Source organism: Bidens hawaiensis, unplaced genomic scaffold (genome assembly GCF_021521415.1).
Source record: "Bidens hawaiensis isolate Kalapana, Puna unplaced genomic scaffold, B.hawaiensis_p1.1 tig00004595_1, whole genome shotgun sequence".
Classification (NCBI taxonomy): domain Eukaryota; kingdom Viridiplantae; phylum Streptophyta; class Magnoliopsida; order Asterales; family Asteraceae; genus Bidens; species Bidens hawaiensis.
The window spans coordinates 172961-298258 of NW_027491279.1; the positions used below are offsets into that span (position 1 = coordinate 172961).

A 125298-nucleotide genomic window follows, 5' to 3' on the forward strand; every position below is an offset into this window, starting at 1 on the left:
TGACAAGAGTACTGCTGGCGAGTGCCAGTGTGCTCTTCCGGTCGACCTTTATCAGTATGTCGTCAGGAAGTTCATGCTCGAGCCTTTCGAGCCTGAGTTTCCTGCACCTCATCAGACGGTGTACGATGCCCCCAAGGGCAAGATAGGGGTGTACGCTACATTCTTCGTCTATGGGAATCTCAGGTTCCCATTGACGAAGTTTGTATACCGTGTTCTGGAGAGACACGGTGTGCATCTGACTGAGGTACACCCAATGGCGATCGCCAAGATCCGCTATTTCGAGTGGGTGTGTCTCATTCTGGGTGTGGAGCCCCATGTTGACCGCCTGATGACCTTCTATTCCTGGAGGTGCATCCAGGGGTGGTATACCTTGGTCAATCGGATCAAGGGTTTGAAGATCTGCGCTACCGAGCGCAGTCTTCGATCTTGGAAGCGGGAGTTCTTCTATATCTCCGCTCGCGTCGTCCCCATAGCGATGACGTTCAAGAACGGGAGAGCTCTCCCGAACCTTCACGCCTCCAACTACCAGGAGGCGGAATGGTTCTCCAAGGTTTCCCGGATCCAGTCTCCGGTTTACCGCTTTGCGGAGTCCGGGATGGTGATGCTCGGGATGAGCCGGGTGTGGAAGGAGGCGTCACAGATTCCCATCGTCCTCGAATACGATTTGAACTCTGTCCCTTATGGTATGCTTCATATTATCCGTTAATTTAGGGTTTTTGTTCTAACCGTTTTTTCTTTTTGTTTTCAGAGGGAAACGACTTGCAGTCTCTCCTGCAGCCGCGGGAGAGTGATGGTCCCGCTCGGATGGGTACTCATGCTCTAGATGAGAACGAGTTGCCCATCCATCGTGGAGGTCTACCCGCCAGGCAACGAGATCCTGAGCGCCAGGCGGCCAGGTAAAGAACTTTTTGACCCTCGCCCTCTCAATGCTCAAACCTCTGCGGGAATTCCTCTAATTTTGTCATCTTCTGATGAGGAATCCGCAGATGGTCCTTTCTTGGCGAGGAAGAAGAAGGCTGCCGGCGGGAAGGGCAAGGCGAAGGTTGCCTCCACTGCCGATCAGGGAAATCAGTCAGAGTCGGAGACCGAGAGTGAAGAGGTGGCGGGGAACCCTGGTGGTGATGAGACCACTGTTCCGGAGGTTGAGACAGCTGTCACCTCCGGGCAGCCTAGCACAACGACGGTGACCGGCGTGAAGAGGCCGGCTCCATCGGGTTCGTCCCCGCCTATTCGCACCTTCAAGCTCAAGAGGACTCGTAAGTGTAAACTTTAACTTTAACTTCATATCTTTCTGCCATTATATTTAAATATGTTGTCTTCATGCAGGCGTGGATGCAACCGCATTCCAGGGTGGAGCGGGGAGGAGCACTTCTGGACCCATGATGGTAGGTTTGGTCAACCTACCTGAGGCGATGACCCAGGCGGCTGCGCCTGCTTCACGTGTGGGTTCAGTTGCTCGCTCGGTTGAGGCAACTGTTCCAACTGTGACGTCGTCTCCGCCGGCTGTCAGTGCCATATTCACTGATTCCTTCACTGAGCCGGCGGTGAGTTTTTCTGCAGGCTCTTCCGCAGCGGCGACCACGGTTGTGAGTTCACCTCCGGTGAGTTCACCTCTGTTGGTTCCTACGACGGCGGCTTCAACCGCGCCTCCGGCACCGGCGACCACCTCGCCCCCGGCTGGTTCAGCAGGTATGTTTGGGGTTGGGGCGTCTAGCCAATCTCTGCCTCCTTCCCATCTGCCTGACCTCTTGGATGGATATCCGTTAGGTTCGGGTGATGGGTTTGGCGGCTACAGGCCTGTCGTCGACCCTACAGGTGCGTAGGGTTATTTTGGCCTATTATGTTTTTTTTTATTATCATCTTTTCCTAACTGCGTTTTGTTCTTGCAGTGTCGGATTCGAATAAGGTGTTTGTTCCGCGGTGGAACATCCGCCGGGGAACCACCCTTCGGACGGCTGTGGACTGCGTCGAGTGGGCCCGCCACGCCGCCCCCCAGTGGTGCACTGGGAGAAGCTATGTCAAGCTACCAGGAGGGTAGGCTGACAAACGAGCTTCGAATTCTCCTTGCCCGGATGCAGCCGCGCGTCGAGCTGCTTTGTCGTGAAAACGACAAGTTAAAAGCAGCTCGTATCCAAGAAGTAGCTCAAGCGCGGGCTGTCCGGGAGGAGAACAGGAGGCTCTCCGCCATTGCTGCGGAGAAGGAGAAGGCCTTCAAGGCCCTTGAGGTTGAAGTTCAGGCCCGTCTCGAGGCCCGTTCCAAGGCTGCCCAAGCTGTTAACGAACAGCTTCGGTTAGCTAAGGAAACCGCTCGGAACGCAACTGAGAGGGCCACCAGGGCTGAAGCTGTTGCTGAGCCTCTACGCACCGAGAATGAGGAGCTCAAAGCCAAATTAGAGAGGCTCCAGCAGGCTCATGACGCCTTGGCCATGGAAGACGCCAAGAAGCTTCAAGAAATCTTGGACCAGAGGGGTATGCTTGACCATACTGAGCGTAAGCTAAAGGGCGTTGAAGAGGCTGCTGCTAAGGAAGTGTTGCTTGCCAACCTTAACAAAAGTGAAGCCGAACGCGCCCGTAACCAAGCTCAAGCTGCCCTCCAGGAGGCTCTGGTTACCAAGGAATGGCTTCTACGAGAAGCGTTGTCGCAGGTAAGCTTAGCTTCATAATGTCTTCACGCTTTTCTTTATACTTAGAAAAGGTTTTGATACTTGTATTTTTGTTTTGTAGGTTGTGCATCGGGTCTTCAAGGACACATCATATGACGATGCCATGAGCGCAGCCCTCAACGCTTCTCATGAGGATGGGGAAAGGCTGGCTTCCTGCTTGGTCTAGGGTTCGTTGAGAAGGGCATCCCGCATTCCAACTTCCCTTTATATGATGTGGATACTGAAGCTGCTTATGACCAAGCAGTGAACCAGTATGCTGCCTTCCCGCATCCAGTGGTGGAGAAGGTGAACGAAGTTGCTGCTGCTGATGATGAGGTAACCATTCTCAAGACCTTCCTTGAACCGCCACAGCCAACTGATGGTGCGGGTACAAGTGGGTTTGGAGGGAGTGGTCCTGAAGCTTGAACCTTTAAATCCCTTCCCACTGTTAGGATAGGTTTATGTTTTTGTATAGATTTACACTCTTGTAGGCGGGTAGATACCCGGCCATTCTTGTAATACTTGAATTTTTATGGAATGTAAATCTTTTGTGCGGGTAGGACCGTCACTCTTGCTTTATAAACGTTATACGACTTGCTCATGCATATTATAGTTTAATTTGGCACTTGTTTTGCCGCATAAACAATATATGATTCGCTTGTGCATACTTTAGTTTAACTCAGCAATTTCTTAAGTACTTTGAATAAGTTAACCTATCAACGTGGCAGATAATAGGTTAAAGTTTTGCTTCCTCTTTCGTGATTGTGCGGGTAAGACCGTCACTTGCACTTAGTAGGATGGCTAAACTTTACCTATATCTGACCTGCGTGGAGGTTTTCCTCATTTTTTCCTTGAAGATATTTTCTCAGTGTTCTGAATAAGTTAACCGTTCGACGCGCGGTTGTCAATAGGTTAAAGTTCAGTTTCCTCTATCATGATTTGTGCGGTTAGGCCTGGCACTTTCATTTAGTGGGATGACCGAACTTCACCTATGACTGACCTGCGTGAAGGTTTGCCGTTTTTTGTGTTTATGCGGGTTTTGCCGCCTTCCACACGCAACGATTTCTTCACACTTATTTATGCGGTGAAAACCGGCATATCAGTGTTTTGAATAAATTAACCGTTCGACGCGCGGTTGTCAATAAGTTAGTTTGGTGTCCTCTATCATGATTTGTGAGGTTAGGACCAGCACTTTCATTTAGTAGGATGATCAAACTTTACCTATGACTGACCTGCGTGAAGGTTTGCCGTTTTTTGTGTTTATGCGGGTTTTGCCGCCTTCCACACGCAACGACTTGTTTTCCCACTTATGTATGCGGTGAAGACCGGCATATCAGTGTGTAAAGTTCATTAAGTATAAATGTAAGACCATCAGCGTCAATGTGATAAGGAGAATCATTTCCATTAGAAGTGGCTCTAGGCCTTTTCTTTTACAAGTTTGGAATTGATCTACATGCAGACTGTGTAATTGAGCTCCCTTCCATGTTCTTGGGAGTGTCATCGAGCCTTTCGAGCCGATATGCACTTGGTTCGGAATCTCGTTGTTTACGCAGTATGTAGTCTCCGACATTGAAGCTGCAGTTTTTTCGTGTTTTCCCCAACTGGGGTTCTACACGCATTAGCCTGCTCAGCGTTCATTACGCCACGAGGTGCGTGAGCGTCCCATCTCTGACAAATGCTTCGACGATGTCCTTCAAGTCTACGCATTCTTCGGTGTTGTGGCATCTTGTCCTGTGGAAGTCACAGAATTTGCTCTGATCAGCGTTGTGACGCTCTCGGATTATTGGAGCCTTTGGCTATGGGAGTCTCTCGGTGTCGAATATCTCGGTGACGCTTTTGGTGAGTGGCGTCCATCTGGAGTTCCGGTTTGACGACGGCATGTTATCCTTTCCGCCTAACCGAGGGTGCGAGCCGGATGAGGTGTCAAAGTTTACCCTTGACTGCCAAATGCCTAGCTTCCTCTTTTTGTTTAGTCGGGCGGTAAGGACATTGTTTTCTCTTGTTTTCTGGGTGTAGAGGTTTGTGCTCTGGGGAAGATCTCTACCCAGTTGCTTTTCCCTTTCCGCGAAGCGTTTAGCTGCTGTCATGATGGCATCCCATGTGGATGGCATGCCATCTTTACCCGTTAAGGTGCGGATAAGCTCTGGGTCTTTTGTGCCCTGGATGAAAGCAGCGCGAACAAGATCTTCGCTAATATTACCCAGACTTAGCTTCTTTGAGTTGAAGCGAGTGATGAAGTCTAGCAAAGATTCATCTTCCTCTCGAATGCAATTGAGGATTGTCCATTGCTCTTCGGTATACTTTCTTTGTTGGCTGAAGTGTTGGCTAAACTTCTGTTGGAAGTCTGCCCAATCATAGATGTGGTGGACCGGTAGACGGTCAAACCACGCTCTAGCCGCTCCAACTAGCGTCATCTGGAACATATAACACCACGTGGGTTCCGTCCAATTGCTGACGGTTGCCCCCGCTATGAATCTGTTCAAATGATCGTCTGGGTCGGATATACCATCATAAGTGCCGATGTTGGGCATCTGCTTGGCACTCTTCGGGGCGATTGCTTCCGCAATGTCCCTTGCAAACTTGGACGTTCCCGCATTTGCAACAGTTGGTCTAAAAGCTTTGGAGAAGTCACGTGGGTTTCTACCCGCGTTTTTTGGTTTGAAAGTTTCTCCCAAATTCCTTCTCGGTTGGAAGTCCGTGTCCTTACGCTTCCCTTTCGCCCTATGGCGAGGGTTTACGTCGGTGTCGGATTCCTCCGAATCATCGTCCAAGTACTCGCACTCATTGCTCATGTTGAGCTGTTGTCGAGTGAGCGTAAGCGTTCATCCAACTCAGCCTGGAATTCCCTTTGACGTTTTTCCGCCCACGCTTTAACTTGTTCAAGTGTTTGGCGGGGGGGCCTCGTCTGTTGTCTTTCCACCTGGGTATCAATGAATCCCAGGGGAGGATTGTTTACTGCACTTGCCCCGGCTCGGGTAACCGGGGTAGTGTTCGTAAAATTTACTGCACTTGCCCCGGCTTGGGTAACCGGGGTAGTGTTCGTAAAATGTGTGTATTCGCCGGTGTTCCCCCCAGTAGCTGGGGTTGTGGTTACCGGGGTTTCTTGGTTACTCCCTGGCCTGGGGACCTGAGTAACGTTAACCATCTTTTCGGAGGTTTTGAAAAAACTGAGAATTAGTTCTAGCTTTTATGCACGGATGGCGCCAATGAAGAAACACTAATTGACCCCGGGCAGATTACGGATAATCTGGGGGTTAAATAGATGTTTCCCACGAGGGGTTATGTCCGGCAAAGATGGTTCTTCTGGTGACCTGCAAAACAGACACCGTGAGCTCGTCACTTAGAAGGGGGGTACCTCCTTGTGACCACCCTCCGGCGTGAGAATCAGACTAGATTGCTCTTGAATATAAGTGTATATTAAGAGATTGCTAGAAAAGATAAGATGTGATAAGGTAATGTAATCTGTCTATACCATTCCAAGGTGTTGGAGTATTTATAGCCGAAGGTAGGTTTCCAAGCAGGTACAGCCGGCTGAATAGTATTCCTGTTCTGCCAACTGTGGGCTACGCACGTGCCATGCTGGTGGTTGGTGGGTAGGCAGCGGCTGATAGTGACCAGGCCGGCTGTGTACTATTCCTGTTCCACCAACTGCAGGCTATGCACGTCCTCCGACAGGTTGGTGAGTAGGCAGCGGCTGATAGTGACATACAGTACAAGAGCGTGCTGCTCGTCATACTGTTGTCAGTGAGCTGTCGTATCTTTGGTCAGATCTTTTGTCCATACCTCGTCAGGTACAGTACAAAAGATCCTCCAGTATCGTACGGACTGGCTCATTTGTGCGGGAGTGTTCCCGGCTTTGTGCGGGAGTGTTCCTGGCTTGCTCACTCCTTCTTCAGGTAACATTACTGAATTATTTAAGAGTTAAGTGCCTTGTGCGTGTAGCCTTGCTGCGCGGGTAGCCTTCCCTGATGGCTAGTATCCGCTGCTGCGGGAACAGGCGGAGTACGTCGACCATTGGGAGGCTTTTCCTGCGGGAACAGCTTGCGTACTGCGCGTAAGGACGTCACGTCTCTGAGCATGGTGGATCCTGCGGATCCAGTTGGTTTCTGCGCAGACGTCTCTTCAAGGTGAGTTGCGAGTTTAGCCTTTGCGCAGACGTCCCTGTTGAAGGTGAGTCTTGCGGGTTCAACTGTGCAGACGTCCCTCTTTGAGGTGAGTCTTGCGGGTCCAACTGGGCTCTGCTGGGACCTACCTCTTCAAGTACAAACATAAAAAGAGAGAACACTCTAATTTTTGTGTGCTGTTCCCATTCATCTTTTGAAGTCATCATCTTATCTTACTAGATATAGCTATGACGTTAAATATAAAACGTGTAAGAAAAGGTCAGCTTTAAACCGACAACACGAGGGCCCAGTTCCTATAACTTACTAACATGCGCATGGTACACATTTACTTACTAGAAATAAATATATCGTACCAGTTTATTCATTTCTTAATCACTGTCGACTAGAGAGAGAAAAAGAATCATAATAATATTATAATAATATATATAAAAAGTGTGTTTGATTTGATTTTTATCACAACTAAAGAATTCTTATTATGTGGACGTATATGTATGTACATATACGGACGCATATGGTATGTATATATATAGTGTGTATGTTTTGTTTTGAACTATTGGATTGTAATTGTGAGATAATAAATTTTGTTTCTTCATTTTCACATCCTTATCGTTCTTTCATGTTAACATGGTATCAGAGCAAGGTTTATTGCTCTTCGATTTTATTCTCATTCATCCGTGTTTTGATTGATTTCTTCAATTCGCTATCCGTTTGTCTGTATTCATTTGTATTCTCATATGTTCGTCTCATGAATTTGTTAGTTCGTACGCATTCGTTCTGTTCATTCGTGTTTTGATCATGATGATTCGTATTTCGATCTGTTATCTGTCTTTGTTTGTATCCGTATAAGTCTCTATAGACTTATACGTTGATTTGTTCCTCATATTAAGACTTATACCCTGTTATTTTGTTCCTTTTATACGTCCGTATAAGTCTTACATAGACTTATACGTTCGTATTCTTATACGTTGGTTCTTTTTCGTATAACTAGTTTTCTCCGTATAAGTCTTTATAGACTTATACGCTCTCACTCTGTGACCTGTGGCTGATACGAACACTTCAGCTTCTTTAAACATCACCATTGATTCTTCAAATCCACTCTATCTTCATCCATCAGATCATCCTGGTATGATTCTAGTATCAAAAATTTTTGATGGAACCGGGCTTGGAGCTTGGAAGAGAGCTATGACCATTGCACTCTCAGCTAAAAATAAGCTTTGCTTCGTTAATAATACCTTGGTCATGCCAAGCGATGAACAACAATTGGCTGTTTGGAAAAGATGCAACGATATGGTTATCTCGTGGATTCTCAATACTCTGTTACAAAAATAAAGAATAATAATGCAATTAGTTAATTGTTGAGGGACTTGGTCGTTATTAATATAACCCCAGGGGCATTTTTGTTATTTTAGTTGTTTTCCTTTGTTTACATTTAGGTGTTTATACCACAGGAGATATTATGAAATAAAATTGAAAATTCCCAAATCTCTCTCTCGATCTCTTTCTTCTTAGTTTCCCTCCATTTCCAATCTTAATCCTAACAGTGGTATCAGAGCAACGATCCTTGATCGGAGCTCAACCACAATTGATTCTATGACGACAACTCGAAATCAGGATATCGAGAAATCGTTGAAGGATCATGACAAAGCTATTGCAACAATCAATTCCGTGCTCGAGACTCTCGTTAAACAGCAACAAGAGATGTTAACAAGTTTGAACACTCTCGCCTCCAATCGATCAGGTCCTTCTAGTTTCAATTCTCAGTCATCTCGTACCGACGCGCCACATGATTCAGATTCAAGAAATTCATTCCAATCTACTCGAATAGGTAAACTTGATTTCCCTAAGTTTGACGAAACAGATATAGAAGGCTGGATCTATAAGTGCGAGCACTTTTTCAGCTTAGATGAGACTCCAGAAACATCGAAATTAAGGTGTGCGGTCATTAATTTGGAAGGAGACGCGTTACAATGGCATCAAGACTACATGAGAACTAGAAGATTAACTGTGGCAGAGCTGCCATGGCCAGATTATGTGCGATTATGTGCGGGCGATTACAAATCGATTCTCATATGTCAATTTTGAGGATGCTCTGGAAGAGTTAGCGTCCATAACTCATTCAGGTGAGTTGAGTGACTACTGTAATTCCTTCGATTGTTTGTTAAACAAGGTGAGCATCACCAGGCAGGCACAGGCGGTAAGCTTATTCCTTAAAGGATTAAAAGAGGAGGTTAAAGGACCAGTGAAAATGTTCAAACCGATGACACTGCACCATGCATATGCATTGGCCAGAACTCAAAATATAAATAATGCTAGGTTATTGAAGCAGCTATCACTCAATTCTGCAAATTACAGGGGCTCCACTTCCTATTCCAAAACTTATACTGAACCTGCTAAGGTATTACCTCCTAGTAATGCATATAAGCTTCCCTTATTACCTGCTCCACATGTTAAAAAAGCATTGCCAGCACCTGTTTCACTTAATTCAGCACATGTTAATTCTAGGAGATTAACCAGTAAAGAATTAGAAATAAAAAGGTCAAAGGGAGAATGCTTTTGGTGTCCAGAGAAATTTGTTCCTGGTCATAAGTGTACACGTAATTAGTTGTATATAATAGAATTTGAAGATGATGAAGAGGTTTCCATTATGAAAGAGGATGAGCATGAACCTGTTTTATCTCTCCATGCTCTATTTGGTTTACATTCTTATGCCACAATGAAGGTGCAAGGTATAGTGGGTACTAGACAACTGCATATTCTGATTGATTCAGGGTTTACTCACAATTTTGTGGACATTAAGCTGGCTAAGCGGTTACAGTGTGTACTCAAGGAGGTTAAACAGTTAACTATTAGTGTTGCTGATGGGAAGCAATTGGTTTGTAATCAGGTTTGTCATGAATTTCAGTGGCTATAACTTCAAATTGATCTTATCGACCAAATCAAATCCGCTCAAATTCAAGCGATCAACGAAAACCAAATTTCCGACGAAAAACGTAACGGCACCATTGACTCGCTAGTCAAAGGTGACGATGGTATCCTTAGAATGGGAAAAAGGATTTGGGTACCAATCGTTGGAGGATTGCGTGAGAAGATCTTAAACGAAGCCCATAAGTCCAAATATACGATGCATCCCGGAAGCGACAAAATGTACCAAAATCTTAAAGCAAATTATTGGTCGAACGGAATGAAAAAGGATTTCGCTTCGCATGTTGCGAAATGTCTCACTTGTTTAAAAGTCAAGGCTGAACACCAAAAGCCTTCGGGATTGCTTCAGCAACCCGAACTTCCCGTATGGAAGTAGGAGTTGATTACTATGGATTTTATTACCAAACTCCCGAAAACGACTGGACAACACAATGCAATATGGGTGATTGTGGATCGTCTAACTAAGTCCGCACATTTCATACCTATTAATGAGTCGTATTCAATGGATAGATTAGCGCGTATATATGTAAACAACATCGTTGCTTTGCATGGAGTACCTCTATCTATAATCTCCGACAGAGACAGTCGTTTTACGTTCCAACAAGCACTCGACACAAAGCTAAACCTTAGCACCGCCTATCATCCACAAACCGATGGGCAAAGCAAAAGGACAATCCAAACGTTGGAAGATATGCTTCGCGCATGTGTGATAGACTTAGGAGGAAGTTGGGACGACCACTTACCACTAATGGAATTTTCGTATAACAATAGTTATCACACGAGCATTCAAACCGCACCATTTGAGGCGTTATATGGTCGAAAGTGTAGAACGCCCGTGTGTTGGTCTGAAAACCGGAGATAGTCAATTATCTGGACCCGAAATAGTCCAAGAAACCACCGACAAAGTTATTCAAATCCGAGAACGACTTAAGACGGCACGTGATCTCTAAAAGAGTTACGCCGACGTCCGTCGTAAGTCGTTAGAGTTTAATATTGGTGATAGAGTTCTTTTGAAAGTCTCGCCATGGAAAGGCATAGTCCGCTTTGGCAAGAAAGGGAAACTAAGTCCTCGATTCGTTGGACCCTTTGAGGCACTCGAACGAATTGGTACCGTCACATACCGGTTGCGACTACCCGAGGAAATGCAAGGGACACACGACGTATTCCATGTTTCGAATCTACATAAGTGTTTAGCCGACGAATCTCTTTCGATGCCACTAAAAGATGTGGAAATTAACGAGAACTTAAAATTCATTGAAAGACCAATTCAAATTGAAGATTCGAAAACAAAGAAACTTAAAAGACAAACTTTGAAAATCGTGAAAGTGAAATGGGATTACCGACGAGGACCCGAGTATACTTGGGAACTCGAGTCCGAAATGAGAAAGAAATACCCCCACTTATTCTCGTAAGCAATCTCGAGGACGAGATTTTTTTCAAGGTGGGGAGGATGTAACATCACGTAAATTTCGGGCCAAAAATGTCACATTTCCAAAGTCAATGGACCAATTCTGCCAATTACCAAACTCTAGGGACTAAAATGAAAAATCTGTTTTCTTGACCCATCGCGCTACGCGACAGGTCAAGAGAGACACCCATCTCGTATCGTGATGGGGTGTCTGAAAGATTGTGACATGTGTGCCACGTGGCACACGGTGGCAACGGTTGCCGCCACGTGGCAACACGTCCGCCACGTGTCGCCACGTGGACTCGGAGCCTGCCACGTGTCAACACTTGGCAGGTCTACGGTCTGACACAGCAGGCCTATATCGCGATACGCGATAGGCCTGCCAAGTGACTCATCGCGTATCGCGATGGGGACCAAAATTTGGCTATAAATAGGCAGCCACGGGTTTGAACCATTCACACCTCAAAATCACACACATTACTCTCTCACTACACTCTCTCTAAACTTCGTAAAGTGTGCCATCAACCTACCTCGATAAACGTATCCCGAAACCTCGAAATACGTGCCATCAATCTGTCTCGATAAACGTGCCCTGAAATCTCGACATACGTGCCATCCCCCGACGATATCACAAACAAGAAGGAGGTGTTGTCCCGACATCCCGAAGATTATCTCGAAGTGCATGCCAAGAGTTTTGGTGTCTCGATAAGCGTGTCAAAGGTTGATCAAGCGTGTATTGATAAGAAGGATAGAGTCGAAGTGCTGCCCAAGTGAGAAGGGAATATTAAGCCAATCAAGGTAGGCATAATGCCCGACCAAAATAATAATAAAATATTGAAAGGGCTTAATACCCTAAGTCGAAATTATTCTCGATAAACAAAGAAATAGATAACAAAGAAAATAAAGAAAGAAATATATATATATATATATATATATATATGAGTATATATATGTATACGAATATTCTTTGTTATAAAATATATTATTTAAGTATAATGAGAATACTTAAATAATAAAGAAAAGAATACGTTTCTTAAAGAAGAAGAGACGTCGGGTTTTATAAACTAAAGGTTTATAAATTACTATTAAAACTAAAGGTTTTAAAGTAAAAAGAGATTATGAACTAAAGGTTCATCGAGATAAATAAGACTAAAGGTCTTAAGCCGGATCGTGCATCCGACTAACAAAAGTTATACTCGTACTATAAGTGCGAGATAGCAAGAGAAGAATTCATGGACGGTGTTGGAAACCGATCCCTATCAAAAGGTGAATACGCCCCACTTTTATAAACTTGTTTTCAAACAAAACAAACGTGTTATGTGTAAAACTTTACATGAGGCTACGTGTCTCTAAAAACATTGTAAATAAGAGTATAAGCGTAGCCCTCAGGCTGTGGTATACGTTTGTCTGGATCCTTACATATGTGGTATGCGGTGGGCACATCGCACCACGCCTGGTCACGACCTCTAGCCACGATGGGCCGAACCAAAGTATGTTCGAGTGAGAATGACCTTGTATATATTTATGGTACCTAAGTTATGTCGAGACGCTGTGGTGTCTTGCTGAGGTGACCTAGTGTAGAGACTCGAATTTATGATGATTGTTTAACTTGATTATTCCTAAGCCAAGATGGGCCGAGGATTACGTGGTCTCGAGGGGTAATTAAGTAAAGAAAATATTTTAGCGTCGGCATATTCACCAGCATTCGTTGCTGACGTATTTTAATAACATTTTGCAGGTAACCAAGACTAGAGCTTGAAAGACGAAGAAGCTAAAGAATCTGATGGCTCGGATAATTTTGTGTAAATATTAAAATATGGTGGTTTTGTTAAACTTATAAAACAAGTAAAACTAAATGAGACTTTCGTCTCGTCTTTTGTATTGTAAATATTTATAAATATGATCCTTATGTTTTTATAAAGTCTTCCGCATTAACCCGCCACTCTGATTTATTTACAAATGTGGTACCAACTATGGTTTATACTCCTAGGCCTAGATTGGGGGTGCGACACTACATGACACATATGCAATACATACGTTTGCATGACTCTGACCACAACATTCATGTAATGGCAATATTAGAGATGACTCTCAATATTCTGGTACTTCATTCAAATGAAAAACAAAGCTATTTATCATAGTTGTTACATACTTCAAAAAAACTTACTCATAAAGTTAACTCCTACCCATGATCGCCTACAAACCAGGACAATCATGTAGACCAAAACAAACCCTAACAAAAACCAAATGAAACTGACTCAACGTGTGCATGCACATGATCACATGCTGACCCAACAAGTACGTGGGCTGAAGCCCATTATTCTTACTGGACTAACTCAAAAGTAAATACTAAACTGACCCAAACAGACAAACCCATTACAATTCAAACGTTCATTCAATACCAGCATTCGCCTGACGCTGACCTTAGCATTCCAAGGTCATGATAATCTTTGAGCTATAACCGAGGGCTCACCAAGACGTGTAGTGAGTGTTTCTTGTTGACTGTACTACCAAATGCCTCAGTCATGTCCAAATCCTCATTTCTTATTCCATTTGGCAACGCCATATCGAACTTGTAAACAATATTCGCTATGGCAAGCTCGATAACGGGTATACTAAACTGAATGCCCAGGCATGATCTTCGCCCAGCACCGAATGGAATCCATTCATACTGTAACCCATGATGGGTAAATGAATTATTGTTCAAGAACCTCTCAGGCCTAAACTCATTTGGTTCTTCCCACGAGGCAGGATCCCTTCCGATCGCCCAAGCATTGATTATCACCTGTGTGCCTGTCGCAACATCATATCCCATTAGTTTTACGTCTTGCGTTGTTTCTCGGGGAAGGAGAAGTGGGAATGGAGTATGCAATCGCAAAGACTCTTTTATGACAAGTTTAAGATATGACATTCTTTCCAAATCTTCCTCGGATATCATGGGTTTTCCTTGTCCCACTTTTGTTACTTCCTCTTGAAGCTTTTTCATTGCTCTTGGGGTTTTTATTAGCTCACTCATTGTCCACTCTAGACTTGTTTTTATAGTTTCAGTTCCAGCTGCAAACGCCTCCTGTAATATAATATTCTTTAGTGGGATTAAGTTTATTATTTCTATTATGATATATATAGGGTTTGGATCAAATACAATAGAAATTAACGTGCTAAACGTGAGAATCAAGTAGAGTAATTATATATACAAGTAGAGTAATTATGTAAGTATTCTATGATAATTACTCTACGATGTAATTACGTAATTACTCTACTTGTATATATAATTACTCTACTTCATTCTCACGTTTAGTACGTTAATTTCATTTGTACGTTAACCTTCTCTTATATATATATAAGACCAAACCAAATTGAAACACATGCATGTATCTTCAGTAAATTAGAAATATATACAAATCAAAGTACTTGAGCCCAAGTAAATTATATATCTCTTAATTTGGGTTTGTCCTTGGAATATATGAATTATAGTTGTTAGTAAGTAAATTACGAATTCGTGTTTATCGAATAAAAGAAAAGTATATGTGGAAGATGAAGAAATGATACCAAGATTAGAGCTTTAATGGAATCTCTATGAAGCAGGGTGGTTGTGTTATCTTTTTGGAGATCAAGTAAGATGTCAACGAAGTCTTCCGCGGCTTCATCGCTTCTAGCACCTCCCTTTGTTCCTTGCTTATATGGTCTTCAATAACTCCTTCAAGAAGCTCATTAAATTCATTCGCTATTTTTTCCGCTCTTCCAATAGAACCAATGACTTGATCTACCCATGATAGCCATGGAATATAACTACCAATACAAAACATATTAAGCATACTCATGAACCTTTCAACTAAATGTGTCTGATCTAGTCCATCAAATTTCCTTCCTAGGGCAACCCTACATATTATGTTATTTGTTAGTGAAATAAACACGGACCCCATATCAATGGCAGTCCCACAACTTTGATCTTCAAGCACCCGAATCATATGACGTATCTCGTTTTCTCTCACCTTTTGGTTGTCTTGACTCGTGCATTACTTAGAAGCTTTAGTACTACAATGCTCTTTAACCGCCTCCAAGATTCCCCATAAGGAGCAAATGCTATGCCATTAGAACCAAAGACAAGTATGTTGGACATGGGTTTTCATTATCTCTCGGGCTACTTTAGCAGAGGATGCTACGAGTGTAGGGGTGCTACCAAGCTGAAGGAGCATTATCGGTCCGTATTTTTGGGACAATAACCGAAGGTTGTGATTAGGGTTTGAGCCAACTTGGTGGAAGTTTCCAATTATTGGAAGCTTTGGGGGACATGGTGGTATGTTTTTCCTATTCTTGGTATCAAATGAAATGCTTTTGACAGAAATAAAAATCACTAAAATGATGCATGGAAACAAAGTGAGGACAAGAGTTTGCGGTGAGGATGAAAATATATCCATGCTAGCAAATTTATTCACTTGTTGTCCCCTAATGACTCATGCATATATATATATATATATATATATATATATATATATATATAGAGGGGTGGATCAATTGTATGAAATTCCATGAGGGATAATGAAGAGGTAGGTCCCAGCAGAGCCCAGTTGGACCCGCAAGACTCACCTCAAAGAGGGAAGCCTGCGTAGTTGAACCCGCAAGACTCACCTTCAACAGGGACGTCTGCGCAAAGGCTAAACTCGCAGAACTCACCTTTAAGAGGGACGTCTGCGCAGAAACCAACTGGATCCGCAGGACCCACCATGCTCAGAGACGTGACGTCCTTACGCGCAGTACGCAAGCTGTTCCCGCAGGAAAAGCCTCCCAATGGTGAAGTACCCCGCCTGTTCCCGCAGCTGCGGATACAAGCCATCAGGGAAGGCTACCCGCGCAGCAAGGCTACACGCACAGGGCACTTAACTCTTAAATAATTCAGTAGTCACCTGAAGAAGGAGTGAGCAAGCCGGGAACACTCCCGCACAAAGCCGGGAAAACTCCCGCCCAAATGAGCCAGTCCGTACGATACTGGAGGATCTTTTGTACTGTACCTGACGAGGTATGGACAAAAGATCTGACCAAGGATACGACAGCTCACTGACAACAGTATGACGAGCAGCACGCTCTTGTACTGTATGTCACTATTAGCCGCTGCCTACTCACCAACCTGTCGGAGGACGTGCATGGCCTGCAGTTGGTGGAACAGGAATAGTACACAGCCGGCCTGGTCACTATCAGCCGCTGTCTACCCACCAACCACCAGCATGGCATGTGCGTAGCCCACAGTTGGCAGAACAGGAACACTATTCAGCCGGCTGTACCTTCTTGGAAACCTACCTTCGGCTATAAATACTCCAACACCTTGGAATGGTATTATCTTATCTCATATCTCATATCTTGATATATTACCTGATATCTGCTCTAGTCATTCTCTTAATATACACTTATATTCAAGAGCAATCTAGTCTGATTCTCACGCCGGAGGGTGGTCACAAGGAGGTACCCCCCTTCTCAGTGACGAGCTCACGGTGTCTGTTTTGCAGGTTATCAGAAGAACCAGCTTCGCCGGATCTAACCCCTCGTGGGAAACATCTATTTAACCCCCAGATTATCCGTAATCTGCCCGGGGTCGATTAGTGTTTCTTCATTGGCGCCATCCGTGCATAAAAGCTAGAACTAATTTATTCAGTTTTTTCAAACTTCTGGAAAGATGGTTAAGGTTACTCCGTTGCCAAAGCCAGCGAATGACCAAGAAACCCCGGTAACCACAACCCCAGCTACTGAGGGGAACACCGGCGAATACACACATTTTACGAACACTACCCCGGTTACCCGAGCCGGGGCAAGTGCAGTAAATTTTACGAACACTACCCCGGGTACCCGAGCCGGGGCAAGTGCAGTAAACAATCCTCCCCTGGGATTCATTGATACCCAGGTGGAAAGACAACAGACGAGGCCCCCCCGCCAAACACTTGAACAAGTTAAAGCGTGGGCGGAAAAACGTCAAAGGGAATTCCAAGCTGAGTTGAATGAACGCTTGCGTTAACTCCAACAGGCTGACGAATTCGGAAGCACTCGACAGCTCAACATGAGCAATGAGTGCGAGTACTGGGACAATGATTCGGAGGAATCCGATACCGACGCAAACCCTCGCCATAGTGCGAAAGGGAAGCGTAAGGAAACGGACTTCCAACCGAGAAGGAATTTTGGAGAAACCTTCAAACCAAAAAACGCGGGTGGAAACCCACGTGACTTCTCTAAAACCTTCAGACCAACCGCTGCAAATGCGGGAACCTCCAAGTTTGCAAGGGACATTGCGGAAGCAATCGCCCCAAGAAGTGCCAAACAGATGTCAAACATCGGCACCTATGATGGTATATCTGACCCAGACGAACATTTGAACAGATTCATAGCGGGGGCAACCGTCAGCAACTGGACGGAACCCACGTGGTGTTATATGTTCCAGATGACGCTGGTTGGAGCAGCCAGAGGGTGGTTCGACCGTCTACCGGTCCACCACATCTACGATTGGACAGACTTCCAACAAAAGTTTAGCCAACACTTCAGCCAACAAAGAAAGCATACCGAAGAGCAATGGACAATCCTCAATTGCATTCGAGAGGAAGATGAATCTTTGCTAGACTTCATCACTCGCTTCAACTCAAAGAAGCTAAGTCTGGGTAATATTAGCGAAGATCTTGTTCGCGCTGCTTTCATCCAGGGCACAAAAGACCCAGAGCTCATCCGCACCTTAACGGGTAAAGATGGCATGCCATCCACATGGGATGCCATCATGACAGCAGCTAAACGCTTCGCAGAAACGGAAAAGCAACTGGGTAGAGATCTTCCCCAAAGCACAAACCTCTACACCCAGAAAACAAGAGAAAACAATGTCCTTACCACCCGACTAAACAAAAAGAGGAAGCTAGGCATTTGGCAGTCAAGGGTAAACTAAGACACCTCATCCGGCTCGCACCCTCGGTTGGGCGGAAAGGATAACATGCCGTCGTCAAACCGGAACTCCAGATGGACGCCACTCACCAAAAGCGTCACCGAGATATTCGACACCGAGAGACTCCCATGGCCAAAGGCTCCAATAATCCGAGAGCGTCACAACGCTGATCAGAGCAAATTCTGTGACTTCCACAGGACAAGAGGCCACAACACTGAGGAATGCGTAGACTTGAAGGACATTGTCGAAGCATTTGTCAGAGATGGGACGCTCACGCACCTCGTGGCGTAATGAACGCTGAGCAGGCTAATGCGTGTAGAACCCCAGTTGGGGAAAACACGAACAAAACTGCAGCTTCAATGTCGGAGACTACATACTGCGTAAACAACGAGATTCCGAACCAAGTGCATATCGGCTCGAAAGGCTCGATGACACTCCCAAGAACATGGAAGGGAGCTCAATTACACAGTCTGCATGTAGATCAATTCCAAACTTGTAAAAGAAAAGGCCCAGAGCCACTTCTAATGGAAATGATTCTCCTTATCACATTGACGCTGATGGTCTTACATTTATACTTATGAACTTTCTACACTGATATGCCGGTCTTCACCGCATACATAAGTGGGGAAGTAAGTCGTTGCATATGGAAGGCGGCAATACCCGCATAAACACAAAAAACGGCAAACCTTCACGCAGGTCAGTCATAGGTAAAGTTTGGTCATCCCACTAAATGAAAGTGACGGTCTTACCCGCACAAATCATGATAGAGGAAACCGAACTAACCTATTGACAACCGCGCGTCGAACGGTTAATTTATTCAAAACGCTGATGCCGGTTTTCACCGCATGTGTAAAGAAATCGTTGCGTTTGGACGGCGGCAAAACCCGCGTAAACACAATAAACGGAAAACCTTCACGCAGGTCAGTTATAGGTAAATTTTGGTGATCCCACTAACTGAAAGTGCCGGTCCTAACCGCACAAATCATGATAGAGGAAAGCGAACTAACCTATTGACAACTGCGCGTCGAACGGTTAACTTATTCTAAACACTTAGAAAATTTCTAACGAAAAGATGAGGAAAACCTCCACGCAGGTGAGATATAGGTAAAGTTTAGCCATCCTACTAAGTGCAAGTGACGGTCTTACCCGCACAATCACAAAGGAGGAAGCAAAACTTTAACCTATTATCTACCACGTTCAAAGGTTAACTTATTCTAAACACTTAGAAAATTTCTAAGGAGAAGATGAGGAAAACCTCCACGCAGGTCAGATATAGGTAAAGTTTAGCCATCCTACTAAGTTCACGTGAAGGTCTTACCCGCACAATCACGAAGGAGGAAGCAAAACTTTAACCTATTATCTACCACGTTCAAAGGTTAACTTTTTCAGAACACTTGGAAAGTTGCTAATTTAAACTAAAGTATGCATGAGCAAGTCATATAACATTTATAAAGCAAGTCATCCACTGAAAGTAGCGGTCCTACCCGCACAAAGATTTGTATTCCATAATAATTCAAGTATTACAAGAATGGCCGGGTAACTACCCGCCAACAAGAATATAAATCTATACAATGTAAACCTATCCTAACAGTGGGAAGGGATCTAAAGGTTCAAGCTTCAGGACCACTCCCTCCAAACCCACTTGTACCCGCACCATCAGTTGGCTGTGGCGGTTCAAGGAAGGTCTTAAGAATGGTTAGCCCATCATCAGCAGCAGCAACTTCGTTCACCTTCTCCACCACCGGATGCGGGAAGGCGGCATACTGGTTCACTGCTTGGTCATATACAACTTCAGTATCCACATCATATAAAGGGAAGTTGGAAGGCGGGATGCCCTTCTCAACGAACCTTAGACCAAGCAGGAAGCCGGCCTTTTCCCCATCCTCATGAGAAGCGTTGAGGGCTGCACTCATGGCATCGTCATATGATGTGTCCGTGAAGACTCGATGCACAACCTACAAGAAAAAATACAAGTATCAAAACCTTTTCTATGTACAAAGAAAAGCGTAAAGATATTATGAAATTGCGCATACCTGAGACAACGCTTCTCGAAGAAGCCATTCCTTGGCAACCAGAGCCTCCTGGAGGGCAGCTTGAGCTTGGTTACGGGCGCGTTCGGCTTCACTTTTGTTAAGGTTGGCGAGCAACACTTCCTTTGCAGCAGCATCTTCAACGCCCTTTAGCTTCCGCTCAGTGTGGTCAAGCACGCCCCTCTGGTCCAAGATCTCTTGGAGCTTCTTGGCGTCTTCCATAGCCAAGGCATCATGAGCCTGCTGGAGCCTCTCTACTTGGCTTTAAGCTCCTCATTCTCAATGCGTAGAGGCTCAGCAACAGCTTCAGCCTTGGTGGCCCTCTCAGTTGCGTTCCGAGCGGTTTCCTTAGCTAACCGAAGCTGTTCGTTAACAGCTTGGGCAGCCTTGGAACGGGCCTCGAGACGGGCCTGAACTTCAACTTCAAGGGCCTTGAAGGCCTTCTCCTTCTCCGCAGCAACGGCGGAGAGCCTCCTGTTCTCCTCCCGGACAGCCCGCGCTTGAGCTACTTCTTGGATACGAGCTGCTTTTAACTTGTCGTTTTCACGACAAAGCAGCTCGACGCGCGGCTGCATCCGGGCTAGGAGAATCCTGAGCTCATTTGTCAACCTACCCTCCTGGTAGCTTGACATTGCTTCCCCCAGCGCACCAGCGGGGGCGACGTGGCGCGCCCATTCGACGCAGTCTACAGGCGTCCGAAGGGTGGTTCCCCGGCGGATGTTCCACCGCGGAACAAACACCTCATTCGAATCCGACACTGCAAAAACAAAAGGCAGTTAGGAAAAGATGATATATAAAAAAAAAAAAAAAAAAAAGAGGCCAAATTCACCCTACGCACCTGTAGGGTCGACAACAGGCCGGTAGCCGCCGAACCCATCACCTGAACCTAACGGATATCCATCCAAGAGGTCAGGCAGATAGGAAGGAGGCACAGATTGGCTTGAAGCCCCAAACATACCTGCTGAACCGGCCGGGGGCGAGGTAGTTGCCGGCGCGGGAGGCACGGTCGAAGCCGCTGCGGTGGAAACCAACGGAGGTGAACTCACCAGAGGTGAACTCCCAACCGTGGCCGCGGCTGCAGAAGAATCCACAGAAACACTCACCGCCGGCTCAGTGAAGGAATCAGTGAATATGGCACTGACAGCCGGCGGAGATGTCGTCACATTTGGAACAGTTGGCTCAACTGGGTGAGCAACTGAACCAACTGAAGCAGGCGCAGTCGCCTGGGTCATCGCCTCAAGTAGGTTGACCAAGCCTACCGTCATGGGTCCGGAGGTGCTCCTCCCCGCTCCACCCTAGAATGCGGTAGCATCCACGCCTGCACAAAGAAGATATAAGTATAATGGTGGAAAGCTATGCAGTTAAAGTAAAGGAAGTTTATACTTACGGGTTTTCTTGTGCCTAAAGGTTCTGACAGGCGGGGACGAACCCGATGGAGCCGGCCTCTTCACGCCGCTCACCGTCGTCACACTGGGCTGCCTGGAGGTGACAGCCGTCTCAACCTCCGGAACAGTGGTCTCACTACCACCAGGGTTCCCCGCCGCCTCCTCGCTTTCGGTCTCCGAGTCAGACCGATTCACCGGATCGGCAGTGGAGGCAACCTTCGCCTTCCCCTTCCCCTTCCCGCCGGCAGCCTTCTTCTTCCTCGCCAAGAAAGGACCATATGCGGATTCCTCATAAGAAGACAAAATTAGAGGAATTCCCGCAGAGGTTTGAGCATTGAGAGGGCGAGGGTCAAAAAGTTCTTTACCTGGCCGCCTGGCGCTCAGGATCTCGTGGCCTGGCGAGTAGACCTCCACGAACCGATCCGCCGTTTGCTCAAGGATGGGCAACTCGTTCTCATCTAGAGCACGAGTACCCATCCGAGCGGGACCATCACTCTCCCGCGGCTGCAGGAGAGACTGCAAGTCGTTTCCCTCTGTAAACAAAAAGAAAAAACGGTTAGAACAAAAACCCTAAATTAACGGATAATATGAAGCATACCGTAAGGGAAAGAGTTCAAACCGTATTCAAGGACGATGGGAATCTGTGACGCCTCCTTCCACACCCGGCTCATCCCGAGCATCACCATCCTGGACTCCGCAAAGCGGTAAACCGGAGACTGGATCCGGGAAACCTTGGAGAACCATTCCGCCTCCTGGTAGTTGGAGGCGTGAAGGGCGGGGAGTGCTCTCCCATTCTTAAACGTCATCGCAAGGGGGACGACGCGAGCGGAGATATAGAAAAACTCCCGCTTCCACGACCGAAGACTGCGCTCGGTAGCGCAGATCTTCAAACCCTTGATCCGATTGACCAAGGAGTACCACTCCTGGATGCACCTCCAGGAGTAGAAGGTCATCAACCGATCAACGTGGGGCCCCACACCCAGAATGAGGCACACCCACTCAAAGTGGCGGATCTTGGCGATCGCCATCGGGTGTACCTCCGTCAGATGCACATCGTGCCTCTCCAAGACACGGTATACAAACTTCGTCAATGGGAACCTGAGATTCCCATAAACGAAGAATACAGCATACACCCCTATTTTGCCCTTGGGGGCATCGTACACCGTCTGGTGTGGCTCCGGAAACTCAGGCTCGAACGGCTTGAGCATGAACTTCCGGACGATGTACTGATAAAGCTCGGTGGGAAGAGCACACTGGCATTCGCCAGCAGTGCTCTTATCGTCTTTATCAGACGTAGACGTCGGGATCTCGACGTACACGTCAGGTTCCTCGACGGCAGCCTCAAAATCGTGAGTAGAAGACATGTTTTGGAGGTAAAGAAGGATTTCAGGAGAATGCTCGACAGAGAATATTCGCCGGAAATCGCTTAGAAGGAGAAGAGAGAAGTGTGGATTACAAAGAACCCTCTCCCCCTTTATATACTCATCGCAATGAATGCGATGAATTTAATGCGGAGGAGAGAGAAAAGAGCTGGTGCAATGAAACTATGACACGTGGAAAAAGCAGGATGACAACAGCTGTTGACGGGACGCGCGCCGTAAAATCCGCACCCACGCGCCCAAAAAATCGCGCCCACGCGCCTGAAAAAGCGTCTGGAATGACCATGTACTGTCACGTCGCCATAACTTCCTGCACGTCCTGAAACTGTCAGAAGAAAACCGTCGGACTACTCAACCGTCCCTTCAACAGTTTGGACTATTCTTATCCTTTCACCAACTCTTCGAATTTCAAAAGATTCAAAAAGATTCAAAAGTAAGCGGGAATATACCCCTTACCTTGGCAACCAAGTAACTATAAGACAGGTGCGAGTACAGTGTTAAGGCAAAACCCTTCACATACTTAGCACCTGCAGGGAATTGAAGCCAAGAATACCTCAGCAACCAAGTAACCATAAGACGGGTGCGAGTACAGTGTCAAGGCAAAACCCTTCACATACTTAGCACCCGCAGGGAATTGAAGCCAGGAATACCTTGGAAGTAAAGTAACTATAAGACGAGTGCGGGTACAGTGTCAAGGCGAAACCCTTCACATACCTAGCACTCCGCAGGGAATTGAAACCAAGAAGGATCTTCTGGGCCATGCTTGCGGAAACGGGAATAACATCCCCGCATAGCGGGAACGTCGAGAACTTGATTGTTTGAACCTCCAAGATGGAATTGGTTGTTTAAACATAATTGATCACTATGTTCAAAACTACCAAAACCTCATGGAGAATCTACACAAGTGGAACTCAACGCTCCTGACTTGCGAGGAGGTTACAGACCTACCCGCATCACACCCAATGATCAAGCAGAAAAGTCGGGAATTTCTGCACGTGACATTTGGACTTCCGCGGGAAGAATCCCCATGGAAAACCTTAAAACTAAACCCTTTTCAAAACCCTTTGCTTAAGTCCAAAATTTCACCTCACTTATTAAATTCATGAGAAGAACATTGGACTGGGGGGACTTGAAGAGGTAGGTCCCAGCAGAGCCCAGTTGGACCCGCAAGACTCACCTCAACGAGGGAAGCCTGCGTAGTTGAACCCGCAAGACTCACCTTCAACAGGGACGTCTGCGCAAAGGCTAAACTCGCAGAACTCACCTTTAAGAGGGACGTCTGCGCAGAAACCAACTGGATCCACAGGACCCACCAAGCTCAGAGACGTGACGTCCTTACGCGCAGTACGCAAGCTGTTCCCGCAGGAAAAGCCTCCCAATGGTGAAGTACCCCGCCTGTTCCCGCAGCTGCGGATACAAGCCATCAGGGAAGGCTACCCGCGCAGCAAGGCTACACGCACAGGGCACTTAACTCTTAAATAATTCAGTAGTCTCCTGAAGAAGGAGTGAGCAAGCCGGGAACACTCCCGCACAAAGCCGGGAAAACTCCCGCCCAAATGAGCCAGTCCGTACGATACTGGAGGATCTTTTGTACTGTACCTGACGAGGTATGGACAAAAGATCTGACCAAGGATACGACAGCTCACTGACAACAGTATGACGAGCAGCACGCTCTTGTACTGTATGTCACTATTAGCCGCTGCCTACTCACCAACCTGTCGGAGGACGTGCATGGCCTGCAGTTGGTGGAACAGGAATAGTACACAGCCGGCCTGGTCACTATCAGCCGCTGTCTACCCACCAACCACCAGCATGGCATGTGCGTAGCCCACAGTTGGCAGAACAGGAACACTATTCAGCCGGCTGTACCTTCTTGGAAACCTACCTTCGGCTATAAATACTCCAACACCTTGGAATGGTATTATCTTATCTCATATCTCATATCTTGATATATTACCTGATATCTGCTCTAGTCATTCTCTTAGTATACACTTATATTCAAGAGCAATCTAGTCTGATTCTCACGCCGGAGGGTGGTCACAAGGAGGTACCCCCCCCCTTCTCAGTGACGAGCTCACGGTGTCTGTTTTGCAGGTTATCAGAAGAACCATCTTCGCCGGATCTAACCCCTCGTGGGAAACATCTATTTAACCCCCAGATTATCTGTAATCTGCCCGGGGTCGATTAGTGTTTCTTCAGATAATTAAGTTAGGGTGAGGCATAAAATATTTGCTTTGAGTCAATTATTGCGATGTGATGCATATTTTTAAATTTTAATTTACAGCTAGCACACATGCTTTTGGAATCTTTAAGCCCTTCTTATATGCCTTATCACCTAATCTCCCCCCAACACTTTTTTCCAATTATCTTGCAATAAACATCTACCATATGGGTCTCATATCTCCCTCACAAAACATCATTTTCTTTTCCGTTTTTAAACCTTTAACAAAGGGCTTCTTTCACTCGCTCTCATCTCTCTCTCATCCATGTCAATAGTTACATCATCAAAGGCAACTAAAAGCCTCTCTGTTTTTTTCTTGCATTGGAGAATCTTATATTGTGACAATTCCATGTGTTATTTGTTAATCTCTTTATAAAATAGGATATTGTTAAAATATAAAGTATAACAAAAATGAAAAGAGTGAGAATGAATCTAATCCATTGATTAATTTATATATATTACTAGATTTTATCCCCCGTATTACGGGGGTTGTGTTTCTTTTTCGTGTCTAATATTTATTTTTTGGATTTTAATTTTTTTTATTGTAAGAAAGTTAATAATATTTTATGGTTTGATGATGAAAGAGTTTCACAAATAAATAAGATGTTATAACCCGTTTAAAAGCTATGAGTTTGATAAGACTCATGACCCCTTATTTTTTTTTACTATAAAATTGTTACTTAATATAAATAATATTTTTTTTTCTTAAAGAAATAGGATATTAATTTTCAGTATATCTCTATTTTATAAAAATGATATGTTATAACCCGTTTAAAAGCTATGAGTTTGGTAAGACTCATGACCCGCTTATTTTTTTTACTATAAAATTGTTACTTAATATAAATAATATCTTTTTTCTTAAAGAAATAAGATATTAATTTTCAGTATATCTCTATTTTATAAGATTTTCATATCAAGGTGAGATTATTTTTTAATATAATGAGATGTTATAACGCGTTTAAGGTTATCTAGGTTTAGTGAGGCCCTTACCCGTGAATTTGGGTCAAATGCATGAGAAACCTTCATTTACAAAAATAATCTGGTGGCTTGAGAGAATGTAAGAAGCAACAAGAGAGATTTTAAGGATTTCGTTTATATATATTTAAGATTAAGATATTTTGTTCTATAGTTTTTCTTTCATTTTTTTTTGCGCGCAACATGTATTGTAATTTATTTGCATTCTCATATGTTGTTTTACATTATTCGTTTATAATATATATATATATATATATATATATATATATATATTGGAATTTAATTTTATATATTAAGAAAGTTAATAATATACTTAGGATTTGATGATAAAAAGGGTTTCACAAATAAATGAGGTTTATTTATTGTAAGAAAGTTAATAATATACTTATGATTTGATGATAAAAAGATTTCACAAATAAATACCCGGTTTAAAAGTTATATGGGTTTAGTGAGACCCATGACTGTCACACCCCGACTAGGTAGTTGCGGAAGCGTAAAACGGGAATGTAACAGATAATACTGGTATCAACAACATTGTTTATAAAGAAATTCACAAACTAATTTACAACATATTACATGGGTTGGTACTATGTTTACAAACTAGATGAGAATCATATAACCGGTTTACGAGCTTCTTATTCAATATTATATATCTGCGTCTATTCACAACTATTCAACTTCATTCCTAACACCAAGAACGTAAGCAAATCATTCCACCTTTGCTTTACCTGAAAAGCATGTTAAAACGGGTCAACTACATTTAGTTTGTAAGTTTCAAGTTTCACGAGTATCAACGAAATCAGTATACGAGTTCGTAAAGTTTACAGTGTGTATGTATACATGTATGTGTATGATGTATTATACTAAGCCACAAGTGAAACCGAAACGAGCTAAAACACATGGCCACCCCTGCCAATGCACTCCCGTTGGCATTTAACAGCCACTTTGCCCCCAAGTATGTACTATGTCTAACACCACATAGCAGTATGTAATAAGTTTAAATGATAATGTGCAACTGGGTTAACATGTTCCGGCATACCCCACCGGCTCTGTCAGTTGGGTTTGTCAAACCGATAGTACTATCCACACGTCACCGGCACGAAGCTAATCACTTGTGTTTGTGGGGACTTTCAAGTGTTAGTACTTAGATAATTCACATCACCACACGTTTTCAAGTATATAAGTATATGTAAACATGCTTTCCACCCCAAAAGTTCGTAAAACAGTTTAGGAAGTGGGGTCGTGAAACTCACCTTATTGTAGTTCGAGTAGGTAATATACGTCAATAAGTGTTATGCCTCGATTATAACTCGTATCCTATAATCGGTATCGTACTGTTAATACTAGTACATTGTTTAAACCAAATTGGGCTGTATAACTAGTCTGGTTATAGCTGTTAGGCCCAAAATATGACCATGGTCTTAAATTGTGACGTTGTATACTGTGAAATACTTAAAATCATATTTGGCTCAGTTTCACCGTTTTCCGAGCCTAGTCAAGTTGATCGATTACGCGTTTCGGGAATAGGTAAGATCATAAAAACTTAAGTAAACATATTGATTGATAAAATGATTTAATTTATAAAATAATTTTAAGGTTTCGGTATCTGATTTGATCGCAGGGTTCGTTTCCGTTTTCACACGGGTTTAATTATACAAGACGCGTACAATCCACCCGAATTGTCCGGAATTCTCGTAAAAAGTTCGTTTTTATCAATTTCATCCAAAAATACAATATTTGACCACTTTTGATATTTTTACGTACCAGTCAGTCCGTTAAACATCAAACTGCCGGTTTCGTTAAAACAATAATAATTTAAATCTTTGATTAATCATAACTAAATATGTACTTATATATAAATTATGTAAATTTTTGTAAAAATACATTAAAATACGGAGAATTTTATAAAAATATTTTCAGAAATTTTATGATTAATTATTTATTTATAAAAATTCATTTAATAGGTTATAATCGTGTAATAAATGGCCCGTTTATATCAAACGACCTCTGAAAAATCCGATAATTTTTACAAATGGCCTAAATGTTATTACATGGCCCCTGAAAAATCTCCAGAACCTAACTCTTTTGACAAAATGCCTTTTTGTGCATTTTTCAGCTGTTAAAATTCGGTTAAATCATAATTGCACAAACCATACTTAGGCATTTCCAATGATCCCCAAACTTTACTAGTGATCTTACCATCACATATTAATCTCCAAAACCAAATTTCATAATTTTTCAATATGTTTAGCTATTTTTCCCAAATAAACGCTCATAAACGGAAATAAATTCACCAAATATTCTCCGTTTATCTAACAATTACCAAATTTGAACAGGGACTCATTTATATTATCCCTAATGTCCCTGAAAATTTTCACAAGCTAAAAACAAGCACATCACAACCTAATACTAAACAGCCCTTAAGCGAGTGTTACGGGTTTACCTTGTCGGTTTTAGATGAGTTTTGCTAGCTTAAACGACTTTCCGGGTATCGGGTTGTAAACTCAGTGTATCTACATATCATATAACATCAAACCAAGCATAAATCATCCATGTAAAAGCCTTGATAATTAGTGTTTCGGTTTTGGGTTCAAACCGAACTTTCAACCCGTAAAAACGTTGTATTCATGTTCTAATCCGCGTTTTTGATCAAAAAAGTATATTTTCCTGTTTTGTAACATGTTTAACATCAAAACATGATTTTACTTGATTTTTATGCTTTTTGGATGGTTAAACATGTTTAAAACTAATCAAGGATTAATTTTTCATGGTTAAACTATGTTAATCATGGTTAAAATCAATGTAAAAATCAATATTTACCTTAGGGTTTGGGCTGGAGGATGAAGAAGAACAGCAAGGGTAAGTATTTTCTGAAAAAGTTGGTCCAAAATATCTCTAAATTATTTTTTATATAGAAAATACTAGAAGGGGGTGGGTTGCCCCCTTTGCAGCCGCCAATGTATAAGGCCCATTGGGCCTCAATTTTGGCCCAATGGTGCCTCGGTATTCGTGCCATACGTAAACTTCGGTCCAAAATTTAATTCGGGTTTGGTTTTTCTCAAGAAAACTAGTTCGAGTGCGAAAACCAGCGCGAAAACGAGTGTTTTTCAGCTTCTTTTTGTAAAATAAGAAAAACGTACTGACTCGTTGTAAAATTCCAAAATATTTTCATGGATTGCTTAGAACATGTCATATAAGTGTTTTATAAATCTTTTTCGGCTTAACGGATGCTACAGTGCTCGTTTTGATATTAACGGATGCTACAGTGCTCGTTTTGATATTAAAGAGTTTTAAACGTACTGGGGCCTAAATATCAATATGTTAGCCTCTATAATATATCTATAACTCGTATATGACCTCTCAGTATGTATACGGGTCATAATTAGTATCGGTCGGTGACTTGTTTAAGCACTACGAATTAACCGATTTATCGTTTACTTGCTACATAGTGAATATAATATACCTCGTTTTGTCACGAATGTCACAATGACCCACTTACTTTTTTTCACCATAAAATTATTTCTTAATTTTAAATAACATTTTTTAAAATGGATATTAATTTTTAGTTCCCTGTTTTATATGATTTTTCGTATCAGATATTTGATGAGATTAATTTTTAATATAATGAGATGTTATAACCCGTTTAAGGGCTATATGGGTTTGGTGAGACCCATACCCATGAATTCGGGTCAAATGCATGAGAATCTTTCATCTAAGAATAAAACAATCAGGTGGCTTGAGAGAATTTAAGGAGCTTTCGTTTATATATATTTAAGATATTTAATTAGTTATAGTCCTTGAAGATTATCGTGTACTCGAAACAATTTTGTCTTTTCTAATACTCCTGTCAAGATTTAGAAGATTATTGAAGACTTGAAGATAGGGGTGTTCATCGGATCAGATAACGGATTACTCGGGTTATTCGATTCGGGTTATTCGGATTTGAAATTTTTGGACCCTATCCGAAATCCGATCCGATCCGAATACGGAATATTCCTATCCGATTCCGCATCTATCTGAATATAGTTCGGATCGGATTCGGGTAATATTCGAATAATCCGAAATTATCCGAATAATTCGAAATAAACCAAAATCATATTTCTATTATTTTTGTTCATAACATTTAATAGTTAGAATCACAATAAACATACAAACCGGAAAATACGAATTACTATTAACACAAATTTAAAGTTTAAACTTCAAATAATGGTCTAATAAATATACCAAACCGGAAATACCACTAAAAACATGTTTTTTATTCGGATTAAACGGATATCCGAATAATCCGAACAATCCGAAATTTTTAAAATTCCATATCCGTATCCGATCCGAATATCCGAATAAGAATTCGGATCGGTTTAGTTGGGTTTCGGTGTCGGATCGGATTTTAGTTTTTTCCGGATTTCGGATTTCTTGAACACCCCTACTTGAAGACTTAAATTCTTCTTTAGATCAAAAGTGGAGTAAGGATTTGACTTTAGATTAGGAAAAATTGAGAATTTTTGAATTGTAATTTTGATTCGCTTAGTTTTGTGATTATGAGCCCCTCTTGCTAGCTTCTTGTTAGCGGGTTGGTGGCTTTTCTCGTATTAATGAAATTTGTCGTTAGAAAAAAATCTATAATATATTTAAAGAGTAATCATAATATTATATGTGACCAAAAAGCAATGCTTTTTGATACGATTAAATTAAACGGTAAATAAAAGATTAAAAGAATCAAACAAAGGGCAAAACGTGGGTTAATCCTTAAAAAGTCAAGACAAGTAGGCATTGTTTGGTTTGAAATATACAACCGGTATACCAGGGGCGAATCCAGTGTTTGATTAGGGGGAGCGTTTGCACCCACTCAAGTCCATAGTTTTCTTTATAAATTTGTAATATATTAGGTCCAAAGACCCAAGTGACCCATCGAAAAAAAATTTGGTGACCCATTCATAATTTTTTTAGTGCCCCAAATTTAACTTTTTAAATTTTAAGCCAAAATTTTTAAGCCTAAATTTAATTTTGTTATGAACAATAACAATTAAGCCCATATTAATTAATTGCTCAACAACTTCAATTGAAAATTTTGAATTAGTGGGAGGCGAACAGATTAGGGTGATGGCGGCTTCACATGTTGTCGATGACACTGGTTATAGACCCAAAAGACAAAGGTACACGATCACCGATCAACATTATTATAATTTCTTATTGTTTCAACAGTGTTGTCGATATGAAAATTCAAGAATTTAGTGATCGCTTTAACGAGATTAACACGAATTTACTTCAAAACATGTTGGCTTTCGATCTGTATGATTCATTTTCCAAGTTTGATGCATCAAAGTTAATGAAATTGTGTAAGTTAAATCTATATGATTTTGATAATTGGGACAAAATTGTTCTTGCATCTCAACTTGGCTTGTACATTGATAGTGTACATTGATTTATCGATTATTAAAGCTAACATTAGTTTTTCCTATTGCAACCGTAACGATTGAGAGATGTTTTCGGCAATGAAGATTATAAAGACAAATTTACGTAATCGAATTGGTGAAGATTTTTTGAATACTTGTGTAATTTGTAGTGTTGAAAAAGAAGCATTTTTAAGTGTTACGAATGAAGTTTTAATTGACCGTTTTCAAAAGACGAAATCACGTAGAGGTCAATTGTAATATGTATTTTGTTTATCATTAATGAAATTTATTGTTTACATTTCTATACGTAGTTTGTTTAATGTAATTTTTTTACTCAACCTGTTTCGGTTTGACCCGACCCATTTTGGTTTGACTTGTTTTGTAGTTTGAATTGACGAATTCTAGGTTGAACTTTTTTTACACCCACTGGCTAAATTTTCTAAATCCGTCACTGCGGTATACCATTATTGCATTGCATAAGATATAAAACTTTGTTTTATAAATCAAAAGGTAAAGAAAAATGATTATTAATACAAAAAGTATAAAAATATTGTGGGGGTGACTAGTTTCTTGTTTGGCCATATCGGTTGTAATAAGTATCTTAATTAACTAAAGATATAATTAAAAGAATTGATGTTAAAGCAGCCTCACCAACGAAATAAAATATTTAAACGTGCTTTTTCTTTACCAACGTTAGAAACATGTTGAAAAAATACTACTAATTAAGATTCTTAAACATGTTCAGGAATACTATTTTAAAAAGTAGCTAATTTGCATCTAATTTAAAAAACGGAGCTGTATATAAAATAGAACATTTTTAATATTGCAAACAATACCAAGTGTCGGTAATTAACTGGTAGCATGACTAACCAAACCATGGTCAACTGAACAACATTGGTATCAGTTTGGGTTTATTCGAACTAACCGTTGTAAATATCTTTTCTATAGCTTTCGATATATGTAAAACACATTTATTTTATAGGTTACGCGTAAACAACTTTCGGTTAATTAAATCATTGTATGTCAACTTTTTTATTTTGTAATACACATAATTTTATTTCAAACTGAACCAATACCGACGCCACCTGAACAACAATGTACTCGTACAAGCATTCAATTTTATTGATCTTTGGTTTCACACGAGCCGAATTCAGTATTTATCACTATCAAATACTAATACCTAACGCCACCTGAACTTGTAACTTGAATTTATTAGGTTTGAAAATATTGTAAACACTAGTTTGATCGTCCCGTGTTACGGGGGTTTATTTAAGTTTTTTTATAATCGTTTTGCAATTTTATGATATATTATTTTATTTTTTAACGTAATTTTGTTTTAATTTAATACATATATATTAGTTTGTTATTATATTGTTTAGCGTTTGGGCATTTTCAATTGAGATGTGTAGGTTTTTTAGATTTTTAACGAACAAACATGAACACAAATATTTGTCTAATGAAATAGGGGCCGTTGATGTAGTTGAGGATGGTGGGTAGTATCGGAAGTTAACCGACGATGGAGATGATAGACCACCAACGAAGAACATGTAAAAGAGATAAATTAAATTTTGATAATGAAAGTGTTTACCAATAAATAAGATCTTATAACCCATTTGAGGGTTAAAAGGGTTTGGTAAGACCCATAACCCGTGGAAATTATTCTTTGATGATTAAGGGGTTATTTCAAAAATAAATTAGATGTTATAACCCGTTTAAGAGTTATCTGGGTTTGGTGAGACCCGTGACCTGCGAAAATTATTGTTTGATTATGAAAGAGTTTCACAAATAAATGAGAAGTTATAACCCATTTAAATACTATTTGGGTTTGGTAAGACCCATACCCATGATTTCGGGTCAAATGCATGAGAAACCTTCATTTAAAAATCAAGCAATCTGGTTGCTCTAGATATTAGAGGGAACAACCTGAGAGCGACACGTAGGATTTCATGGTAGAAAATTATATAAATATATTTAGATTACTTTACGTTTTACGTGTACATTAAATTCTCATATGCCTTATCACCTTATCTCCCCCAACACTTTTTTTCCATTTATCTTGCAGTAAACATCTTTCATATGGGTCTCATATATCTCTCACAAAACATCATTTTCTCCTCTTTTTTTAAACTTTTAACTAAGGGTTTCTTTCACCCTCTCATCTCTCTCTCATTCATGTCAATAGTTACGTCATCAAATGTAACTAAGAGCCTCTTTTTTTCCCTTGCATCGGAGATAATCTTATATTGTGACAATTCCATGTGTTATTTGTTAATCTCTTTATAAAATAGGATATGGTTAAAATACGAAGTATAACAAAAATGAGAAGAATGAGAATGAATCTAATCCATTGATTATAGATTTGGATGATGAAGGATTAATTTAAGAATAATAATTAATGAGAAGTGCATGAAGGTAATAACCCACTTATGCTGACTTTCTCTCTCCACATGCAAGGTGCATGTCAATTCCTCTATTATTTTAAAACGTCTATAACTTTTTCATACGACATATTTTTTTAGATTTTTTTACCATAATAATATGCTTTTTTTTATCTTTAATATGAATATCATATTGTTATATAAAAATAAAAAAAAAAGTAATGAGTTTTTTTTATATTGTTTTATTTGGTTGTTCATTGTTTTTTTTAATTGGGTTATAGATTTTTGTCATTGTATTTTTCAATTGATACTCATATTAATGATATAAACTAAACAAAGATTACGTCATTGTGTCTTTTTGTTCGTCATTTGTATTTCTATTTATCATTATCTTGTAGTCATTGAGCTCAACATTCACTTAATTGAGCAAAATAGTATTATATTCATTGTGTGTTATGTTCAAGTCATTGTGTAATATGTAGTTTCCATTGTGTTTTACGTTTTAGCTCATTGTGTTGTATGTATTATACATTACCATTGTGTCTTACGTTTCAGACCATTGTGTTATATGTATTCATTATTAAGTTTTACGTTTCATTATTTATGTAATATGTATTCATCATTGTGTTTAGTATTAGATAATTTGTTGGTATTTTTCATTATATTTACATATTATTATTATACAACTGTGTTACTAGTATTAAAAAAAACACAATGATGAGTTGAATACACAATGGCGAAAAAAACACAATAACAAACAGAAGGACAACGACAAAAAAAGACATAATGGTAAGCAGAAAGCCACAATGACATTTTTTTATATATAACAAAATCATATTCATATTAAAGATAAAAAATCGCTTGTTATTATGGTGAATTTTGTAAAAAAAATATCATATAAAAAGTTATAAACGTTTTAAAATAACTGGGGTATTAACATGTGACTTGCATGTGGTGAGAGAATACGCATACTATTACTTTTATATATTTATTTCCCTTTGGTCCTCACTTGACACATGCCAACTAATTATGGTTTCTCAAGCTTGTCAATTTTGTTGGCTGTTATAGAATAACCCAACCCTATATATATATATATATATATATATATATATATAATTCTTATGCATTTTAATTATATATTTAAATCCTTGTTAAAATTATCAAGCCAAAAGGATTGTTTTTTCATAATCAATTGGATAAATTTAGATTATTAACTTATATATTTCGTTGTGCTATGTGCCTTATGTCCAAGGCTTGATGCAAAACTACTATCGAGCCGGGGGTCTCACCGGAAGCAGCCTCTCTATCCCTATGGGATAGAGGTAAGGCTGTCTACATCTTACCCTCCTCAGACCCTACCATAGCATTGCTATTGGTGGGATATACTGAGTACGATGATGATGATGATGATGATGAACTTATATATTTCGTTACTCATTAAACCTTATCATAAAATTCGGCCTAGGTATATAAATTCACGTAGACCATCTGCCTAAAGTACAAACATAAAAAGAGAGAACACTCTAATTTTTGTGTGATGTTCCCATTCATCTTTTGAAGTCATCATCTTATCTTACTAGATATAGCTATGACGTTAAATATAAAACATGTAGGAAAAGGTCAGCTTTAAACCGACAACACGAGGGCCCAGTTCCTATAACTTACTAACATGCGCATGGTACACATTTACTTACTAGAAATAAATATACCGTACCAGTTTATTCATTTCTTAATCACTGTCGACTAGAGAGAGAAAAAGAATCATAATAATATTATAATAATATATAAAAGTGTGTTTGATTTGATTTTTATCACAACTAAAGAATTCTTATTATGTGGACGTATATGTATGTACATATACGGACGCATATGGTATGTATATATATAGTGTGTATGTTTTGTTTTGAACTATTGGATTGTAATTGTGAGATAATAAATTTTGTTTCTTCATTTTCACATCCTTATCGTTCTTTCATGTTAACATGGTATCAGAGCAAGGTTTATTGCTCTTCGATTTTATTCTCATTCATCCGTGTTTTGATTGATTTCTTCAATTCGCTATCCGTTTGTCTGTATTCATTTGTATTCTCATATGTTCGTCTCATGAATTTGTTAGTTCGTACGCATTCGTTCTGTTCATTCGTGTTTTGATCATGATGATTCGTATTTCGATCTGTTATCTGTCTTTGTTTGTATCCGTATAAGTCTCTATAGACTTATACGTTGATTTGTTCCTCATATTAAGACTTATACCCTGTTATTTTGTTCCTTTTATACGTCCGTATAAGTCTTACATAGACTTATACGTTCGTATTCTTATACGTTGGTTCTTTTTCGTATAACTAGTTTTCTTCGTATAAGTCTTTATAGACTTATACGCTCTCACTCTGTGACCTGTGGCTGATACGAACACTTCAGCTTCTTCAAACATCACAATTGATTCTTCCAATCCACTCTATCTTCATCCATCAGATCATCCTGGTATGATTCTAGTATCAAAATTTTTTGATGGAACCGGGCTTGGAGCTTGGAAGAGAGCTATGACCATTGCACTCTCAGCTAAAAATAAGCTTTGCTTCGTTAATAATACCTTGGTCATGCCAAGCGATGAATAACAATTGGCTTTTTGGAAAAGATGCAACGATATGGTTATCTCGTGGATTCTCAATACTCTGTTACAAAAATAAAGAATAATAATGCAATTAGTTAATTGTTGAGGGACTTGGTGGTTATTAATATAACCCCAGGGGCATTTTTGTTATTTTAGTTGTTTTCCTTTGTTTACATTTAGGCGTTTATACCACAGGAGATATTATGAAATAAATTTGAAAATTCCCAAATCTCTTTCTTCTTAGTTTCCCTCCATTTCAATCTTAATCCTAACAGTGGTATCAGAGCAACGATCCTTGATCGGAGCTCAACCACAATTGATTCTATGACGACAACTCGAAATCAGGATATCGAGAAATCGTTGAAGGATCATGACAAAGCTATTGCAACAATCAATTCCGTGCTCGAGACTCTCGTTAAACAGCAACAAGAGATGTTAACTAGTTTGAACACTCTCGCCTCCAATCGATCAGGTCCTTCTAGTTTCAATTCTCAGTCATCTCGTACTGACGCGCCACTTGATTCAGATTCGAGAAATTCATTCCGATCTACTCGAATAGGTAAACTCGATTTCCCCAAGTTTGACGGAACAGATATAGAAGGCTGGATCTATAAGTGCGAGCACTTTTTCAGCTTAGATGAGACTCCAGAAACTTCTAAATTAAGGTGTGCGGTCATTAATTTGGAAGGAGACGCGTTACAATGGCATCAAGCCTACATGAGAACTAGAAGATTAACTGTGGCAGAGCTGCCATGGCCAGATTATGTGCGATTATGTGCGGGCGATTACAAATCGATTCTCATATGTCAATTTTGAGGATGCTCTGGAAGAGTTAGCGTCCATAACTCATTCAGGTGAGTTGAGTGACTACTGTAATTCCTTCGATTGTTTGTTAAACAAGGTGACCATCACCAGGCAGGCACAGGCGGTGAGCTTATTCCTTAAAGGATTAAAAGAGGAGGTTAAAGGACCAGTGAAAATGTTCAAACCGACGACACTGCACCAGGCATATGCATTGGCCAGAACTCAAAATATAAATAATGCTAGGTTACTGAAGCAGCTATCACTCAATTCTGCAAATTACAGGGGCTCCACTTCCTATTCCAAAACTTATACTGAACCTGCTAAGGTATTACCTCCTAGTAATGCATATAAGCTTCCCTTATTACCTGCTCCACATGTTAAAAAAGCATTACCAGCACCTGTTTCACTTAATTCAGCACATGTTAATTCTAGGATATTAACCAGTAAAGAATTAGAAATAAAAAGGTCAAAGGGAGAATGCTTTTGGTGTCCAGAGAAATTTGTTCCTGGTCATAAGTGTACACGTAATTAGTTGTATATAATAGAATTTGAAGATGATGAAGAGGTTTCCATTATGAAAGAGGATGAGCAGGAACCTGTTTTATCTCTCCATGCTCTGTTTGGTTTACATTCTTATGCCACAATGAAGGTGCAAGGTACAGTGGGTACTAGACAACTGCATATTCTGATTGATTCAGGGTCTACTCACAATTTTGTGGACATTAAGCTGGCTAAGCGGTTACAGTGTGTAGTCAAGGAGGTTAAACAGTTAACTATTAGTGTTGCTGATGGGAAGCAATTGGTTTGTAATCAGGTTTGTCATGAATTTCAGTGGTGCATGCAGGGCCATTGGTTTGCAGCTGAGGTATACTTAATTCCTTTACCTAGTTATGACATGATACTAGGAGTTCAGTGGCTTATGCATCTTAGTGATATATTGTGGAATTTTAAGAATATGACTATGAAATTTGTTTGATGGGAATACTTGTGAATTGAAGGAATAGAAAATAACAGCATGTCTGTATGCTCTTTAGAAAGGATGTTTCCTTTGTGGCAAAATCAGTCTATCAAATATGGTTCTCAACTTTTTAATCTACAATTAACTGTTGTTAATGAAGAATCACATATGGGATCCAAAATCCTACATAGTGAACCATCTGCAGCTTTGCAACAGTTATTACAATCTTATGAAGGTGTCTTTGACACGCCTACTTCTTTACCACCCCCTAGGCCATTTGATCATAAAATTGTATTAAAAGAGGGATGTGGACCAGTTAACCAGAGGCCTTATAGATATCCTGCTATTCAGAAGGATATTATAGAAAAAATGACAAGAGAACTCATTAATCTGGTGTAATAAGAGAGAGTTGTAGTGACTTTGTTGCTTCTGTTGTATTAGTGAAAAAGAAAGATGGCCAATGGCTTATGTGTATGGATTACAGGAAGCTTAATGAGGTAACCGTTAAGAATAAATTTCCTATTCCATTGATTGAGGAATTGTTGGATGAACTAGGTCATTCGTCTATATTTTCGAAGTTGGATTTGAGATTAGGATATCATCACGTAAGAATGTGTCCTGATGATATTGCTAAGACTGCTTTTAGGACGCATGAGGGACACTATGAGTTTTTAGTGATGCCTTTTGGGCTCACTAATGCCCCTGCAACTTTTCAAGCATTAATGAATCATGTCTTCAGACCCTTGTTAAGGAAGTGTGTCTTAGTCTTTTTTGATGACATCTTGATATACAGTCATAACGAGGAACAACACTTGGTACATTTGGAGGAGGTTCTTAAACTGTTGAGGGAACATCAATTATATGCCAGGAGGTCCAAGTGTACCTTTGGTGGTTTGGCAGTGGAATATTTGGGTCATGTTATATCTGCGGAAGGGGTTGGTACTGATCCAGTCAAAATTGAGGCTATTAAGAGCTGGCCAATACCTCAGAAGTTGAAGCAGTTAAGGGGATTTCTAGGGCTTGCAGGGTATTATCGCAGATTTATCAAATCCTTTGGTATTTTAGCTAAGCCGTTAACTGATTTGCTTAAAAAGGATTCATTTCGGTGGAATGATAAAGCCCAAGCTTCATTTGATCAGTTGAAAGTGGCTTTATCAACTACTCCGGTCCTGGCTTTACCAGATTTTAATCTTCCTTTCGCTATTGAAACAAATGCTTCATCAGGAGGGTAAGGTGTCGTGCTACTACAAGCAGAGCATCCAATTTCTTACATTAGTAAGGCCTTGTCTCTTAAACAATTGGTAATATCAGTTTATGAAAAAGAATTATTGGCCATACTCATGGCAGTCAAAAAGTGGCATTACTATCTTATTATGGGAAGATTTACAATTCATACTGACCAGCAAAGTCTTAAATATTTGTTGGGACAAAAGGTCACTACTCCACTACAACATACTTGGTTAGCGAAGTTAATGGGTTATGATTATGAGATTATTTACAAGGAGGGCAAGGAGAATTTAGCTGCTGATGCTTTATCTAGGGTATCTGCAGCTTCTTTATTTGTTCACAGTGTTTCATCTTTTGAACCCTTGCTGTTACAAAGGATTAAGGAAAGTTGGATTGATGATATTGATTTATCTCAGCTGTTACACCAAGTTCATGAAGGAAAGGTTATGGAAAATATTAAATGGGATGGCAATATTTTGTTTTGGAAGAATAGGGTTATGGTTGGGGAAAATGAGTCTTTAAGACAGGAGATTGTGAATCTATGTCATAATTCTCCTATGGGGGGTCATTCGGGTATCCATGCTACATCCCAAAGAATTAAAGGCATGTTCTATTGGAAGAGGGGAAAATGAGTCTTTAAGACAGGAGATTGTGAATCTATGTCATAATTCTCCTATGGGGGGTCATTCGGGTATCCATGCTACATCCCAAAGAATTAAAGGCATGTTCTATTGGAAGAGGGGAAAATGAGTCTTTAAGACAGGAGATTGTGAATCTATGTCATAATTCTCCTATGAGGGGTCATTCGGGTATCCATGCTACATCCCAAAGAATTAAAGGCATGTTCTAAAGGCATGTTCTATTGGAAGGGTATTTCAAAGATGGTTAGACAAACCATAAGGGAGTGTGATGTGTGTAAAAGATCTAAAAGTGAGCATGTGGCATCTCCAGGTCGGTTACAACCGTTGCCAATCCCTAAATCAATTTTTGCTGACATTTCCATGGATTTCATCGGGGGTTTACCTAAATCGTTGGGAAAGGATACAATTTTTGTTGTGGTTGATAGGCTGACCAAGTACAGTCACTTTATACCCCTGTGTCACCCTTTTTCAGCAGCTGTGGTTGCTCAGGTATTCCTAGATAATGTGTTTAAACACCATGGTTGTCCGGTTACTATTGTTTCAGACAGGGATTCAATCTTTCTTAGTGGGTTCTGGAAGGAATTAATGGCTTCACAGGGTATTGAACTTACCATGTCAACGGCTTACCATCCTCAAAAGGATGGTCAAACCGAGGTTTCTTATTCCTATTCCAGTGGCTTCTAGGTTCAGGTTGCAGCCTTTGGCAATTTTGGAAAGGAAATTTGTTAAGCGCGGTAATCGGGCTACTATGCAAGTGTTGGTGCAATGGCAAGGTCAAACTATTCAAGATGCTACTTGGGAGTATCTTGATGAGTTACATGTTCGTTTTCCAGATTTTGGCTTACTTTCTTGGGGTCAAGAAAGTTAAGGAAGGGGTATTGTTACAAAAATAAAAGAATAATAATGCAATTAGTTAATTGTTGAGGGACTTGGTGGTTATTAATATAACCCAGGGGCATTTTTGTTATTTTAGTTGTTTTCCTTTGTTTACATTTAGGCGTTTATGCCACAGGAGATATTATGAAGTAAAATTGAAAATTCCCAAATCTCTCTCTCGGTCTCTTTCTTCTTAGTTTCCCTCCATTTCCAATCTTAATCCTAACAGTTACCTGAGATATAAGCGACAACGTGTTGTATGCTGAGACTGCCAAAGCTTTATGGAATGATCTCAATGCTCGTTATGGTCAAGCTAACGGGGCAAAATCTTATCAGTTGCAAAAGAATTTTTAACAAATAATCTAAGGAAACAATGATATTCTTACTTTACAAAGATAAAGTCTAACTGGGATGAGTTAATACACGCATCAAAGTCTTCTCAGTCAATTGTCCTGTATTCAACATTTTTTGTTATCACAAAAATCATTTAGACAGGTGTGTTTTGATACATCACTTGACTTGCGTTGAACACAAACTATTGGAAAGAAAAAAATATATATATAAATTAAATTTGGTTGGAAGGTTCTGGCCATTGTTGTCAACTTGTCAAGTAATCAATTGCATTTCTTTTCGTATACAAACTACGAATTTACCGGTACGTGGCGTCAGACAGGTCGGTAAAACCTGGGTGGTGGTCAAACTCAAGCGTTTTCGGTCTCGAGCGTTGAGATGATAAGTTGACGTGAATTCAGTGGTTTCTTACGATACCAGAATTAAAACAAAAATAGCAGTTGGTCGGTTTTCATTACGGTGGTACTGGAACGAAAACAAAAGACCGTGACTTTACGCGAATTTGGTCGGTTTCTTTCTCGTTCGTTACGGTACCGGAACTAAAACAAAAAATAAAAAAGAAAATTGGCATCTGGTCGGTTTTCGTCACGTTCGTTATGGTACCGGAACTAAAACAAAAAAAAAACAAATGGCCTCAAAACCCTAGATTGTCAATCCCGGACGTTGATGCAGTGAGTTTACACGAATTCAGTATGTTTCCGTTACGTAAACAAAAATTGACGTAAAAATGACGTAAAAAAGAAAAATCAAAAATGGTATGGACAAGTTTGGCGCCGCCACTTGGTTAGGCTATGCGTAGTGGAGGGGCTACAAATTAGGGCGTTTTGCGCCGTGTGACACACAGTCAGCAAGGGGTGAGAATTTGTTTTTGGGATGTAATGGTATAGAGGCTACAATAGTAATAATATATATATGTATTTATGTATGTATAACACGTATATTAATAAAATAATAATAATTTTCTTCTTCCAGGCGATAAAAACATCCCGCCCCCGCCCCTTTTTGCCCAAAAATCGCCGGGGGGGCGGTGTTCCACCAAGATGTCGCCCCTTTTCGCCCAAATCCACGCCCCACTACAGATAGCCTTAGTGGCACCAAACTTCCTTTTTATTTGTAGATAATAATTACAAAGCATTCTGAAAATATCAAAAATTGGAGATTTAATACAAAATTTTGTAAAATAGTTACAATGGGCAGATTTGTTAAACCCAACGTAGTAAGGCGTCATCCACCTCGAAAGCACCCCATAGTGCCGGGAACACCGCCCCCGGGGAGCTATGGGTGCTTTGGAGGGGGTGGGCGCTTCATACACAGCACCGGGTGGGGGAATGTGAGGGGTAATGGTGGAATGTGATTTGTGGATTTTTTTTTTGTTTATTTTGATAATAAAATATAATAGTAAAATAATAATAGGATAATAATTTGAAGTTTCATCCACTACACTCATTTTAGCCAAAAAAAAAACCTCTGTGGTGACGTGACGTCACATATCGCACAACGCCTACAAAGGGGGCTCCATCCACTACACGTGATCTTACTAATAATAAGGGTACACAGAATGGTCTCTGCTTGACTTCAAGATCGCCGCCAAGAACACTATCTCGCCTCAATCGCCAGGAACACTATCTCGCCTCCGTGGGACCGAAACAAATTGCACCAAGCTGACTTCTACTTGCCAAACATACCAATGGCGCAAGTAAGGGACACTTTTTGGCATTAGTTATAAATTATTTAAAATGATGAAAGGTGGATTAAGATGAAATGGCAAAAATTTAGCGTGAAGTCTACGTGTAAAAAAGAGAAAAGATGAAAGATAGATTGGGCGAGATGACCATTCTCTCCACCCTAATATCAAACTAAACAATTTATACTTATAAATTAAATAACTACATATTCATTATAAGTCATTCAAATTTTATACCATTCCATATAAATGAAAGTATAAAACCATTAGCAATGACAATATACCAATCTTCTACTCTTCATACTCTAAAGTGCCATGATGTTTGATGCTCAAACCACCCCAACTCTACTAATTTTAAGGAAAAAAAACCCCAATAACCGACTTCTTACAGACATAAAACTTAAAACTACTAAAGTGCCCGCTTTAATCATCGTTCAAGCCATAATATCATATTTTTGTTCTTTTGCAAAATATAATGAAGTCTATGCATGAATCATGTTGAACTGAAATCTAGACAGCTGCTGTGGAATAGTAGATATGACAGGCCCGTATCGCTGCATCCAAGAGTATAAACAATAAAACTAACATTAAACCAACTCAAACTCCCAAAGCACAATAATAGGCCCGAGCCTAAGACAACTCGATTATCAAGTTCTTTATATTAGTGCAACTTTCAAAGGTTCAAACTAGGGGTGGCAAATGTGACCCGTTGGCTTGAATGGGTTGTATTAAAATTTATATAATGGATCAGAATGGGCCAAATTAAAAAAAAAAAAAAAAATTTGATTGAAACGGGTTGACATTTCTCGAGTTTTTTTTATTTTTTTTTATTTTTATGGAACAAGAAAAACAGAGGAAACATTTTAGTACTTTTAATTTTTTAGTTTTTGATTTATATTTCGAGTTATGATTTTTTAATTATTTTTTTGAATTTTTTAATGAGAGGTTTTTGAAATGGGTCAAAATGAGTTCCATAAAAAGTAAACATACTAAAATGTTTTCCGTTTTTCTCGTTCCATAAATAAATAAATAAATAAAAATCCCTTGAGAAATGTCAACCCGTTTTGACCCGTTTCAATCATTTTTTTTAGTTTGACCCATTATATACATTTTAATACAACTCATTCAACCCAATGGGTCACAATTGCCACCCCTAGTTCAAACAATTTAAGTTGTCACAGTTTGTTTTTTTAGTGATATTGAGAAAAAAAAAATATTTGTGTCGCATACCTGAACATTGTCATAAAGCTCAAACAATGGAACCGCAAGAAGCTTCAAGTTTTTTGGCACTGCAAAGTACTCTCTTTCCGACAAGTGAACAACAAAAAGTTTCTTACACTCCTGCATAATTAAACAGACCCGTAATAACGTAACTAAAACAGAAATAATATAAAAAAATTAAAAAGAGAAAAAAAAAATTAATCAAGAAGCATTTATGTGTTTTTAGTTTTTACCTTTGGTTTGGTTATATGTGGGGGGCAGTACGGGTACATTATTGTCTCAAAATTAGGCCTCCACCATATGGCAACACATTCTCCTATCTGCAATCGCATACCAATACAAGGTGAGAATAAAAATATACCATTTTGAAAATCATTAAATATTAAACTTCGAAAATGATCACGCTGAAGAGTAATATGAGAATAATACCTGCCAATCAGGCTGAATACCAGTAGAATTAGCAGCTGCAAGTTTGCTGGACAATTTCCTTTTCAACCCCTCAATTTCTGCAGATTTACAAAAGAGAGACATATTTAATACGCAGAACAACATACTGTAACAAAAAAAAGTCACATAATTATATAATATTACCGTTTCTCCTGGCTTTAGACGACCACCGGGAAGTTTACAGAACGTGTTCCCAATTTGCAAAAGCAGTATATGCGGATGATTATGCTCCTGCACCTGTTGAATCAAAAAGCATTCATGCATGAACAATCAAATGCATACTGTACGAATCTTTTTCAATGTTTAAGATGCATTAACTTTGGCCATGAAAATTTGGCAATATATACACAAGTCAAACTAGTCATATACATATTCATATACATGCTTTAAAGACAGCAAACTAACAAAGCAACAGATTAAACAATTTCTACATGTATATATGTTTTAATATAACAAACAGTGCACTGTGAATTAAAGAAAAAGATAGAAAAACCAGCAAAATTCCTTCAACACTAGTCCTCATGCCTTCCTTCATATAGCTGCAACACAAATCAAAAAACAAAATATATCTAATAAGTGATCCTCATCCATCAAGGATAATAACAAAAATATACTATTCAATTGCCAACTTGTTACTTATTTATGCAATTGTAAGTAGTGGGACCATTTGGAGAGAATTTATGTAGTATAGAAAGTTACATATAATTGAATATTGATTTAGCAATGATTTATGATCAAAATTTAAACATTACTAACTTTTAAGTAATTTTTCACTTAGGGAGTGTTTGGGATTGTTTACTAAAACAACTTATCTGCTTATTGCGTTTTCAAATAAGAAACCTTCAAAAATGATTGTTTGTTGTATCGAAAGTTCGAAACGCAATAAGCAGATCAAGCATATTCATGCAATTTCATAATTTAGAATCCGCCTCTAAAATACTGGTGCAAACGAGCCGAGCCGCTCGCGAGAAACTCGAGCTCGGATCGATAAGATGTCCGTAACGTGTCAAGCCTCAAATAAAGCTCGTTCAGTTATCAAGCCCAAGCTCGAGCCTTGTATGGGAAGCTTGTTTAGGCTCGTCGAACCATAACAAGCCTCTGTGTATTAATTTTACACTGCACAGTCAAGTTAGAGTTGAGCTTTGGCTCGTTTTAGGTACTACACGATCTCGAGTCTAGCTTAGGCTCGGTTAAAAATTTTCTCAAAATATATAAAGATAAGTAATAACGTATATAAACTAATTATCAGATTATAAACGAATCCAGCCTAGGCATTAAAAAAAACAACTCACGAGCCGAGCAAGAGCTATTAGAGCTGTAAATAAACCAAACGTTCAGCGAACCATTTGGCAAGAAGTTCATTTATGTTCGTTCGTTTAATAAATGAACGAACATGAACAAGAAATTTCATTCAATTAGCTAAACAAACAAACATTGTTCGTTCAATTGTGTTCGTGAACGTTCGGTAATGTGTTCATGAACGTTCGTTCATGTTCGTTTTTTGTTGTTCATAAAAGTTTTTCGTATATTTATTTATTTTATCTAAACATTTGTATTCATCTGTAGGCTCCACCGAATTTATTTGTGATCGTTTGCGTTCATATTTCCTTAACGAACGAATATGAGCAACTTACGAGGTCCAGCCCAGGCATCAAAAAAACAACTCACGAGCCGAGCACGGGCTATTAGGGCTGTAAACGAACCAAACGTCCAACGAACCGTTTGGCAAGAAGTTCGTTTATGTTCGTTCGTTTAATACATGAACAAGAAATTCCATTTGATTAGTTAAACAAGCAAACATGAACAGAGCCCTCGTTCATTCAATTATGTTCTAAACGTTTTTATTCATCTGTAGGCTCCACCGATTTTATTTGTGTTCGTTTGCGTTCACGTTCATTTCCTTAATGAGCGAACAAAAAATCTCGTTCGGTAAGTGTTCGTGATCCGTCCATGAACACAATATTTCATTAACAGACGAATATGAGGAAAGCCTTGTTCGTATTCTTTTGGTTCGTTTGCAGCCCTACGAGCTATAGTAAATGAACGAGCCGAGTTCTCGTAAGTCAAAACGAGAATTCGGCTCGTTTACAGCCCAAGCTATATGTTTGGCAGTATACAAACGTATATACTGCCAAACATATAGCAGATCTGATTCTAACCGTAGCTTGAAACGTGATTCGTTTTAACAACCGCAACAACGAATGACGTTTGGAGCTAGGGTTATTTGATGGCTTAATTAATAATAAGAAAAACTAAGAAAATAAAACTTACTTGAGTTTCATACGAGCCGGCAACGGAGGTGTCTTTCTCCAACTTAGGCTCCTTGGTGCCGAAGGTGTAACTCGACAGTGGATACGTATTCACCACTGCCACCATTATATTATTATTACTACTTGTTGGCCCTCAGTTAGGTTGTGAGAGAAGAAAAAGACAGATAGAATTAGAATTGTCTAGAAATGAAATTATCACTCTTGAACCGGTATCCGCGGGCATAATCTGGTATTGGGTTTTCCTTCAGACCTATACTCGGAACCAGACCTGCGGAAAGCGATTTCACCTTTATCAGGTTAAAACCTTATCCGACCCGAAACCCAAAAAATCCGGTCAAAAACCCGGCTATACTCGGAAAAGTTTCCTACCTGATCCGGTTTGACTTTTGCTGATCATCCGGTTTATACACCTCTACCATTACCATTACCACCCAAGTAAAAATGAAAATATTTGGTTGATCCATTAGCGGACCAAATAGTATAAATGATATCGGTACCAAAACTATCAATATCGAATTCTAAAAAGTGAATATTGTATGCCGCATTGAATTTATACGTAACAAAAGATTTTTGAAAAATAGGGTTTCGAGTATTGCATCAAATCTATCAGTATTTGGTACAAAATGCTCATCTCTGTCAAATAGTATTGTATAACTTTTTATACTAGTACTCGTCGTATAAGCCTGTATTATGTTTTTAATTTATATATGATTGGTATATCGACTATCAGGTTAAACTGATTTGATATTTTTATACTTGATTCTTGTCTCAGGCATGGAAATAACCGATTAACATAACCGAAACTGAAATAGCAGATCCTGAACCACTGTTGGTTTTGTTTTTTCTTTAGCTGAAAATTATAGTTATGTACTTTTTATTATTATTTATAATTTTTGAAAGGCATTATGGTCATGTACCTAGTTTTAGAACCAAACTAGTATTTAGAAGTAATGCTCTGAATAGTTTCTACTCGGCCGGCGGGAGGCTTAAAGTTGGTAAAGTTGGAAAAGAAACTCTTCGGTGTCCCAGGTAATGCTCTGAATAGTTTATTCTCGGCATGACCGCTCGTTTTTTGACTGCTCCCTTTTGTACGAACTCCTATGCATTTAAGCAAATGTTCTCAGTAAGATGGTATTTTACAAACATCGATCTATTACTTGGTAGTTTGTCCACGTTTAAAGAGTCAAATTTGAACCTGCGAAACTCCTGCTAACATATCAGGCTAAGCATAATTTCATTGATTGTTTGTTACAACTGAGTTGTTATATGATGTTGTAGTTTACAAAAAGGATTTGCAGCTAGAAAGATGTCACACACACAGCAACACCATTAGAAAATAAAGAAAAAAAGTAGCTAATCAATTGGCTTCCTTACTAATGATTCCACTGACAACCATCGCCAAACAAAACTACACCCGTGTCATCTCGCCAGAAAAACTCCTCTTCCTAGTCCACGTAACTGATGCCTTGTCCCCGTCCCCTCCACCACCAATCTCGAAATCTAAGAATCTCAAGAAACATAGTGATCTCAATCACTGGAAAAAGTGAAGGGAGTTGATTAACTTTCGATAAGTTTAAGAACCAAATACAAAAGAAACTTGAAAATGGGACATCAAGAAAAATTAACAAATACCTGCAACTTCCCTTTCCTACTTTAATTTCTTTGAAATTCCTGTCTGAAACACAAAATTTTAAAAGACTTAATCTTGATGTGTTCACTAAATAATGAAGTTTCATAAAAAAAAGGTTGATAATTTCAAAAGAAAATGTTACTTGTACACTTGTGTTTTCTGTCTTTAAATATGAATTATGTGGTAAATGGCAAACACCCACAGACATAACTTCTGAATCTTTGGCATTGTGGATGGCCTCCTGGACGGATCATGCTAGGGTGTCTAACAACCTAAACGGGTCACATATACATGAACTTTAGTTTACATAATCCTATATAATAGTTTCAAAGAAGTTTGTATACCTTCATGGCTTCATTTTGTTGCTTTACTTTGCTCTTTCCATGACACAAAGAATTAGAAAACGTTCTCTCCATACACTTGTTTATACCTTAAAGGGTCAATTCAGGTTATCTTTACCTCCAACGGTTCAAACTCGGGTTATATTTTATTAAGAGGTTGAATTCAGGTATGGTTTATCTAAGGGGTCAAACTCAGGTCAAAGTCGGGTTATGTTTTATATCCAACGGGTTGATCTGGGTTATGTTTGACATCTTAACGGGTCAATTCATGTTACATTTTATCTCTTAACTGATCGATTCGCGTTATGTTTTATCTCTAGCGGGTCAATTCGGGTTATACTTATCTCTAGTAGGTTAAACTTGGGTCAATTATTTCTAATGTTTTATCTCTTAATGTGTCAATTTGGGTTGCATTATCACATTTATATTGCAAAACATCCCTACAACAGCTCACATATACATAAATAAAAGATCCACTTAATCAACATACATATAGATGTTATAGAAACATCAAAACTTACATAATAGTTACTCCCGTGTTCGCTGATCAAAGTGAATTACTTTAGCAAAAACCACGCATCTTTGTCAGCATCCTCTTGAGTTAGCCTCGCAGCAAACCGACAAACTAATATTTACATGTTACATACATCACACTATCAAGTATAAATATCTTATTAAAAGCAGAAAAGATATGCAAAATTACCCCATCATCCTTTAAGTTTACTAAGAGGAGAAAAAATATTCTTTGTACATCTGATTCGCCTTTCATCTTTTCTTTTTTCTTTTTCTGTTCATTACCTTCTGCAACATAAACCAAAGCCCCTTTCAACAATGTGCAATCACATAACTTCAAAGTAAAAAAAAATGTAAAATGATCGTAAGCAACTTATAGAAAAATCGTAACTATTTATTACATGTAGTGCCTAAAGCAATATCTCCAAGTGCATTGACAACAGCCCCAATTAACCTCTAACTGCAGCCTTCAAGTACTGCAATGTAACACTTATAAAAGTATACACTCAATTATATCAATGAAAATAAATTTTAATGAAATTAACGAAAAAAGATGATGAATTACCGAACTATGTTTTTGAAGAAAACTGTATACCAGAATCTCAGTTTGGACCTCAGCTAACTGCAAGGTCAAATTCAAATGCTGTTGTTAAATAATGTAATTGATTTGACCTAAAAACAATATACACATAACAATTAAGAACAATGAGTAATTAGTGATTACTGATGCTAAAGGGAGGGTTTCAACGATCGAATTAACAGAGAAGACACTGCTTGTCAGACAAAACCGAAGAAACTTACACATTCACACAAACCACCGACTCAAAGCCGCTATCAGTTGCCGCCAGAGACTACCGGAAAACCGCCGGAGAGAAAGCAAACATGTACTCGATTGACAACGAAAACAAAAGGAAGAAAGAAAATAACCTGTTTATTAGGCCTACACTCGTAAAGCCCAAATGAAAATTAAAACCAATCTACTGTTATAATAAATAAAAACTCATGATTATGCCACTTGACAAGTTTTTATTCAATTATTAAATAAAGGATAATCACAATTGATAAATGGTTTTGTAATTGACACTTTCTTTAAATATATCTCTCATATTATTAGCTAATTATTTAGTAAGTAATAACAATAACTAATAATAATGGTGTAGCATTGTAATGTAATATTATTATAATTTTTAAGACTTTAAGAATTGATGTACCTTCACCAGACATGACTCACATGAGTTCATATTATTCTTTCATGAATCATTATCATCATTATTATTTAAAAAACAAGATTAAAGGACTTAGCTTAAAGAATCAGTGCTCGGTTTTTATCTTATCAACATGACAGTAATCTTTATAATTAATCATATTATATATACAAGTGTTCAGTTCAAAACTAATTTTGAAGTAAAAAATTTTGAGAATCACATAAACACTTATACATCATACATAAAATGTAATCAAATGTTGTGAAAGAGAGTATATATGTCTATATATTCGTCATTTTGCAAGTTTTTATTTTCAATCATTAAAATTAGTAGATGGAACTAACCCTTTGTTATAAAAAAAATTATATTATTTTCATATAATTTATCACTTATGCTAACTTTTCGTGTCTCCCTAAATCATATATGCCGTAATTGACTTTCTCCCTAAAACATACCAGACACAAAAAATTGCAGTTGAAATCTTATATGGTGAATCAGAAATCAATCACATAATCTCAAGCTATTCCATATATCAAATCTCAGTTACATCGATTTATCTGTAAATACTTCATGATTTCTCCAAAACTCGATAATAAACCTCTAAGGTTTATGATTTGTTTATTTGTTTGATTTTGGTTGAATATATGATAATCTAGGTTAACGTATTAATTTTTTTTACAATACTATTGAATTTGTTAAATAGTATTTTCTAATTTCTATCACTATATATGTGTTTTTATCAATGATTATGTCAAATTTGCTCATATTAATAGATATTTGAACCCATAGGGTTCCAATGTAATTTTCAAATTGGGGAAAAAGTTGATGAGACTTTCAAACTTAATAAATTCGATGTAATTGTTACGTTTATGACTAATTTTGAGAACCGATAATGATGCATCTGTAGAACATGTCTACTTTGTTGATATAATTGATGAACTGTGTAATCATTTTTCTTTTTTATATCATAAACGAAACGGTGTTACAAATCTATGTATTACTTCTTATTTATGTAACTAACTTATCTGCAAAGTTAATGTACATTATTTCTTGTAAAGAGTATATAAGTAAAATAAAAGATGTATTCATTTATGGATAATCATATGTATTTCATAGTTTAGCATGAGTAATTTTTTTGTTAAGAATATATTGGGTTTTTCATTTATAATAATCATCTGATCATCTTTTTGGTAATTTCTCATATTTTGTTTGTAAATCAAAAATGTATAATTTAATGTTACTAGCATAAGCAGACACACCACTACAAACTTTTTCAATAGAAACAAGTTTCTTTAGGGTAGTGATGTATCCCGAACATTATACATTTGTTTTTTTTATATTATTTATGAATCAAATATTTGATTAATGATATTATTTTCTTATATAATTCAGGTATCACTAGCTAGGCATGCACAATCATATTTAATTTTTTTTATATATTTTTTAGATAACTATATCATGATTTTTTTCTTTTATAACTTATAATTTATTCGACTTTACAAATCTTGATATTCATTTATTATAATCAAAATATAATTTATCCAACCCGTGTATCACACGGGATACTAACCTAGTATGGCAATATACAACAAAAATTTAGGTTTAGTCGTTTGTGGAGGTTTGTGGAGTAGTGTTGGGGATCACCCGTATTCGTACCGATCTAGTTTATTTGGTACATGTATAGGTACTAAGGTTTTAAGATTTCGATACATACATGAATTTTGATATTCTGTACTCATTTGGAATATACATATATTTTATTTGAGAACTTTCAAATTTATGTCTAAAAGATGTGGTCGAGACGATTATCTTTAGTACTTGGTAGTTCATTTGGAGAACTCGAAACGAGGATATTTTTTGCTCCCGTGAAGATTATAGAGATCACCTTTTTGATTATATTCGGCTTTTTTTTTATGGGTTTCCTCTCGTAATTGTAAGTTTCATTTGAAATTGGTAGAGTAGCTTAAAAACCATTTGCTATATATGTAATTCTTTTTGTACTTCGCTTAGGCTTTTCTAACCTGAAGAGGTGTTATTTCAAGTTGGTTTTTTTTTTAAAAAAAAAAAAAAAGAGGAAGTTCCAAGATCATTGGAGATTTAGACAACTAGATACCCATCCCGTACTAGTACGTGTGTCAATTCCGTTTATTTGTTACTCGTAACGGTACCAAGATTATTGGAGATTTAAATAAATAGATTAATAAATAAAGCGGTACCAAAACGAGTACCGTAGTGAAATACCCATACTGTACCAATAAGTTTGATACATTACTTGGTACCGATACGAGTACGGGCATTTGCCAGCCTTGATATCCATATTAAACGTGCAAAATAAATATTCTTTTTATATAAAGATAAAATATACAAACGAGATGGCCTGCTCTTAACCTTCAAGCTTAGGTCAGAAGGTGAACAATCTTAGTTGAAGTAGCTTTAATGTTTTTTAAAGCATATGATGACCTTCGTGTATGTCCATGATTGTACTATACTAACATTGATCTCGTAATAGACATTGTCTCATGCCATGAATCAGGATTTTATTGGATTAATAATGAGTTTTTGGATAAATGTCAACCATGATATTAAGTCACACATTAAAATATAATGTACAATGTCAACTTTATAAAATCATCTAGCATTTTCTATTTATATGATGTTAATAAAATCGATTTTGTGATCTCATCAATTTTATATATTGATGTGGATTAAGATTAAAAAAAACAGAAAACAAAGAATGAAAATAATTATTTTCCTGTCTATGAAATAAACTTTAATCAATGGTTTGTTTTAAGTTTTATCCTTTTTTTTTCAAATCGATCTATCAATATTGCCATATTGGATGTCACATATATTCATCAAAATCAGTAATTTGTAACCATAAAAAATGTTCTTAAATAATGAATTCTCTAATTTTGTACATACGTTATAACCAAACTAAATATTCTAAGTATATTGTAATTTAAGCGACTTAGTTTTGCCAATCAAAAAAGGTTTTGCATGTTTGCTAGTCATTTATCGATGTAAACACTACTTTTTAATTAAATATAATCAATAATTTAATAAAATAAATAATAATAAATAAATAAAACAAATAAGTTTGGATAACATGACGATTTAAGGTCATGCTATAGCTACACCATCCTCATTTTATTTCACACCATCAAATAGCCAAAGTTAAACTTTTAAACTTTGTTTAAAATAGTCGTTTAAACAATATCTGGACAGCTATTCTGACTGCAGACGGTCAAACCTTGAAAATTTTGGTCAAAGCGACCGTCCGACCTCTACTTGACGACTGTTTGAAATGATATGTGACTAGATGTCAGACAGTGTGTATTGCCGGCCACACGGCTTAACTGGTCATGGGCTTTGAATAGTGGCTAGGTTCGGTTAATGTTTGTTTTCGTGATCCTCATAATCATTCTCGGTTAGGATCAAGATTAGGGTAATTAGTTTCTATATAACTTTGTTTGATAGCCGTCCTTATTTGAGTTGCTGTCAGCTATATTATTCTTAATATTCTATTTTAATTACTTGTAATGGTTGACAATCAAAATTTGTCTATAAATAAACTTGTATACTACATGAAACCACATTCCATTTAGTAGATCTTGACATTCTTATTCATTATATACTTATCTAACTATATGAAGACTCAAATTTCCGTCTTGTTTGTGCTCGCGGCCCTGCTTTTGGCATCGGTGCACGAGTCAAGTTGTAGAAACATTGTTGATCAACCAGTTAGTCATGAAGAAAAAATACGAGCCAATTTCATTTCAACATTCAAACGTCATTTTAACGTTAACCCGAAGCTAACAAATGGAGAAACACGGCTAACTCACGTTGTGTCACGTCGGCTAGTCCCTTGTGGACCGAACCCACTTCACAACTGACCATGGTTCATAACTTTGTATAAAGTTTTGGAAAGTAAAGATGGATGCATACATACACCTATACCTTCTTTTTTTGTTGTTATTATTTTCGGTTTTTATATATATACATGCTACAAAATTTGTAATTACTAATGTGTAATGACGAGTAGCTTATACGTATTCGGTATTACGATTTGATTTACATGTTGAAGGAAAAGAAAATACTTATGATTTAAGTGACAAGGCTTGAGGGTTTTAATACATGTAAGCAAAGTAAATAGTTTTTGGTGTATCTTTCATGCTATTCAAAATTATAAATTTACAAATCGTTCGTGTTATTGTTTTGTTTTTCTTGCTATTCAAAGATCTGTTTGGTGGACAAATATTTAATAAGTTTATTTATATCGTACTTTTTTTTTGTTATTGGACTCCTGCTTCTTGCTTGAGGTTCCGTATGGTTATTTTAATATAATTTGGCTATGGGTGTGCATGGTGCGGTTCGGTACGATTTAAGGCTAAAACCAAACCAAAAATCAAAACTTCGGTTTTTGGATTTTTTGAAATCGCTCGGTTTTGGTTTTTTCGATTTCGTCTTTCGGTTTTCGGTTTCCATTTTTGTTCTGATCGGGTTTCGGTTTTTTCGGTTTTTGCCATTTGAGCTTGAAAACTTTAGGCCAATAATTAAGTTGGTAAAAAACAATTAATTTTATAAATAATTTTTATAATTATTGACTAATAGACTATTATACATTTAAGCAAAAATATTTTATTTATATATTTATTAAATTCTTATAAATTACTTAAAAATAAAAATAAAAGAAATAAAAATTTAGAAATTCGGTTCGGTTCGGTTCGGTATTTATTACATGGAAAATCAAAACCGAACCGTTAGTTCGGTTTTTACGAAAGCATAAAACCAAACCGTCGGTTTTTTGTAAGACCCCGTTCCCGGTGCCTTACTTTAGCGTCGGATTTACTCATAAACACAGTTCTTACAATCAGAGTTACTTAAAACTTTTCGCGGAATATAAACATCAATCATTCGTTACAAAACAATAAATCTTTTCTTTGATACCATAACACAAATCATTATATTTAAAACATATTTTCTTTTATCTTCATATGCCAGCCGTTCAATCCATGCCATGTGTCATCCTCATGCAAACTCTATAATCAGCTCACCTGCGTGCATACTAAAAGTCAGCTACGATAAGTGAGTTCTAGTTAATCAAGCAACTTATCATACAACCGCTACATGCATCATATACGTATCCGAAGACACGTAGTCCACTATCTAACCTGCTCACCTTACCACTTAACCTCTTATTTACCCCTACCACTTTGTCACTTTGCCACTTTAATAACGTATAACGTTATGCCATTTTCCCACTTTAATAACGAAGTCACGTATAGGCTTACCATACCACGTACTACCGTCATGCCACTAACACTCTTACTAGACTCTTGCCACTTCTAACACACTCTACCTCTACTTGTCTACAACACACTTCATAACATTACATCATTTACATAATAACCAAGTTACATCATAACATTTACACACACTAATAACCACTTGACAATCACTATCCTTGGCGATACGTGCAATATCTGAAGATCGTTCACGCACCGACAAGCATTATATAATAGCTACCTCGTATAACATCTATAGCATACACTTACCACTTAAGGTAAGTGTATTCACACTTCACATCGAGTATGCACACAGCCCCGAAAACTTAACAAGGAAAATGGGGATAGAAACTCACCTGAACCCGGTTACTTCTTCCGTTAATGGTTACTTCTTTATTGAGTAGTGCACGACTAACTGTATAACAATTACACGTACCAATTAACTATCACTACCTATATCGTCTTTTTAGTTCAATTATTACCCACAACGAACGTGGGTCCGGGGGCAGCGCCCCTGGCAGCGGGGTTATAGGGGCGGCAGCCCCTAACGGGGTCCAAGGGGTAGAGCCCCTGGCTGGGGTTAAGCTGCCAGGTCAGCTTGGAAAAATTTTATTTTCATTAACTGTCTTAAAACATTTTCCATTAGGATTTTAAGTTATTATTCTATTCACCTACTCACTCGTTAGCCTGATTCGTGGTCTAGTACTGGATTACTTTTACTTAGTGTGACATTCGTCAATTTCGGGTCACTTTTGTTATGTAAACCCGACCCGTTTGTAACCCGAACATTTCAAATATATAAAATATTGGATCTTGTCATTTAAAATATATAAAATATATAAAATATATTTTTTTATATTATGCATTGTTTGACCATTTAAACATACCCATTTTTATGCAAACCATAAAAGAATCTTTATACCCAACCCTTCACTCCTTCCCTATATATACACACCCATCTTCTTCATTTTACTCTTGCTACATCTCCAAAAACTCTCTCAAACTCCATAGATTCAAGGTTGTTATTTCTTATGTATTTTTGAAGTTTTGACTTCTCAAGTCAAACTAACTATAGTCTTTCATTCTAACTTGTTCATCTAACATTACTAACTCTTGAATATGGTGGTACAACATATATATAATACACACCCCTTGTTTCCTTTATTTGTTACTTCACCGACTTTGGTTGGTTAAGTTTCGAATGTCATAAGGCAAGGCTTCATGGAGGACTTCGTATTCTTGATATATATTTACACACACATAACTTATTATACATATCACTTGTGACTAACTTCTAACCCTTTAGTTTGTTCATCTTATTTACAAGTTCCATGGTGTGGATTTTTATAAGACTAACCTCGGTTTAACCGAAACCCTGCTTGCGGTGCGCACATATGATGTATATATGTGTGAACCCTCGGGTGGGCAAAAGTGAAATTGCACTAATTTTGACGTTATTTTACTAATCTCGTGAAAATAACGTTAAAAGTGACGGACGGTTAATCAGGCATCATGTAGTGGCGTTGATAGCCGAAAGACAAGGGTACATGTACCGATCAGCCGGTGTCCCGATGATTGAGTGCTATGTGCCTTATGTCCAAGGCTTGATGCAAAACTACTATCGAGCCGGGGGTCTCACCGGAAGCAGCCTCTCTATCCTTATGGGGTAGTGGTAAGGCTGTCTACATCTTACCCTCCTCAGACCCTACTATAGCTTTGCTATTGGTGGGATATACTGAGTACGATGATGATGATGATGATGATGATGATGATGATGATGATGATGATGAACCTCGGTTTAACCGAAACTAGTCCAAACCGGAAACCGAACTTTTGTTTACTAGTTTTGTTAAAATAGTTGTTTAAACATGTTTATTGCTAGATTGAGTTTCAAAAATCATTTTTACAAGTTCTTTGATATTAAGCATATGGAATCCATCTATGAACTCGTTGGGAGATGGAAACCAAACTAAACCGAAACTTTTGCTTAAAAGACTTGTAGTTAACTTTTTTTGTTGTAAAATTTAAGTTTTCTTCATTTATAAACCAATATACAAGTTCTATGATATTTGGGCATGTAGAAACCATCTATGAACTATTTGTGAGATGGAGACCGAACTATACCGACTTTTACTCGCTTAAGACACACAAGTGTGTTTTTAGTTATCAAGACTTGTATATTTCTTTAAAAAAATAGTTTACAAACTGATTTTAGTTTTTTTCTTAAGTACTTGGAATAGTTGGATCCAACTTGATCTCATAACATAGCTTGGACTGACAAAACCGAACACTCGCTTAACGTGCGTTGTTAGTTCTAAACAATAGATCTACATACTTGGTTAAGTGTTCGTATGTTTTAATGAGTTATCTCATAACAATTAATATTTTGGAAAGTTGACTTTGGGTTTGACCATTTGTCAAGACCCGAACCGACAACCCGAACACTCGTTAAAAACCCGTTTTAGTATCTTTAGCCTAATGGAACTTGCATTTTAGCATTTTCCCCACCTTATTACTTAACATTGGTTAAGTAAATATTAAGGTTAGATACTTTAACCCGGTTTTGAGCAAACTTACATTTTTTAAAAGGGTTATTATTATAAATTCTTAAATAGTTACATTTTAAACCTTGAACTTTAATTGATTAGTTTTTGTAACAATTATTTTATTTAAAGATCTTCAAGACAACCTTTCTAAATCCAAGACTTTCTTTTATTTAGGCTTCATACGTTAAACTCGTCGTTCCGGCAAATCTCCAAATAATCAATCTTTCAAGTTTATTACTTGAATGTGAGTAACTTCATACCCCGTTTTCTATCTTTTATTTTGGGGGTGACATTTCAACTTATCTAAACTAAATGTTTTATACTTGGGGTCTTAAACCACAAACGTTGTTGTATACCTTACTTGAATAATTGCTCGATTTGGTGTTCTATGCTTATTTGACTATGTGTTTATCGCTTTTGGATGGTGGAACTATAAATCCTAGACCATTTGGCAACCCCTCATGGCAAGGTGTCGTTAACGTAATGCAATTAACGATAACTATAAAATCCTAAACTATTTGGCAACCCCTTATAGTTGGGTGTCGCTAACTTGTTAGCGATAACTATTTATCCAAGTTTATAGCTATTATTTATGGTTTTGTATACTAGTTTTGTGGCTTTTCATACTATATATCTATTGTTCAAACTTATGAATTGCTCACCAACCTTTGTGTTGATAAACTTTATTTTATGAAATGTTACAGGTTTGCATCTAGGTTGATTATGGAGTTCGGTGAAGAAAACGTCACAAATACCGTTAGGATATTAGCAAAACTGAACAATATTTGATTTGCTATATTTTGTTATATTTTGTTATATTTGAGTTATGAATATTTGGTTATGTGACATTTTCGATGATGTGAAATGAAATGAGTTTGTTAAATATTGTCGCTTTAAATAGTGTCATGCGCTTATGAGCAATCGTTGCACCCCGGCATGTTCCGCCGCCTTTGGTCGGGGTGTGACACTTAGCGTTTTAAGCGAACTTAACATTAAGCGAACTTAACATTAAGCGGACTTAACATTAAGCGAACTTAATCATTAAGCGAACTTAATCATTAAGCGAACTTAACATTAAGCGAAGTTAACATTAAATGAACTTATTACCAGGCGAACTTGTATAGGGCGAACTTATATGGGTGCGAACTTATCATGCACGCGAACATATAGGTTAGCGAACTTATCTACAGCAGCGACGGGTTCAGATTTTATCCCCATAAACATCTCTGTTTCACCCGTAACCCTTCGTTATGATGTTAATCAATCCCGTGAACATTCCCATGACCATTTTTTGATAAGATTCGGCCCGAAAACGCACAAAGTTTGGACCTTTAAACTCAAAAACGTTCAATACTAGATCTAAGGTTTTCTTTGAACGAACCGTATGCGTTTATGGACTCATTAGGTTCGTTCTAACATCAAGTTCGTTACTTTATGTTTCGTTTAGACCCGATCTATTATAGTTTCAAGTTTCAAGACTAAACGTTTATAAAAACATAACCTTTAACGATAAAGAACGTACCTTTACCCGTTTTTAGGTCACGGTTTAGCTTGGTTGTGAACTACGATCTTGTATCTTGATTGTGTATCAAAGATTTAGGCTAGAATCGATCTCGGACCTTCTTCTTCTTCTCACGGCCGTATAGTGTAGGTGTGTGTGTTTTTGAGTGTGTAGAGAATAATATGGATGGAAATGGAAAGGATTAGGGTTTAAGGGGGAATTTATACTCCCTTAAGCCCATGGACCTAAGGCCCATCTTTCCTTTTTGGTCCATAACTAATCCCACCTAATTATCCTACTTACTCTTTCATATTTTATTATTACTATCGCTCCGCTAACTCATTTATTTCACCCGACGCAAATAATATATTAACTATTATTCTAAAATTCCGGGATGTTACATTTTTGTTTCGATTCGGTTTTTTCGGTTTGAATTTTTCAGTTTTCTCAGTGTCAAAACGGTTTTCTCGTTTTCTTTTTCTTGCACACCCCTAAATTTGGCATTTCAATAAGTAATATAATTAACAGAATATCAAGAATTAATTTGAACAAACTCAAGATTAAAATCGACATCATTTACTTGGTTGATAATTGCAACAATTTTCCATGATACATGCTATGATCTCTTATCAATATTCAAATTTTGTTTTGGACCTTTAAACCTAATATAAAATACATTTTATTCACCATTTTACTTACTTGATGTTGCTATGTTAACTCCAATGATATAGCATTTAAATTTGTTTCAAATTCTTGTATTTTTATCAAAACTTCAATGTTAAAAGATGACTGATTTGATGTAGGGATGTTGATGTAGCTATTAAACGTCTACCAAAACGACCGCCTCTCTTCTTGGACAAAATTAACCGATGCTCAAAATATCTATTATCTTTGCACTATGTTTCGGCTCACTTGACCCGGTTTGACTAATTTAGCCCACTTTTTTCTGTAAAATGGCTGCTTAACGGACATTGATCATTTTTCGTCACTAATAAAGACGTATGTTTTTAGATTTGATCAACATGAATAAAGTGAATGCAACAAAAAATGTGATGATCTTCTTTAGGGAGTTGAAGGTTTATCATAACCATTAACAAGTAATAAGTGCAATAAAAGTAAATTATTTGAGTTTAATTAATTATCATATTACACATGTGCTTAAGCCTTAAAAGTGTGACAAGGCTAAAATCATGGAATACATAAAAAGCTTTATACTTTTAGTATTTAATTTACAAAGATGTGATGTAACGATATATACTATTAATATAGTATGAATAACTGAACATTATAATAACTCTCTACGCTTTTCGACTAATTCCACAAGACGCTCTCACAAGTATGGTAGCGCGTTAGGAAACCCAATAGTTTTGTAAAAAACGTGATAGAAAACATGTTAAAACCGTAACCTGACACGAGAAGTACACTGTACACGTTTATATATTGGCCATAGTTTGTTAGGCTATATTTAGTTAATGCACGTAAGTAAATACACGAACACAAACATTTTAATGATTCAAACGACCCGCAATTAAGGATTCTGAAACATCGGATTTGTTACCAAAATTAAGTTACACAAGGACCAGCAACAATGCAAATAAAGGCTGTGTGTGTATACACATATATAGATTATAGAGAAAAGATATAATACAATAATCATAAACGTACCTTAACGTACAACAATACATATATTCACGAAACTGATCCATAAAATCACATCCCAACATCTCGGAACCATCAATACATACTCAATTAATCATCGATTAATCGAAAAAAACATATTTGTATCGTTAATCGATCAATTTTTTACTTTTCTTCACGAAACCCGTTTTGAGCGTTTTAGTATTATTGGCTGAGCGTTTAAATATTTATGTCTTTGAGCGTTTTGTTTTTACCTTGAGCGTAATTCGCATACGTTAAGGATTAGTGATAGATATGTATCTAACCATATGGCAAGTTGAAATCATAATAATTATGGGTAAGATGGAAATGATGAGGGGGTGTTGAAGAATCAAAGGGAATATGAATGATGATGAAGATAATCATAGATTCATAAAAGTACTACGTATCAACCAAAAAAAGTGCTTTTAATTTACTAGTTTAAATTCTTTACTACACACTTTTACAATGCATTGCTCAGTGTTCTTTTTTTTTTTTTGGGAATCTTGACTCAAGAAAAAGGTGACAACTTTAAATTTAGGTAAATCATTTCCAAGACCAAAATTATCTAAACCATCAACAAGAGTAACTTAGGTTGCTTCGATTCATACGTTTAATTTTTCTAATTTGAATTTGATCGAGTCGTTTGCATAGAAGCAACTCGGTAGTTGAGACAAACAGTAGTCATGAATGGTTGTAATGTAAACCATTTGGACTTTTTATAAACAGTTGTCTAATGACTCTCGTTAAAGACCGAACCATTAAACCAGTAATACTGTCGTTAGCACCTAGGCCAATAATTGTCTCAAGACCGACCGAAATGGACCTTAAACAGTTCCTAGACTGCAGCGTTTGAAAACTGAATGTGTAATCGTATGCGTATACATTTAAGGTGGTCCATAAAAAGAAAAGTAGATTGAATTTACATGACTTGTCTGGTTTCCAAAGGCATGCTAGATGAGGAACATATTATGGACATAATGGAAGTAACACCTTGGAATTTTATGATATTAATATGGTCCCTCCTCATCTTTTTTCAATAGGCCCACTGTGTGTATGTCTGTGTGAGTAAAGTAACCACTTCAAATAAATCCAAGAAAAAAAAATGGTGTGCATTGTTTGTTTGTACATGAGATGATCATGCATCATATACTTGTACCTTAGATGAATCTAACAACAACAAAAACTTGTACCACAAAATTTTACAGTATTTGTCTCAAGGAGATTCCCTCACTTTACAGACACTTTTATAAAAGCTTAGAAAATGAGTTAGAAATTTCACTGTTGTAAGTTGTGACTAGGTGTGTAACAAGTCGGACCGTTTAAGAAATGAGCCCGAGCTTCAAAAATCTATTTTTCGTAGGCAAAACATATTACAAAAGCCGTGTTAGACTTAAACACGCAGCTGTAATATTAAACGAGACAAGAAACCGGTGTAATTTTAAAACATGCTATGGTAATTAAGTTAGATGCACCGTAAGACACAATTTAAAAAAAATTGTTTTTTTTTTGTAAAAAATGTAACAAATTCAAATTTCCATCAACTTTAATTACTATTATAATTCATTTTCCAATTTATATAATATAAGATGTATTACATAAGAATATTGATAAAAAAGAATTCATTAATAGAAAAATAGATATGTATAAATAAAAAATTAAATAATTAATGTATAAATAATAAATGAGCCTAGACCAGTTTTGAAAACTTTATCACAAGCCAAGCTTGAATTTTGGATGCAGAGCGTGAACCGAACCAAACTCGAGCTAGACTTAGGCACGCAGCTGTAAAGTTAAACGTGACAAGGAACCGGTGTAATCTTAAAACACACCATTGTAAATAAGTTAGATGCACATTGTAAATAAGATTGTAAATAATAGATGCAACATTCTAATGTAAGACGCACATGTAAAAAATTGTTTTTTTTTGTAAAAATTTTAACAAATTATTCAAATTTCTATAAACTCTACTATATGCATTGCATGATAATATTTTATATAATTATGATAAAAAGTAATTAACTAATAGAAAAACATATATATGTTAAAATATAATAATAAATAAATAATAAATGAGCCAAGACCAGTTTTGAAAACTTTATCACAAACCAAGCTTGAATTTTGGACGCAGAGCGCGAACCGAGCCAAACTCGAGCTACACTTAATATAAAACATTTCTATTCATCATTGATAGAACTAAATATATGATAGCACTTGTTATGTGATGTGGTTACAAAGTGTGAATAAGCATACAAAAACAAGCATCAAACACATTAGGCTGAGGGGTGTGGGGCTTCAACGGGGGCGCTAGAGCCCCTCCGCTCGCGCCCCCAGGCGCTAACACCACACCACCGGGGCGCTAGCGCGAAAAAACATGCAGGCGTGATGGGGTTAGCGGCAGAAGAGAGAGTAAAGTGGCATAGAGGAGTGTGCAAAGAGCCGTTGGAACCTATAAAGAGCCGTTGGCTCTTATTTAATTAAAAAAAAAAAGTTTTTTTTTCCTATATAATACCCCATTTCACCCATATCAATCACCACAACTTCAAACATTCACCCAAAATCAACTCATCTTCCCAACTTTTTTTAAAAAAAATGGCTGGAAATTGGTACCCAAACCTTGATTCAGATTATATTGACGACGATTTATGGTCGTCACCGCACCAACCGATGTTTTATTCGGAGCCGCAAGAATCATCCGGCTTTCAACCATCCAACACACAACCGTCTCCTAACTTTGTTGTTCCGGAGACACAAGAATCACACGGTGAAGCTACGGGACCAAAAAGACGCGTCCACCGGAAAAAACAACTTGCAACGGACGGGTCGGGACCGGCTTCGACTCCGAGGACGAAACGGAAATCCACTCCGTGGTCATCGGATGAGAAGGAAGCCTTGTGTCGGGCTTGGATAGTCATTTCTGAAGATCGGCGTTGCGGTAATTGTTTTAACGTTTTTAAAAATGATTTTTAATAAAAAAGTTAAATGGAAATCTAATTTATTTATTCATTTTGCAGCCGACTACCAAAAGAGCAAGATTTTTTGGACAAAGGTTAGGGAGACGTTCTATACGCTCGTTGGGAGTACAGAGCGGAACGCCGATATGATTTCGGGTCGGTGGTCCGAAATCAGAAAATTTGTCGGCTTGTTTACTAATCTTTTCAACAGGAACAGCGGTCGTATGAGACCAAGTGGCAGTGATGATTTGGCGGTTTACAATTTCACGGTCGAAGAGTGGAAGCAGGAGTGTTTGCGGAGGTATGGGATGGTGAAGACGTGGGACGATTTAAAGTTGTGGGAGAGGTTGAAAAGGTGTTCCAAGTGGGTTGAGCTGGTGGCGCCGGACGTTGATGCGGAAGTACAGCAAAAACGGACTAAAACTAGTTCGTCTGGAGCGTATAGCACTTCAACCGGGTCGGATTGCCGCGTTGGATTCGACCTAAACATTGCGGAGGAGGAAACGTCTTCACCGCCGAGGAGGCGGCCATTGGGAAGGGACGCCAAGGGGAAAAAACCGGCTGAAGGGGAAGCCGTAAACATCGCCAATCTTGTTGAATCCCTCAATAAATTCAACAAAACCATGGAGGTGGTCTCTAATGACGAAAGGGAAAAAAGTCGAATGAGAGATTTGAACTTCCTTACTAGAGACTTCAGTAACCTAAATCCGGTCGATCAAATGCTAATGGAAAAGCAAAAGGAACGTATCCGAAAGAGGTTGATCGAAGAAGACCAAGCCGAAGAATAAGAATAATGTTTTTTTTAGTACTTTAATTTTTATTTTATTTTTAGATATTAATGTGTTTTTTTTTATTAATGTGTGTTTTTTTAATAATTTATGAGTTTTTTTAATAATACGTTGTTTGAATATATTTATAAAAAAATATAAAAAAAATTCGTTGGAGCCCCTGCTGAAGCCCCTCCACACCAGGGCCAGGGGCTCCAACGGGGGCTCCAACACCCCCCTTATCCAGTTTCTCTCTCTGCCACACGTCATAATATTATTGGTTGGAGCCCCCACTAAAGCCCCCACACCCCTCAGCCTTAACAATTTTTAAGATTTAAAAGTACAAGAAATTGATAAATTGGAGGGGAATCAAATTATGGAAGTTTGAATCTGAAAAAGAGTTTGGGTTTATGAGATGGAGAATACAAAAGTACAGACATGTGAATGATAAATACTTAGATCAAGAAAAGCATATTAAAAAGTACACTCCAAAATGTGACCACTAAGAAAAATGTGCCTCAAAAGAACTTGGGACGTGCATCTTTTGCTCTCTATACTGCACCACAGCTAATCATCACCTCTACAAAAAAATAAAAATGTATTATTTTTTCAAATTTAATCACTAAAACTTTTAACATGTCATGTAATAAAAGTACTCAAAGAAGACAAATTTTAAAATTTAAACATCAAGAAACTATAAATAATAATAATAATAATAAAAATGTTTGGATCAAATACAATTAAAATTAACGTGCTAAACGTGAGAATCAAGTAGAGTAATTATATATACAAGTAGTTTTATTATGTAATTACATCATAAAGTAATTAACATAATTACTCTACTTATAACTCTACTTGATTCTCACGTTTAGCACGTTAATTTCATTTGTACGTTAACCTTCCCCATAATAAAAAGGCATAAAAAATCGGTTATAAATTTGGTCCAACCCAACCGCTCATTTGACCACATGTGGCGGTTTAGACCCGTTTATGGATAACGGGTCAATTTGGGTTATATTCAGACAATGGTGAAGCTTGGACGAGGAGAGCAGGGGGGCAAGATGTATTAGAAGGAAAAAATAACGAGGGGGACGGGCTCAAATTTTTGGTCAAAAACGGGTAAATTTACACTATTACGCAAAAAACATGGGGTCAGGGCCACCCCTGGCCATAAAGAAGCTTCGCCAATGTATTCAGGTAAGGCCGCATTACAATTTTTATCAAGTTTAAGACAACTCGAATAAACGTGTACCTCAAATTCGATTGGCAGCATCTCGATCCATAGTCCAGATATAGTCGGGCATGTCAGATCTCGGGCCCGCAACAGTGCGATAAACATAAAGCTTCTCAACAAGACAGCCGTCTAAGCGCGAGTCTAAAACTCCATTTTCATCAATAACTTCAACATTAAGCATAGGCATCCTCTGACTTAAGATCCTGCACGCCCCAATACTAACCGCACACGATGACATCCAAAGGGATCGCATTGTCGCCAGCTTGGCAGCATTGGCCAACAAAGCCGTATCACCGAATGGACAATCTCTAATCTCCAACTTCTTTAAACTTTCACACCCGGATAAAACATAATGTAACCCTAAATCACTGTCACCCGCAAAAGCTATAGACAGCATGTCGAGTTTCTTTGCGTGGGTCCCGATGTATTCAAACACACGGTCTGTTAGTAGACCGGATAACGAAAGGCGGGTGAGGTTTTTGCAGTGTTTGACTATGGCTCCAAAGCCGGTGTCGAGTGGTTCGTGGGTTATGTAATCGGGAGTTCGTGGCTCGATTATGCAAAGACGGAAACAGGTTAAGTTGGATCGGTTTTTAGCGATGGTGGTTAATGCAGAATTTGACATCTGGTGACAGAAGTAAAGAACAGATTGGAGTTTTGGACAACCTTGTGAAACCGAAACAAGGCCTTGTTCGGTTAACGTGACGTTTGCGTCCGTGACAAACAGGTCGGACGGAAATACCCTCAGTTCTCGCAAGTTTTTACAAGATAAAGCTACTTCGTTGAGCCCAATGTCTTCAATGTGATCCAATACCCATAAACGCTGCAAATTAACGCATTGACCGATGACTTTGATAATATCCGGGCTTCGAATAGTGGCATAACTCAGGTTTAATGAAGTCAATCGAGAACAAACTGAATAAATGGCTGGAAGATATGTCGGGTCAACATTCCAGAACCCTGATAGCCCGGTAAGCTCTTTGCAGCCCGAGAAAGCCTTGGATAGACCGGAAAAACACATCAGCCCGGATTCCTGATGAGTAGGCGCCTGTACCCAACTCAACGAGTTGTGGGGTCCGGTGCAGTAGAGTGGAAAGCTTGCCGAGTGGTACCGCACGGTTGAGTCGAAGAGTCTTTAAGTTGGGTGACCTTTCAACCAAACGTTCGAGGGCCGAGAAGCTAACCTCTGAACCCAAACATGACATGTTAAGAGACTCGAGTGAGGTTAAAGCGTCGGGAAAGTGGCTTAGCCAATGGCCACTTAAATCCATCACTTCACTTTCCCTCAAGTCCAATTCTCTCAAGTTCCTGCATTTTAATTCAAATTATAATAATGTATGAATCCAAATATAACCAAACCGAGCTAAAAACCAGGTTTAACAGTTCCATTTACGGTAAACTGGTTGCGAACTTCACTACATTCAAGTAGTTAACATGACCAACAAATTCGGTTTTCTTTAAAGTAGGGTACCAAAAATACCAAACCAAAACAAAATCCGACAGTTTGGTTTTATGTTTTTGTTTTTGGACCAATTTCTTTTTCGCCCAAAAAGTCGAAAACTTTCAAGCTCAAATGTCAAATTGTAAAACCGAAACCAAAGTTTTGGTTTCTGGTTCGGTTTTAGCCCAAAACCAACTCAATCTGAACAATGCACACCCCTATTTTAAAGTGTCAATATTGTTATTAATCCAAATCCTTAATAAATATATCAATTCAAAATGTATGATCAAATAATAATAATAATAAAGCAATGAAACAAGAGAATGAACCTGCAATTAGCCGCAATGGCGGATAATCCATCCGTACTAAACCCCTCACACGAAGACAAAACCAACACCTTAAAGTTCTTAAAACAAGTAGAGATCATCTCCAAGCTCTCATCCATAACCACCATCCGCTTAAGCTTAATCTCTTCCAGCCACGGGTACGCCTTAGCCAATGCATCAATCCACGAACACGCGTATCCGCCCCAGTCCTCAGGCACCAAATTAAAATCCGCAAAATGCGGTTTGCCTTTCAACTCAACCGACCTAATCTCCGGAAACCTCTTGATCAAGATATCAGGACTCACTGCATAACAGTTTCCAATGAACACCTTCCTCCGGCACCACCGTTCCATCTCGTACCATGATTTGCATACCACTGAGACCGCATTTCGGTCCTTATCGGATGTTATGAATGAGAAAACGTGCTCCATCACCTCCTCCGGTAATGAGTACACCATATTTTTTACCTGAAAATGAAATTTGTACCAACAAGCTACATGTAATTTGTACCAACAAGCTAAATGTAATTTGTATACTTTTTACCTAAAAATGAAATTTGTATATAAATGAAATTTGTATACTTTTTGTCTATAAATGAAATTTGTATATTTTTACTTGAAAATTTAAATTTGTACCAGCAAGCTGAAAAATGAATTTTGTACGTTTTTTAACTTGAAAATGAGATTTGTATTTTTTTACCTGAATATGAAATTTGTATATTTTTTACCTGAAAATGAAATTTGTATATTTTTTACTTGAAAATGAAATTTGTACCAACAAGCTAAATGTAATATGTATATTTTTTTACCCGAAAGAAAATGAAATTTGTGTATTTTTTTTACAAAAAAAAAATGAAATTTGTACCAACAAGCTAAATGTAATTTGTATTTTTTTTTACCTGAAAATAAAATTTGAATCTTTTTTACTTGAAAATGAAATTTATACCAACAAGCTAAATGTAATTTGTACACTTTTTACCTAAAAATGAAATTTGTATAATTTTTTACTTGAAAATGAAATTTGTATATTTTTTACTTGAAAATGAAATTTGTATATTTTTTTTCAGTAAATGAAATTTGTATACTTTTTTACTTGAAAATGAAATTTGTATATTTTTTACATAAAAATTAAATTTGCATAATTTTTACCTGAAAATGAAATTTGTACCAACAAGCTAAATGTAATTTGTATATTTTTTTTCCAACAAGCTAAATGTAATATGAATATATTTTTTACCTGAAAATGAAACTCGCATACCAACAAGCCACTAATCTACACCACGCGATGACTTCAAACGAACTCCACGAGTAAAAAAAAACTGTGATAAGTAAGCACGCGTGCGTTGTCGGAAGCGCGTGTTAATATAACACAAGTGGCTATAGGCTACAGCAAATGAGCTGAACTGGCTTCAGATCTAACAGAACACTATTTATCACCGGGTAAAAAATTTACTTTTACAATCAATCAATACCAACGAACGAACTAGTGAGTTTGTTTTAGCCTTCAAAATATTTGTGATAAGTAAGCGCGTGCGCAATATTTTGTGTTGCGGGCAAGAGCGTGTTAAGATAACACCATAGATTATGAATACATTGGCTTGCTTTGGATCTCAAGTATCAATCATATAAACATAACACACCGGAGATGAGTTATTATTATTATTATTATCCGGTGAGTGGGTTCAGATCTGAAGTGTGGTTTGAGAGTAGAGATGAAAGAAATAGGGAATTTTTACTTTGAAAAGTAGTAGTGGTAGCATGAGTGGTTAAAATGTAACAGCAGGGTATTACGGAGGTGGTAGGGTAAGGATGGACGGTGGAGATGGTGACACGTGGGAAGTGATGGAATATGGACCGTTGGATGAGTGATGGTTTTTGAGGAGAGTCAACATCACTCTTAGGTGCTGTTTGTTTTTGCAGACATAAACTGTCTGCAAGCTGATTTCATCTGTTTTCATGTCTGCAACTGAAGATGTGGTCTGAAGATCTGCAAGCTGAAAATATAAGACTGTTTGTTTTTATAAGCTGATACTGTCTGCATAACTGTCAAACTTATCTCACAAGATAGAAGTCATTTATTCAAGTTACATCTAGTTTTTAGTCTTTGCTTGCCATGCCGATTTGGTTTTGGTGGGTGGTGGAAGGTGGTGGTGGTGGATGGTGGTAGTGGCGGCGGACGGTGGGTAGTGGCGGTGGATGGTGGTGGTGGACAATGGGTGGTGGTGATGGATGGTTTTGGTTGGTGGTGGACGGTGGTGGTGGTGGGTGATGGATGGTGGTGGTGGCGGTGATGGATGGTGGTGGTGGTGATGGATGGTGGTGGTGATGGATGGTGGGTGGTGGACGGTGGTGGTGATGGATGGTGGTGGTGGTGGCGGACGGTGGTGGTGATGGATGGTGGGTGGTGGACGGTGGTGGTGATGGATGGTGGGTGGTGGACGGCGGTGGTGGCGGTGATGGATGGTGGTGGTGGTGGCGGTGATGGATGGTGGTGGTGGTGGGTGATGGATGGTGGTGGTGGCGGTGATGGATGGTGGTGGTGGTGGCGGACGGTGGTGGTGATGGATGGTGGACGGTGGTGGTGATGGATGGTGGGTGGTGGACGGTGGTGGTGGCGGTGGATGGTGGTGGACGGTGGCGGCGGGGTACGGGGGTGGTGGTGGCGGCGTACGGTGGGTGGTAGTGTTGGCGGACGGTGGTAGGAGCAGTGGATGAGAGGGTGGCTGCAAAGGGAGAAAAGTAGGGTTTTTTTGTGAAGATGTTTTAAGCAAGATTTCCTTGCTTTTCTTTTAAGATGAAAGAAGATAACGTCATATATGTTTTAAGAAAAAAAACAAACAGTCTTCAAGGGTAATGTCTGCACGCCTGCAGACATTAGCTCCATTGAAGATGTTTGAAGAAAAAACAAACACCCCCTTATTATCTTCTTGTGACTGTTTATGCATGCGAGCAGCGCTCTCGCCTGCTCTCTTGTCGTCGACCTACTCTTGTTTTTCATTTTCTTAATATATTTATATTACATTATAATATATTCATGTATTTTTTTTTAATGTAAGGAAAATAAAAATTTTATAATTCGAACTTTAATTACTTGTTTTACTTTCATCACCATCCACACGTTATTGGAGTATTTAATAAATCGGATAAACATTTTTAGTACCGGTATTGAACTAGTATCAAGTTTTGAGTTTTCATTATTGTTACTGGTATGATTCGGTACATTAATGGTATTTCTCACATTTTGCACGAAATACCAGTGCTGAACCGAACATTACGATACCAGTGCTTGTAAATATTTCAAATTTTCGGGCTCATACGTAATTAACATCTGGCGTGTTTCGAAGAGATAATACCCGTTAGTTTCATAATATTAACAACAACAAAATTTGAAAAAGTAAATGTACAGTTGTGCCATGCGGATTCTACCAATTGACAACACGTCAACACCTTAGCTAAACTAAAAATTAAAACTCGTCAACGCCAAATACAATAAAATAACAAACTTTTATGAAGAACTTGTGTGTTCTGTCAGTGTCAACTAAAGATGACCTAAGTTGTAAACATAAATTTCTAAGCTAAAAAAATAACATTAAAAACATTTTTAAAAGTAGCATAAAAGAAAGTTTTAACAAAATAAATTGATGATGTGGCAAAAGCACGGACCGCCACTTGGATCACTCAAAGCATCCGCAACAAAACTCTTGCCTTTTTAATCCTTGATTATAATTAGTTTTAAGTATAACCGAAAAGAATGCTTGTAAAATATCATAGTTTTTACAAGTTTAAGTGTGTTATACTTTATATACATCATAAACTTGGTTTTTTTGAAGGTGCAATATTTTATGAGTTGAAGTGTATGGAATTGCTCTCATTTTTATTTATATAAATCATGAAGCATGTATAAATAAATTTTATAGGTATACACATGCTAATAACATGCAAGTCTGCATAGGGACCATTTAAAGGCATGACTCATGAGGATGGTATATATGGTCCTGTGGATCTTTGCCCTTTGATGGTAGCCAAGTGGTAACCAGCTTCTTTTTGTCTTTTTCATGTAATAATAAAATCTATAAAATATTAGGTTTTTCAAAGTGTTTGGTTGTTAGATCACCTTTTTTTATTATTATTTATTTGCTTACTTTAGACTTAATTTATACTTTAAATGCGTTATTTTCTAAGAATATAAATATGTCTTGATTCTCATCCGCTTTGTTGTTTTATTAATTTATACAAAATAATAATATATTTTTTACACTTAAATATTTGTAAAAAGTTATTACGTAAATTGCAAAGTAACCTTATTGTTTGGAGTTGGGATTGGATTCATAGTACATCCGTCATGGGCGTAGGCAGTTTTAGGAGAACAGGTTCGATCGAACCCGTACACAATTTTGTTTTGTGTATTTGATGGTCGTTCGTTCCTCGAAATTTTCCGAACCCGTAGGAAAAAAATTCTGACTACGCCAATGGTCCATCCTCGATAATGAAAAGACTCGTGTGGGAAAATAAAAGTTAAGCTTTTGACAACTTGGGAAGTGGGAATCGGTTCATGGATTTGGTTGGGTGACTCGACCGGGTCATTATCGGTTAGGTCGGTTAAAATTCTTTTGATCTATGACAGATATAATTCTAATAATTTAGTTGTGACGGGTGTAAATGGGTTTCGAAAAATTGCAATATTCATGTTTGGAGACGCGGAGATGGATAAAATCTCCACTCAAGTGGCTTTGAGTAAAAGAAACATCCATGTTCCTTTTCGTCTTTGCGGTTTTTGTGATTCAGAAGTTGAAAAGGTCGAGCATGTTTTAGTGGGTTGTTCATGGCTTCGTAAGTTTGGGACTTCGTGAGCTTGTGGTGTAAAGTACCTCCGATACTCGCCTTCTCGATCAAAGATTTGTTGGAGCTTTATTCAAGCTCGGGAGTAGGGGTAGATAAAAAGATGGTTTTCCAATGAATCGTGATTATAGCTTGTTGGAGTATTTGAGCTCAAACTCATCTTGACGATGAGTTTTGAGCTCAAACTCATCTTTAACGACGAGTTTGGCCGTAACATGCCATCCTGTCATTAAAACATAAATCTCATCATTACGATTGAATTGAGATGGGTTAATTTCGAAATTAAGTAAAAGTGAATGAAGTCATTTTTGAAATTTTAAGAGAGACATAGCAAAGAATATGTGAATTCTGCGTGGAGCTTTGTGGACACGTGGAGCAACTTCAATGATGACTTTAATTTCCAAACCACATGTTACCTAATCGATTTTGCATCTTAATTTTATGAAAGTCTTGGGTGTTTTCTCGAATTCCCATTAGTCAACACTCCTTGTCCCTTGGTATGAGGTATAAGTGTATAACAATCTAATACATTATATATAATATTTTTTATTTTTAATAATAGATAATTATGTAATTTATACCTACTTAATAGATAATGTTAACCTTTGGCTACCTTAGGGACCAAACGTAATACTTTTGCATACTTTGGGTCTAGATATGCAATTTCTCATACTTAAGAATAAAAGCCATAATCAGTACATACCTCATGGCTCCAGATGGTCGAAAGATTTAAAAGGAGCTTTGGCCCCGTACCCTGTTGGGATTGTATATATGCTTTGATATATAACATATGGTATGTTTATCATAACTGTTAAACAATAACTTCAATATAACACTCGTTTCACCTGGGTATTCCTAGTATTTTTAGTTTCGCTACCTAAAGTGGAGAGTGATGAAGAATGTGGACGACCTTAGTTCCGAATATCCATGTTACTGTTTTTTGCCCGTGACAGCCACTTAAATTCTCCATTATAATCATCTAATGGTGTAAGATGTGACCCAAGTCAAGAGGCTCCCATGCAACGTGGTTAGGTGGTCAAGTCAATATGCGAGGGTCACATCATCTTTAGGGATACATATATGTATCTACTTTCGCTTGCAAAAGAAGGTTAGATTATCTATATTATTATTGCTCACTATCAGCCAAACCGGATACTTATTCTCGCGTCATAGATTGATCATAAGAATAAATCCTTTTTGTTATGACGCAAGGAGTCGTGATTAAGTAATATTTTGGTGTAAAAAGAATGTAAAAACAATTACTTTTACATATTTAATGAAAGCTGAATAATTATTTCAAAGTTTCATAACTGAACGTATAAAAGGTTATCGTCGTTGCTGACATATATTTGGACCAATTGGTATATGACTCACGGCCCAAGTCCAATGTTATTCTGGCCCGAACCAAACACGCCAAGAAGTCCATACTCCATGAGCCCGAACCATGATTCAAAGACATGAGTACATGACCATGGGACCAAGATTGTGATATTTTGTGTTCATTTAATCATTACAAAAAAATAAAAGTTTGTGACATTGAAATCTCACTTCATTACATCCATATATATTTATCAATTTTTATGTTTATATTTTAATACAACATTTAATGCTTGAAAAATGAAAGATAAGAGTTTTGTTAGTTTATGGTCAATATCATGTCGCCAATTATAGAGTTGGATCTTCCAAAAACAATTAATTCTGGTAACATGTTGATTCAATTATAACGATATTTTTTAGTCTCGAATAGGTCCAAAGAGGTCGGGTCTATCAAGGCCCATATTATTAAAAGAAAAAGTTGTATGTAGTTTTAGAATTGAAGAAATGGGCCGGCCCGAAATCATTGAATGGGTATTGGACTATTGGGTGATGCTTTATTGCAAATTTGCAATTGCCCATTTTTATCTTTAAAAAAAAAAAAAAAAAGGAAAAAAAATCCAATACAATAATGTCTTAACGTGTATTACGTACACAAATTCATTTTTTCTCAAATCAATCCATGAAATCACATCCAAACATCTCGAAATCGTCAATACATATCCAATGAATCACTGGTTCACCAAAAAAAAACAGTTTTGGATGGTTAATCAATCAATTTTTTCACTTTTTTTCACGAAGACCGTTTAAGTTTTTGTGAGCGTTTTAGGTTTTTACCTTTATTTTTTTGCCATCGAGCGTCTCGCGTACCTACCGTATGTTAAGACATTAGCGTACAGTAACTGCACCTCAAAAAAATAAATGCATCTTATATTTCTTTTTTTTTTTGAAGAAAACTAAAGGATTTCATTAAAATGTATGTTTACATATAAATTTTTTATAATTGAAAAAAAAATAGAAGAGACACTTGTTTTAATAAAAACCAACCGCAACCGACCCTCATAATCGTCCCTGACAACGGTCACCCATATCCGTAACGATAAGTGAGTTCAATAAAAGACGCGGGTATTTAAGAGAAAATTAAAATATAGAACAAATTAAATCATTCATTTTGTAATTTTGAAAACTTTCATAATATAAGAAAACTAGTTTTTATTCCCCGTATTACAGGGGTTGTGTTTATTTTTCGTGTCTAATATTCAATTTTTTTTTGCATTTTAATTTTATGTATTATAAAAAATTTAATAATATACTTAGGGTTTGATGAATAAATAGTTTCACAAATAAATGACATATTATAACCCGTTTAAAAGCTATGGGTTTGGTGAGACCTATGACCCGCTTATTTCTTTTTACTATAAATTGTTTTCTTATTATAAATAAAATATTTTTCTTAAAAAAATGGATATTAATATTTAGTATATTCCTACTTTATAAGATTTGCATATCAAATACTTTGTGAGATTTATTTTTATAATGGTGAGATTTATAACTTGTTCAAGGTTATCTACGTATTGTGAGACCCATACCGTGAATTCTGGACAAATGCACTTGAAGCTTTCATTTGCAAATAAAACAATATGGTGGCTTTAGTAAATGTAAGAAACAATCATAAAGCTTTTAAATGTTACGTTTATTTACGGTGGTTGTTTTATATTATTCGTTTCTAATATTTATTTATGTTTTGAATTTTTATTTTTTTGTTGTATGAAAGTTAATAATATACTTATGGTTTGATGATAAATTGTTTCACAAATAAATGAGATGTTATAACCCGGTTTAAAAGTTATATGGTTTGATGAGACCCAAAACTCGTTTATTTTTTTTTACTATAAAACTGTTTTTTTATTATAAATAATATCTATCTTTTTAAATAAATAATATATTAATTTTAAGTATATCCCTAGTTTATAGGATTTTTATATCAAACATTTGGTGGGATTAATTTTTAATTTAATGAGATGTTATAATCCGTTTAAGAATTATATGGGTTTGATTAGACCCATACCCATGAATTCGGGTCAAATGCATGAGAAACCTCCATTTAAAAATCAAGAAAATCTGTTGACTCCAAAAAAATAGGGGAGCGACTACATCGCGACACCTAGGATTTTATTATTTTCGTTTATATATATTATAGATAGATGATTGAAATGAAGTATTTTAATCATCTATTGTGATATTAAAAAAATATGAACAAATTTCTTTTATTATAAAACCCACATACATGTAAACTAGGTATTTATATTACTTAAGCATAACCGACATACGTGTAGCTATACGTTTGTTTTTTTTAAAAGAAACAGATGAACAAATTAGTTTAAATATTTATATGCATAACAATAAAACATACGATGGAGTAAAATTTATAATACATGCCGCCATCTTATTACTATGAACCGTGTTCGAAGTTGGAGTCCTTACTCCTAAGTTGAAACCATACGAGAAACGAAAGTTGAAGTCTTAAATGGACAATCACGTGTCTTTTGAAGACTACATGTTGATAAGTTTCAATAAGATATAAAAGATATATAAATCAATTGGTTGGTAATCAAAACTTGTTGTAGTAGTATAATGATCAATGAAAGATCTAGGTTGTTTCGCAAGACCATATGACATAAAAATGTCATATGTAGGCATTTGTCGAGTCTTCAATGGGTTGACATGGCTTTATATATGTTGCAATCTTCCAAAACACACACCACACACACACATATATATATATATATTGGTTTGTATTAGCATGGGCATTCCATAGAGAGTGGTGGCATGTGATACTATCATCTCTCTTTTTGACGAGTTTTGTCATACTTTAATATGATATTTTCATGTCTTGTTAGGTTATAATTATCCATTTAGCATATCTAATTTCTATAACATATATATCTTTAGTTTTTAGTCGAGAAAACAAGAAGGATGGTGATGATCGAGTATCCAGGATGGATTGTACTTACGTGAAATTTGATTAATCAAACAACCTTTTCAAGAGAATCAAGTCTTAATATCTTAATGTACTTAACACGTGGTAACTTTACATACATACGAAACTATCATGTGTATGCTTTATGTACACAATCGAGTAATTAAACCAAACACAAGGTTGATATGAAACTAAAAGTTTGAGACTCATTTACGCTATATTGTTTTTATATACTCGGTAATTCCAAAAGTAGGACGTTATAAATTTTTAGGTATAGTGTCTATATTGTTTTTTTAATGAAGTCAGTATTGTCTATCTCTTTCACTCGTACTTTTAATTATGATGTAGTGGTAGGAAGATTGAGTTCTTTTATGAAGACCCGGGTTCGATATCCACAGATAACATTTTGAGGAGGGCATGAGTGACTCAATAAATAAAGACTTAGATTTTTGGGATATCCAGTTTAATCCTGAGGGCTTAAGTTAAGGGGTTCGTGTGGCTAGGTTAGGCTAGCTGACTGTGGTCTTTTGTCATTTGTTCATCTCGTATGAAATACCTAGGCAAATATCTGGTTGATCATTTAGTCGCTAAACCTTTTTCCATTATACGCATTGTTTTAAAACCGGAATTTTACTCGTATCGGATTGAGCTAAAAAATGGTACACTCAGTTGAACCAGGTTATACCGGGAGGTTCAATCGGTTGAGTAGTTACCTTATAATTTCCTATAAATGCAACTCCAACTTAAAAATAACCCAAAAGTAAATGATTTCATAACAAAAAATAATCCAAAAGTTAATCTATATTAAAAAATAATACTAAAGCCCTCAATTTTTAAAAAATAGTCATAAAGTTTACACGTTCGAATGTTAATTGTTGAGTTAAAAGTAATTATGGAAAAATATGAGCTGCAAATATAAAAAATTTCTCGTACTTAAAACCGGTTTGCCGGTAAAAACCGATATTTAAAAAAAACCGCCGGTACAGTGTTATAGCAAACCGGCCAAAATTACCAGACTTAAAATACCGACATGCTATGCGAAATCTGGCTTAACCGACCGATTTTTAAAACACTGTTTATACGTATAGTATACCGTGGTTATTTTTAGTTGCACATGAGAAAGCTACCTACCACCTACCCACAATGAAGTAGGTGGGAATGTGGGATGGGACATAAATTTAACTAGGTTTTATTTATTTATTTTAATTTAAATACGTTACTTTTGTTTGTGGGATTCCAAGAAATTATAGCACGTGGTATTAAAGAAAGGTATCTGTTTAATATGAGTAAAGTATTTGAGTATGTATATTAATCACGTATCTCCATTATAGTGTTCATTAAATACCGCATTTGTTAGTTACTGAAAATATAACAAATAATTATACGTGTCGAATTAGATCAAGAGAGTAAATAAAGATATAATGAACATATAATTTTAAGTTGTTTTTCTTAGTAAGATAACACATATTTTATACACTTCTCGACATTTCATAGAACTCAATATAATATTATATTAGTTTTAAAAAGGGAGAGACACATGGCGAGAGGACCATCTCAAGTCTATAACAAAATTATAAGTTTTGAAAGACGAGATAGTCGGAAAACTCAAATTCGCCGGAAAAAAAGAGGTCGCCGGGAAAACGAGGTCACCGGAAATGGAGGTTGTGTGTTAAAAATAAAATTTTTGTTTTACCCACTCAACTAATTTGAATGACATTTTTAGTCCAAAACATTAACGAGGTTAGTGTTCATTTAGACGGTGAGTGGTACAGGAAAATAGGGTGAAAGTTGAAAGTGATGGGTGACAAATCAAAAGTTGAGAGTGTTATCTATCAATGAGGGAAAATTGGGAGTATTAAAAACCAATATCCCTTTATAGAAAAGCATAAATCAATCGGTGCAGAGATTGAAAACGATCAAAACCAAAATCTCTTAACCAATACGATACTTGGTGGAGCATTTGAAGATAATTGAATGGGGTTATTATTAGTTTTGGAGATGAACACAAAGATACTTTCTTTGATTCGATTGTTTCGGTGTCTTTTTATGATTTTCATCTTGTAATTGTAAATTTTGTTTAAACTATATACATAAAAATCCTTTATTTTTATTTATTTAGTATGTATTTGTATTTGTCCCTTCCATAAAAAGCTAGTGATGGAGTGGTAAAAGAAAGACTTGATGTTTCATGTGATCCTTGTTTGATTCCTACCCCAACATTTAGTTTCAACATTCTTATCTCAAGCATTTAGTTTCAGTGATACCAGAGTGATGACAAAAGACTAGACGAGTAGGCGACGTTCAGCTCCGATTAGCAAAGGACCGTAGAAACTTTCTAGTTATGAATCAGGTATAGAACCAATAGGCGACGCTTGGTTACAATTTAGGATCCGCTATTATATGTTTGCTCTAGTTTTTGTTGTTTTTGATGTTGAAACGGTTTTTCTTTATCCATGGGCAATGAGTTTCGATGTATTAGGTGTATCTATATTTGTAGAAGCTTTAATTTTTGTGCTTATCTTAATTGTTGGTTTAGTTTATGCATGGCGAAAGGGAGCATTGGAATGGTCTTAGCTCCCGAATATTCAGACAATAAAAAGAAAAACGGAAAAATTGAGATAGTTATGAATTCCATCGAGTTTCCCTTATTTCATCGAACAACCCAAAATTCAGTTATTTCAACCACATTAAATGATCTTTCAAATTGGTCAAGACTCTCTAGTTTATGGCCGCTTCTCTATGGTACCAGTTGTTGCTTCATTGAATTTGCTTCACTAATAGGCTCACGATTCGACTTTGATCGTTATGGACTAGTACCAAGATCGAGCCCTAGATAGTTAGATATTTGAACTGGATGAGTTCTATCTCATCGCATTGTCGTGCCTTCGGATGAGTGTTCACGAGCGCTGGCATTAGGTAAGAGTTTTCCCTTGATCGAAAGACGATTGATCTCAATGTTATGAATTTAACCAGTAGCTCATTTAAAGAATTCGTCGACAATTAAAAAAAAAACTAAAGAAGAGTTTTATTTCTTCTTTTTTGACCAACAAACCTTTTCTTTTCCACCTTAAAATCTATTAAATCTGTATTTGCAAGGATTTAAACATACCACTTTACTTTTTTGAAGGGATGTTTCATTTTGGTGAGTGGACGTTACACCATATCACTAGACCAACATAGCTTTAAAATAAAGGTTTATTGGATTTTAATAATCTCAATTATATGGTATTGGTCGATAATAATCCTTATTTAATTTATCGACACCGACGGTCCCAAATTTAAAAAAGTTCCCCCCTCCCAGTGCCCCCCCGGTTAAAAATGACTTAACGGCGTTATACTTTTTACCGATTTTCAAACTAATGTTTTAGGGATTTTGATCGGAATAAAGAATATGAATCAATTTAAGTAAACTTAGTTCGAAACGGTGTTCCAAACAACGATATAATGCTTCAATTCGAGTGTTCGAACTTACAGTTAACAAAAATCAAGCCGTTTGGATCATCGATTCGGGCTAAGTTTTACAAAAATCGATGCGTATAACGCCGTTAAGTCCTTTTTAACGAGGGACCATTAGGACCAACTTTTTTATATTTGAGACCGCTAATGACGATACAATGAATAGAGATCATTACCGACTAATACCATGCAATAGAGATTATTAAAAATTCCAATAAACCTAAAATGAAATACAATAATTTAATAATATTTGTGTATTTATTTAGCCTACAAATAAACACACTTTATCCAGATTCCAGAATGAATATATATATATATATATATATATATATATATATATTAAAAATCAGAGAAAAAGGAGTAAAATGTCCTTTAATATCTAACCGACGGTTTACTTTTCTTTATTCACCGATCACCTTCATCACGCTAACTCATTAACGTACTTTCATAGCATTAGTTGCCTTGTTCCATTCCATCTACTCTCAAAACTCATCTTCCTTTGCTTTTTACCAAACCCTAACTTATTATTATTATTATTATTATTCAAATTCATCTGCTGGCCGGATTTTCAGGTATGGCCTCTGTTTTATTATTATTAACTATCAGTCTATCACGAGCATCCTGATTGATACCGACATGTTTTTACTTAGTATAGTTTACACGTGTAAACAGACCGGAACGTTAAGTGAACTGTTCGTGAACCGTTAGGTTGGAAGTTTGTTTAGGTTCTTTTATTTAAATAAACGAACTAACATGAACTAATTTATTTATTTAGTTTTGTTTAATTATGTTCGTGAACGTTCGTTTATGATTGTTAGTTTAAGTCCGTGTGTTTATGTTTGTTAAGTCTGTATAACTTAATTATATTTGAAAATAATTTAACATGGATTAGACTTCAACTGGTGTTTGTCTAGAATTGTTTATTTATGTTTATGTTAATGTTCGTTACTACGAATGGACATAAATGAACACGGACATATTTATTTTCTTAACGGACGAACATGGGCAAGAAAATTGGTTTGTTTAACAATTTTTTGTTCATTTAACTAAACGAACGAACATGAACGCATGTTTTCTGTTTATTTCATGAATGTTTGTTTATGTTCATGTATTGGTCGTGTTTGTTGGCGTGTTTATGCAATTATGCTCATTTTTTAATAAAAATCTTTTTAACGAACAAACATAAACAACAAATTTGGTGTGTTTAATTGTTCTGTGTTTGGTATAAGTTAAATGAACGAATATGTTGGTCGTGTTTGTTTGGCCTGTTTATAGGCCGCCTAGTACTACTAGGATTGAATATTGTAAATAAAGTTTACGGCTTTGATAACGTATTTTGAACTTTTTTTTTGTTTGTTTAATTGAGCAAACGAACGTGAACACGTGTTTCGTTTGTTAATTGATGTTAGTGAACGTTTGTTTATGCTAGTTTGTTTAAGTCGGTGTGTTTATGTTTGTTTAATTCAGGTAACTATGCAAATTTATTGTTTTTAAAAATAACTAAACATGGACTAGACTTCAGCTCGTGGTCGTTTAGGATTGTTTATTTATTTCCGTTTATGTTCATTTTATATTTGTTTATTCAAGTTCATGAACTGTTAGGCTAATTTTTCTAGCAAACGAACATAAACAAACACGAACATGTTCAATCAAACAAACATGAACAAGAAATCGGTTTGTTTAATTGTTCATGTTCGTGTTCGTGTTCGATTAAGCAAAAAGAACAAAATTTTTGGTTCATTTAATTAAACGAATGAACATGAACACATGGTGTAAATTTAACTATGTAAGTTTTGTTATTTTAAAAAATAATTAACCATGTTTTAGACTTCAATTGGTGTTCATTGTTTATTTATGTTCATGAATTCTTAAATTATTTTTTTAACGAACAAACATTAAATGAACACGAACATGTTCATGTTTTTAATGAAAGAACACGAACATGCTCTCGTTTGTGTTAGTTCGGTTCGTTTACATGCATAAAATTGAATATCGTAAACAAAGTTTACGCCTTCATAACGTATTTTGTGTTTTTAAGTTGTAAAAAGTATTTTAACTTATGGAATATTTGTTTTTTGTTTTTTTTGCAAGCCTGCAGCATGGATTCACATGTCCGTTCATTACTATCAACAGCAGATCCAGAGACTGAGTTCGTAGACCAGATAGCATTATTTGCAGCCCTTCTATGCGGCTGCATTGTTCTCGGTCATCTACTTGAAAATAGTCGATGGTTAAATCAATCAATCACCGCCCTTCTGATCGTACGTTACTAATTCGGTATATAATTATGTAAACAAGTTTTACGATGAAAATTGGTTTAATCTGTTTATGACAGGGTTTAGCTACCGGATGCGTTATTTTACTAACTTCTGGTGGTAAAAGCTCCCGCATATTGGAATTCAAGCAAGAGTTTTTCTTTATTTATCTCCTTCCGCCTATAATATTCAACGCTGGGTATGTATGCATGATTCGAAATAACATATATGTGATAGTGTCTTAATATATTTTAATATTATATGATTTCTGACTTACTGTTATATTATTTCAACAGGTTTCAAGTGAAAAAGAAGCAGTTTTTCCGCAATTTCATGACCATTACTTCATTTGGAGTTATTGGTACTCTGATTTCATTTGCCATTATATCGTTCGGTATGTTGTTATATGGTTAAACTAAACATCTATGTGTTTTTTGTATTTTTGTAGGAAGTGTTTATTTGATTTAGGTTTATTAGACTTTAACTTGTTTTTTTTGGTTCAGGTGCAATGCGCTTGTTTCCTATATTGGATATTGGTTACCTCGAGCTCAAGGACTATCTCGGTATTTATTCTTTTTCCTCATGTCTCCAAAGTTTAGATGAATTTTTCATTTTTAAGACTTGAATATGTAATATATACCGTTAAAATCTTATTAAATGTCATATATACCCAATCTAAACTTAAAATATCATATATAACCGTTTTATATGAACGTTTACTTTATGACAATTTTATCCTTCTCAAACATATTACCTTTTTAAACCCTGATGTAATTTTTGTGAATATATTTTTTGCTTCGATCATAGGTTAGTTTGAGAACTCTTTTTAATTAAAACGAAAATTTCACTCACATGCAAATTTGATTAGAGTGTTCTTTTTCTATTTGTAAATTACAATTTCTGAAACATTGAAATTCTTTTTAATTCTAGTAGTGTTATATAAAATTCAGTAATAATATCTATTTTTAGGTCAGCCACACAACTCTAAAATATGTATCTAAACCAAATTAAAAGAATTAAACTTTTTATCAATCAGTTATAAACAAATAATATCAAAATATAAATAAAACCTTTATTATCCGTCTTTTACCAACACAACAAGAGTTTTGGAATAAAAATAATTTTATTAAGTTAATAAATAAAAAAACAGTTAAAACAGTTAAGGATTTGAAACTAGTACATTATTTGCTAACCTTCTCATTTAATTTTTATTTATTTGTTTATTTATTTTATTTTTCATTTTGACTTCGAGAAGCACTTGGAGCCATATTTTCCGCAACAGACTCTGTTTGCACCTTGCAGGTACATGTACTTTTACTTTGTGATCCTTAAAAGTTAATAATAATGTCTTAACCAAAATGTTACCTTGTGATTAGGTGCTTAATCAAGAAGAAACACCATTATTATACAGTCTAGTGTTCGGGGAGGGTGTTGTGAATGATGCAACATCGGTTGTACTTTTTAATGCCATCACAAAGTTCGACTTATCTGACATGAACTTCTATATCGCTCTTGATTTTACTGCTAATTTTCTTAAATTGTTCGCGTTAAGCACCGTGTTGGGAGTTTTTGTAAGTCTTCATTTATCTATATACTTGGCTAGTATTTGTTTGCTAAAATTATTATTATAACCGTTTATGTAGGTTGGACTGCTATGCGCGTTTATCATTAGAACGTTATATTTCGGAAGGTACATTGCTACTATATTTCATTTGGCGTGTATTTTATGCATGGCAGCAAAAGTCGCTAGGGGAGTACTCAGAGAGTACTCGAATATGGTAAATATAAATAAAATTTGTTTTTGGATATTATATATATGTAAAATATCATAAGTTTACGATATTTTATAACAAAATAGGTGAATATCAATATAAATAAGAGAACTACATTTTTAAATAATAAATTATTCTAAAAATTACTAATAATTAGTTAAAAAAAATGATATCTGTTCTTTAATATTATAGAAAGAAATACGAATTATGTTTTAATTTTTTAAGTCAGAATCGGCCCAAGTTCACACATTAGATGTGATTCTGACTAAGGTTGAGCACATTCGATCGATTCTTAGCAACTAGGCGGAGTAAAAGAAACTCACCTCGGCGTCAGACCTTGTAGCGAGTTCTCGGGGAGTTTTCGGTCTTTTACAACATTGATTTTATGCTAACGTATTTTGTCAATTTTCACTTTTTCAGGCATTCAACTGACCGTGAAGTAGCTCTCATGATGCTCATGGCTTATCTTTCGTACATTACAGCTGAAGTAAGTGATTGCTTTATAATGGCTCTAAGGGTAGTTTGGGTAATTTGTCACAAAACTAACTTTTATTCGCTTCAGGTGTTTGGTTTAAGCGGAATCCTTACTGTATTCTTTTGTGGGATTGTAATGTCTCATTACGCGTGGCATAACGTCACTCATAAATCACAAGTGACCACAAAGTGTGTAATCATCTCCAAATTTCCTTTTAATAATAATATGAAAATATTTAAGCTTAAGTTGTGTGGTTTGCACTTTGTAGGCATACTTTTGCAACGATGTCATACATTGCAGAGGTGTTTATTTTCCTGTATGTCGGTATGGACTCTTTGGACGTTGAAAAATGGAGGTTTATTAACGACAGGTAACCGTTGTAAGTTGTAAGTTGTAACCAACTTTATTAACCGAGAATCTTTTTTTTTATTTTTTTTTTATCCGATTTTTCAAAATTTTTAATTTTTCAGCCCTGGAAAATCAATATGGGCAAGCGTTATACTGCTTGTTCTGATTATGGTTGGAAGAGTGGCTTTCATATTACCTCTTTCATGTATCTCTAACTTTATCCTGAAACGGAGGGACGGTAATGAAGAGATCGGGATGAAACAGCAGGCAAGTAAAAAGTATATATAAATTTCTTAGATTTATCGGATTACTCACTCATTGTAACGATAATGTTTTTATCGTAATTTTTTTTACAGATTACAGTTTGGTGGGCCGGTCTAATGCGAGGAGCTGTATCGATTGCGCTTGCGTATAAGAAGGTAAACTCGGTAGAAAAATTAATAAACTTTAAATATATTTTTACTTATTTATTTTTATAATATGTTTGTAGTTTACTGGATCTGGACAAACAATTCAGCCTGCAAATGCACTTTTGATCACCAGCACCATTACTGTTGTTCTTTTTAGCACTGTTGTAAGCATCTCAATCCCTTCATAATAATATACTTTATGTACCAATTTTTTAAAAAATATTAGAGGGTCAAAATGGGTCACTTGAAATTCCACCTTGTTTATTTTCGGGTCAAAATGGGTAGACAAATTTAAAGAAATGTGGCAGGTTGCGGGTCGGAACGGGTTTCGGATTGGAACGGGGTTGGTTCAGGTTTTAGCTCGGATCAAGCTTCGAGCCGACACGAGTTTTCGCACGGGATGGGCTGGGTTTCGGTTTCTTTTTTGGTCGATTTCGGATTCGTTTTGGTCGGGTTCTCAGTTTTGTTTCCGTTCGGTTTTAGTTTATTAGTTTCGTGTTGATTGAATTTTTTTTGGTTTTGATCGGTTTGGTAGATTTTGGTTTTTTGGTCCGTTTTCGTAGATTTTTCTGTTTCGGTTCGATTTATCGGGTTTCTTCTTTTTATTTTGAACGAGGAAAATGGAAGAATCATTTTAGTTTTTTTTTTACTTTATGTATATTTTGAGTTAATGATTTTTTTATTATTTTCTTTGATTTTTTTGGAGGGATCCGACCCGTTTCGACCCGGACCCGTTTGACCCAAACCAAAACAACCCTTTTTTAATTGACCCGTCCGAACCCTAACCTGTTTCGACCCATGACCCGTTTTGACCCAACCCGACCCATTTGCCACTCCTACAAAAGATATTAATTTAAGGTTTAAAAACGGTCGTCTGCAGGTATTTGGGTTGCTGACTAAGCCGCTAATAAGGAAGTTGTTACCTCAGTCAAGCCAAACTGAACCGTCGAGCCCGACGACATCATCAATGCCACTTTTAGGAAACGGGCATGATGATGATGATCCTGAAAATGGGAATCATGGAAGACCTCTAACAACTAAATCGAGTCTAAAGATGCTATTAAACAGTCCTACAAGTACGGTTCATTACTTTTGGAGGAAGTTTGATGACGGCTGGATGCGCCCGATTTTTGGCGGTAGCGGGTTTGTGTCGAATGCGACCGGGACCCGCGACATGAATGTAATTCATTGACTTGTTGGTTTAGACTTTTGTACATAGTAGGAATGCATGGACACTAGGTTACCTTACAAACTTATGTACTCATTTCTAGCTTTCTAACTATTTTTGGATTGTTTTTACTTTTTACTCTAGGTTACATATATTTTTGGATTGTTTTTACTTTTTACTTTAGTTGTGCGATTTTAAAGCTAATTTGATGCATTGTTAACAATAATACATGCTGTTAGATTTACTATTCTAATAAAACAGGGTTTTTTTGGACACTTGTCATTCACACAAATCGTCTGTGCTCCATCAGTTTTTCTCAAACCTTCCTTTAGATGGCTCAATCGAACCCTCTTTCTCCTTAAAAAATGGGTGATCGCGCAATCATTTTGGATGACAACTGATGGCGCCACCCCAAATCCACCACCGGCACCCCAGGAAGTAAACTAGAGAGAAAGAAACACAACTCATTTCTTATTATAATATTTTTTTGTTTTTTTGTCTTTATTTTTCCTTATTGTGATGGTAGACAAAAAAAGTTGATTAAATTTTATATTTTTTATCACTTAAATACTCTCAAATACCTATTTATTACCTCATTCTTAGTAAGATTTCGTTAATTGATTTATCATTTTAGAATGTATAACTCCATAAATATCCATGTCATGTGCCATTGAAAATATTGATGGTAACTAATTACCAATAATATAAAATGATACTATATGGTAAATTTTACATATAGTTTATTTCCTCTTTAACGTATAACATAGAATTTACTCCATAAATATCCATGCCTAGTGCAATTGGAGATACTTTAGGGGAACGGGTTCGGTCGAACCTGTACAAAATTTTGTTTTAGTGTTATATATTAGTGTATTCTGACATCGAACCTGTAGAAAACCCAAATCTAAGTAATAAACAATCAGTCGTTCCCTTCTCGAAATTTTTAGAACTCGTAAGAAAAAGTTTCTGACTGCGCTACTGGCTGGTAACTAATTATACTAATTACCAATTTATATTAAATCATAAAAAATGGTAAATTTTACAAATAGTTTATTTCCTCTTTTGGATTAGACGCTCCAAACAACCGTTAGTCTGTTAGCTTTATATAACAAAACAATACTACCCTCACCTGGGCCCACCAGGGGTGTAATCGTAAACTCAATCAACTTCAAACTCTTTGAATCAAAGTGTCACAATATAATTCGTCCAATATTTCACATGGACGAAAATACCCTTCACCACTTCAGTATATAAATATCGTTATTATTATATCCCTCAACTGTTTCAACAATACCAACTTGTTCATTGTTTCTGGTAAATAGACAATGGTGGGGTTAAAGAAGTTGTGGTGGTTTGAGAGTCAAAATAATATGATCACAAGAAACTCTTCATGGCTTAAGTCAACTCTTGAAGGTACACACACCAATGACCAATACCATTATTCTTGTGTTTAGAAATTTAGATTCATTGTTTCTTCTTAACTCTTGTTTCAGTTCATTATGGTTTAATGTGTGCATGGGTCGGGTTGGTTTCGGTTTTAGGCAAAAACCGAGAAAACTGTACGGTTTCGTTTTTCGGGTTTTGGATTTGAGTTTGACATTTGGGCTTGAAAGTTTTGGACCGATAAAATAGATGGCAAAAATGAATTTGGGCCTAATTTTTTTGTTAGTTGATAATAAATTGATTTTAGACATGGGATAATTAATGGACATTTGGGCTAAAAATATTTTGGTTAAATTATATATTAAAGTAATATAAATTACTTAAAACTTAAAATAAAAGATATAAATATGTAAGTTTTTGTGTTTGGATTCATTGTTTCTTCTTATGGGTGGTTCGGTTTTGGGCTAAACCGAACCAAAAACCAAAATGTGGGTTTTGCGTTGTTTGAAAACAGTCCTGTTTTGGTATTTTTGGTTCTTTGTTTTTTCGGTTTTGCCATTTGGGCTTGAGAGTTTTGGGCTGAAACCGAAATGTCGGTTTTTGAAAACCATTAGCTTTTGGTTTTTTGGGTTTCTGGTTTGTCTTGGGTAGAAAAGAAAACGTTGGCCAGAAATAACGAATTTGGGCATAATTTTTTTTGTTAGTTAACGTATTTGGGTTAAACTATATATTAAACTACTACAAATTACTTAAAATTTTAGTTACACGCAAAACCGAACCGAAATTTGATTTGGTTTTTTCAGTTTTAGTTACACGCAAAACCGAACCGAAATTTTGGTATTAACTAAACATTAAAACCAAACTGTCGTTTTTTTCCCAGCTTGGTTATTTCGGTTTACAGTACTTAAAAATATAAATCGAAAAGTTTGATTCGGTTTTTTCAGTTTTAGTTACAAGCAAAACCGAACTGAAATTTTGGTTTTTACTAAACATTAAAGCCAAACTGTCGTTTTCGGTTTACAGACTTATAGTTACACACTTGCACCCAAAACAGAAACCAAACCAAATTTCGGTTTTTACAAAAACATTAAAACCAAAACGTCGATTTTGTTTTGGTTTTGTTATTTCGATTCATGCACACCCATATAGTACTTGCAATTAATGACTAATGATATAAATGATGGTTCACAGAGCTAGATGAAAAGACAGAATCCATGCTGAACTTGATAGACCAAGAAGCAGATTCTTTTGCAAAACGCGCAGAAATGTACTACACCAAACGACCCGAGCTTATCAAGCTAATCGAGGATTCATACCGAACCCAACGGGCACTAGCTCTACACTATGATAAAGCCACCAAGTTTGGCTTCGACTCAAGTACTCGCCTTTTTACCCAGCACCAAACTTTTCGACCGATCACTGATGAGGACAAATCGTACGACAGTTATTCTGAGTCAGTTGACTTGTGTCATGATCATGAGTCTAATGAATCTGAGACCGATGATCATCAAACACGCGAGGTTATGAATCTTATGGAAGAAATTGATAGATTGAAAGAAGAAAACAAGATTCAAAAGATAATGTTGGTTGAAAAAGATGAAGAGAAAAGAGAAGTAATAAGACAGTTGAGTTTTTGTGTGGATTTTATCAAGCAAGAGAATTTAAACCTTAGAAAGATACGTGCTTACAAAATGCAGGTTAATAGTGGTAGCATTTTCTCAAGGGTATTTTGGGAAAAGATGTTTTTGTGACTAGTGTAATGTTCATTTTGTAGATAGATCATATACCACATTAGTGTTTTGGTTGAAAGTGGTAGCATATGTGCTAGTTGAGTGGTTTGAGTAACGGGTTCGGGTCGAATATAGTTTTGACCCGTTCGAATGTTTGTGACATACATCATGTAACATGTATGAATTTTACATAGTGATGTAATTACTGGATTTGCATCCTTTTTGCAGTTTAATTCCTCCTCCTAGGAGAGCAGAGCCTGGTGTTACCAGATGAGTGATAAAAAGTTACATGTTCTGACCTGAATCAAAATAACCGTTTTTAAAAATTTGCATATATTTTTTATCTTCACATTATATTATTTATTCAGTTCATGTAGTACACGAGTTTCTTTTTTAGTTCTGGTAATTTAAATGTAAATCATTATTCTATTAACAATATATGATAAGTTTATTTTTTACTGTATTGCGCTTAATTATTAAAGGTTAATAGATTTTCTTATAGTATGATCGTTATGATACAATTACGTTCTTAAATCAATAACAGTTGTCGAAATTTTGAATGTTTTGTACTTATAAAATTACATTTGTTAAACTTGTATTGTACACGGGTACCTATGTAACCCGCCACAACTTGAAAAGTGCAAGTCTCCATCTCTTGACAAACACCACAACTCCCAAAATCCCAATAAACCCCGTCGTGAAACCGCTTGATACAGCGTAAATCCATATCTTCTCGACATTATCATCATGATCGTCATCGTCATTGTATTCATCTTCTTCGACTTGATCAGTACGGCTGCAACTCTTCGGTAATGGACTTCCACAAAGCCCGTTATTGCCAGCATATATCCAAGGTTCCACGAGTGTCTGGAGTTGCATTCCAGTTGGTATCCGCCCCGATAAGTTGTTGTATGACAAGTTCAAGTGGCTAAGAAAAGTCAAAGACGACAGACTCTGCGGGATCATCCCTGAAAGATTGTTTGCAGAAAGATCAAGGGACATTAACGAACTCAAGTTTCCGATTTTATCAGGAATCCTGCCGGTGAGATGATTGTTCGACAAGTTAAGACCGAGCAATCCTGAAAGATACGTCAAGCCCTCGGGTATTTCTCCAGCCAGATTATTATTCGAAAGGTCCATGTTGACAACGTAGCTCATTATGGTTGTATACTCAAGTGGTACTCCTCTCATTATCTGGATCAAACTCTGCTCAAACCCGCCGAAGAAATATAGGTTGGAGTCGCCTCCAGTCATCCCTCGCAAGCTTTCGAAACATCGATGGATCGACCCTGATAGATTGTTTACTCCAAAATCCATGATTTGAAGTTGTGAGTTTTGACACAATTGTTCGGGAATTTGGCCGGTGAAGTTGTTGTTATGTAGCCTGAGGACAACCAGGGATTTGATATTTTCTCCGATCCATTTCGGTGGTATGCTTCCAGAGAATCCGTTTTCCCCTAAATCCAAAACGTCTAAACTTGTGCAATTCGATAGCGTTTCTGGAAGTTCGCCATGGAAAGTATTGTTGTTTAGATGTAACCATCTTATGGACGAATCAAGTGATCTTAGAGAGCTTGGAATGATCCCCGACAGCCGGTTGGAACTTAATATCATGACCATCATTTCACTGAAGTTTCCGAAACAATCTAGAAGATTCCCGGACAACATGTTTCTAAAAAAGATCGAGGATGACTAAATCGGTAACGTTACATAACGAATCTGGAATCGACCCATTGAAAAGGTTGTTCCTAAGAAGCAACAGTCTTGACACTCTTGCATAGTCCGCCAACCGTTCCATAGAAGGCCCTAATGGCTCCGTTGGATCGGCTGGCTTGGGTGTCTGGTTGTATGGAAGATTTGTCAGCAGCCCGTTGAGAAAGTTATGGGAGAGATCCAGTATCGGAATAACAGGTAGCTCGTGAAGCCAGTTAGGAAGCGGTCCGTAAATGCTAGTGTTTGAAAGGATCAGAATTGTCAGATTCTTTTGTGTTTGAATCCATGGAGGAAGTTCTGATTCAATTTTGCAAGATCCGAGCATGACGTTTCTTATTTGAAAAGGCGGTGTCCAATCTGGTGAAATCCCAAAGTTCAAAAAGTAGTTTGAGGTTGCAGCCAAATGTATTAAGTTTGATGTGTTTGCAAAATGTGCTTCGGTGACTACACCAGATAAAGAGTTGTTGGATATATCAAGAAACCGAAGTTTCGAAAGCTGTCCAATGGAATCCGGAACAGACCCGTGTAATAAGTTTGACGATAAATCAAGAAACTGAAGCTGTGACATGTTTCCTATGGATAATGGTATTGAAGACAATGAATTGAAGTTCAAATACAAGATCTCTAGATTCAATAACCATCCGATGGAAAATGGAATCGTCCCCTTTAACAAGTTTTTGGATAAATCTAGTCGTCGTAACAACACTAGATTTCCTAGTGACGAAGGAATCGAACCCATTAATTGGCTTCCCGTTAGAACTAACTCCGTTAAACTCGTTAAGTTTCCTATAGATTCCGGAATGGGTCCTGTCAACAAGTTGTAATCAAGATACAATACTTTTAAGGCTGTAAGCCTTCCTAGAGACGTCGGGATGTCGCCAATTAACTTGTTCTCGCTTAAAAGCAGTCTCTCGAGTCCATACCGGCTGCAGCCAGACGTGTGGTGAGTCGGCCTTCCATGTAATTAAAAGAAAGATCCAAATGTTTTAACTCGCAAAGCCTCCACACCCCGGTTTCTTGCATACCCGCGAATCCATTGCTTGCAAGATTTAGCTCAACAATGTTTTTCATAAAAGGAATAGTGGAATTTATAAGAAATGTATGGTTGATATATTTCATTGATACAAACTAACTGATACAAAGTTAATATATAGACAATACTGGGAAAAGAAATGAGCTAATTCTATGGTCCTAGCTAAAATCAAGGATCACAATCATTACAATTATATACATTCTAAATATACATATGGCTGAGATTGAGCAATGATGTAGCAATATTCTTTATGATTTGATTATGATTTGGTAATATTCCTTATACGCCCCCGCAAGATGGAGGATCCATCGGATACTCCGATCTTGGATCGATTTCGAAGAAAAGGTGCGCGTGCCAACGGTTTGGTGAGCATGTCCGCAAGTTGATCTTGTGAGCTGATGTGAAGGACCCTTAATTTACCAGCGGAGACTTGTTCCCGAACAAAATGATAGTCAAGAGCGATGTGCTTCATTCGGGAATGATACACGGGATTGGCACAAAGGTATGTCGCTCCCGTATTGTCGCAAAACAATGTCGGTGTTTGAGTTGTAGTGAGACCCAGTTCATGTAGTAAGTTCTTTGTCCATATGAGTTCAGCAGAAGCATTTGCTAAGGCCTTGTATTCCGCTTCCGTAGAGGAGCGGGAAACTGATTTTTGGCGAGTGGACTTCCATGAAATGATGTTTGTACCAAGATAAAGAATGTATGCAGTGGTTGACCTACCGACGTCATTTACACCCCCCTAGTCAGAGTCGGAAAAGGCTGAGAGAGTGAGAGCGGAATTGCGATTGAGGAAGAGGCCATGATGGATGGTGCCTTTAAGATATCGAAGGACTTGTTTGAGAGCCTGCCAGTGTGTTTGGCGCAGACTGTGCATGAATTGAGACAACTTGTTAATGGCATATGAAATGTCCGGTCGAGTGAATGCGAGGTATTGAAGTGACCCTACAAGTTTCCGGAAAGGAGTTGCATCCACCGAAGGAGATGAGTCGATATGCGATAAGGGTTCGGTGGCACTAAGAGGTGTCGTGACATCCTTTGCACCATCCATGTGAAACTGTTGTAGAATATCTTGAATGTAGCGATGTTGCGACAAGAAAAGACCTGTAGGTGTAGGAATAACCTTAACACCCAGAAACTGATGAAGCATGCCAAGATCCTTGAGGGAGAATTTTTGGCTTAAAGACCTAATGAAGTGATCGAGAAAATGTGAATCATTTCCCGTAAGGACTATGTCATCCACATAGACCATGAAATAACAAGTTATTGTTTGATGTTGGTATATAAAAAGAGAGGCATCGGCTAAAGATTTACGAAATCCAAAGCGAAGAAGAAATTGAGTGAGCTCAATGTACCAAGCGCGTGGAGCTTGTTTTAAGCCATATAAAGACTTTTTGAGTTTGCAAATATGATGTGGGTATTGAGAATCTATGTAACCCGGTGGCTGAGTCATGAAAACCTCCTCATGAAGAGTGCCATGAAGGAAAGCATTGTTAACATCTAGTTGTCGCAATGACCAATTGTTGGACAGTGCAATAGAGAGAACGGTGCGAATGGTGATGGGTTTAGTGACGGGACTAAACGTATCAAAGTAGTTCTTCCCGTGTTCTTGGAGAAAGCCTTTCGCTACAAGACGAGCCTTGTATTTTGCAATGGAACCGTCAGAGTTACGTTTGATCCGGAAAACCCATTTACAACCAATGGGTGTATGAGAGGTCGCGGGTACAAGCTCCCATGTTTGATTTTGAATGAGTGCGTTGAATTCCTCATTCATTGCATTGCGCCATTGCGGGTCTTTAGAAGCTTGAATATGAGTGGTGGGTTCAAGGGTAGGTGGGAGCGGGTGAAGAGTGGTGGTGTTTACGGTATTGGAGTTATAGTATTTAGGATTGGGTTTATGGTCTCGTTGAGGGCGTGTAGAGGGTGGAGGTGGTGGTAGGGATGGAGAGGAAATGTTTGCATCATGTGTGGCAGTTTGAGAGAGAGGCGGTGTGATGTTGGTTTGAGGGGTGATAATGGATGAGATGGTTTCCGGTGAGGAGGCTGATAGTGAGGAAGGTGTGGGAGTAGATGGATTCAAGGATTCTGTAATGGAAGGAATGGTGTTATTGTCAGTAGGTAGTGGAGTGGAAGTGGGGCTTGGTTGCATAGGATGTGAAGCATGTGCATGAACATGCAAAGGTGATGCGTAAGGGTTGGGTATAGTATGAGGTTTTGGTTTTCTTTTTTTAGTAGGTATAAATGTTTCGGGTGTAGGAAGGGAATTTATATGGGTACCATGTGCGGTGAATGAAAAAATATGGTCAATGAATTCAACATGACGAGAGTGATAGAGACGGTTTGAGGCGGGATCATAGCATTTATAAGCCGACTTAGAGGCGGAGTAACCGAGAAAGATGCACTTGATGGAGCGCGGATGGAGCTTGGATGAGGCATACGGTCGCAACCACGGGAAACATAGACAATCAAATGGTTTTAGTTTTGTGTAGGTTGGTTGAATTTTGTATAGTCGTTCATAAGGCGACTTGAAATTTAAGATTTGTGTGGGTAGTGGGTAGATAAGATAAACTGCTATTTGAAAAGCATGAGACCAAAAGTTGAGTGGCAAGTTTGCATGGTGAAGTAAGGATAATCCGGTTTCAACAATATGTCGGTGGCGTCTTTCGGCGACACCATTTTGTTCCGGAGTGTGTGGGGGAGTGGTAAAGTGAGAAATCCCATTCTTTTGAAGATAGGGAATCAAGCCAATGTATTCGCCTCCATTGTCGGAAAAGAGGGACACAAGCGGCATTTTAAAGAATTTTTCAACTAGAGATTTGAATTGTGGAAATAAGATTGCAACATCTGATTTTCGCTTGATAGGGTAAAGCCATGTGTATTTAGAGTAAAAGTCGACAAAAATGACATAGTATGTGCATCCATCATTTGAAGTTTGAACCGGACCCCAAACATCCGAGTAAATAAGCTTGAGTGGTTTTGAAACCTTAAATGAATTTTCTCCAAATGGTTGTTTATGACTTTTATTTAACGAACAAGCATCACAATGAAAAGAAACATTTGACATTTTATTATAACCAAGTCCTAAATTATTGAGCAAAAGTTTTAGAACTTTGATGGAGGGATGCTCAAACTTGTGGTGCCAAGAGAGAAGCGATCCGGATGTCTTGATGCTTGAGTTGAGTTGATGAATGGGTTGTTGTGGATACGATGAAGCATAATAGACGTCATTAATGTTCACTCCCCGCATGAGTCGTGCCCCCTTGCGAAGTTCCTTAACAATAAAATAAGAAGGAAAGAATTCAACAGAAACATTATTAGTTTTGCAAAGTTTAGCGACCGAAACGAGATGATTACGTAAATGAGGGACAAGCAAAACATTGTTTAAAGATAATGTGCGAGTGGAGGTGGGAATGGAAGTATGGCCGGTGTGAGAGATAAAGAGAGTTTTACCATTCCCAAGCACGATCTCATCGGGCCCACCATATTTTGAGAGGTTGTGTAAACATGACCGGTCATGTGTGACATGATGAGACGCTCCGGTATCAAACATTAAAGGTGATGTGGGTAGCGAGGAGCTTGACACTGAAGAGTTTACCGTTGGGTTGTTATGTGGCCCCGCCGAGTTCACAGCAACACTGTTTTCTTGTAAAAACCTTTGGAGCTTCCGACAGTCTTTTGTTTCATGTCCTGGAATCTGGCAAAAATTGCAAAAAGAATTGTTTCGGTTAGTACGAGCATGTTGTGTGGCGCCACTATTCTGATTTGGAGAATGATTATTGCGTGGGCCATAATAGTTGGGCCTATTATAGGACCAGGTTCCATAGTTGGGGCGAGGGTAGGAACGTGGGGTTTGTTTTTGAGTGCTGTTAACTGTGGTAACAAGAGGTGTGGAATGAGATTGTTGAAGAGATCTTTCATGATCTACTAGCTTTTCATAGAAGTCAGAAAAACTCATGGGTGTATCTCGAATTTTTAGAGCAACAGTAATAGGTTTATAATCTTCGCCTAAATGGGTGAGGATATGAACAATGAGGTCATCATCATCAATCGGCTTGTGGGCTAGGGCCAGTTCGTCAGCAATTGCTTTCATCTCATTGAGATATTCAGCAATAGGTTTGGTTCCTTTGGTGTGGGTGGCAAGTTTTGAGCGAAGCGAGATGATCCGAGATCGCGAGACGCTAGCGTAGCTCTCGGTCAAACGTGTGAAAAGCTGGTGAGATGTTTCAGCAGAGGAGACGATTGGTTGAATCGTATCCGAACAACTTCCAAGAAGTGCTCCGAGGAGGTTTTGGTCTTGGCGAAACCAAAGACGGTAGGCAGGATTCGGTTTTCCTTCAAGTGTTTTTGGTGGGGGTTCAGTTCGGCCATCGACGAACTGCTCGAGTTCGAGACTCATGAGAGTGGATAAAACTTGTTTGCGCCATGAGATAAAGTTGGTGGCTGTTAGTTTGATGGAAAGTGAGTGTGGGTAGAGAGCTCAATAATGGTGGAAGAAGTTGACATGATGAACAGTGGGTTTTGAAGCGAAAAAGAAAGGTAGTGGAATGGCTTTGGATCGAAAAACTCAAAAGGAGTGTGAAGGCTCTGATTACCATATAAGAAATGTATGGTTGATATATTTCATTGATACAAACTAACTGATATAAACTTAATATATAGACAATACTGGGAAAGGAAATGAGCTAATTCTATGGTCCTAGCTAAAATCAAGGATCACAATCATTACAATTATATACATTCTAAATATACATATGGCTGAGATTGAGCAATGATGTAGCAATATTCTTTATGATTTGGTAATATTCCTTATAGAATTAAGTTTGTTGTTTGAAAGATCAAGAAACATTAAAGAAGTCAAGTTTTGTAAAAATATTGGTAACTTTCCTTCAAACAAATTCCAACTAAGATCAAGTGTTCGTATACTCGAAAGCGTAAGATTAGCATCTCCAAGATGAGTTTTATCGAAATGAGCATTCGAAAGCTCGCAATTCGACACGTGTAACTCTAGTAAAGAAGGAGTCTTATAAAACAGTACCTTATCGAAATCTTGTGCGCCCGTAACATTCACTCGACTTAAATCAAGATACTCGAGTGACGTAAGACTCGAAACCCAAGCAAAATCATCAACAACTAGTTCCAGGCTACCACCATGATGATCACCAAGATCAAGTACACGCAAACTCGAAAGTTTTCCTATTTGATGTGTAACAACACCCGAAAAGCCTGCGAAAGAAAGATTCAGATACTCGAGCCGGGTCATCAACCCGATGAACTCGGGAACCGGGCTGTTACCAAAAGAATTCCCACTTAAATCCAAGTGGCTTAAATGAGTCAACTCGGTCAAACTCGAGCTCAACTCGTTTCCCTCTAGCTGATCAGCATTGGTTCCGAGATCAAGGCTGATCACGTGTCGTGTGGCGTTATGGCAGCCCACACCGATCCACCGACAACAGTTGTCTCCGGTCCATGACGATAGTCGATTAGTACCATCTGATGTAAGACTGTTTTTAAACTGTATAAGAGCGCGCCTCTCGGGTTCCAAGCAACTGAAACAGAAGTTTGTAGTTGCAAAGATGAGGAAGAGAAAGAAGCCCTGAACCAATAGGCATGCCATGATAAATCAAGCTCATTCTTATTGAAGTTTATACAAGTTGACACCATATTTGTACAATGTACATGGTCAAGAAATATATATACAAGTTGTTGACTATTTCAATTTTCAACACACGTAATTCATAATAGTCAATTTTGATCATTATCAGACCCTTTAAACTATTAAATTGTATCTAGAACACTGATGAAATATACAAAAATATATTTCACATGACATCTTTATTCATAAATCTTTTGAATCATGCATTTGCAGTTTAATGCCTCCACTTGGGATAAAAGGAGTCGTGCGTTCTGACCTGAACCAAAATAACTCTTTCTAAAAAGTTGGCATGTTTTGACCCGAATAAACATCAGCTAAACCCATCTGGACCTTGGCCTTGACCGACCCAACCCGCCAATTTTGACAGCCATTGTAGAAAAACAACAAAATATAAACCAATAAATATTGGACAAAACTCAGATTTGGTGTGAAAGCTTATAAAAGAATATTACTAACTTTAATATAAATGAATGATTTCTTGTGATGTGATGGCTAAAGGTGTAAATGAGTCAAAAGACGCTTGTAAGCTACTAGAGATAAGCTCGTTAAAAGCTCGAATCAAATTGAGCTTATACAAATTAACTCCAGACCAATCCTGAGCCTAAAATTAGCTTGTTTACGAAATGAGTCCAGCCTACACTTAATTTAGCTTTATTAGCCTTAAAAGAGTTTAAATAAGCATATTACTTATAATAAAAAAATAAATTTCTACAATAATAATTATTATATATAAATTTTTTAATGAAAATGATGGTATTCGAAGAGGCATAACACTCTGGACCCTAATGATTTCAAACCAGTTTCTATAGTATCCAGGGCGTAGACACATTAAGAGGAACGGGCTCGGCTAATCCCGCACAAAAAAATAGTGATATAAATTTGTGTATTTCGGCATCGTGCCCGTAGAAATTTCGGCATTGAACTCAATAGTAACCTTTACACCGTACCCTTAGTAACCTTGACAACGAACCTTAACCCATATTTCTATTAAATATAATAACTTGTTGAGCCCCTTCATTAACTTGTTGTATTTTAATTTGATTTTGTTATATTTATGTGAAGACTTAACCCGAACTGCTTAACTAAACTGGATAGAAAAATTCTGAATGTTAGTGATGGACAATTGGTCATCCGTTCCTCAAAAATATTCAAACCAGAAGGAAATAGAAAAATTTTGAACGTTAGTGATGGACAATTGGTCATCCGTTCCTCAAAAATATTCAAACCAGAAGGAAATAGAAAAATTCTGAACATCAGTGATGGACAATTGGTCACCCGTTCCTCAAAAATATTCAAACCCGAAGGAAAACTTTTTTTGAATACATAGTATCGTTGTCAAACCGGCTTGGTTACGGGTTGATTCGGTTAGGGGTGAGCAGAAAACCAAAAAAACTGAACCGAAGCATTAACCGACTGTTAATTTTTTAGTTATTTGAAAATCCAATTTTTGGGTTTAGGTTCGGCTATCCATTTTTAAAAAACCGAACCGAACCGATTAATCGAAACTATGTTTCTACGTGTTTTTTTAAGATATTATGACCGGAAACAAAGCACCAAAAGAATACACCGTTGACGTTGATGAAAATTATGAAGATGATAAAGATTGGGTCTAAACTTTGAAAATAAATAAAATAATGAATAAAGTTTCGGGCGAAACTTTTTAGTGTTTTTTATTAAAAATTTTGCTACCTGTTTTTGTATTTTGAATTCAATATATATAAAGTATTCTATTTTTTTTTTTTGTGTAATGTCCGCACAAAAAAAAAAACCGAAAATAACCGAAAATCGATCGATTGGTATTTTAAAATAACCGATAGCTTCAGTTTCGATTTCGGTTTCACCCAATAACCAAACCGAACTGTCCTCGTGAGACGCACGTGCACAAACAGATAAGAAACCCAGCTAAAGGAATCACACGTCAACGCTCATCAATGGAGGAGGAGTCAACCAACGATTCAATATCCGTACTCGCCACCAAAATATGCAACCAAATCAACTCCGTCTTCACCACCACATCTCCTCTCCAAACCACCGTCGACGAAATATCCTCCACCGCATCCCGTGGCGGCAAACTCTTCGTGTACGGCGTAGGCCGTGAAGGTCTGATGATGAAAGCCTTGTGTATGAGACTAGCTCACCTTGGCTTATCTGCTCATTGTGTTGGAGATATGAACACCCCTCCTATATCATCCAATGACCTGCTTATTGTGTCTGCTGGACCTGGAGGGTTCTCGACTGTTGATGCGATTTGTGGTGTTGCGAGAGCGAATGGTGCCCGGGTGCTTGTTCTCACGGCCCAGCCGGAATCAGGTATCGGAGACGAGCATAAAACCGAAAATACCAAACCGAATTAAATGAACCCAAATATAAACAAACAACTTTATGTTTTTGTAAAAACTGAACTTGTGATACGGTTTTGGTTTTATGTGTAATTAAAACCGAAACAAACCGAAATCACGGATTTCATTTTTTACTTTTGAACTTTATGTTAATTATAAAATTTTAATAATATATAGTGTAACCTAAATAATATAGCTTTGAGTGTATATTAATTAAATAATTATTAGCTAAGCAAAAGAATTTAAGCTTGATTCATTAATTTTTTTGTCAAAAAATTTTCCAAAGATTTTCAAGTGGCATAACTAGTGTAAACGAGCCAAGCTAAGCCCGAGCTCAGCTTGTGTGTAAATTTTTCAAAAATTTAATTATTTTTGTATTATCTGAGAAACACCTTAAACAAGTCTAAGCTCGGTTCGAGCTCGTGTAGTACCTTAAATGGGCCAGAGCTCGACAGTGTGGTGTTAAATTAATATATAGAAGTCGAAAAGAGGTAAACCTTAAAAATACACAAGGCTCGTTAACACTCGATGAGCCTAAACGAGCTTCCTATACGAAGATTGAGCTCTGGCTCGATAACTAAACAAGCTTTATTTGAGGCTTGGGCTCGAGCTCGAAAAATCTCGGCTCATTTTGACCTTTTTTTGGTTTGAGCTAAAGTAGACTGCGAGCGACTCACCTCGTTTGCATCTCTAGTCAAAACCGAAAAAACACAAACCCAAAAACCGAGACCTAAAGGTTTTTAAAAACTCGAAAACCAAACCACCCATTCAAACCCCAATTACAAATCAATCCTAATATACATCTAATATGTGTGCATCCTTTAATATCAGGATCTTCGGTGAAGTATGCGAGCGTGGTGGCACATGTAGCTGCGCAGACAATGGCGGATGACAGTGTGGATGGGGAACAAAGAGGAGCATCGCTGCTGCCGATGGGGAGCGTATACGAAGGAGCATTGTTTGTGTTGTTTGAAATGGTGGTTTTCAAATTGGTTTCGGTTTTGGGCCAAAGTCCTGATGAAATCCGAGCTCGGCACACCAATTTGGAGTAGAATCAGTACAAGTTTATTTGTCACAAAAGGAAAAAACTTTGAAAGTGTATGCATCATAATGGATTACATTTTAAGTTTATGTGACATGAATAGAACTTGAATGTTTATGCAACTGTTAGATGATATGGAAGATGATTTAATGCAGCTCCCATACAGATAGATGATACTTAGTCAGTAGTCAGGGGTGTGCATAGGGCGGTTTGGTTCGGTTTTAAACCCTTGTCGAAACTAAAACCAAAATATTTGTTTGTTGTAGTCTCTTAACTGATTAGCTTTTCAGCTTTTGTCTTTGTTTCGGTTTGATAAACCAATTTTTACACAAATGAAGTTAGGCTTTTACATTTTTGGGCCTAATCAGAAAATGAGTTTGGGCATTGAACATTAGTTGCCCACTTAAGTACTTAACTAAATAAAGTTAGTTCTACCTTTTATCTCTACTCGATCCATGTCATAAATACACCTGGCCGTCCAAATCGCTCAACGCTCGTTGCTCGCTCGAAAATTTCTTGGAAAATGCTCGCTCGTTTTATCGCTTGATTAAAAACGAGCCGTTCTGCTCGGTTCGGTATGTAAACGAGCCAATTTTTAACCCCTTTAATTTTTTCCTATTCCGTCAATTTTATAGTTTTATTTGTTCGCTTCAAGTTTTTAGAATACTAGAAGTTTGTTTACATGATCAATTTATCTCACTTCAAACTTACTTTTAATAAAAAATTATAATCTATTACACGTTTGTTTAAAAATCACTACATTATTTATAAAATATATAATTTATAACCTTCAAATGTGTTTCTTATTGAAAATTTTAATGTGAAAAAGAAATAAATAATGTTCGAAATCGCTCGATGTTAAATCGAAAAATACTCAATTCGATTTTGGCTCGTTTTGGTTTTCGGTTCGGTTCGATTTTAAACGAACCAAGTAACAAGCAAGCGTTCACTTGATCGCCCTACCTCAAGTGCATTGCTAGGTTTGATCTAATACATTAAAGTATTAAACAAAATGTTTTATTTATATCTCTTGTGAATAGCGTTGGTAATCGTGCTCCATAGGTCCACATATATGTGCTACATAACACGAAAACTCTTATCTTGCAAATATCCTAAGGTCAATCATGGACCATTTGTTGTGTATTCATAGTTTTCTAACTCTTAAATTCTAATTTTAGAAGGGTTCGAGCCCCGTCTATAACTTGTTGAAATAATTCAGTTTAGTGTAGATTAGATTTAGATGGAGTATGACAGGTAGGGCCGTAGGGTGACATCTAGCTGCTAAAAAAAGCAAGTTATAAACAAAAATCAAACTAAAACCATCGGCATCGAGTCAAAATGACCTAGCCTTTAAGGCTTTGACCAACAACCAAACTTTAAAGGGAAAATTCCTATAATAGCCCATTTAAAGAATGTGTTTTCAAAATTATCCTTAATAATTCAAGTTTCCAACTTTGTCTACTTGTTATCTCGTCGCCGACGACATGATAGCGAACACCGACGATGTGTTACCGAAACAAATAGAATAACGACATGTGGCCGGAATCTGGCCGGAATAGGTCGTCGACGATGCGTTAGTGGATAACGCATCGCTGCTACCCTACGTTAGCAACATAACGTATCGCTGCTACCCTACGTTACGTTAGCAACATAACGCATCGCTGCTACCCTACGTTACGTATAACATAGGGTTGACGATGCGTTATGTTGCTAACGTAGGGTAGCGGCGATGCGTTATGTTGCTGCTACCTTGTTATGACAACACAAGGGTTCCACGATGTGTTAGTGATAACGCATCGCTGCTACCCTACGTTAGCAACATAACGCATCGCCGTACCCTACGTTAGCAACATAACGCATCGCCGCTACCCTACGTTAGCAACATAACGCATCGTCAACACAGATTCCGACCACGTGTTGTTATCCTATTTGTTTCAGTAACGCATCATCGGTGTTCGCTATCATGTCGTCGGCGACTAGATAACAAAGGGACAAAATTGAAAACTTGAATTAGTGGGGATAAACTTGGAAACACACTCTATGAATGGGCCATTTTGAGAATTTTCCCAACTTAAAGCTTATGAAACTAGGGTTTGAAGAAGGTTGACCTCAGCCCTGAGTAAATTCCTTGAAGGTGTTGATATATAAAGGTTTCCTTATTTTATGTAAGTTTAGAAAAACTTATATAATTTTTTTTTAGTTTTTATGCTTACATATAATTATTAGATGGAAGTCTTCAATTGTTGATAAAATCTTATTGATTCGATGATTTTATTAAGAAGATGCATCTAAATCATTCATCATTAACAGTATTTAATTTATGTATTTAATTTACACACGTCTGAATTGGTCTACTTATTCATTAAGTTTCAAAGATGATGCTAAAAGAAAATATTACCTATTTATCCCTTTACATGTATTCATAGCTCTTAGCATGCCACACAAACCACCTTTTTCACAACCAATCACCACCATATCGACATACTCAAAACTCACTTACTGGCTTAATGTCTCTTAACTATTAAGATCTATTACTGGTTCAGCACTTACTGATGTAAAGTTTGACAAACAACCCTAAGTGAATTACTTGATAATCAAATATCCAAATAGTATTTTAATAGTTTATTAAAACTTACTGACTCATTTAAGGATTTTAATTATATCTTATCTAATAATATCCCTCTAAATATATATATATATATATATATATATATATATATATATATACATATATATATATATATTACACATAAAACATATTAAGTGGACAAAATGGTAATTCATTATTTTCAGGGAAACGTCGTTAAATTATATGGGTCATTAAGTCCTCAGGCTAAATTTACAAATTCCGGGGATCTTCTTCAATTCCATCTTCAATGATATCGCCTCTACACTTCATCTTCCTCTCAACATCCCTTTCAATTCATAATTGTTGCCTTTAAGTGACCATTAAATGACTATCCAACCAATACTAGCATAATTGTGTAGTTTAGTTTTAACCAAAAAGCAAGGGGGCTAATTTTATACACATTCTTTTTTCACAATATAAATATAGTAGGGGCCATGAAGCATAAAGTGATAACATTAATGTGTAAATCACTAATACTTGAATGGAATTGCCAAATGTAAGCATAAAGTGACAACATTAGTGTGTAAATCACTAATACTTGACTGGAATTGCCAAGTGTAAGCATAAAGTGGCAACATTATTGTGTAAACCGCTAATACTTGACTGGTACTGCCAAGCATGGTAGCCACGATGCAAGGTACTAAGATGCAGCCGAAACATATTAGTTTCTTACTCACGAGTGGCATTTTAGAAGAAAATAATAGTCTCTCATAGCCCTTCAAGGTATGATGCCATTGATTACAAGTAAAAATAACATCTAAGAAACCTATATTGCTTTTTTCTTGCAAGTTTTTGGCATAAAGCTAAATGTTCAAGTTTTTGAAATAGTCAAATGTGATTTCCTATGTTACAAAAGCTTTTCTAAGGACCAACCAAGCGAATATATTACAACATGTATTTTTAATTTATGGTGTTTGGGTAAGTTTTTTTCTTCCGAATTACTACTAATTGTTTGTTAATTACGATTCATGTTGTTTAGTGGGTATAGTGGTCCTTATTTTAGCATTTATCAAATAGTGCTTTAATTTAGTTAATTATAATTCTTAAATCTTGCTTGTATTTTCGTATTCAACGGATAATAAATGAATTATAAGTTATAACATAACACATATATTGTAACTTAATGACAGAATTTAATTGGTCCAGTAATATAATACGATTCAATGAGAGATTTTGCATGAGGTAATAAAATAGACAAAAGAATAATGGAATGAAATGAATTATTAATATTTCATTGTCTTATTTAGTTATCACATAGGAATAAAATGAATCATCACATTATTATTATTATTATTATTATTATTATTATTGTTCTTTTTGTTAAATAGTAAATTATTCAGTCATAAATTTTTATCAATTAATAAAATGATAATAAGATAATGCAATATAGTAATAAAAGTATAATAACAATTATCATTTAATAGTTATATTATAATAAAATAATAATGATGATGATAAAGTAATAATAATAACAGTAGTAGGAGTAATTATTATTATTATTAATCATTTTTCATTCTATTTCTAGAGTGAATGAATTAAACCATTTTTTACTAAGGAATGAAAAATGTTATATATGTAAGGAATTGCATTCCTTAGGAAGGATTGATTCTATTGATGAATGACAACCAAACATGTTTTATTTCGTTCATTTGAAATGATTCATTTCATTCCGCCTATCATTACTTCATACCAAACGCTACCTTAATGTTTCTTGTAGCCCAGTTTCGATTTTTGTCCTCTCATTTAGTTTTGATGCCAACATATGATGATGAGAGACTAAGCGAGACCAGACGAGTATATAACGTTCACTAGTTTGATCTTTGAACTGAACGAATTTTACTTCACCACGCTGTCATGTTTTTTTACGAATGTTCATAAACGTTGACCTTATGTGAAAGTTTTCCGGAATCAAAATGCGACGATATCCTAATACAGTGAACTTAGCCAGTAAATGATCTTTTTTTTCGGAACGACCAACTAAGTAACGTCGGGTACTCCGTATGCGGCCTCCATTGGCTAAAGGTAGTCCGAGCCGGCCACGAGTCCGGACGAGCGAAGCCCCTAGCGCCCGCGGTCCACCTATTGAGGGATTCCCAGGATAAAACCCGACCACCACGCTCACCAAACGGCACGACAGCGGGGAGCCGCTAAAACCATGTGAGATCAGGACTCGAACCCTGTAACAAGCCAAAGTCATCCCTCATATTTCTCATATAAATTAATGATAGTAAGATTTAAACTTTTTATCTCTCACTAATAAAGTAAGTGCTCTACTATGGAGCCATATCCAATTTATGCTAGTAAATTATCTAAGTAATTAGTAAAAAAAAAAGTATTTACCAGAGCATTAAAACTTGTCGTGCCCACGGGCGAGGTGAGCAAACTGGGTTTTACCGGGAACGCCAAGCCAAACTTGAACGCCAGCATAGATCCCGATCATGTCAATATAGCTGGCCTTAGTGGGATGATGGGGCGATTTGATCGCGCAATAATAACTTACCTGTGAAAGTCACCGTTCAGAAAAAAAAAAAGGAAAAAAAATTAAAATAAGATAGAAGAAACGAGCTGCTGCCGACCAAAATGGACATTGCCAACATGATTGAATTGATAATCCATCCATCCCAATGGGTTTGTTTGATCCACCCATCAACAACTTGCCACATAAACATAAACATAAACATAAACATAAATACTAATACTTTCGTCTTTTGCGTACCTTCTAGTTCCTTCCTCTTCTTATTCATTCTCTCTCCTCCTATCCACCACCGGAATATTATTATTATTATTATTATTATTATTATTATTTCATTTACTTTGATTTCTGTATTTATAACCCCATGGCTCCAGATGACGCCGGTAGATCCGTTCCGACGCCGTTTCTGACCAAAACGTATCAGCTCGTAGAAGATAAGACCATCGATGACGTCATCTCCTGGAACGATGACGGATCCACGTTTATTGTGTGGAACCCGACTGAGTTTGCGAAAGATCTGCTCCCTAAATACTTTAAGCATAATAATTTCTCTAGCTTTGTCCGCCAGCTCAATACTTATGTAAGCTAAAACAGATTTTTATTGCGAGAAGTGTACAAATAACTAGGTTATACAAATTATATTGATATGTAACTTTTGAACTAGAGGAATTATTATTATTAGGTTATTTTAATTTTTGTAACATAATTAATTACTCTAGTTATTTGTATGTTTAGTATTATGTTGGTTATCTTTGACTTAGGGGTGCAAACGAGCCGAGCTCAAGCTCGAGCTCGGCTCGTTTAACTTACATAGTGCTCGAGCTCGGCTCGTGAGTAGATTTTCAAGCTCGAGCTCGGCTCAGGCTCGGCTCGTTTACCATTTATAAGTTATTTTTTAAATAATGTAATTATTTTTATATATTTTTTCTATTATAATTTTCTGTATAAAATAATATATACTATTTAGTTATTTTTTAAAACATGATATATATATATATATATTAATAATTATTAAATGTATATTATAAAAAATTATATAAATGGCAGGCTCGTTTAGGCTCACGAGCCGGCTCGAGCTCGATAAGTGAAGCTCGGGCTCGTTTTATTAAACGAGCTTATGTTTAGGCTTGAGCTCGACTTGTTCAAGCTTTTTAACGAGCCGATCTTGAGTAGCTCGCGAGCAGCTCGGCTCGTTTGCACCCCTAATCTTTATATAGGATCTCACCCCTTATAACCATTTGGATGTGGCAGGGTGTGCGTGGTACGGTTCGGTGCAGTTTTGGGCTAAAACCAAACAGAAAACCAAAACTTTGGTTCTCGCGTTTTTGAAACTGTTCAGTTTCTCGGTTTTTGGTCATTTGAGCTTGCAAATTTTTAGGTTGAAAAGAAATTTGTCGAAAATAATGAATTTAGGTATAAATAATTTTGTTAATTTGAATATAAATAATTTTGTTAATAGTTAACTAACAGACTATTATAGATTTTACCAAAAATATTTTTATTACATATGTATTAAATTTTTATAAATTACTTAAATTAAAAATATAAAAATCTAGAAATTCGGTTTAGTACGGTATTTTCAGTTTTTATTACATGCAAAACCAAAACCGAATCGTTAGTTCGGTTTTTTACAAAAACATAAAACCGAACTATATGTTTTTGTTTCGGTTTGGATTTTTCAGGTTTTTGGGCTTCGGATCGGTTTTTTCGGTTTCTTGCACACCACTAAATTATGGATAGATATTTTTTTAATTAAAATTGTTTTGATATTTGATAGGGATTTAGGAAGGCGGTGCCTGATCGATGGGAGTTCTCTAATGACTGTTTCCGTAGAGGCGAGAAGCGGTTGTTAAGCGATATACAACGACGAAAGATCGCAATTGCTTCACCGTCACAACCACCTGCTCCGGAGGTAGCCGTTGTAGCTACGCCTGTGGTTACCGTTGCAGCGTTGCTGTCTCCGCCAGTCAGAACGGTTTCCGCTAGCGATTCGGGCGAGGAGCAAGTCCTGTCGTCTAACTCGTCTCGAGTCGCTGCGGCTAGTTTGAATTACGAAACGACGGTTAACGGAGGAAGCAACGGAGGAGGATGTAACGCGGAGCTTGTTGGTGAGAATGAGAGGTTAAAGAAAGAGAATGTTCAACTGAATAAAGAGTTGAGTCAGATGAAGAGTTTATGCTCTAATATATATGAGATGATGTCTGGTTACTCGACGGATAAACCGTCTGAAGTTAGTAGTTCACAGCAACCATCCCAGCAGGTGGCGAGGACGGGCATTGAAGCGCTAGACTTGTTACCATTGAAGCGGCTAGCCGAGGAGTGTGTTGGTAACGGTGGGAATCTTGTAGAATCAATGGCGGGTGATTTGATCTGCCCTAGATTATTCGGTGTAGCTATAGGGATGAAACGGTTGAGGGATGAAGCGGGAGGTCAGTATAATGATCTGCAGCTTCAGCAGCCTGGAGTAGACGTTAAGTCAGAGTCGTTGGATCGTAAGGAGAGCGGTGGTAGTGTCGATAATCATGATTCTTCGTCGACGATGAAGGAATGTGAGCGGTCGGATCAGATGTAGGAGTAGTGTGTACTGTGTAGGTAGATTGAACTTTGAAGACTTGAGTTTTGATTTTGGAAATCAAAGGTTAAAGTGTGTAAATGTGGTACTAAAAGTTCACATATCATGTAGCAGAAGCTATTGGACTTTTGGCCTTTTAGTTGAATTAGATTTACTTTTGTTAAAAGGTCAAAATTTTACAATAAAGTGTGAATCTTGTATGTTATAGTTTTATAAAGTTAAAGTTGTTTCTCAATGGATTTAATTTTATAGTTTTGTGTTGCTTAATTTATCCCAATTGTTAACTACTTTATATTTGTAACTATAGGTCAACATTTGGTGTAAATAGAATAGCTATTGTTCTCTTTTATCATTTATCAACATAACATTTGTAGCTAATAAAGATGAAATTAGTATAATTCATGAAGAATACATCAAAGGGGGAGATAATTCTCGAATCGGTCAATACCATTCAATGACGTCGAAGTGGTTAAGTACAACATGTTAACAAACTAATGATTTGGCCCCTGGTTTGTTACGCTATCACATTTTGACCTTTCGGGTATGTTTAAACAAAAGATTAAGAGATAAATTATAAGGACGGTAGACTCGATTCATTTCATTCAAATTGAATCAAAGAACTAGGGTTTACATAGCTTACACTAAAGGTATAACAATACATAACACGAAAGTAAATAACAAAGAAGTGTCGCTAACCATTCAAGTACCCGAACTTTCCAATTTAGGATCGTAATTTTTAAACAACTTAGTTTTGTTATTCAGAAAAAAGGCTTGCAACATAGCTTGTTGTCTGTTTGCCTTTCATTTCAACAACGTAAACACTACTAATGAATAAATTAAGAATTGGGTCATCCAAAATACCCACTTCACTATTAACTAACCAGGAAAATAACTAGTTAACTATTGGGCCATTCCTGAGATGGGCTTAACTTAAATGGGCTAAACCCAATAACATGATGTTTTGTTTAATTCACTTAATATTATAGAGAAACTGCCATTAGGTAAAACTCTAATTTGTTTAATCTGTAAAACAAATTCAAATAAATAAAACTTCTTTTTCTTGATAAATAGAAACATAGTGCTTACAAACATGAACCATTGCTCTTTAGAAAGAACTCTACAAAACCTCATGTTTGGATTCCTTTCAAGAACTTAAGCACATGAAGCATACTGGGCCGATTAACCGGATTTTCCGACACACAACTCGCTGCGACTTGAAGCGTCTGAAGCATCACGGGCTTCGAACCAGCATCAACAACCGTTGGATCAAGCACGTCAACGGCCTGTCCTTTCTTGATCTTATAGCAAACCCACCCCACCAAATTCCCACCTTCCACATCTTTAAACTCGAGCCCGGTTGGCTCCTTCCCGGTCACGAGCTCAAGAAGTATCACTCCAAAGCTATAAACATCACCCTTGGTCGTTGCCCGCCAACTTTGACCATACTCGGGCGGTATATAACCAAACGTTCCCGCCAAATCTGTACTCACGTGCGTCTCACACGCACTTATCAACCTCGCAAGCCCAAAATCAGCAACTTTCGGAACAAAATCTTCATTTAACAAAATGTTGCTTGCTTTAATATCTCTATGAATAATATGTGGAATAAACCCGTGATGCAGAAAGGCTAACCCACGAGCTGCACCGACTGCAATCTTGAACCGTTTAGCCCACGTCAAAATCTCCATGTCCCCGGTCCGGGTTCTTAGCCAATGGTCCAAACTTCCATTAGCCATGTAGTCATACACGAGCAGCTTCTCTTCACCAAACGAACAATAACCGAGCAACGACACAAGATTTCTATGCTTAACTTTACCCAACGTCTCCATCTCCGCCAAAAACTCGCGTTGACCTTGTGACTTTGACTGGTTAAGTTTCTTGACCGCAACGATTTTCCCGTCTGGTAACCGAGCTTTGTAAACCGTACCGAACCCATCGTACCGACAATCTTTGATTTACAAACATTATTGGTGGCTGTTAGAATGTCTGCAAGAGTTAACTTCACAAGGACCTGTTCAAACATGGCTACATTAATACTTAACGATTCTTTCGATCGGCTGCTACTCAGATAATAATCGACCGAGCTGTTATTATTAACATCGAGACTTTCACAGTCGGGCTTTTTCTTTATTCTGCGAATTCGTTTTATTGCCACGATCGTTATAAACACTGTGACTAACAACGTCGCGATAACCATCGAAGCCAGCGACCAAATGTTGAAAAATTTAGACCCTTGTTGGAAACCCGAACCCGGACATTGTAAACCAAGAACCCCACCACACAACTCTTTGTTCCCGGATAACGAAATTCTTGACATGTTTATGCATATCCCGGTTTTCGGAACCGGGCCTTCCAATCTGTTTCGGGCCAAATTCATGTTGTTAATATTGGAAACCCCACAAAGACTATCGGGAATTCGACCCGAAAACTTATTATCCGAGAAATCTAAAGACTCGAGTTGCATCAGATTCCCGATACCCGATGGAATCTCACCGGTAAACGAGTTCCCGTGAAGATCCAAAGAAGTCAAATACGGCACGTTGCCTAACGCTTCGGGTAATACACCCGAAAACAGATTATTACTCAAATTCAAAACTTCAATCCGCCACTCGGATGACCTGATAAACAGCCAGTTTACACAGCCCGATAACCGGTTTTGTTGTAGAAACAGCCCGACAAGATTCGCCATGTTTGAAACAGTTGAAGGTAGTTCACCTTCAAGCTTATTATTACTTACATCCAAATGAGTCAGCCCGGTTAAGTTTCCGAATGTGGATGGAATCGAACCCGAAAACCGGTTTTCAGTCAAGTTTAGCTTAACCAAACCGAGGAGTTCGCCTAATTCAGGCGGTATACTCCCGGTAAGATTATTATTCCCCAAATACAACCCTTGAAGCTTAACAGACCGGCTAAACTCCAACGGTAGGTTACCGGATAACGCATTGTTTGATAAATCCAACGTCATGAGATTCGTTAACTTCGCTAAAGATTCCGGTAACTCACCGGAAAGCATGTTATCATTAAGCAAAAGATCCACCACAACCAAACAATCCCCAACTCATCCGGAACCGAACGCGTCAACCGATTACGCGAAAGATCATACAACCCGTGATGCTGAACAAAACTCGAGTCGGGTATACCCACTTCTCGAAAATACTTCGACCCACCCGGGATTGAACCCGAAAGCTCATTATTCGAAAGCACCAAACACTGTAACTGATACAAAACCGTGATCTCAACCGGTATCGACCCGTTTAAACTATTGTTACCAAGATCCAATGTAGTAAGAAAACCACATTTCCCAATCTCACCCGGAATTGAACCCCTGAAATTATTCGAATTCAAATTCAAAACCGAAAGCGAACCCAAATTACCGATTTTCTTCGGGATTCCACCCGTTAACCGATTATTATTCAAAATCAATCTTTCTAACACAACAGCATTCCCAACTTCTTCACCAAGAGTACCCGATAGATCATTATTACCTGCCGAAAACTCCATTAACGTCGTCGAGTTCCATAAACTAACCGGAATCGATCCGTTTAACATATTCGAGTCAAGATCAAGAGCTATTAACGGAAGGTTACCTAAATAATCAGGTATACCCCCAATAATATTATTACCAGACATCATCAACTGAGTTAAACTCCCACAACCCGTAAACGTGTCACCGATAATACCCGAAAGCATATTATTTTCGACATCAAGCTCGGTTAACAAACCCGCGTTACAAATCTCCTTAGGAACAAACCCGGTTAACAAATTATGACTTAACCCCAAAACACTAAGAATTGAGCAATTCCCAAGTTCCGGAACCACCCGGCCCGTAAACCGATTACCCGACAACAAGACCGAGTTAACCCGATCCCACTTCCCGATCCAACCCGGAACCGGACCCGAAAAATGGTTACTTTCGATTGAAAACGACAACATCGGAGGGTTAGATAACTCTTCTGGTAAAACCCCAGACAACATATTAAAAGACAACATTAACGTTTTAAGGCTCCGACAGTTTCCTAGCTCACGAGGTATAGAGCCGTTGAGCTCGGAGTATACGAGGTTTAAAATGGTCAAACTTTGGAGTTGACCAAAGGATGATGGGATTGAGCATTTTAATGGGTTATAAGAAAGATCTAATTTTGTTAAGGATGTTAAGTTACCAAGTGTTTCGGGTAATGGGCCTTGGAGTAAACAAGATGGGGAGTAAAAATTTTGTAACTTTTTTAAGTTACCGAGTTCTTTCGGGATCGGACCGGTGAAACGGTTAATACCGATGAAAAGATCGGTTAGGTTTATTAAGTTACCGAGTTGGTTTGGGAGTGGACCGGATAATGAGTTGTTGGCAATGTCTAGGAATATTAAGTTGGTGAGTTCTGTAAAAAGTGACGGTGGTAAAAAACCGGATAATAAATTGTTACCGAGACCGAGGGACCGGAGTTTTGTGAGCCGGCCGAGTTCCAATGGGAGGACTCCGGTTAATGAGTTGGAGGAGAAGTCTAAAGCCTCTAAGTTTGTTAATCTTTTAATGTTAGGAGTAAGTACCCCAGTAAAAAAATTGGGTCCGAGTTCGAGAACTTGTAACTGAGTCAACTCGGTGAGTTGACTCGGTAACTCGCCGGAAAGTTGGTTGTTACCGAGTTTGAGGACTCGGAGTTGATGGAGTTGAGATATGATTGGTGGAATGTTGCCGGAGAGTTGGTTGGATGAGAGGTCTAAGGTTATGAGAATGGTGAGATTGAAGAGTGAAATGGGAAGTGGGCCTTTGAGTGAGTGAGTGAGTTGGGAGGACGAGTGAGGTGACTCGGTTGAGTTGACAAGTGACACCTTCCCATTGACAATGTGGGGTTGTGAGGTCCCATTTTGTGAGGGAGAATGTGGTTTTGAGAGATGTTAAGGTGTTTGTTTCAAGGGTTTGTTCATCAATGGATACATTGATAATAATGGTGAAGGATAATAATAATATTATGCATGAGAGATGAAAAACCTTGAAGTTGAAGTTGAACTCCATTTGTAATAACTTATTTTTTTTTACAAATTTTGAAGGGGTTTTATCATGGAGAGTGTTTGGGGAAGATGAAGCAATGAAAGTATTTATTACACAATATAAAAAGTAAAATATAAATTATTAATTAATAATAATATTTGTCTTGTGTAGTGTGAGGTGAAACGGCGTCGTTTGAAGTGGAAGAAAGTCTTTTGAGATGAGTGGTCAAACAAGTTTGAATGGATTTGACAATAATGACCTTGAAAGTGAGAGATGAAGGAGAATATACAAAGATATTGGTGTCATTTGACACATGATAAAGTCATAAAACCTTGGTTTTAATGCAATGTCCATGGGGTGATAAAAATGGGAACTCACGTGCAATTTTTGCTTTAAATGGTATGTGATTAGAGATGGTTCTGTTTTGTCTTAATTGTAATTTATAGTGAGGATTTATTGTAGTGATAAATAGAGTAAACAAAAATTTGTTGATGATTATATGCTTTTGGGTGATGCATGTATCTTACAAGTTTCTTTTTTTTCCTTTTTTTTTTGTGATGGACAACTCATTTGTAGTAATGACGATCACTAATATAAAGTTTTCCTTTTTCAAAAAGATCTAAATACTTATTTTTATATCCAGACATATTTTGAACTCAAATACCGTCAATGTATCTTTTGAGACATTGGTGTGTGAATAAGAGAAACTGAATGTACGCAAAACAAAAAGTATGAGTTCTCAGTAAACAAAATATTTAATATGATTGATATGTGGTGTTACGTAATAATGTTAACAAGAATTTGCAGATGGATATGATCAAACATGCACTAACTGGGTGGTTAGGTTGATCATGAAGAGGGAGGATCCATCATTTGAATGCGGGTCAACTGTCAAGTAACCCGTGGTTTTTTATTTGTTATCTATGCTATTGAAAATCAATTGACATGTTTTTTTTTAATAAAAAAATCGACAAAATTTGTGTAATTGTAATAATAGAATGCGTTATGTCGGATTAGTAATCATGTTTCTTTTCACCAAAATAACATGAGTTTAAATCTTTTAATCTTATACTCTTTATTTTATTTTATAATCGGACTACAATAAAAAATAAAAGGTTTTATATTGGGACAAGTTTAGAAAGCTAGACATCCGGTATAAAGGAATGTGTTATAAATAGCATTTATCAAATCAAACTGAAATCCTATGTTTACATTTTATTTTATTTATTTTTCGATCTGTGAATTTTACAGTTAAGCTATCTTACTGAGCGAATACGTCGCGCCTTGCCACCCCACTCAGACCAACTATGTTGATATGATCGGGATCCACGCTGGCATCCGAGTTTGACTTGGTGATCCCCGTAAAACCCAGTTAGCTCACCCACCCGAATACACTACTACTTAAAATATCTTGATACCTCAAATCAATTTTGTAAAAAAGATGTGATTCAATAAAAACATATTGACTCCTCTCCTATAAAAGAAATTATTAGATTACTACTAGCATGATGTAAAAAGAATAAATTTGTGACAATAATCATATATACTACAAATTAGTTCTTTCTAACTCATGCCAACATGTGTATTTTTGTGTAAGACTTAAGTATTTGTCTTTTATGAACAAATTTTTAAAGCACTCTTGAGGCATGTGCCTGTCATTTGCCAGGTATGTAGGGAACCCATCAACGGCGGATATAAATTATTTATACATATAATTTTTTTGAATCAATAAAGTTATGTTTTTAATTTTTCTATGAAAACAAACCCAGTTACCCACACACCTATAATTTAAAAATGAGATATGGTGATGGTTGGATTAATAAGAAACACTCTTCAAATGTAACCTTTTATATAGCCAGCGCCATTTGAATGGCGAGAGGGGGGGGGGGGGGTTGTTTATTGAGTAGTGTTATGATTTTGGTGATTTACACGGTGAAGAAACACTAATCGACCTCGGGCAGATTACGGATAATCTGGGGGTTAAATAGATGTTTCCCACGAGGGGTTAGATCCAGCGAAGATGGTTCTTCTGAGAACCTGCAAAACAGACACCGTGAGCTTGTCACTGAGAAGGGGGGTACCTCCTTGTGACCACCCTCCGGCGTGAGAATCAGACTAGATTGCTCTTGAATATAAGTGTATATTAAGAGAATGACTAGAGCAGATATTAGGTAATATATCAAGACATGAGATATGAGATAAGATATAAGATGATACCATTTCAAGGTGTTGGAGTATTTATAGCCGAAGGTAGGTTTCCAAGCAGGTACAGCCGGCTGAATAGTGTTCCTGTTCTGCCAACTGTGGGCTACGCACATGCCATGCTGGTGGTTGGTGGGTAGGCAGCGGCTGATAGTGACCAGGCCGGCTGTGTACTATTCCTGTTCCACCAACTGCAGGCTATGCACGTCCTCCGACAGGTTGGTGAGTAGGCAGCGGCTAATAGTGACATATAGTACAAGAGCGTGCTGCTCGTCATACTGTTGTCAGTGAGCTGTCGTATCCTTGGTCAGATCTTTTGTCCATACCTCGTCAGGTACAGTACAAAAGATCCTCCAGTATCGTACGGACTGGCTCATTTGGGCGGGAGCTTTCCCGGCTTTGTGCGGGAGTGTTCCCGGCTTGCTCACTCCTTCTTCAGGTGACATTACTGAATTATTTAAGAGTTAAGTGTAACACCCCGACCAAAGGCGGATTATACATCGGGGCGCCACATATTGTTTCATTACTCGTGACACTATTGGGTGTCAATATTTAATAAATACATTCATTCGCGCACGCGCAAAGCAAAAATAAGATAACATAAATCATCATAAATCAATATATTATAAATCATAATATTCGAACAGCAATAACTTGTCTTGATACATTTTAATCTAGGTCAAAAATAAAGAAAACTTCCTACGTGTTCACAAGCTCCAAAACAGCTACTGCAAACCTGAACATGTGTTAAAATAAAACGTCAAACACTTGCGTGTTGGTGAGAAATCAAGTTTAATACAATACATAGATAACCATAAATCTGCGCGCAACATGTGTATGTCTGGTTTTCAACAAGGGTGTAATCTGATCGGGACCAACTCTAAGATTCATAAGACTGCCAGTGCTCACAATTGAGCTCACAAACAAAACAAACTGTGCATGTGTAAACAAAAGAGAAAATCATAAACGATAGTTCTCCCGTGTTCATCTAATGGTACCATGAAAACTGCGGAATAGACCGACAAGACGGTTAATGATCCACACATACAAATAATCAGCCAAGTCTACGTCCTCAACACATGGGATACTGCGCGACTAAAGTTCATAAACAAGTTTAAGACTCTAAGTTTGTATGAACACATGAACATCCCAAAACGTTAAAAGCAAAAAGGGATTAGGTACGAGATTACTCACTTGATAAACGATGCGGTGTAAGATAAAGCAAGAACCAACTTTAAACAAGCACAAGTTAACCTATAATTAAAGATTATTGTTTTAATGATTGGTTTTAAGTCTTGATTACAAGTTAGCGTAGTTAATAAGTAAGTTATTATATATAATATATTACCGGAAAACAGGGCAGAACAGGGAGGAAGACGGAGGCAAAGAGGGAGGCGGCAGAGAGAGCAAGGAGGAGGACAGGAGAGATTGAGTGTTTTGTGTGTGTAGTGTTAGGAAAATAATACTATTATTTATAGAGAAACCCTAGGGAACACAATCCCTAGAAAAAGGGGAAAAGATCTCAAAAAGTAAAAGATTCCAAAAGCAAAAGATATCAAAAGATATGGCAGCTGCAGGGGGCAAGATAAAGCTGTCAGGGAACAGTAAAAAGGCATGGGCGGTCAGAAAAAGGTACTGGTCAAGCATGGCAAAAGCAGATTCTCAAAAGATTAAGTCAGTCACTTTATCTGTCAACCAATGGGGTTGGTGCGCATGCTGCGCCGAAAGTAACTTTTCAGACATAAAGCAGATTAGGTCAACAGCTCAAAAGATAAGACAACACAAAAGCAAACGGCTAGATTAAACAGAAGAAAACTTAAAGGGTTTAGCGCGAGAAGGCTAAGGCGCGAAGGCATACACAGAAGGTCAAGAGAGCGCGAGCGCGAAGGCAGACAGAACTAACCTTAACGCGTCGCGGAAAGAACTTCATTTCTAAGCGCGCCGCGGGAAGAATCACATTTCTTAGCGCGCCGCGGGAGGAACTAAAATTCCTAGCGCGCCGCGGGAAGAACTATAATTCTTCGCGCGTCGAGGGATGAACTACGATTCTTAGCGCGCTGCGAGAAGAACTACAAATCCTTAGCGCGTCGCGGGAAGAACTACTGTTCTTAGCGCGCTGCGAGAAGAATTACAATTCTTAGCGCGCTGCGAGAAGAGTTCGTCTCGCGTATCGCTGAAACAGGTGGTCTTCACGCAGGATTCCTTGTAAGGGGTCTGGCGCGTGGAGCTGCGCAGACAACCTTAGGCGGGAAGGAACAAAGGACAAGCAAAGAGTTAGAAGAAAAAGAGGGAAACAAGGCTTAAGGGCGGGACGGCGACAAGAGGGAAAAGAAGGCGGAAAGAGAGAAGGAGAGGGACGGGACGGCGGAAAGAAAGAGAAAGAGGCGGGAAGGAAAATATATATTATTATTAAAAGTAAAATATAAGTATAAATAAATATTAAATCATAAAAGAAAGAGATCGGATAAGGGAAACGGGTACCTGGGTCGGGTCGGATTCGGGCAGATGTTACAGTCTCCCCTACTTGAAGAAATTTCGTCCCGAAATTTATCTCGAAGTAGGTTGCGCAGAGAACAGGTGCGGGTACTTGATCTTCATTTGATCTTCCCTTTCCCATGTAAACTCGGCTCCGCGCTTAGACTCCCAGCGAACTTTCACGATAGGGATACGACTGCGCTTGGTTTGCTTTACCTCGCGATCCATAATCTCAACAGGCTTCTCAACGAAATGCATAGATTCATCAACTTGAACTCCGTCAAGTGGAATGTGAAGGTTCTCGTCAGCTAAACACTTCTTGAGATTGGATACATGGAACGTTGGATGCACATTACTGAGCGCGGGCGGCAGGTCAAGTCTATAGGCAACTTTTCCTACACGCGCGAGAATCTTAAATGGACCAACATAACGAGGAGCAAGCTTACCTTTCTTCCCAAAGCGGACAACACCTTTCCAAGGCGACACTTTGAGGAGGACAAGATCACCAACTTGAAATTCGAGAGGCTTTCGCCTACGATCTGCGTAACTCTTCTGTCGGCTTCTGGCAGTCAGCAGATGATCACGGATCTTGGCGATTTTATCGGTTGTCTCTTGAACAAGTTCGGGTCCTGTGATTTGAGCTTCACCCACTTCGCTCCAACAAATCGGGGAGCGGCACTTACGACCGTAAAGTGCTTCAAATGGGGCCATACCGATACTGGAATGATAGCTGTTATTATAAGAGAACTCAATCAAAGGCAGGTGTGAATCCCAATTACCTCCAAAATCAAGAACACAAGATCGGAGCATATCCTCAAGAGTTTGAATAGTTCGCTCAGACTGACCGTCAGTCTGAGGATGATATGCCGTACTCATGTCCAAGCGAGTTCCTAGCGCAGATTGGAGAGATTTCCAAAAGCGAGATATAAAACGGCCATCGCGATCGGATATGATGCTCAAAGGAGTACCATGGCGGCAGACAATTTCCTTGACATAAAGCTGCGCGAGTTGCTCAACACGGTAGTTTTCACGAATGGGCAGGAAGTGAGCAGACTTAGTCAAACGATCCACTATTACCCAAATGCTATCATGTTTACTTGCTGTCAAAGGTAACTTGGTAATAAAGTCCATTGCTACACATTCCCATTTCCACGTAGGAATTTCTGGTTGTTCGAGCAAACCAGATGGGCGTTGGTGTTCAGCTTTCACTTTAGAACAAGTCAGACATTTAGCTACGAACACAGCAATATCCTTTTTCATACCGGGCCACCAATAAGTAATGCGCAAATCCTTGTACATCTTATCAGCGCCGGGATGAATAGAATACCGAGATTTATGCGCTTCACTCAGGATATCAGCGCGAAGATTCTCATCAAAGGGAATCCAGATGCGATTGAGATAGCAGAGAATTCCACTCAGATTGGGCACAAAATGCGCTTCCGCGCCACACGCTAACTCGGCGCGAAGGTTACCATTACTGATGGATGCGCGCTGCGCGTCACGAATACGCGATTCAAGGTTGCTTTGGATCGGCGCGAAGTGAAGCTGCGTGCGCGGCAAAATACAGTTAAGCTGGCAGGGATTTCGGCTGAGCGCATCGGCTACCACATTAGCCTTACCAGGATGATACCGGATCTCACAATCGTAATCGCTGATGAGTTCGTTCCATCGGCGTTGCCTCATGTTAAGTTCCTTCTGATCAAAGATATGCTGAAGGCTTTTATGGTCAGTGTAAAGGATACACTTAGTACCATAAAGGTAGTGTCTCCAGATCTTCAAGGCAAAAACAACTGCACCAAGTTCGAGGTCGTGAGTTGTATAATTCTTTTCATGAACCTTGAGTTGCCTTGATGCGTAAGCGATAACCTTGCCTCGTTGCATAAGAACACAACCGAGACCTTGGTTGGAGGCATCGCAGTACACGACAAAATCATCATTACCCTCAGGTAACGCAAGAACAGGAGCTTCACACAACAGATGCTTGAGCGTTAGAAAGGCTTCTTCTTGCTTCGAGCCCCAAATATACGGTTTACCTTTGTGCGTTAGAGCTGTTAAAGGCAAAGCGATCTTCGAGAAGTTCGAAATGAAGCGCCGGTAATAACCAGCTAAGCCCAGAAAGGAACGGATCTCAGAAGGAGAGGATGGCGTAATCCAGTTCTTGATTGCTTCAATTTTGGATGGGTCAACATGAATACCCATCTTGTTGACAACATGACCAAGAAACTGTACTTCATCAGACCAGAATTCACACTTGGAAAGCTTAGCATAAAGCTGCTCGGCTCTAAGCTTTTGCAACACCAACCGAAGATGTTGCTCATGCTCGGCCTTGGTCTTAGAATACACCAGAACATCATCGATAAACACAATCACGAATTTATCCAAGAAAGGCCTACACACCCGATTCATTAGATCCATGAAAACGGCGGGTGCGTTGGTCAAACCGAAGGACATGACCAAGAATTCAAAATGGCCATAACGAGTTCGAAAAGCAGTCTTCGGAACATCTTCATCGCGGATGCGCAACTGGTGATAGCCAGAGCGGAGATCAATCTTCGAGAAACAAGAGGCACCTTGGAGTTGATCAAAGAGGTCGTCAATACGCGGTAAGGGATACCGGTTTTTAATGGTGAGTTTGTTCAACTCGCGGTAATCAATACACATGCGAAACGATCCATCTTTCTTTTTAACGAACAACACCGGAGCACCCCAGGGCGAAGAGCTAGGGCGAATGAATCCTTTAGCAGTCAACTCTTGAAGTTGGCTTGCCAATTCTTGCATCTCAGCGGGCGCAAGACGGTAAGGAGATTTAGCTACGGGGGAAGCACCAGGGACAAGATCAATACGAAACTCGACTTCACGAGCGGGAGGGATACCAGGAAGATCATCAGGAAAAACTTCAGGAAAATCACGCACAACAGGGATATCGCGAAGCTTCTTCTCTTCAGCAGGTTTAACCACATGGGCTAAGAATGCAACACACTTCTTCCGCATGAGCCTTCGGGCTTCGGCGCAAGACATAAGTTTAAGACCACTGGAGGGTTTTTCGCCGTAAATATGAAGATCACCATTTTCTCGAGGTATGCGAATCATCTTCTTGGCGCAAATAACTTCGGCGCGATTATGCGTAAGCCAGTCCATACCAATGATAACATCAAAACTTCCAAGAGGCATGGGGATGAGGTCGATCAGAAAATCGTTTTCGTTAAGGTTAAGCGTGCAATCTTTAATCACAGAGTTAATTAAAACAGTTTCACCGTTAGCCAATTCAACTGAAAAATCTTCTTTTAAGTTATCGCGTGGTCGCGCAAGCTTCTGCTCGAAGGCGCGAGAAATAAAACTTCGATCGGCGCCAGTATCAAAAAGTATAGAAGCGTAAAATCCGTTAAGCAAAAATGTACCATTAACTACGTCATTATTCGCTTGCGCTTGGTGCGCGGTTATGTTAAAAGCTCGTCCACGCGTCACTTGGTTCGAAATCTGGTTCACCGGATTCGCTTGTGTGATTTGCACTTGTAGTCTCGGGCACGCGTTCCGGAAATGACTGGGATCACCGCAGTTAAAGCACGATCTGGGTCGTGGGTTTTGGTAGGTTGGTTGTGGGTTCTGCGGGTAGACTGGTGGTGTTGGCGCAATTGGATTGGCGGGAAGGACTCTACAGTTCTCAGCAGTGTGACCAGTACGGCCACATCGGTTACAAAGTCGACACGGGGTTTGGGTTGGGTGGTGAAATCTACAGGTTGGGCAAAAGGGATGGTTTCCTGTGTAAGGTTTCTTAGTTGGCGGGGCAGGGAGTGCTGGATTGGTTAGGGCATAGTTGTGAACTACAGGGGGAGTTGGGTAGGCTGATAGTGGGTTAGGCGTGTAAACTGGAGGTTGGTATGCGGGTTGCTGGACAATGGGCGGGTTGGTAAGCGCATAGGCCTTGCGCCTGCGCTTGAGGTTGTTACGGTTCGAGGGTTCAGGTTTGGTTTCTGTTGGTTCAGTGACAGTCTTGGTGAGTTTGGTCTTTTCTGTTCCCCGCAGGAACAGGGTTCCTGCTCTGACATGGTTGTCGCTGAGCACAGCGGCCAACTCGATGGCGTCAGAGAGGGTTACTGGGTTTCTGGCCCATAATCTTGAATTTCCATGGGGAGACCCCCAAGGAATTTCTCTATGGCTCGGCGGGAAGGGGTAACAAGGTGAGGGACAAGCAGGCTTAGTTCATGGAAGCGCGTCGCGTACTCGCGCGCTTCACCGCTGTATTGCTTCAAGTTCCAGAATTCCTCCTCTAGGCGCTTAATTTCGTTGGGAGGGCAGAATTCTCGCGTCAGAATTTCCTTGAATTCCTCCCATGTCATGCTAGAAGCAGCCTCTGCGCCACGCGCATGAGCTACTCCATTCCACCATGTAAGCGCTCTGGATTCCAGGACACTGGAAGCATATAGGGTTCGTCTGTCTGAGGGGCATTGGGTGTGGAGGAAAGTGTTTTCTATTTTCTCAAGCCATTGGAGCATCACGGTGGCTCCTTCAAGACCTGTGAACTTTGGAGGGTTACCCGCGTTAAAGGACTTAATGTTATAACTGGAGGTGTTGGTATTGTTTTGGCTCAAAGCTTGGGCTATTGCGGCGGCCATTTCCTGGGAACGTTGCTGTCTACGTATGCGCGAGGCTTCTCTTCTCTGAAATCGGCGAGATAGCGGAGGCATTCTATAAAAATTTTAATCTTAGTTAATATCTTGGTTTTAGCGCAAAGTTTTAATCTTATAAAGCTTGGTTTCACGGAGTCAGATACTATCAAAAGTTAAAGTAAAAGAAATGACTTTAATGCAGACTTAATAAAGGTAACAAATTCGAATCGAGAATCGACAATTCATGCATCACCATGACTTTCCGAATTCCCAATTTAAAATATACGGGCAAACGAGTATTGGAGATTGACGATTCATGTATCACCATGACTTTTCAATCTAAAATATAAAATATACAAGAAAATGAGTATTGGAGGTTGACAATTCATGTATCACCATGACTTTTCAAGTCTCCAACCTCAGAACATAATCGTAAATGAAAATTGAAAATCAACTATTCATGTATCACCATGACTTTTCGGATTTTCAAATCCAACAAACGAATATGTAAGTAAAATCAATAAAAATCGAAATTCAACAAAAATCGAAATATCGCGGAATGAAATCATATACTGCGCAAGCGCGAGCATATTTATAAACAACGAGTAATTAACAATAAGCGCGCAAACATGAGATTTCTCTCATGCGCGAGAAGGGACTCTTAGGTATTCTAGGCCGTTACGTCTAACCACCTATCCTAAAGTCAACGAGCTCTGATACCAATCTGTAACACCCCGACCAAAGGCGGATTATACATCGGGGCGCCACATATTGTTTCATTACTCGTGACACTATTGGGTGTCAATATTTAATAAATACATTCATTCGCGCACAGCGCAAAGCAAAAATAAGATAACATAAATCATCATAAATCAATATATTATAAATCATAATATTCGAACAGCAATAACTTATCTTGATACATTTTAATCTAGGTCAAAAATAAAGAAAACTTCCTACGTGTCCACAAGCTCCAAAACAGCTACTGCAAACCTGAACATGTGTTAAAATAAAACGTCAAACACTTGCGTGTTGGTGAGAAATCAAGTTTAATACAATACATAGATAACCATAAATCTGCGCGCAACATGTGTATGTCTGGTTTTCAACAAGGGTGTAATCTGATCGGGACCAACTCTAAGATTCATAAGACTGCCAGTGCTCACAATTGAGCTCACAAACAAAACAAAC

General features: G+C 37.8%; 3 protein-coding genes and 5 pseudogenes across 9 annotated transcripts; 4 read left to right on the plus strand and 4 right to left on the minus strand.

Moving 5' to 3' along the window:
* Positions 1-13534: 13534 nt before the first annotated feature.
* LOC143627016 (cytochrome P450 Tp4149-like) lies at positions 13535-15553 on the minus strand (annotated as a pseudogene). The gene is made up of 2 exons (XR_013152526.1): positions 14646-15553; positions 13535-14163 (listed from the first exon to the last, which is right to left on the minus strand). The product of XR_013152526.1 is annotated as a cytochrome P450 Tp4149-like (transcript).
* A 27848-nt stretch (positions 15554-43401) lies between these two features.
* Positions 43402-46975, minus strand: LOC143627017 (pre-mRNA cleavage factor Im 25 kDa subunit 2-like; annotated as a pseudogene). The gene is made up of 6 exons (XR_013152527.1): positions 46859-46975; positions 45081-45126; positions 44570-44824; positions 44374-44460; positions 44150-44260; positions 43402-43473 (listed from the first exon to the last, which is right to left on the minus strand). The product of XR_013152527.1 is annotated as a pre-mRNA cleavage factor Im 25 kDa subunit 2-like (transcript).
* Positions 46976-65663: 18688 nt separating this feature from the next.
* On the minus strand, positions 65664-68773 carry LOC143627074 (protein TRANSPORT INHIBITOR RESPONSE 1-like; annotated as a pseudogene). The gene is made up of 3 exons (XR_013152533.1): positions 68260-68773; positions 66508-67797; positions 65664-65835 (listed from the first exon to the last, which is right to left on the minus strand). The product of XR_013152533.1 is annotated as a protein TRANSPORT INHIBITOR RESPONSE 1-like (transcript).
* A 12496-nt stretch (positions 68774-81269) lies between these two features.
* On the plus strand, positions 81270-87441 carry LOC143627075 (sodium/hydrogen exchanger 3-like). Of its 2 annotated transcripts, none has more exons than XM_077096971.1 (15): positions 81270-81416; positions 82943-83105; positions 83180-83298; positions 83396-83493; positions 83603-83662; positions 84355-84401; positions 84476-84670; positions 84743-84789; positions 85292-85358; positions 85434-85534; positions 85615-85716; positions 85817-85961; positions 86051-86113; positions 86185-86268; positions 86985-87441. In XM_077096971.1, exons 2-15 carry the CDS (start codon positions 82944-82946, stop codon positions 87294-87296), a joined length of 1602 nt encoding a protein of 533 aa, XP_076953086.1. In that variant the 5' UTR covers positions 81270-81416; position 82943; the 3' UTR covers positions 87297-87441. The 2 variants fall into 2 exon arrangements, with proteins under 2 accessions (XP_076953086.1, XP_076953084.1); XM_077096969.1 differs by having other exon boundaries at positions 81272-81416; positions 82936-83105.
* A 1156-nt stretch (positions 87442-88597) lies between these two features.
* LOC143627044 (protein NETWORKED 3A pseudogene) lies at positions 88598-90406 on the plus strand (annotated as a pseudogene). Its single transcript, XR_013152530.1, has 2 exons — positions 88598-88685; positions 89847-90406. The product of XR_013152530.1 is annotated as a protein NETWORKED 3A pseudogene (transcript).
* Positions 90407-100677: 10271 nt separating this feature from the next.
* On the plus strand, positions 100678-102300 carry LOC143627018 (uncharacterized). Its single transcript, XM_077096925.1, has 2 exons — positions 100678-101094; positions 101955-102300. Exons 1-2 carry the CDS (start codon positions 100716-100718, stop codon positions 102173-102175), a joined length of 600 nt encoding a protein of 199 aa, XP_076953040.1. The 5' UTR covers positions 100678-100715; the 3' UTR covers positions 102176-102300.
* A 5294-nt stretch (positions 102301-107594) lies between these two features.
* Positions 107595-110006, plus strand: LOC143627019 (heat stress transcription factor B-2a-like). Of its 2 annotated transcripts, XR_013152528.1 has the most exons (3): positions 107595-107847; positions 109045-109924; positions 109957-110006. XR_013152528.1 is itself a non-coding variant. In XM_077096926.1 (2 exons), the coding sequence occupies exons 1-2, from the start codon at positions 107632-107634 to the stop codon at positions 109837-109839; spliced, it is 1011 nt and encodes a 336-aa protein (XP_076953041.1). In that variant the 5' UTR covers positions 107595-107631; the 3' UTR covers positions 109840-110001. The 2 variants fall into 2 exon arrangements, 1 of the variants encoding a protein (XP_076953041.1); XM_077096926.1 differs by having other exon boundaries at positions 109045-110001.
* A 936-nt stretch (positions 110007-110942) lies between these two features.
* Positions 110943-114847, minus strand: LOC143627046 (uncharacterized; annotated as a pseudogene).
* Between the last annotated feature and the right edge of the window lie 10451 nt (positions 114848-125298).

What these genes read in the sequence shown, in the direction of transcription:
- LOC143627075 (XM_077096971.1), top strand. Translation starts at nt 82,944, where the DNA reads ATGGATTCACATGTCCGTTCATTACTATCAACAGCAGATCCAGAGACT. An exon ending in CCTATAATATTCAACGCTGG is followed by an intron (nt 83,299 to 83,395) that starts GTATGTATGCAT and finishes TTATTTCAACAG; the next exon opens with GTTTCAAGTGAAAAAGAAGC. An exon ending in AGAACGTTATATTTCGGAAG is followed by an intron (nt 84,790 to 85,291) that starts GTACATTGCTAC and finishes TCACTTTTTCAG; the next exon opens with GCATTCAACTGACCGTGAAG.
- LOC143627018 (XM_077096925.1), top strand. Translation starts at nt 100,716, where the DNA reads ATGGAGGAGGAGTCAACCAACGATTCAATATCCGTACTCGCCACCAAA. An exon ending in CACGGCCCAGCCGGAATCAG is followed by an intron (nt 101,095 to 101,954) that starts GTATCGGAGACG and finishes CTTTAATATCAG; the next exon opens with GATCTTCGGTGAAGTATGCG.
- LOC143627019 (XM_077096926.1), top strand. Translation starts at nt 107,632, where the DNA reads ATGGCTCCAGATGACGCCGGTAGATCCGTTCCGACGCCGTTTCTGACC. An exon ending in TCCGCCAGCTCAATACTTAT is followed by an intron (nt 107,848 to 109,044) that starts GTAAGCTAAAAC and finishes GATATTTGATAG; the next exon opens with GGATTTAGGAAGGCGGTGCC.